The 144,179-nt window shown below is 40.2% G+C and overlaps 4 protein-coding genes across 15 annotated transcripts; 1 reads left to right on the top strand and 3 right to left on the bottom strand.

Annotated features, from left to right (window-relative positions):
- Window positions 1–12,120: 12,120 nt before the first annotated feature.
- On the bottom strand, window positions 12,121–24,874 carry Tmem225b (transmembrane protein 225B). Its single transcript, XM_023565174.2, has 6 exons — window positions 24,762–24,874; window positions 24,176–24,347; window positions 17,774–17,984; window positions 15,806–15,952; window positions 14,562–14,699; window positions 12,121–12,438 (listed from the first exon to the last, which is right to left on the bottom strand). The coding sequence occupies exons 2-6, from the start codon at window positions 24,203–24,205 to the stop codon at window positions 12,266–12,268; spliced, it is 699 nt and encodes a 232-aa protein (XP_023420942.1). The 5' UTR covers window positions 24,206–24,347; window positions 24,762–24,874; the 3' UTR covers window positions 12,121–12,265.
- A 3,248-nt stretch (window positions 24,875–28,122) lies between these two features.
- On the bottom strand, window positions 28,123–104,709 carry Zkscan5 (zinc finger with KRAB and SCAN domains 5). Of its 5 annotated transcripts, XM_063234177.1 has the most exons (9): window positions 103,463–104,709; window positions 98,924–99,062; window positions 94,314–94,396; window positions 93,890–94,025; window positions 85,543–86,160; window positions 71,103–82,874; window positions 70,084–70,226; window positions 38,343–38,421; window positions 28,123–34,629 (listed from the first exon to the last, which is right to left on the bottom strand). In XM_063234177.1, the coding sequence occupies exons 1-6, from the start codon at window positions 103,874–103,876 to the stop codon at window positions 81,748–81,750; spliced, it is 2,517 nt and encodes an 838-aa protein (XP_063090247.1). In that variant the 5' UTR covers window positions 103,877–104,709; the 3' UTR covers window positions 28,123–34,629; window positions 38,343–38,421; window positions 70,084–70,226; window positions 71,103–81,747. The 5 variants fall into 5 exon arrangements, with proteins under 5 accessions (XP_063090247.1, XP_013008035.1, XP_063090248.1 ...); XM_013152581.3 differs by having other exon boundaries at window positions 28,123–38,421; XM_063234178.1 differs by lacking the exons at window positions 28,123–34,629; window positions 38,343–38,421; window positions 70,084–70,226 and having other exon boundaries at window positions 81,093–82,874; window positions 93,890–94,022.
- Znf655 (zinc finger protein 655) lies at window positions 55,362–70,219 on the bottom strand. 7 transcript variants are annotated; one of them, XR_010042339.1, is made up of 6 exons: window positions 70,084–70,219; window positions 68,724–68,809; window positions 68,209–68,335; window positions 66,823–67,015; window positions 59,540–59,644; window positions 58,969–59,052 (listed from the first exon to the last, which is right to left on the bottom strand). XR_010042339.1 is itself a non-coding variant. In XM_063234182.1 (6 exons), the coding sequence occupies exons 1-5, from the start codon at window positions 70,217–70,219 to the stop codon at window positions 59,555–59,557; spliced, it is 510 nt and encodes a 169-aa protein (XP_063090252.1). In that variant the 3' UTR covers window positions 59,002–59,052; window positions 59,540–59,554. The 7 variants fall into 7 exon arrangements, 6 of the variants coding, with proteins under 6 accessions (XP_023420941.1, XP_005003760.1, XP_063090252.1 ...); XM_063234182.1 differs by having other exon boundaries at window positions 59,002–59,052; window positions 66,945–67,015; XM_023565173.2 differs by lacking the exon at window positions 66,823–67,015 and having other exon boundaries at window positions 55,362–59,052.
- Window positions 104,710–110,778: 6,069 nt separating the features above from the next.
- Znf394 (zinc finger protein 394) lies at window positions 110,779–127,643 on the top strand. 2 transcript variants are annotated; one of them, XM_013152595.3, is made up of 4 exons: window positions 110,779–110,976; window positions 111,141–111,605; window positions 114,439–114,559; window positions 126,563–127,643. In XM_013152595.3, the coding sequence occupies exons 2-4, from the start codon at window positions 111,165–111,167 to the stop codon at window positions 127,639–127,641; spliced, it is 1,641 nt and encodes a 546-aa protein (XP_013008049.1). In that variant the 5' UTR covers window positions 110,779–110,976; window positions 111,141–111,164; the 3' UTR covers window positions 127,642–127,643. The 2 variants fall into 2 exon arrangements, with proteins under 2 accessions (XP_013008049.1, XP_003469928.2); XM_003469880.5 differs by having other exon boundaries at window positions 110,779–111,021.
- The last annotated feature ends 16,536 nt before the right edge of the window (window positions 127,644–144,179 follow it).

The following is a 144,179-nucleotide window of genomic DNA, read 5'->3' as shown; positions in this document are numbered from 1 at the left end:
AAAGAAAGAGAGAGAGAGAGAGAGAAAGAAAGAAAGAAAGAAAGAAAGAAAGAAAGAAAGAAAGAAAGAAAGAGAGTTAAGCGCCTGCCTGGCAAGTGCGAGGTCATGAGTTCAATCCTTGATACTGCAAAAAAAAAAAAAAAAAAAGATAGAAAGAAAAATGAGACAAAAAATAGGTATTCTCAACTCAGCTGTTTCTTGAAAATCCTACTTATTTTTTCAAATGAAAAACTCCCAAATAACCCTTCCCCACTACTGCCACCATCACTTATTATCCATCCAAGGCTCAGCATTTATCTTAAAGAGAATAAAACCTAACAAAATAAAACAGACTAAAGCAAATCAAAACAAAACAATGAAAGCAGTACAGCACTTCAAAACAGGATAATAGGAAATCAATAATGGCTACTATATTATATCTTATCTTCACAATAGTTGTCCATACCATCAGACATAGTAAAATCAAATGAAACAAAACAGAATAAAACTTGTAAATACAAGACAGAAGGAAATCCCCCATATTTGCTATATTGCATACCATTATCCTCCTAATAGATGCTCAGACTTCCAGCCTTAGACCTGAAAAGTCAATCAAATAATACAAACATTTAGTTGTTTTTGTACCTCAATTGCTATCAACTCAGCCTGTCCTCCAAACCAACCAAGAGCTTAGGGGAGGGGGGGGTGCATAATGGAGTCTTGATTCTAAGCCTGCATGCCACTTGGCTCACAGGAAGGGTGAACTGGCTTCTCTCTTCCTTAGCCTTGCATGGTTTGTGTGGCTTACAGGAAGGGCAAACTGGCTTTTTGTGGTACTCTTCCCAGACCCAGCATGACTTCTGCTGACTCACAGGAAGGGCAAACTGGCTTCTGTTTTCCCAGGCCCCACATCATCTGTGACTCAGAAGAAACTTTGGATTGGACTATTTCTTCTAAATTTCTGCCTATGCCATTGCTATGGGGGGAAAACAATCATGGGCTTGGCGGAGGCAGAGCCAAGCTGATTTCATTCTGTAATGGGAGCTCTTTCTTGGATTGACAGTCAATAATTTAAGCATTAGCAGTGTTTTCAAGTGGAGTACACTTGACATGGGAGTGAGGAACTGGAGATGCTCACAACCTGTGGCTCTGAAGTTTTCTCTTTTGGAAAGGGCAATGAGTACCTGTACCTAAGCCTGGACTGTAGCATGCTGTGAAACTCCCAATTGATGAGGACTTTCGACTCCAGCAGTGGTTTTATACTGAGAACTAAATTTCCCAGAATTCTCTCACTGAGTGAAGCTGGCATATTCTGAGTGAAGCTGGCCAGGTGAAAAATCTACATGAGATTTGGTAAGGGTTGAAGGGTAAGTCAGGAGCCATCACATATGGAAGCTTGGTGTGAGATACCCGTGTTGTTCAGTGCACACACATTCTTGCTGACTTGCTGTCTCACCTTGTTGGAGGGGGAAATAGCTTACCTGGAGATCCTAGCTATCATCACATCTCCTCCTTGAAGGGCTCTCAAGTTGGGACAGGTGTGGCCAAGTGCAGTAAAAGGCACCAGCTTCTTCAGCAAGTTACCCACAGTATTGAAGATAGAGGAGAAAGATGGCTGTGGGCAGCAATTTATCCTTATGTGTCCTGTCTCAGTCACTTTTCTCATGGCTAGAACAAGATACCCAACAACCACAACTTAATGGCAGAGAGATTTATTTTGGCCCTTGATTACAGTAGCTGGTCAGCAGACTCCAAACAGAAACAGCTTGGTGGAAGGGCCTGGGCAGAGGAAAGCTGCTCCTCTCTGTCATGGCAGCCAGAAAACAGGCAAGAAAGGGAGGAGCCATGGAGAGAGATATACGCTTCCAGGTGAAGCCTCCAGTGGTTCATCTGTTCTGACCAGGCTCCACGTAACAGCATATTGAGCCCTAGCTCCCTTCTAAAAACCTCACCTCTAGTTACCTGAGTCTTTGGGGTTACATTCTAGATCACAATAAAAGGCCACAAATGTCCATCAATCAGTGAAAAAATAAACTGTAGTACATCCATATAATTGAACATTACTCAGCAAGAAAAACAAATGAACTATTGATTCGTGTTACAACATGGAGGAACATCAACACAACTATGCTGAATTAAAGAAGCCAGAATTCCTTTCAGATCACAGGCATCAGGGGAAATATAGGTTTTCCTCCACCATGGGAAATCATTAAGTCTATATTGGGAGCTGTTTTTCCTTTTAAAAGTTTAAGATCCAAGGTGAGAATGGTGCCACATTCTTGTGATCCCAGCACTCAGAATCCTGAGGCAGTAGGATCGCCACAAATCTGAGGCCATCCTGGGCTACATAGTAAGTTGAAGGCCATCTTGAAGGCATATCAAGACCTTGTCTCAAAAAAAAAAAAAAAAGGTGAAGATCCAAAACACTTACTTCAAAACTGTGTATCTAAAAATCATTTCATCTGTTCCTGGATATTAAAAGGTTCTGAAAGCCTCCAAGATTTTGGTGGAATTCTTTAGACTTCAGTGAACACAAAGCTGTTAACGACTACTTAAGCATGCAACTTCCAAACTTGTTTTCCCTCCAGTAGTCGAAGCCAGCCTAGATTACACAGTGAGTTCAAGCCAGAGTTCAAGCAAGACTCTGTCTCAAAACAACCAAAAATAAAAAGATAAGAAAATATATCACAACTAATGAAATGCAGGCAGTTACTTACCTGAGTGCCTCAAAAATCCTGACAAAGCTAAGCATAAAGATGCACAGCTGTTAATGCCAGTACTCTGTGAGACTGGGGCAGGAGCATCACAAATTCGAGCCCAGCTTAGATAATTTAGTGACATGGTTAGATTCTTTCTCAAAATTTTAAAACTAAAAAATACATTTAAAAGGCCAGGGATGTAGCTCAGTGCAAAAGCTCCGGTTTCAATCCCCAGTACCCACCCCATAACTCCAAAAAATCCTGATAAAATTGTAAGAGAGATTTAGAGGCTGCTTTTGCTAAAAAGCATAGACTTATGAGTTGGCCTGCACATGCCCAATGGCTAACTAAAAGCAAAAAAGAGTTGCAGTCTCTGCCTTTATCTTGTATCGGTCTCCTTTTTTGCCTTAAACTTTGGGTCAAATTCCTGCTCAGCTCTGAATGTAGGCATGTGAATGACTTAAGAAATGTCTGTTGAAAAACATCCTAGAATGTCCCTAAAGACACTATGAGTAACTAAGGTATTTTTAAGATTTGTGTGAACATTCAATTGACAACTTTTACATACCTATGTGTCCAGTAGTCTCCAGTCAATGCCCTAAACCTACAGTCACCTTGGGTTGAGGAATAGCAAAGCCTCACAAACAAATCTCCATGATGAAATCACCTACAAAGCAGAGCAACCGTCTCATGAGACCTGGATTTCCCCTTCAAGCCATAAGAACTTTGGAGCCAACTTGCAGAACCAGAACTGAGATAATCATCAACCAGATGATAGCCTACCCCAGCAACTTGATACAAACCTTACCCTTCCTTTTTCTAATAGGGCAACCTGACCTCTCCCTCTCTGTCAGTAGTGTCCCCCATTTCAAGATGAAACCTCCCAATTAAAACCTTTGCCTGTTTTCTATTGCTTGGCCTGATTTTTTATCTATTGTCACTGGATCAGAAGATCCTATGTCCAGTATGAAAAGGTCTAGGGATATAGCTCAGTAGTAGAGCACTTGCCTAGCATACACAAGGCCCTGGGTCTGCTCTCTGGCACTACAATAAATAAATAAACAAGCAGTCTCAGGGCTTTTACATGGTAAACATCCCAAAATATCTATTAAATGATCTGCCACTGAAATAAAAGCATAAGTGAGGAAAAAATGCCACGCCCCTCCCCAAAAATACACTGTACAATTCTACTTACATTTATAAGAAATAAAATTAATGAATGATAAACAAAAACAAATGGTGAGGAAGGCACCAGTGCAAAAGAAAGGCAATGATACTTTAAGAAAAGCTGGTAGAGTGTGGTAGCACTCTGGGAGACTGAGACAGGAGGATTGTTAGTTCTAGCCCAACCTGGACAACTTATCAAGACAGTGACTCAAAATTAAAAAAAAAAAAAAAAAAAGATCTGGAGATGTAGCTCAGTGCAAAGGCCTTGGGTCCAATCCCCAATACCAATACTAAACAAACAAACAAAAACCCTGAATCTTCACAAAGGGTCACAAGTGGTTACTTGGGCCTAAATTCAAAATGGAACCCAGTAGCAATTTGCCAACTAGGGTCACACACATATTGCAGTGTTTTGGGAAGAAACACAAACCGAACTTTAGGCCCTTGCCCAGACATGTTCTAGTCCCAAGTGCCAAGATAAACTAGCCTCCAGAAAAGTCTTACATCACAACCCGGACCTGACCACTGATGTGTGACCTCCTGTCAAATTTAAATAGCAACCACTCAAGACTAAGCACTTCCAGTCACATATTTGTATACCAGACATGAACAGAAACCTGTACAGGAATTTTCTCTACATAAGGTGGTCCCTGTCTTTGTCCATTTTAAGCTCATTTCCTTTCTCCTGTTTGCAAACTAACTGCTTGTTGAATGCCGTACACTAGCAAGAAGAGCTTTGTTATTGCTCCTTATGTTTGTGTTATGCCAAAGTACCTGTAAGGCCGCCTACTGTTCTGTATGTGTTTTTCCCCCCTTCTGGGTGACCTAACTGATATGTTAATCAATGCTCCCCTCTATAAAGAATTGTAAATCCCTAACCTAATTGATATGTTAAAAACCTAAGTTAAAAACCTAACCTAATTGATATGTTAACCATTGTTGCCCTCTACAAATAACAGATGTGGAGCTAAAATAAGCTGACAAAAGATTGTTAATTACTGCTATACTTCTCTGTTCTCTACTAAAAGAAACAAAGGTCTTCCTCATTAGCAGATTTTTTGATCCAGGCCCATAACCCCTTTACTTTGTAAACTATGATATCTACAAAAGGGCTAAAAAAAGTTTCAAAGCTGCACACAGCTTTTGCAAACTTCAATTGCACTGTGTCCCTGGGCCCAGGATAAAATAAATCAGCACTGCTTTTTAAAATATGTTTTTGCCCCATTTTCTAAACTGTAGTTTGGGAGCTCATTTGTGGATTACAAGATTGAAATAAAGCCTTTCTTTTGATCTTAAATTCTTTCCTCATGAATTTGGTTCACAAAAATTCACTGAGGAGAAAACTTCTGGGGTGATAGATGTGTTCATTACCTGAATTGCAGTGATGTTTTCACTGGAATATGATGCAAAATTGATCAAGTCATATGCTTTACATCATACTCAGTAAATCTGCTAAGTATTTTTTACAATAGGAATTTTTAAAAAATCAGGTCGTGCAGTGCTAATTCAACTAACCAAGATCTTTCACCCTCTCCTCCCTTTCCCCCAGGCTTCTGACAAGAATATGACTACAATGGTTGGTTCCAACACTGTGTTCTGACCACTGAAGAAGGAACAAGGAGATTCCAGAGTGCTGGAACTCTGCACCCTTGACCCAACACTTGCTATTGCCAGCTTCTGTTCTTCCTCAAGTGAGAAGAGCAAACCTGTATATGGTTAAGTCACTCTACTTTGGATTCTTGGCTCATCTATCCAAACACAAATTCTAATGGGAACAGTTCACTTTATATCCCAACACCTCGTCGTTATTATTACAGTGTACAGAGTTTGCTTCTCTCTCTCTCTCTCTCTCTCTCTCTCTCTCTCTCTCTCTCTCTCTTCTTTCTCTCTCTCTCTCTCTCTCTCTCTTTCTCTCTCTCTCTCTCTCTCTCTCTCTCTCTCTCTCTCTCTCTGTGTGTGTGTGTGTGTGTGTGTGTGTGTGTGTGGCACACTGAGGACTGAACCCAGGGCCTTCACACTGAGCTACATCTCCAGACCTTTTCTTTTTAGTTTCCTTCCAGACAAGTTTTCACTAAGTTGCCCAGGCTGAGCTAGAATTTATGATTCTCCTGCCAAGATCTCCTTAGAAAATTATAATCAGAAAGTTATATGGTTGCTAGAACTCTGGCAACCATATCTGGTTTGCTTTACCTTTTTACAACTATTTTATTATTTATGTTTACCCAACTAATTTTGTGTTCACCAATCATGTCTTACAGCCAGGTTGTGCTTCCTTTGGTATTCTTTGCTTTTCCTTACTGAGTACACCTTTTTCTTTTTCTTTCTTTCTTTGCTTTTGTTTATTTGTTTTTGGTTTTGTGAGACAAGTACTCACTTTGTAGCTCAAACTGGCCTTCCTTTTGGCAATCTTCCCACCTGGTCTCTTGAGCGCTGGGACGACAGGCGAGTGCCACCACCCAATTGTCTGTCTTAAGAATACAGCAAGAGGGGCGCTGGGTTTAGTTTAGTAGCATAGTGAATTTGATCTCCAGCACCAAAAAAAAAAAAAAAAGAATACAGCAAGAAAAATAAAAAACAGAGACAAGTACAATATTGCATTAATGGCTAAGAAGTCAGTGTCTCTGAATAAGTCCTCCTCCATTTCCAAAGCAGCCACTATTTATTAGGCATATACAGTAATAGGTGGGGCTAGCAAAGGATTACAACTCAGCAGAATACTCAGACTCAAGTGGGTGTAGATGATCATATGCCAAGAAGACTCAATGGGAAATCTCAAATAGGAGACATGGATAATCCCAAGCCTCCATTTTATCATCACTTAGAGAAATATGCAAAATTTGCCATTGTGAGTTAGTGGTCCCCAACAGTTATGAACTCCCTTTATTTATAAGGTTATCTCGTGAATCCTGGTAAAAAAGAGTCTGGCACATTTGTCAATGGTTCCATATGCATGATTACTTGGAGTATGGCAGCCTCTAGGCAAGAATAAACGTATTGTCCAAGAAATTAAAGAATGTACAATCATGAGCACTAGAATGGAAAAAGAGGCTGGGGAAAGACCCATGTTCAGAAACTGCTCTTAAGGGACTGTATTAGTAACTGTAACCAGTTGGCTCTCAGATCCCTCTACTAATAGATGTTATCCCTGAGTCTGATCCTTCTTGTCATAAGTCCCTCTAGTTTTAGCTGTAAGAAGATGGAGAGTTCAGTGATTTTGAAAGACAGTTTTAGCAAAGGAATTCAAAGACTCAGACTCTTGCCGAGCTTTTATGGCTTCCACTGTAGTTTTTTTCCCTAATGTACCATGATAGTTGTCAGCTACCAACATAACTGGAAACTGCCAGAAGGGAAAGCATTTGGAACCCCTTTTAACATTGGTTTTATTACTATGTGATTGCTTTCCTATATCTTTTGGTTATACATTTCTTCTGGGTGTTTAAGATGAATTTAAAGTGAGAACCTGTGTTAATCAAAATTAACCTCTTAGGCAACCCACTCAGGATCTCTTCCATCTCTCTCTCTCTCTCTCTCTCTCTCTCTCTCTCTCTCTCAGACAGAAGCTTTCTTTCTCTCAATAAATATTTCTGCTCTTAAAAAAAATAACCTCTTGCCATCTATCAAGGTGGCACCCATTACATTTATTTATTTATATTTATTTTTGGCACTGGGGATAGAATTCAGGACGTTGTAGTGCTGGTGCTGTGCCTCTGAGCACAAGCAGGTGCTGTGCCTCTGAGCTACATCCTTGACCTCAACATTACTTTTAGAACCACTTACAGAGCCTTTCACCTCACCTGTCAGTGTCAGTCACCTCCAGCTTTAATACACCTTTAGTAATTATGTTTTAATGAGACTATGGGTAACAAGCTCTGTTAATCATTATGCGTGCTTTGTAATATTGATCCAATGGTAGCAAGGGGATATGGATGACATCATTAACCTTGGCCAATAGTCTAGAGTCTTGTCTTTAGTCTTAGTCTTAGTGGTATTAGTCTTAGTCTGAGTGGTCTTAATCTTGGTAGGAGAGAATGGCCTTACCCCAATGAGATGATGGGAAATCCCAAAAGGGTGATCCCAATAATCTCAAATTTCAGTTTATCCCTTTGGGAAGTATGAAAATCCAAACACTGTGACTTTAATTTTCTTCAACTGGGCCTCCGTCAGTCTCAATGCATTACTATCTTCTGCACGGACTTCCTTGAGGCCCTAATCCTGTCTGACTGCCTACAATATTTCCACCAAATTTAGCTGCCTATAATATTAGCATCTATTTGAGATTTTTGCCTATTTTTAAAATTTGGTTTTGTCTTTCTTACTGAGATGTAGCTATTCCTTGTATCTTTCAGCTAGGAATATATATATATATATTTAATATCTTTTTCCACTTTATTACTTACTGTTTCATATTCTTAATGTTGTGTCTTGCTTAAAAGAAAATTATTACTTTTAATTAACTTAATTAACTTTTCAGTGTAGCCCAATTGCATTTTTTCTTTCTGGCTCGCTCTTTCTTTCTTTCTTCTTTCTTTCTTTCTTTCTTTCTTTCTTTTTTCTAGTGCTGGAGATTAACCCAGTGCCTTGAGCATATTAGGCTCCCATTGAAGTACAGCACTGGCTGCATTTTTTCCTTTTTAAATGTTGTTTTTGTTTTTTTATCCTTCAAAACTTTTTTAAAAGCAAAAATAGAACAATATTCATAAAATAAGATTAACGATATTTAATACACTGTGTACATTATTTTGAAAGTAGTTACTCAGACATAGCAAAAAAGCATTCTGTTATTAAAAAAAGATAATAGATAACTGTTATAAAAACAGATAATAGCATAAAAGTTTCTTTTCCATGAAGTAACTAATATGTTTATAATTAATCAATATAGTTTCCAATTCTTTTCATTTATTTTTTATTGTTATTTTGAGATAGGGTCTCCTTTTGTAATTCAGCCTGGCCTTCAATTCACTGTTACAATCCAATAACATAATACTGGAATTATAGATTTTTCTTATTCTTTTGTTTTGGTTTTCTTTTCCTTTTTTATACTCTTTTATAGATTTTTTTCTCATTCTTGACAGGAGCATTTAGTCCACTCCATATTTTTCCATGCTACTAGAAGAGGAAGTATGACTGTATATTTTTAACTTTCTATATTTAGTATTTTATCTATAATAAAAGATATATAACCAGCTGTGGTGCTGCATGCCTGTAATTTCAGGACCCAGGAGACTGAGACACAAGGATCACAGTTCAAGCCTAGCCTAGGTTATGTAGGAGTGTGTTTCAAACTCAGGCCATCAGATGTGAGAACAAGTGTTCTGGACCCAAAGCTAACCGCATAAACCTGTCACTCATGACAGCATTTATGGCAGTAAATTTCTGCACATAAGTCTTATCTCTTCCCACCTTAAATTGTTACCATATAAACTCTTAAAATAACCTCCATGGTCCTTTGATCACTGTCTGTCCTGTCTCTGATCTATTTTCAAGTCTCTTTAGGATTCCTTTCCTTTCCCAGAAAAACCTAGTCTTCTAACATAGTAAACATTGGGTACTAAACACTTAAAACGTAACTGCTCTAGATTGATATTTGCTATTCAATGTCATATGAAGATGTTGAATTTTATAGACTTAGTACCAAAAAAGGAATATAACATTCTATTAATAACATTATATGCACAGGAACCAGGGATATAGCTCAGTGGCACAATGCCTGCCTGGCAAGCATGAGCTCCTGAGTTTGATTCCCAGTACCTGAAAAAAATAATAATTTTATATGCATTATATGCTGAAACACAGTGATTAACAAGTTAACACACTGTTTATCATTATTTTGAAAGTAGTTACTTAGACACAAAAAACACTCTTACAAAAAGAAACACATAATTGCACAAAACTTTCTTTTCAATGAACTATAGAAAATATTAGCATAAATATTTATATTTTATCAAATACTTTCTTGTTCTTTTTATTTATTTACTTTTCTCATTGTTATTTTGAGATAGGGCCTCACTTTGTAGTACAACCTGGCCTTGAATTCACTATGTAACAGCCCAGGCTGGCCTCCAACTAACAGCAATCCTCCTGCCTCAGCCTCTCCAGTGCTGACATTATAGATTTTCTCATTCCTTTTTTGTTTTGTGTTTTATTTTTTATATAGATTTTATCATTCTTGACAGGAACATTTAGTCTACTCTGTATTATTCCATGCTACCACAAGAAGAAATACGGCTATACATTTTTAACTTTTTATAATGGATAGAAAACTGATGGCCAACTTAAATCCCAGCTGAAATGAATCAGTGTGCTTCATGTAGAGGACCCACCTGAGGACTGTTGCCAGAATAAAAAGGAGACCTGGAGGGGAAGAGTAGCATTGTTGTGTAGCATTGTGGGTTCTCCTAAGTGTTTTTATTGTTTGGAGCAGTTACTTCTCCAGGAGGAGCTTGTCATGCTGGCTTCCCTGATATAAACTTGGCTTATCAAAAGAGCTCGGGACGTTGTCACTGAGGATGGCTGCAGTTCACTTTGGGGGAGTTTTAGTTCTTGCTTCAAGCATTGCTTCCTGGCTCCAGAGGGAAAGATATATGCTGTCCAATCTCCAGGAGAAGCTTGACATGCTGGCTTCCTGATAGGAACTCAGCTCTTATCATTGGAGGAGTTCAGGACCTCATAGATGCTAAGGATGGCTGCGGTGCTTTTCGGGGGAGATCTGGTCCTTATTTTGAGCATTGTTTCTTGGCACCAGTGTAGAACCCTGAACCTACTAGCACAGATCCTTCACCCTGCTGGCATAGACTTTCTTGTTTCCGCCACTGATCTTTGGGCCTTTCCAAGACGGATCTGTAAAACAGACTTGCATAAGTCATTTTCATGGGCTCTAGGCCTCCAGTTGGACTCATCAGGGGAATTGTCATGGGCTCTAGGTCTTCAGCTGGACCTGTACAAGACATTGCTGTGGGATCCAGGCCCTCAGCTAGATTTTCTAGATCTTTAGTGTGTGGATAGATCTCCTGCACTTTTTGTATTTGACTCTGGGTGACTATTACAAATAATACTATAAATTATGTGTCCCTTATAATCATTTTCCTTGCAACCCCTGACTCCATTTTCTATATTTTTATCTATAATAAAAGATATATAGCTGGGTGTGGTGGTACACACCTGTAATGCCAGCACTCAGGAGGCTAAGATGGAGGATTATGGTGAGTTTAAGGCCAGCCTGGGCTACATAGTGAGTTCAAGGCCAGCCTGCACTACAAAGTGAGGTCCTGTCTCAAAAAAAAAAAAAGATATGTAATAAACTCTCTGAGAAGGGCTGGGGATTTAGCTCAGCAGCATAAGCACCTGCCTTGCAAGCAGGCAGTCGTGAGTTCGATTCCCAGTACCGATAAAAAGGAAAAAGGAAAAAGACAAGAAAAAAATACCACAATAAACTCTCTGAGAAAAGAAAGAAACAGAATCCTATTTGTAAAACAAGGGATGTCTTGGAAGCTACCACAGGATAGGTGCTTTTCGGTTGTGATTCTGAAGATAAAGAGGATTTTCCCAATCAAGAAAAGGATGAAGATGAACACTGGAGTGTGAGACTAGCACTAGGAAGGTGGGATATTTGAAGGAAGAACTATGTCAGAGGAATGCCAATGTATAATATTCCTAAAGCTCACAATACAAGAGAGGAAGATACACAGTCTAACTGTACTCAGAGGCCTCTGACTCTCTGAAACCATGGAAGAAGGGTTGGCATATTGATTCTTATGCTTTCCCCAAAGATACAGATTTGCTGGGTTCAGGCTTCCAGTCTCAGAAGCTAAAGTTCTCACCTTTAACCAGCTCCAACCCTACCCTCAACCACACATTTAAGAAAAATTTCCTAGAGCTGGGTGAGATGGTACATGCTTGTAATCCCTGTACTCTTGGAGGCTGAGACAGGAGGATTACAAGTTTGAGCCCAGTCAGAGCAACTTAGCAAGACCCTGTCTCAAAATAAAATATACAGAAATGGGCTGGGTATATGGCTCGGTGTGAAGGCTTTTGTTTCAATCTCTAGTACAGAATAAAAAAGAAAAAGAAAAGTTTCCCAAAAGGAAGCAAATCACACTTCTTATCTGGGAACACCAGTTTCATGTTAAGGTTTTCAGCTCAAACACCTGATGTAGGAATTACTTTCTATACATTTTTTGTTTTACAAAATCTCGTTAGATTTTTGAGGTGTGAACCAACAGAGAAGTTGTTCTTTATTGAAAACACCTACCAAAAAAAATCACACAAGAAGCTCAGAAAAGTTGGAAGAACTTTTAATACATTTCAAATGCATGCAGGCCAGAATTGCTGTGCATATGGGGGTGAGGGTTTGACATGACACTCAGAAACAACAGGCATGTCTTCACACAGCTGGAAGAAGGGTAGAGAAACAGTATCTTGGGCTAGATAACTGTTTCGTTCTGCTGCAGTACCCCCTTTTGTAAACAGTTCAGTCTTCCTCCCAAACTCTCCAGCCTCTCCAGGTGTGAGATGCCCCGGGTCGCCCGAGGATTCTGGAAAATGGGCAACAAATGGCAGTCATGGCAGGTTGCTTCTTGAGAGAGGAAGATGGCACCTAGAGAACAGCAAAAGCTGAGGTCAGAGGAGAGGAAAAGGGACAGTGAGAGGGGAGGGTTTCAAGGCTCTGTGATGTAGAATTCAAGGACTCTTCCTCCAATGTGAGTCTCTGGTTCTGGACCTACCCTCCATGGTTCTCCCCTCTAACAGAGCTTATTAGCAATAGAAAGAGAAACAGGACCTCAAAGGACAAGGAGTACAAAGAACTACATTAAAAATCGGAGCTGAAAACACATCCGCAACTGTCTAATCTATTAATAAGTGAATGGTGAAGCTTTAGAGAGAAAATCCAACAGAAAACCCAGGCCTCTGGGGCTTGGGATTTAGCTCAGTGGCATAAGCGCCTGCCTTGAAAGCAGGTAGTCGTGAGTTTGATCCCTGGTACCGATAAAAAGGAAAAAGACAAAAAAAAAAGAAAACCCCGGCCTCTTGATGTCCAACTTAAGACCCTCAGAAAAGTAAGAAAAAGACTTAATCAACGTTTATAAAAACAAACGGAGATATATTGAGCAAATAATAGACACTATCAAGATAAAAGACAACTTCTGTTTTTAACAGGCCAGTTATTCTTCCACTAAAAACAGGAAAAACTCTAAGTAAAGTGTTTTCTTTAAAATTTTATGTTTGGGGCTGGGGATTTAGCTCAGCGGCATAAGCACCTGCTTTGCAAACAGGCAGTTGTGAATTCAATTCCTGGTACCAATAAAAAGGAAAAAGACAAAAAATAAAATAAAATAAAATTTTATGTTTAAGCGTTTCACTGAGTGGCACCAAAGTAAAATATTCATAGAAGCCAAAACTAAAGTAAAAACAGGAATTTAGATAGTAAACTCACATTAGCCTTCACACTAAAGATACAGACCCGATTCGGGTCACCCCAAGTTTCCATTCTGCTGGTCATTTGGGGCACAAAAATATAGGAGAAAAAGCCCATGTCTGCTCAAGGTGGAAGATCTAACACTGACTCTGCTGTAATAAGTTACCTGCACTAACTGAAAATGCATGAACACAGGATAGCTGGTATACAGGTCTGTAGCTAAATTCACAAAGCCTAAAGACTGTGTTTGTGATACCTGACTCTTTGTGAACACATAAATGAAACTGTGTATCCTTTTAGAGAAAACACTCAAAATCCAGGCCTCAAATACAAATAGGACAGAAATGAATTAACGATTGGAACACACACACACACCAGGAAAAAAAGACACTACATGAAAGAGCCTGAAAAACAGCAAAACATAGACTTAAAACTGCTGTAGCATCACAGAATTATATTTGGCACCAATTTTTCTTCTCAGTGTTACACAAAATAATGCTATAATTTACAAACATGGATTCAGTAAGACATGGCTAGTTCTTAAACTATATAACTGGAGATGGGTATTTAGTTTATTCATAACTGTATCTTATAGCTACATCATAAATATTGTTTTTATATATTTGATACATTTAAAAATCAGGTTGTAATATAATATGATCATGATTAAGGTTCACAAAGGGGAGAGAAGATTAACAGTTAGGACAAAATTAGGATTAATAATATAAACAAGTAGCCAGGCATGGAGAGATGTGCCTGTAAATCCAGCTCTTGGGAAGCTAAGGAAGCATAGCCATGAGTTCAAGGCCAGCCTGGGTTACAAAGTGAGCTCAAGGCCAGCCTGAACTGCAAAGTGAGATCCTGTCCCAAAAAGACCAAAAAACCAAAATCTAAATAAGCGACAATGTTTGAAGATAAAGAGTTGCAGTGAAGAACAAGATCATAGATTTCAAGATAAAGGCAGGAATACAAACCAGGATAGTATAAGGGAGGATATAGACATTTGAAAGAGTGTTTTCAGAGTCAAACAAACTCTTCCTGCAGAGATGAAAATTTCTTTACCTACACCATCCATATGTGTCTAGCAAAAACTAGATACATATGGCAACTAAAAATCTGAAATATGGCTAATATAACTGAGGAACTAAATTTTTAACTTTATTTCATTTTAAGTAATTAAAATTAAATATCCAGGTATAACTAGTGGCTACAGTACTGAATACCACAGCTCTAGAATCCTCCCCAGAGAGGCTTCTAATTGCAGAAGAGGCCAGGGAGAGGGACAGCAGCTCCAAAACACTCACCAGCCAGCAGGAACAGAATGATGCCAAGGCACAGGACATAGTAAGGCCACTGCACGGAGAACTGTGGGGGGCTGGGCTTCATCCTCAGATTCCGGATCTCCAACGCATGCAGCAACAAGGCCAGGAAGGCACAGGTCCCTGGAGTGTCACAGCAAGTGTCACTTGCTCTCCTCCCAGGTTCCTGTCTTGGTTCCAACTTCCCTCTCACTGAATTACACAGTGATGCAGTTCCTGCTTGTAAATTCCTTCCCTCCCTTCACCCTTTCCCTTTTCTGAGCCAACAGCTTCCCACGGTACCTCACTGGTTTGTCTCTCCTTCCTTGCCATCCCATCTCAAAGCCATGCACTTCACCACTTAGGGGCCCCATCATCAGAAATCCTTTTCCCAAATCCTTCTGCATCTGTGTCCTTGGCTCAGTTCAGGTTGAGTGCTCCGTGTGTAAAACAGTGGGTGAAACTGCACCCAGTTTTCCCACTGCATGCCTTCTATGTCGGCCACTGGGTTGGGCACTTACCAGGGTGGGCACTCTTTTTAAATGCCAAAAGGTTCCAAAGGGCTTAGATGATCTTCCATTCATTTATTAAGAAACACTTACTTCATTGGACCTAATGGCACACGCCTGTAATCTTAGCACTCAAGAAGCTGAGGCAGGAGGATCACTGAAAATTTCAGGCAGCCTGGGCAACATAGTGAAGTCTAGGCCAGCCTGAACTACATAGTGAGGCCCACTCTCAGAAAAAGAAAAGGAAAGAAAGGTTTGTTTAATTTGGTATTATATATTTTAATTATAATTCTTTGCAAGATTTTATGACAGTCATTGGGATACAGAAGTGACTGTTCAGACATATGACTCTAAGCTCACAAGGTCAGATATGGAAATATAGTGTTGGAAGCCCCAAAGAAGAAGTATCCTCAATTCTGAGAGAATGTATATGGTAGTACAATACTTCATAGAGAAGGCAAAGAAGGGGACCTTAAAAACCATGCTTCTTGCTACCCAGGATGGCACATGGCCATAATCCCAACTACTGAGGATGTTAAGGTAGGAGAATCACAAATTCAAGGCCAGCCTGAGCAACTTAGCAAAATCTTGTCTCAAAGTAAGAAGGGCCCAGTGATAGAGCACTTGACTGGCACTCAAAGAGGTATTTGACCACCACCCTTGCCACATACTGAAAAAAAAAACTACACTTCTATTGGATCACAGAAAACAACTGCCCACTTCCTTGATCCCACTCCGCACCTGTGAGGAAGCTGATGAAGGCTGACAGGACATTGGGCCTCCGGATCCCCCACAAGAGGTCAGATGCAAAGGACACTATGAAGAAGTTGGTGAGGAAAGCCAAGACAACCGCAGAGAGTAGGAAGATCCGGCCAAGGAAGATGTAAACTGCAGGAGAAGGAGAGCCAGAGCTGGAGCTGTGGACCCTGCCCCCAAAGGGACAACCCCACACAGATAACCTGGCACAGATAACCTCGGAGTCTCTACCACCCTTGGGTCCCAAAGCATGGCCTTAGGACCAATGCTATAAGCCTACTACTGCCTTGAAAAATTCTCTAGCTTCACAATTTTTGTTCCAAAAAACACAGGAGGTAATGAAAAACGAATTCTACTGACAATGTTAGACACTGAAACCATTCATCATTATTACAATAGTAACAAACATTGTTATGTAAATCTGGTTATATCAAATCATGGGAAAACCATGTATTGTTTATTTGGGGGAAATGGTAGCTTTAACAAACAACACAAAATCAGACTCTCCTAATAAAATTTATCATATGTGCATGTGTGAAGACTGACAACTGTGCTGACTATGGTAAATGATTCCCTCATGAGAAATCAGAACTCCATGAGGTCAAAATATTCTGAATTTCGCAGAAACCTCCTCTCTTTCCTATTTAATTTTTCTGGTTAATATGATAAGTGAAACACCAAAAATAGCAGAACCAGAGTCTGGAAACAGGGTGATTTATTCCCTTGTCAGCATAATTCAGAGCATCTCAAAACTACTTTGCCAGAGATACACATATGGGTTTAGTACAAAAGGTGGGTGTTGCTGAAGTCCCAGACATTCCAGAGTCTCCTCTTGGGTTAAATTGGTGGTGCACACCTGGGGATAGTCTTTGCCACTCAAGTATTTATTAATGCCTGGGGACATTTTGGCTTTCTAAGTGGAGAGAGGTGGATGAATCTAAGGGGTAGAAGAGGACAAGGATACTACTACGCATCCTGTAAGAAACAGGAAAGAGCCCCCACATCAAAGATTTTAGCCTAAAATATCAGCGGTGCTGAGTCTGAGAAAACCTGGGTCAAAAAGCTCACAGGAACAAACCCATCTTCTCCAACGTACCTTTTCCTATTTCTAAGAGGTAACCCTGAGTCTTCCCTGAGTCATATATTTGATTAAACAGGTATCTTTATGGCCTTCAAAAGTTCCTTATAGAGCCTAAACATATAGATCAGTGTGGTATGCCTGTTTTGCCTATACGGAGCCCTGAGTTCAATCCCCAGCACCAAAAAAGAAAAGAAAAATTTTTTACAAAAATGATCTTAAGAGGCCGAGCCTGGTGGCACACACCTGTAATCCCAGCACATGAGAGGGTCAGGCAGGAGGATTGCCATAAGTTTGAGACCAGCCTAGGCTACCCAGTTCAAGGATAGCCTGAACTGCCAGCAAGACCCTGCTCCATCCCCATATATAAATATATATACATATATAGATATAGCACTTTGAGGAGGCTTTCAAGCCCTCTGAACTCATATAGCTGTATCCATTCCCTCTCACATAAGATCCCCAAGCTTGAGTACATTATCTGAAGAGAAAAGGAGGCCAAAATCCAGCCTTATATTCTGTTAACCATGCTTCTCTCCCTGGCTGGAAGCTGTACCTACCCATAAGAATGTTGTGTGTGCAAATTAATGGCAGCTCCCAGGGGCAGCACCAGAACCCACCTGTTATTCCACCTATAGCACTCCCGGCCTAGAAAAAAAGCTTTGCTCCTGGCATCTCTGTCTCTACTACAGTGAACTGGACATTATTAGATTTTTTTCTCCAGCATCCCACTGTCCTCTCACTCCAAGAGAGTGAAGACTCAGAGAAGGCATCCTTATGGGCTTATTAAACTTTGTCCTCTTCCACCAGCCTACCTTGGCCCCCCCACTGGCCCCATCTCCCCTTCCCCCATCCTCAATCCCATTACTCCTTACTGGTTAGAGGTCGAGGCTTCAAGCATCTGATATGGAAACAGTTCTCAAACAGGCCACTGAAAAACACTTCATGGGACTCCTCATCCACCAGACGTACCCAGAAGGGAAAGATGGAGATCACCAGTATGAGTAGGTAGCCCAGGGAGGCCAAGGCCAGGGCAATGGCCCAGCAGAATCTCTTCATGCATTTGTCCTCCAAAGTCGGCCTCACCTGTGCAAAGGAAAAGTAATAGTGGAAGTAGGACATCTCCACATTTGCCTGTGGCACAGAGTAAAGGAGGCAATGCCCACGGAGATGCAGGTACTGGGCATAGAACATAGGTAATGCTCTGCCAATGGGAATTTGTTTCTTCTGATTAACTTTACAGCCTGCAGGACTCTGCAGCTGACCTAAAACATGCATGAAATATCTGCTGCTGCCGCACTGGGTAGCCTTGAGCATAGCAGGTACCCTCTGTCAGCATCAATTTCGTCCCGTAACAAAACCAGAAGGTGAGCCTGGCCCCCTCAAGCCCTCTTCGGCTCTACAGTACTAATCTCTCCATTCTGCAGAGGCTCATCCTACTTCTGGCAAACATCTGCACCAGATTCTTCTGTGTCACTTGTGTTTTGCAGGCTAAGCACTTGGACTAGGAATAAGGCGCTGACCTCAAGTGCCTTACTCAGTGACAGCTTTCTTATCACAAGGTCCCATCTGGCCATCTGTTGAAGAATGAGTAGGTCCTATGCACAAATAAAGGTTTGCTTTTAGTTTTGCTGCTCCATACAACTTCCTGAAAAACCAGATGCTCCTTCAGCCTGAGAGTCAAGGCCCTCTTCTAAGGAGTCCTCATCCATAGAAGCCCTCACCCCAACGTGTCTTCTCTTTCACGAACCTTGTCAGTAAGATGTCTTCTGAAAGAGCTGTGCTGTTGTGCTAGGTAAGTGCTGACTGGTCTTAGCTTCAGGGGCCCTTAGTCATTATCTCAGCCTGGCCACTTTCTAGCTGTGTCATTTAGAGAATTTACTCAAACTCTCTGAACCTTGATTTCTCTACTTGGAAAAAGGGGTAATATAACAACTGTCCAAAAGGCCACTGAAAAGACCAAATAAAGAATGTGTAGTGGGGACTTCCGGGAGAAATGGTGGACAAATAACAGCAGCCATGGAGGCTCTCTGAGATTACCAGTTTAGAATCCAGGAGCGGTGCCCTGTGAGGAGTCCTACGTGAGGGGAGATGTACCCTGCCGACCCAGGAATGAACTAAGCTGAGAGAAACCAACTGGAAATGCAATCCTGATGCTATAATAGGAACAGATAAAATCTCAGTGTGGAAGCTGGATCCCACGCCACTGGAAGCCGTGATTTGAATTTCCTGCTGCCCATACTGCGTCCCAATCAACACGGCAGGGAGAGAGACGCACGAAAGCTCTGAGAGCTGGAATCGGCGAACCAAACGGCATTGAGAGCGGGACTGGCAGGGAGCCCTGCATCGACCTGCAGTGAGTGAGAGAAATGGGGACTCTTTTATAGACTAGGAGGGAATCTCTTAGGGACTCAGACAAATGAACTACAAAAGCTATTCACAGAAATAATCCAGGAGAATTTCCCTAATTTAGCAAAAGGTAAAGATACTCAGATGTATGAGGCATACAGGACCCCAGCCACCTACAACCCAAACAGAGCCATACCCAGCCATATAATAATCAAAATTCCAGAAATCCAATATAAGAACAGAATATTAAAAGCCATCAAAGACAAGAAACAGATAACTTACAAGGGAACACCCATCAGAATTACAGCAGACTTCTCGGCACAAACCATCAAATCACGAAGAGTTTGGGGGGAAATAATTCAAGCTTTGAAAGATAATAACCTCCAGCCAAGATTGATATATCCTGCACAACTGTCCCTAGAAATTGATGGAAAAACAAGGTGCTTCCAGGATAAAGAGGAACTAGGGGAATTTGCAACCACCAATTCAACTCTACAGAGATTACTGCAGGATATTCTAAAAATGAAAAATACCAAGATTCCAGAAACAGTGGCAGAACGGCCACAATGAATGGAGCAGAAAGCAAAATGAAGAAGACAAACTGACAACTAATCACAGAAAAAGAGCTCAACAGAAATGAGGCAAACAAGGTTGGATGGTAGGAACAGCTATTTTGGAGAAAACAAGACATCATAATAGGTAGTGCTGATTTAATGTCCTCTTGTTTTGAAGTCCCATCAACTTTTGTTCTTCTGTCTCCATCGGTTTTAACCTGTTGTATCTTATTGGATTTTATTATATGTGATAATATAAACAAAAACTTTTATAGACAAGGAGATTATACAGAAACCACTGTTCATTTTCTGTTAGTTGATTCTAAATACCCTGTAATACTGTCATTCTCTTGAACGGTTTTACATTGTCTTGATATGTTTGATGCTACAGTATACGAAGTTATACCCAAAGATTTTAAGGGAAGAGACACTATGGTAACTACTGTTATGTCGAGATTATCTTGTGGTGAAACACTATTTTGCTTAAATGGCTATGTTTTGACCTGCACTGTTTTGTTGTTATGCCCTCTTTTTTATCTCAATCTCCTTTTTATTATCTACTTTTTCATTTTTATCCTTTTAATTAAGGGAAAAATAAATAAAAAATAGCAGGATATATTATATAACCCACTTTGATTTCCTATTAACTTGATTTGAAACTCTGTATTGCTCTCACCATCTTGTTTTCACTGATTTTCCTCTATTCTGTTATGCTTGATAGTACCAAGTTTGAAAGTATAGGCAACAACTATGAAGACAATAAGATTCATTGTGACGCCCATTCTGGTTGACCATTATCTTCTTTTGAAGTCCTCTAATGTCTCCAATGTTTTGGTTTTATTGGTCTTATTCTTTACTGTTTTGTTCAATTTTATTATAACTGATGATATAGGCAATTCTTTTTAAGATAACAAGAGGCATTATGGTAACCATTGTTGATCACCTTGTATTTTGTTTTTACATTATGTATTATGTCCATCCTTTTGATTTGACTGACTCTGCCCTGGTATGTCACATTTGGTTTTACTTTCTTCAAAAAAAAAAGTAATAAGAACTGTGGGAGTAATAAAACCCAAAATGTGTAATTGTCGTTGTACAAAAGAAAGGAAAAGAAAGTTCTCTAAAAGATATAACTGCATATATATTTAAGTGTATAAGATAGATAACCATATTACTGAGTTTTGTTGGATCATTGAACAAAGCTGTTTGCAGACTCACTGTTTGAAAGTCCCCTCTATATGCTTTAATTTGGTAACTTCAACCACTATTTCCAAGATGACAATATACAATTAACTAGTGATTTCCTACTGTTTATTTTTTCTGAAATTCTGTATAACTTGTACCCTTTTCTGTTTTTTTTTCTTTTTTCTCCTTAAATAAAATTTTTTTAAAAAGTATGTGTAGTGAAGCACCAAACTCTGCTCTGTGCCCAAGTGCTTCATTAAAAGTGGGAGATGGAGGTAGGAATGGAAGGTGACTTCTAAAATTCAAACCTCCCTGTAGGAGAAAGAGCTGGGAGTCATTCGCAACTTCAAGGCACAACTCGGAGCACATTTACTGTGTCCCCTTCTGTCTTTGCTAAGCCTGGGAGCCCTAAGATTTCCTCTAATTTTCCTGAAGTAGTGAAAGAAAAGCAGGGAGAGGAAAGGAAAAGCTAGAAGGAAGGTTGGTGTGCTGCAGAAAGAGCAGGCCTGGTCCGGATGCATCAGGGGGCACCGTGATGAGCCTGGGCATCTGGCGAGGGCATTAGGTGAAAGAAAGACAAAAGATGCAGCAAAATAAGTAAGGAGCATAGGAAGACAAGAGCCCCTCTTTCCAAGCCACACCAAAGCTGGGTCTGAAGAGTGGGGCTGACCAGGGCTCTATGTGGCAGCACCGCAGTTTTCAAGCTGTGCATAGTGAGTTCAGAAGACAAGGCCATGGGACAGAGGGTGCTTCTTTCCCCCTCTCTCCTGCACTCTGTGAAAGCACCCATGCCCAGTACGGGCCCTGGGCACAACTATAATCCTGATGCAGACCCTTGATGCAGCCAGGGAAGGGAACATCTTAGACAGCTGCTGATCCCTGCAGTCCAGCAAGTCTGACAGTAAAAGAGAGAGGTGAAAGTCCTTCCCAGCACTCCAACACCAAATATGCTGATCACTCTAGGTGGGAAGTTTTCTTCCAATTACAGCCAAGATGACTTGGAAACACTCTGATTCACCTTCTCCTCTTTGTGTCAGTTTTTCTCTTCTTTCCATCTGAGGAAACTTCCCCTCTCTAAGTCTTTCCTTTGACTTTCCACCCACTCTTCAGGCCAAATTGACATATCAATCTCAGAACCTCAGTTTCCTTTGCTCTACTATGAGGAAGAGGGTTAGAGCAAATTTATAAGAAACCCTAACTCTAAAACCCACACAAAGAGTCATAGCCACATCTTGTCCCCTGATTCCAGATGGGTAGCACAGGCTGGGCATCTCATTTGACACGTGGCCCCTTCCTGTACAGTCCCAGATCTCAGCCTTTCTAGTAGTGACCTTGGTTCCTCCCTGCTTCCATCATGCTCTCACTCACGCTGACTCCAGCTTGAGTTTATGCTGCTTTCTCCCTTCCCTTCACACTTGCAACTCATTCGCCTTCTTCACCCACTCCTGCTTCCTTTCATAAAGTTCTCAGAGCACCCATCTTCCCTGCCCCCACACCTACATGCCTCCTTCCACACACACAGCATCACAGTCAGAGCACACCAGCCTCCAAGCCTGGGATCCTCCCAGGATGGCTTCTCTGTTCCCCTAAGTCAGTGACGGCAAATCTTTGAGATCTTTCAATGTTAACAAACAGCCCACTGTAGGGTGTGTGCCATAGTTCATCATCACTTCCCCAAGCCTTTCAGATCTACCTCCCCTGAAGAGTGTGGCTTGTTCTGACCACTCCACATAGCATTTCCAGATAAGAAACCTCTTCCATTCCCTCAACAAAAATGAGCTATGCACCTATTGGCTACCCCACACCCTCCTGGGTCAGCTGTGACGATTCAGGGATGAAATCACCTGGAACTCAAAGGCTCTTGGTAAATACTGAGGGGAGACACACATTAGTGCATCACACAGGACAGAACTAACATCTCCGCAGCCTGAGGATACCTCTGTGTGCCCCACCACAGCCTGGCCACTCTCCGGTGACGAGGAACTTGTCCTCTTCCCCAGGCACCAGGTCTCACATGAAACAGCACTTAGTACTAGTATTAGACAACTGTGCTTCCAGAGACATGCAGTTTAAGACATGCTCTGATACAGACCAGACTGGAGAAGCATAGTCACTTCAGCCTTAAAGGGGAGAGCCAGAGAGAGGGACTGACTGACAAAGGATCCCACAGTCCCTGCAGCACAGGGTCCAGGATCCTCCATCATTGCCCCATCCACCTCACCAGCCCCCAACAGCCAGCAGTTCAGTGATTCCCAAATCTAGGGGAGCCAGTGACTGCTTTTTTTCCTCCTTGTTTTTGGTGTTCGTTTTGACAGAAATGGAATACAGAGTCTCAAGCAAGCTAGGCAAACACTCCACCACTAGCTGCATCTCCAGGACCCAGTAATTTTTCCCTAAGAGGCATATGAATAGGGTAAAAGGCAAAAAAAAAAGTGGGGGAATGGAATTACTCAATTTTTGCTTTGACTAGAACATGACAAACAATTGTTATTCACTATTAAATACTAGGCGGGACTGACCTGTCTGAAGGTTCCACAATTCAAGCCCTACAGGGTGTGAACTGAAGCCTGGCACCTCCCTGGGACAGTAACAAGAAGACCTAAAGCGCATGGGGTTGGACTGGGGAAGGGACCAAGGAAGAAAGCATGTTGGCGGCATGGAGCACTCACTGTTTCCACCCCTAATTTGTGGGAAATTGGGCTGCAAACTGACCAAGACATGGACAGAGGTTCCTTCCTGTTGACAGTCCTCCAGCCCTGGCCTCACAATGTCAAGGTTTTGCCTCCTCAAGGCCCCAAAGCCACAGGGACGTTTTCCAGGTCCGCGTGTCCCCTGTCCCTTGGGGCAGTTAGGGGTGCCTGATTTGGGGCTGTGGGTAAGGACTGGGAAGAGGACTTCTCCATGCCCCACATTCTCCCACCCTCAGGGACATCTCTTGGCCTCCCACCTGGGCACCGCCGGGGTTTCCCATCCCATTCCATCCCATCCCAGGGAAAGGCTTCTCTAGGGGAAGAGAGGTTGCTCTTGGCCTCTGATTCCCCTTCAGACTGTGGTTCCTTCTCTGGGCTTCCACTGGGCCTCCCACGGAGCCTGCCCAGCACACTCTGGGCGCTTGCCCGCCGCCGTTGATCCGTTGATGGTTGATCGGGCGCTGCGGGCACTCCAGCCCTGCCCCGCCCAGCACCTCACCTGCCCGGCCTCCGCACGTAGGTTCGCCATATTGGCCTCGCTCACAGACTGGTAGCAGTTGGAGCAGTCCAAAGTCAGTGGGGTCTGAATTCGAATTCCAGCTCTGCCATCACCAGCAGGGTAATTTTGGATAAGTCACTTTTTCCTGGGTCCTAGCTTTCTTGTCTGTAAACTGAAAATAAAAACACCCTGTAAGCCTGTTGGATTGCTGAAAGAGAACCAGTGATGTGCCTGGAAAAGACCTTCAGCAGACACAGCACTAAATACCAGCTATACATAGAGGGAAAGAAAGGCAAGAGCCTCAGACACCACAGGAACCCTGCTCCCGTCCCTCAGACCCTTTACACAGACCTTCCCCCTCTCTCATTCAGCTCCCCTTCCACCCTCCCTGAATCCTGTCTGCTCCTCTCACCAGCGCTAGTGACATCCCCCACCCACCCAGGGCATTTTAACCTGGAGAAAACTCTGAAAATGGGAAAACACTCTTCCAGCCTGGGATGGGAATGGGTTAGCTGATTCTAGTAGCAAAGGCAGCCACACTGGGCTGGAGAAGTCACCAGTCCCCATCTCCTGATTCTGTACTCACTAAAGAAATGTGTTTATTACTCAATTTTTCAAAAACTAGGGCCATGGATGACACTTCCTTCCCCTTCCCCACAAATCAGCTCATATTCCAAGAGCACAGGAGTGAGTGAAAGCCCATGGATAAGCGATTTAATGAATGATCCGTCATGCCAGAAGCACATGACAAGACTCTCTGCCAAAAGGCTCAGCGTCCCTGGCTGGGGCTGGGTTGAGCATAGGTAGTGCTGGAAAGAGAAGACATTCAGGCCAGGAAGGACCTTGAACTCCTCTCTTCCCTGATCCCACAAAGAGAGCATGGATCTCCCCACCCGCAGGCTTTCCAATCACCAGATGATTAGAAAAATAGCCCTCAACAAGTCTCCAGACACATCCTCAGGTCATCCAAGGACATTGATGGTGAACCTTTTAGAATTTTCAGTGATGCTAACAGTCTACACAGGCACACAAAGTCTTCAAGGTTGCACTAAAGGAAACAAAGTTTTCTTTGCCCTTACTTAGTTACAGATTCCCAGTGGAGCATTCTGATTAGCCCATCTGGAGACAAAAGACCATTCTACTCTGGCCAAAAGAATTGAGGCATGATGACCAGCTCAGCCTGAGCCAGCCACAACCCACAATAACCAGCAGTTGGGGTCATCCAAGAAGCCACAACTTCTCTAGTAGGATAAGAACTTCCTTAAGGGAAAAAGATGATATTCTTCGAAGATGGGAATTATGACAGACTATGACAGCATTTTCACAAGCACCATCATGTGTGATACTTTCAAATGTTATCACACATCAGTTTTGAAAGACAGGCATTATAATAACTATATACAGTCTTGGGCTAAGAATTTGCCCAAAGAATTATCCATGGTCACAGAAAACACTAGGCTGCAGAGTGCTCTTAAGCTTACAAATTATTTACCAACAAAAGGAATATTTTACATAAGGGCAGCTCTGACAATCACTACCCTAAACAAGTACCACAATTAATATTCAGATTGGAATAAGCTGAGTGTGCCTCCCGACAGATCAAAGTACAAAGGTAATATTACTTGCAGCGTTAGTGTCAGAAATGTTTAATCAAATCTCTAAAACTCATTCTGACCTTTAGGAAATACTAGGATGAGAAGGAAGTTAAACACCATCACAGGGAACCAAAAATCAAATTTGCAGAACCAGACAAGCATGATGGTGCATGCTTGCACATCTAAAATCCCAACACTCTGGGAGGCTGAAATCAGAGAATAAAAAGCTTGAGCCAACCCTGTGCAATTCAGTAACTTAGTGAGATCTTGGCTGAAAATAAAAAATGAAAAAAGGTTGGAGACATAGCTTAGTGGTCCTGCGTTCAATACCAGTTCTGAAAACATAAAAACATATTTAAAAGGTTAAAGAATTGTTCTAATTTAAACAAAACTAAAGAGGTGTAAAATCCAATGCATTTTATTTTATTTTATTTTGATTTTAAATAAAATAGTTACAAAACATATCTTTGAGGCAGCTGGAAAAACCCAAATATAAACTGCTTGTTAGCTATTATTATAGAATTATAGTCTTATTCTTAGGTATGTTAATAATACTGTGATTATATACTTACTCAGGGGAAATCTGTTATAGTATTTAGGGGTAATATTTATATGTATCCTTGAACTGACAGAGAAAAGGTAGACAAAAAAGAAATATGGAAAAATGTTAAAGGTAATTACTCTAAATGTAAGGTACAGAGGTTGTTATACTATTTTTTCAGCTGTACTATGTATCAAAATTTTTCAGATAAAACTGGGAAAAATAGAGTCAATGAACTCTGGTTTATCATTCAGTCACTCAATGTCTGAGTTTTTATCTAATGTAGACAAGGCAAGCACAGGGTGTACTGAGAATTGCTGAGTGATATCAATTAAGTCTAAAAGAGGAGCTATTCACATAGTCTCTTGTCCTCAAAGGGGACTGCACCAACAAAGACCTAGTGCAGAGAGTTGCATCTGTTTCTCAAAGATTTCTGCCAGCTTACACTGAAAAAAAAAAAACCTGCACATTGCACGCACACATACTTGGAACACAGTTTCACTTGCACTTATTATGTGTAATACATGGAGATGTTCTGCATTCTATTCTAGTCTGATTAAATTTCTCTCTTTCTCTTATGCTGGATTCAACTCACTATAAGTTTTGTAACTCGCCAGTTACTTTTGATAACACTTAAAATCACAGCTTTTAAGAACAGTGAAATTCAAAATGACTGGGAAAGAAAGTGGCCACAAAGGACTTGAGAAGTCAGTGGGCCGGACCAAAATTGGAAAGACCTCGTAGAGTTTCATCCCAAGGGCTGTGAGGGACCTTTGCTAGAATTAAGCACTCACATTTGATGTCAGTGCCACCATTCCTCCTCCTTCTGTCTCCTCCTTTACTCAAAGGCTCAGCTTCAACCCAGAGCATGGTGCCCCTCACTCAAGGTGCCCACAGCTGTGTACAAGTTGGGACTAGAGGCTTCTGGGCCAGCCCATCCTAGAACTGACCTTTTAAAGTGTGTCATAAAGTTAGTCATAGTTTCTGAAACTCTTCCTATTTTCCCAGGTCTATGAAGAGATTACTGCCAACAGGAGCCCATAAGCCTGGGCTGGAGTTGTAGGGTTTTGATTTTCCCCAGGACCTCAACTTCCAAAGGAAAAACCATAGTTTCCCAAACCATAGTTTTACTGAGTAACACTGGGAAATGCGCAGACTTCCAGGAGTCCTAGCATACTGCCCTCAGGCAATCTGTTTAATAGTCAACTCCTTTCCTGTAGGCACTTGAGGCTCCCAAACTCTCATAGAAGGCCTCATGATTAAGCTACTAGATCCTACTTGTTTCTTTGTGTCCTTTCAGCACCTAGAAAGAGTTAATGTCCTCTATTACACTGATTCTTAGTCTTGGCTGCACATTACACTCATCTTCTAAAATCCCAGTTTCAGCCAGGTATTATAGCACATGCCTGTAATCCCAGCTACTGAGGTGGCTGAGGCAGGAGGTTCATAAATTTGTGACACTGTCTCAAAAAACAAAAATTAAGGGCTAGCAATGTAGCTTGGTGATAGAGTGCCCCTGGGCTCAATACCAGTAAACACACACACACATCAAGGCTGTAATGTACACCAACAATATAGCACTTAAGATCAGGAAGCAGTGCTATTAAAGGTCCTTAGGTGATTTTTACATGCAACTCGACTTGGGAATTCCTGCTATTGTGTCTTGTTACAGCCAAAAGCCATGAGGAGGACACAGTTACCCTGAAAAGGTCACTATGAGTTTAGGTGTACCTAGAACCTGGGGTTGAAAAATCCCTGGGAACTGAGATTGTTAGACCGGTGTCGCGAGGAAGACTCTAAGGGCCTTGCTCTCATGTAAAAACAATGGGGTTTTTATTATTCCGTGTACACGGGGTCCTCCAAACAGGTGGAAACGGAGAACCCTGAGTTGGGGCAAGGCTGGTGTTTTTAAGGATGAAAACCGCAAAGTAAGCAAGCATTGTTACAGAAGCCAATCATAGCAGTTAGAGCAGAACAGTTGGTGATTTGTCCATTTGTGATTGGTCAGATCATGAGGGGCGACCAGTGGGTCAGAGTTGATTAACTGTCTTGTTTTGCACAGCTTATTTTTAGGTCACCTAGCTCCTGTGTGGCTTGGTTCTGACATACTTCCCAATCTTGATTAGCATAGTCAGCAGACTTTATCTCTGAGTTTCCTGACATAATTACCTTACTTTAGCACCACAACCTTTCTATTTGTAGAGGGCAACAATGGTTAACATATCAATTGGGTAAGATTTTACAATTCTTTACAGATGAGAGCATTGATTAACATATCAATCTTTTACCCAGGGGAAAAGGAAGACACACATTTACAGTTACAGGTATTACTATGATATAAACGAAGCTATTTCTGTGAAGAATGTACAATCTAATACAATCTGATGCAATTAACACAATTTGTGACGGGGCTACCAGATAGGGAAGACCCAGGATGTCAGGAGCTAGTACCTCAGGCCTTTGTTTTATGGCCTTTAGGAAGTTAAAACTTAACCTAGTTGGATTTGAAGGGAGAAGGGGAGGGGAAGCAGCAGATGGAACGAGCTTTCTTCGTCTCTTCATTCCCCCCCTTTTTTTTTTTTTTTTGTGGATGACCTCTAATCTTAGAGGTTTGTTGTAGCTAGGGGTTTATATTGGTGACGTATGACCATTAATTTGACCTGAGAGACTTGTCCCCTTATGAATTGGGTAATCCAGTTAATGAGGCAAGGGACAATGGCTAGGATTAGGATTAAGGTCACTAATGGTCTTATCAAGGGAAGGAGATAGGGGAGAATTCCGTTTTACATTTTTTAAAGGGGGCTCCCATACAAAGATCTTTAACAATTGTTTTTTTTTTTGCTTACAGGGGGACCAAAGCCGCCATGCAAGGTCGGCATCAATGTTATTAAAATCAAAACAAGCAAGCTAAAACAGTTCATGACCAGCATAATCTAACTATGCTTTAGTCAATTTTTAACTTTAAGGGTTATCAGTCTGTTGTGTAGTCCACTGAGTATGTCCCTCGTTGTCTGTTGTTTTCAGTGGCTTTACATGAGTGTAGTGAATCCGCGCAGTTTTTTCTGCTACCTTGATGGCAGTGGGGGTACTGAGCACCACGGTGAAAGGTCTTTCCCAGTGGGGTTCGAGGGAGTCATGGTGATGACATCGAACCAAGACTGGAGTCCTTGAGGCCTTGGTCTCTGAAGGCAGGTCCAAGTGTTTTTGTCTAAACAGCTGGTGGATCCAGGCCAACACAGGTTGGAGTGTCTGTAGGGACTTAAGATCTCGATTAGTAATTTTAGCTAATTTGTCTTCTGACAATCTTGGAACCAATGGCGGGGGCCTCCCAAACATGGCTTTAAAGGGGGAAATTTTGGAAACATATGGGGTATATCTAGCTCTTAACAGTGCAAAGGGAAGAAGGCTCATCCAATTATCGCCAGTTTTTGAAAACAGCTTAGCTAAAATGTCCTTGAGACTTTGGTTTATACGTTTTACTTGCCCTGAGCTTTGTGGCTGATAGGCACAGTGGAGTTTTAATTAATCTTTAATGTCTGGGCTAACTTTTGGGTGACTCGGGCTATGAAAGCCAGGCCATTATCGGACCCCATTGATAGTGGGAGGCCAAATCAAGGTATGATCTCATGCAATAGCTTTTTAACTACCACTAAGGCTGACTCAGACTTAGTAGGGAAAGCCTCTACCCAGCCAGTAAAAATGTTTATTAATACCAAGAGATAGCGGTGTCCCTGTAAATTAAGTTTTACCATGTCTATGAAGTCTATTTCCCAATGTTCTCCTGGAACAATTTCTTGATGTCGGGTGGTCTCCAACGCAGAGCTCTTGGCTGAGTTGACTAACAAGCACTGTGGGCATCTGGAGCTCGAAGAGGTGGTCAGTTTGTAGAGTTTTGGAATAAAATACTGAGTTCTGAACAATTCTGCAAGGTGAAACAGCTCCCACCCTAGTGCCTCCAGTAACAGTACTTGTTTATCAGGTAACTGGTATTAGCCCCTTGGGGTGGGAGACTTTATTCCAAGTTGAGATGTCAACTGTAGGTCTTTCTTTGTGTAGACTAGTTCTGACAATGTCAGAGGACTAGTATCAGAGCAGTTACTTTCTTGGTTGACCCCTCTGATGTGGTTGTTATTTTTTATCTCTGGTTGGGTGAGCCTTGTAAGGAATAGCAACCCATTGAGGCAGCCAGACAGCTGCCAGCAAATCTAGAATCTGTGGAGCATTTTTAGATGGCTTCCCCGTATATGTACAGTAGCAAAGGGATGTCTTCAGTAAAAAAAAATGTTTACCCTCTTTTCCGTGGCTAGTTTTAGCCTCTCAGTCAAAGCAACAAGCTCCGCCTTTTGGGCAGAAGTGCCAGACTCTACCCGCTTAACCCAGAGTACCTCCTTTTCAGCGGTCACTGTTGCCCCGGCCACTCGTTTGCCGTTTTGGATGAAGCTGCTTTCATCGAACAGTTGTCGGCATTTCCCAAAAGCTGGTCAGTAAGATCAGCCTGTAGGTTCTGCTGCAGTTCGAGGATGTCAGCGCACTCATGGAGAGAGGTGTCCTTTGTTCCTCCGGATCATCATCAGGCATAAGGGTGGCTGGGTTTAAAGCTGAAGAAGTCTTGAATATCATTAACTCTGGGTCTAGAAGCAGGGCTTGACAGTAGAATTCTGGCATTTGAGAGCCTTTTTTAGGAGGGGTTTTGATAAGAGTCTCTAAACTGTGAGAGGTTACCACAGAAATCACTTGCCCAAAGCGAGTTTTTTTGTCTCCTTAAGTAACATTGTCACAGTAGCTAGTATTCTTAGGCAGGGGGCCATACTCCTGTTACTGGATCAAGTCTTTTGGAGAGGTAGGCTATAGGCCTCTTTCAAGGGCCAATGTCCTGAGTTAGGACTCTTTTGGCAATGTCCCTGAGTTTATCTATGAACAAGATGAAAGGCTTGGTAACGTCAGGGAGTCCCAGGGCTGGGGCCTCTGTCAAGGCCCGCTTGAGCTGTTGGAAGGCCTGTTTACATTTATCAGTCCAGTTCAGCGAATTTTGAGTTTCTCCCTTATGGGAGTCAGTCATATAGAGGCAAGCTTTTCAGTAAAATTTAGCCTACAGTATCCAACTGCCCCCAGAAACTCTCGTCTGTTTTTTAAAAGTTTTTTTTTCATAGAGCAATTTTAACACCTTGGCTATCTTTTTGTAAATTTTTTAGTTCTCAAAAGACCTTTTTGTGCTATCTCTATTAACTGGCTGAGGGGCATTTTCTTAAACCTCTCAAACCTTTGTAATTTTTGTCTAACATGTGGGGCCGACTGAGTTACAAAGAGAACAACTGGCAATATTGGGAAACCTCCTTACCTCTGGATGTCCAGTCAGGGTAGCACAAAAGGAGAACATGGTTTTGGCATTCCGGATCAGAGAGCCGGCTTCATCTGGATGGCACACTGATTTTTTGTCCAAGGGTGTCACGTGACAGGCCATTATTTTATTAAAATTATATTCTTAACAAAAAGGGCTTTTTCATAGGTAACAAAATTGTGCTGTATAATCTCCCAGATGTTCACAGCACATGTAAGAACTTGTATCTTATTTTTAATATCACCTATAATCTCATTTTAATGAAAACATTTTGCAGCAAAGTACAATCTTATGAATACTTTTACCAAAACTGATCTAATACTGTCAAATTCTGAACACATTTACTTCTTGTCAAACCTGTTATTTGTAGTACTATAAATTAAGACAAATAAAATTCACATCCTCTTGAGCCTTCTACAACTTACAATAATACCTCTCAAACTAAGCTTTAATCTTTTTCCACATTCTGGCATAGCCAGACACCTTTACTTGAAGACCACTCTCTTTGTCCCTCTTTTTACTATTACCAGTCAATTACCTTTTCTCTCACTTCTCAGACAACATCAAAACTCTCAACAAAACCCTTGAAGTCACCTTTTAGTAGTCCAAAACATACTTATTTTATGTCTTTTTACCACATAAAAATGCTGTATTTTAAAAACAAAACTGTAACCTTTTAACTGGCTCAAATATAGTACCGCCTGGTTTTTACTTGGCAAAGTTGACATGACTCTTAACAACCATAGATATACATATATATGTGCACATGTTTACATTTTCACCAGAGAGAAAAAAATACTCCTTTTAAAAGGCATGCCGAGGTTGCAAGCAATCAATTGAAGTCTTACATATTAAACAAGGCACCACAACATTAAAGACACAAACAAAGGGAGCTTCTTGCACAGTTTGGTCAGCTAAAGGAAATAATTTTTCTTATCATGAACCTTGAATCTAATAAGCCATATGGATCCTGCAACAGAAATGGGCAACAAGCCCCTAAGTTAGTAACAAGTTTAAACAGGCAACCAAGGAGAGGGCGGAGGAAGGAAGGGTTTTACCCACGGTGGGGGCTCCTCCCTGAGGTCCTGCCATACCAAGATGTAGGCGATCCAGTCGGGGTGGCTCTCTCATCCAGGGCGGAAGATGATGTTCTTAACTGCTAAGATGAGGGGAAGGTGGAAAGTCCCCTCCGGTGGCCAATCCACGGAGAATGTGGGCCACTCAGACGAGCAGAAAGTCTGCCATTTACTTTTTTTAACCTGAAAGGAGAGATTGTGAGCCCTCTCTCGAACCTCCGACCAATGGTCGAGGGTGAGGGACAATGGGGACGATGTCGTTTGTCCCATGGTGTTCTGAAGACAAAGAGTGGTTAGCGTACGCGCGACACAACAAATAACCGATCACAACAGTCACAACACACAGGACAAACAGGCCGGCCACCTCACTCTCACGCATTAGTTTCACATCAAACGAGTCACCTTAGGGGGTGCCTCCAGATTGGCCCGGACGGACCACAGATTGGGAATGAAATTCCCCAGATTGGCCCAGACGGACCACAGATTGGGAATGAAATTCCCCAGATTGGCCCAGACGGACCACAGATTGGGAATGAAATTCCCCAGATCGATAGGAAAATCCTATCGCAGACGGTGAGTCACGGAAAACCGTGTGGGGCGTCCCCCGATCACCCAAGAACAGAATTTGCCCGTGAAGTAGAGCCGGAGTTCGGCCTGGGGCGAAAGGAAATGGCGGATCGATCCAAAATGAAAGTAAACAAAAACTGGCCGTACTACTTACCCCAGAGAGGTGCCGTTGGGGTCTCCCTCTGCGAGGAGGTCTCTTCTCAGTTTGATCTCGCTAGGGCCTCCAAAATGTTAGACCGGTGTCTCGAGGAAGACTCTAAGGGCCTCGCTCTCATGTAAAAACAATGGGGTTTTTATTATTCCGTGTACACGGGGTCCTCCAAACAGGTGGAAACGGAGAACCCTGAGTTGGGGCAAGGCTGGTGTTTTTAAGGATGAAAACCGCAAAGTAAGCAAGCATTGTTACAGAAGCCAATCATAGCAGTTAGAGCAGAACAGTTGGTGATTTGTCCATTTGTGATTGGTCAGATCATGAGGGGCGACCAGTGGGTCAGAGTTGATTAACTGTCTTGTTTTGCACAGCTTATTTTTAGGTCACCTAGCTCCTGTGTGGCTTGGTTCTGACATACTTCCCAATCTTGATTAGCATAGTCAGCAGACTTTATCTCTGAGTTTCCTGACATAATTACCTTACTTTAGCACCACAACCTTTCTATTTGTAGAGGGCAACAATGGTTAACATATCAATTGGGTAAGATTTTACAATTCTTTACAGATGAGAGCATTGATTAACATATCAATCTTTTACCCAGGGGAAAAGGAAGACACACATTTACAGTTACAGGTATTACTATGATATAAACGAAGCTATTTCTGTGAAGAATGTACAATCTAATACAATCTGATGCAATTAACACAATTTGTGACGGGGCTACCAGATAGGGAAGACCCAGGATGTCAGGAGCTAGTACCTCAGGCCTTTGTTTTATGGCCTTTAGGAAGTTAAAACTTAACCTAGTTGGATTTGAAGGGAGAAGGGGAGGGGAAGCAGCAGATGGAACGAGCTTTCTTCGTCTCTTCAAGATGAGCTGGTTCACCTGACTAGTTTACCAAGCTGTTACTGTTACCAAACTTTTTCCTTGACAATCACATAACATGGAACTCTACCTCAGGTGATGCCTTAATTTATGTTGCAGTCTAGTTTGAACAATAGCTATTTCTGATAAGAAACCTTGGAAATATTATTGGGTTAAAAATATCTGACAGAAACCGGGAGTGATGGAGCATGCCTGTAATTCCAGCACTTGGGAGGTTGAGGCAGAAGGATCGTTGCAAGTTCAAGACGAGCATAAACTACAAAGTGAGATCAAGGCCAGCCGGAACTGCATAGCAAGACCCTGTCTCAAAAAGACAAAAAAAAGACAGAATTTAACCATTTCTCTCCACTTAAACTTGAAATAAATATGTATCATAAGGATATTGGATGGTTCATTCTATGTGTCACCTTGATTGGGCTAAGGGATGTCCAGATAGCCAGTAAAACATCATTTCTGGAAACATTGTTTCTGGATGCATGACATTTGTGGAACAAATCAGCATTTAAATTCATAGGTTCACTAAAGAAGGTCTTCCCTCACCAATGCAAAAGGACATCATCCAGTCCTTCAAAGATCTTAGTAGAACAGAGAGGTGAAAGAAGGGTAAATGTGCCTTCTGCTTGAGCTGAGCTATCCATCCTCTCCTGCCCTTTGACAGTGGCTCTCCTGCTCCTTGGGTTTTTACTCCAGTGGCTCCCTGGTTCCCTGGCCTTAACATCTGAACTGGGCTATATTACCCACTTCCCTGGACCTCCAGTTTGTGGACAACAGATTTTTGAGACTTCTGTCTCTCTAATTACATGAGCTAATCCTTTACAATAAATCTCTCTATACTTCTATCTGTACCCTATTATTTCTCTTGGAACTCTCAATGCAGGTAGTTCCATATGTGTATCAGTAAAGTTCAGTTACAGAAGCAGAACCACTAGGAAATGCATATACTTAAAGAGATCTGTTACAGGAAATTGGCTTCACACAATGGCGGGAGCTCGTTGAGCAATGACTGAAAGGCTGAAGTGTCTCTTGAATGCTGAAGAATAAAGTCTACAGGTGAACAGATAGGAAAAGAAGATCACAAGCAGCCTGGAACCCCCAACATGAACTGGAACCTCGTGAGGAATGAAGCCAAGTCAGTTCTTTTTGTCTCTGACATTTGAGAATGAGGGTATCTTGTAGAACTTAAGGTCCTCTGTCACAGAGGTAGACTCACACGCTAATATATCTGACCCAATAAAGGCAAGGAAGAGTCAAAGGAAGGTAGAAAAATTGTAGTCCAGCCACTGCTTTAAGGCGAGAAGGACATGCAAATTAGCAGCAACATGTGCAAGCTACAAAATAATGCTGTTTTCTTCCCTCCAAGTCTTTCAAGAATCTCTCTTTTAGCCTGTCTGAGCAAGAACATTCAAGAAAAAGAATACTGGTAAATGCGATTTGGCCTAGCCAAGCCAACATACAACAAACGCATGACAACATGCCATAGTGAGAAATTATTTGATTTTAAAAACTTGCCCATTTACACCACATAAAAAAAAAGATTCAGTAATTGGTAGAATATGGAGAAGCAAAATATTGATCAAAAGAGATCTAAGCACTGTTGTCTACAGATATATCAAGACAGAGGAGAGAAAAGCAAAGCTATTTGGGTTCTAAGGTCATCTACTGTTTTCCTGACATGAATCTGAATCCAGAACTCCCTGATTCTTTCTTCCCTCAGTTGGATCTAACTTACTCCATTGTCAAGGGATGATTACAGAAATTAGGAAAGCAAACCACAAAATCTCCCTTTGACGTAAATCCTCAACATCAAGTAAAAAGTAGTGCTAATTGAAGTTTCAGTCTCTGGTCATCATCTTTGAATGTTGCATTATACTTGCTTTTTTCCTTTGTGCAGATTGCCCAACACGTAGCAAGGCTTTCTGAAAACAAGGCTTACCCCACAGATTCCTATGAAGTGAACACACTGATTGCTAAATAAGCTTGGAACTCTGAAGGCTCTCATGCACTGAACACATCCGAAAGGTTTGTCCACAGTGTCACTCTTCACGTATCTTACTAAGAGCTGAGCTAGGACTAAAGGCCCTCCCATTTCACACTCAAAGACTTTCTCCCCAGTTGAATTCTCCAATTTTTATAAAAAGCTAAAACTTCAAAGGTATTTTACTGCACTGATTTTATTCATATTTCTCATTTGTATGGATTTCCAGGTGACCAATAAGATATGAACTACAGTTGAAGGTTTTTTATGTCTTTACCTTCATAGGACTTTACTCTTGTGAATTTCTTGACACTAAATACAGTTGGTTCATCTACTTAATTCTTTCCATGATTCTGATCATAAACCAAATTGCATGAGAACTAAATCAAATTCAATGGTTAGGTTTAACACTGACTTTCTGGGAAAATTTGATTTGGTTCTCATCTAATTCAGTGTCTGACCAGAATCATGAATTAAGTTTATGAAATAAGACATCTATGATAGTTGAGGTGGGAATTCCAACTCAAGGCCTTCTCACATATGACACAAGTGTAGGGTCTCTCTTCAGTGTGAAGTTTATGATGCTTTTTGCGGTTTTTGTTTTGTTTTTTTGAGGCAAGGTTTTTTCTATGTAGTTCAGGATGACTTGAAACTCACTATGTAGCCCAAGCTAGCCTTGAACTCACAGCAATCCTCTTGCTTCAGCCTCTTGAGTACTAAGATACAGGTGTGTGCTATCATGAGAAGATCAATGATGCTTTTCATGCCTACTAAAAGACTTCCCACACTCATTACAGTTTGATGGCATCTACTTTCTGGTGTTCAATAAGCCATGAATTTCAGCTGCAAGTTTTTGTATAGTTACTGCATTTATCTGGTCTCTATGTGGTGTGAATTCACTGATGTCCTATTAGATTAAAGCACTAGATAAAAGTCTTTCTTGGTTACATTCATAGAGTTCCTCCCTTGTGTGGATTCTCTGAGTTTGAATAAGATTTAAATTCCAGGGGCTGGGGATTTAGCTCAGTGGCATAATCGCCTGCCTTCCAAGCAGGCAGTCGTGAGTTCGATCCCTGGTACCAATAAAAACGAAAAAGACAAAAAAACAAAAAGATTTAAATTCCAACCAAAAACTATTCCACATGTGCTGCACATATAAATCATCTCTTTTGTATGAATTATCTGGGACTAAATAAGATGCAAGCTGATACAGTTGTGTCTATATCTCCCCAAACCCTCATTCAGTCATGGCAGGATGGACTTTTCAGAGGTGGCTGAATCTAGAATGTGATTGATTCATGGTTCAATGCTGGGATTAAAGTGTGAGTGCTACACTCACAATATATTGGAAATATTTCTCTCTACCCTCATGCTTCATCAGAGCCTCACAGTTTTCACTGTGTCTAACAGATTCATATGAGGTCTGAGTGTGTCTGTGTTCGTGAATGTGTTAGCATCCATGTGTACAGAAGCTCTCAGTAGTAGTGAAGAAGGTGTTGGTTCATGTAAAGGGCACCTTCCTTGGTCTTCCGTATACTGTTCATGCAGCCAGGAGTCACAAGGACAAAACTGCTAGAATAAATGTATTTCCTTTCCGTTTGTCTGTTTTACACACACAGTCCCTTGAAATCAACTGTAATAGTAACTTTTTTGTTGTTTTTTTAAGACAGGGTCTCACTCTGTAGTTGAACTCACTATGTAGCTTCAGCTGGCCTCAAATGTACAGTGATCATCCTACTTCGGCCTTCCAAATGTTAGGATGGCAGGCCTGCATGACCATGGCTGGTTTTTAGTCACTTATTACTGGTATAAAATAGCCAGCATGCGTAACTTAAAGGACGAGACAATTATTTTGGCTCACAGGTTTATCTATGGTCAGCTGTCTCCAAGGCAGAAATAGCATGGCACTAAGGCATAGTGGATAAAGGGTTCTGAGCCCATGCAAGCCAGGAAGCAAAGAGGGAAGGAACCAGTGAGGGAGATATATACATTTCCAGGTCCTGTTCCCAGTGACCTACCTCTTCTGATGAGTCCTTACCTCCTTACAGCACATTCAGCTACAGAGTAACCCCATGATCCAGTCACCTTATGCAGGAGTCCAGGAGTTTGGAGCCAATCTGGAAAACACAATGATCCATATTTCTTTCTCTGTATCTCTGTCTCTGTATCTCTGTTTCTCTCCTCTCCCTACCTCCCCTCCATCCTTCCCTCTCTCTTGTCTCTGTTTCTGTCTCTCTCTCACACTTTCATGTCTCTCTATAATGACTGATACATGAGAAGTATAGAAGCTTAACTAAGTAATTCAACAGTTCTACATCCTAGAGGGTAGAGGACATGCCCTTATCACTATAAGATGTTGGTTCATGTGTCAATTTGAGAAGTTTAGAAGTTTAAGTAAGTGATCCAGCTGGGGGCCAGGGTCCTCACTTTGTAAACATCCTCATTCTGTGCAAGAGGGAACAGAGATGTTGTGAGTGCTATACCCCCCCCCAAAACAGATAGCCTGCATACAATGTAAGGGGGTAAAACTAGCCTGCTCTTCCCTCTTTTAATCTTCTTGTTTTTTCTGTCTTTAGTTTCCTTGAATTGTTGCCCCTCACAATACCGCCTTGCCTTGGAGCCAATTAATTAAAGACTGAAAACTCCATGAACTGTGAGCTAAATAAACCTTTCCTTCTTTAATTTTGGGTATCAGGTATATTGTCCCAGCAAAGAGAGACAAGTAACTAAGACAGAATTTTGGTATCAGAGAAATGGGGCAGTTGCTGTGACTATACCTGACCATATGATTCAAGAACCTTTGGGAATGGCTCATGGGAAATTTTGGAAAGGTTAGGAGATGTCACCTGCTAAACTAGTGCTGGAACTTCTTAGGCTGTTCTGTATGGGCGATTCTGGCCAGAGCTAAGAAGACTAGAAAAGATAGTAAAGACAAAGCTCAGGAGGTTTCTGCTGTGAAGGACTGCATTGACTGCTAGACTCCAGAGAATGTGTACTATGCCTTGGCAGAAAGTTTGTCTGCATTTTGCTCATGTCCAGGGACTTTGCCGAAGACTTTGATTAAGGGTATCAGACTAATTATTCCAAAAGAAGAAATTTGAAGGCAGTCAAATGTTGGGCTGATGGCATGGCTATTGTTGGGACTTTTAGCCAGGTTTATGTTGATAATCAAGAACAAAGAGCCCAGCAGAATGATTCAAAATGTTGTGAGTTTGCCCAGAAAGGAAGCTCTAGTAAAGCCATGGACTGAAAAGATGGAGCTCTCTGTTGCTAAGAAGGAATAGAATATAATGGATGACCTGAAGGCATCACAAGAAGCAGCAGATCTCCAACCTTAGTAGCCTCAAAACTGCAAAACTGAGACTTTGCTTTGAGGAGAAATTAGCATAACACATGTTGCAGAATGGCAACAGCTTCACCATATTCCAGAATGGTGACAGCATGGAAAGTTTGCTCCTCAGAATTGGATTCAGGGTGCCCAGTGATGCAGACACTTGACACCTCCAGCCAAGTGAAAGAAGAGCCTGCCTACTGCTCCAGCTGGCAGCAGACCTTAGCATCATCCACATGGTGCTGGTTTTAGGCACATGCAGAATGCAAGAGTTGTGGGGTTAAGAAGACTTCCACTGAAAATTCAGAAGGCCCAGGATGCCAGGCAGTGTGCCCTTGTGAGGACAAGATGTGAAGCTGTGACTATGAAGCCAAAGGTGCAGTGGAGATCCCATAAGTTGGGAAAAGCCAGAAATGTGTATCATCTGAGGAAATCTGCAAGGAGTGAGCAAAGTCCAAGAGAGAAGCCATGAGAGTTACAACCATCAGTACTGTAGGGGTAGATCCACTCAAGCCTTGTAGAGTCACAACTTGTCACATATTGCCTTAGATGCTGAAAATGATATATAGGACCTAATGTTTGCTCTGCTGGATTTTGAACTTGCTTTAGTCCCAAAGCTTTGTATTCTCCTTTTTGTAACTTTTGGAGTGAAAATATTTATTTTGTGCCATTGAATGTTGGAAATGTTTAACTTTTCATTTGTACAGTGGCTTGCAGCTAAGAGTTTGCTTTATATCTCAGAGGAGGCTTGGGACTTAGATTTTCAGCAATGTTGAAATTGTTAGGACTTTGGAAATTCTTAGATACGGACTAAATGCCTTTTACAAAAAGGGGTGTGCATGAGTCTTTTGGGGACTAAGAGCAAAATTTTATGGTTTTAATGTAATATAATATTGAAAGACTTAATATTGGTTCTTAAGGATTGTGAAACCTGTATTATTATGTTCAGTTTGTGAAATAAGAATAACCAAGTGTCTGTATCTGGAAACCGATTTAAAGAAATATGGTTGCCAAGTGACAAGGGGTGGGTTGTAATGGTTGATATGCTGTGTCAATTTGAAAAGTCTAGAATCTTAACTAAGTAACACAGTAGTTTTGCATCCAAGGGACAAAATACATGCCTTTACCATTCTAAGATATTGTTCATTGTGTCAATCTGAGTTTAGAAGTTTCAGTAAGTGACTCTACAGACGGCCAGGGTTCGTCCTTTGTAAACAAGCTCATCTTGTGCAAGAGGAGAGCGCAGAGATGTGAGTGCTACACTCACCCAAGATGGGTAGACAATATAAGGGAGCAAATAGGCTTGTTCTTCCCCCTTTTGGTCTTCTTGCTTTTTTGCAGTCTTCTGCCACCTTGAACTGCTGCCCTTGTGCCATACCACCTTGCTTTGGAGCCAGTCAACTAAGGACTGAAACCTTCACAAACTGTGAGTGAAAGAAACCTTTTCTTCTTTGACTTTGGGTGCCCAGTATTTTTATCTCAGCAACAAGAGAAAAGTAACTGAGACACTCCCCTCCCCACTTCTTTCTCCATGTCTCTGTGCCTCTATCTGTCTTTTGTGCTACTGGACATTGAATCCAGGACCTTCACATAGAACTACATTCCCAGTCCTTTTTATTTTTGAGATAGTCTCATTAAATCGCCCAGGCAGGACTCAAACTTGTGATCCTCCTGCCTCAAGCAGCCAAGCCTTGAGATTATAAATATATACAAGTTTAAGTATATACTGATCTCTTACAAAAAGACAAACCTGTGCTTCATCTATGGAAGATACAACAGAAAAATATCTCCTGCTTACTTTAATACATTTCTCCTCTCAATTTGTACTTTTTTAATAGGGTCTGCTATGTAGTTCAGTCTGAACTTAAATTCACTGTGTAAACCAGGTTGGTCTTGAACTCACAGTAATCCTACTGCCTCAGTGTTCAGACTGCTGGGATTACATATGGACACAGTCATGCCTGGCAATATTTACATGTCAAATGTAATTTAAATTGGACAAGTTGTTTTTCAGTGATATTACAGAGAGGCATCTTTCTGCTTAGAGGGATCTTTCTGGAAGAAAGGGATACTCAGGATATCCAAATTGGAATTTCCATTAGCAATTGGAAACTAAAATATGCACAGCCCTGATTTCATTAGACAACAATCATGGTCTTCAAGGAATTTCATAATTGTCTGCGACACCTCATCATGGAGTCATATTTGAACTTGTTGCTTGGGACAAATATGGCATCATTTTTACACAGTCAGTTTGGATACTGATTCAACATTTTTAAATTAAGTTTATCAGCACATTATAGGGATACATAATGATCACATTATCATACGGAATTTGTACTTATACATGATATATCTTGATTCATCTTTTTCCCCATTTCCCTACCTCATTTCAACCCCTCTTCCCCTCCTTATTTAAAAACATTTGTTTCCATTTTTTCCTTTTTCTCATTTTTTCTCTTCAATTCCATCCTTGTCCCCACCTCCTTATCTTTTTCCCTTCCCCATTTGAACAGTTTCTTCCTATTTCACAATATCTATTATATGTTTGTCTTTATTTAGACTTTCAGTTTTTCATACCAGAGAAACTATGTGGTATTAACATGTGTGTCCAATCTATTTCACTATTTCTCAAGGTACATTTGTTTACCTAGAAATTTCTCAATGTTATCCTTTTTATGACTGAGTAATACTCCACTTTATAAAAGAACCACATTTTCTTTATCCATTCATTGGATAATGGATATTTGGGTTGTTTCCAGATAGCTATTATAAACTGTGCCACTATAAAAATGTGGGTGCATATACTGCTCAGATGTGATGTTTTAATTCAGGAAGATGCCAAGAAGAGGAATAGCTCAATCTTATGGAACCTCTAGTTTTAGTTTTATGAGGCATCCCCACTCTGATTTGCATGGCGGTTGCACCAGTCTACACTCCCACCAATAATGGAGATTTCTTTTTTCCCTAAAGCCCTGCCAGCATTTGTTATTGGTTGATTTCTTTCTTTTTACAAGTCCATTTTATTTCAAGTAGAAAAACAAAAAGAAGAAAAACTAAAACAAAATTACAACACACATCAATTGGGCACAACAATGGTACATATATTGTACATTGCATCCCCAAATCACTCACCCAGAGTACAAGATATCTGCATTCTATTGTCCAAACAATATGAGCACAAGTGTTTTTCTTCAGAATGCAAGAGAAATCAGTAGCATAACTACCTTAACTATTTTTACATACATATACACATGTTGCTTCTTTCGGCTTAACATACTAATGAAACAATGTGATGATTACACGTGTGTCTTATTTACTTCACTAATAAGTATGGTCTCAAGTTGTATCCATTTACCTATAAAGTTTATTCTTCTTTATGGCTGAGTAGTACTCCATTGTATAAAAATACCACTTTTTTTATCCATTCCTCAGTCAATGGGAATTTAGGTTATTTCCAAGATCTGGCTATTACAAATTGTGCTGCTGTAAACATGAGTGCACACATATCACTGTGATATGATGTTTTTAATCCTGGGAAGATACCCAGAAGGGAATAACTGGTTTGAATGGGACCTCTAGCATAGTTTTTTGAGGAATCTCTACACAGATTTTCACAGTGGTTGCACCAGTTGTCATTGCCACAGTGGAGAAGGGTTCCTTTTCCCCTAAAACCTCTCCATCACTTGTTATTCCTTGATTTCTTGATAATAGGCCATTCTTTCTGGGGTGAGGTGAAATCTCAGTATTGTTTTAATTTGTATCTCTCTAATGATTAGTGATGTTGAACATTTTTTTCACATATTTATTTGAGGTTCATATTTCTTCGCCTGAGAAGTGTGCATTCATCTCAGATGCCCATTTTTGAACTGGGTCTTTAAATCTGGGAGAACTGATATTTTTGAATTCTTATATGTTCTTCATAACTATCCTTTGAGGAACAACTGGCAAACATTTTCTCCCACGTTGTGGGTTGTCTCTTCACTCTGTTGATGATTTCTCTTGCTGTGCAAAAACTTTTCAATAGGGTGGGATCCCAGCTGTTGATTCTTTGTGATAGTTCCTGTGCAATTAGGGTTTTGTTCATAAAATCTTTGCTTACACCAATATATATTTGAGGGTCTATCTTCCAGCAGATTTAATGTTTCTGTTTTAATATTTTTGCTCCATTCCAATTTCAGCTTGGTACATGGTGAAAAATATGGGTCCAGTTTTAACCATCAGCAGGTGGAGAGCCAGTTTTTCCAGTAAGATGCTATCTTTCATCCAGTGACTGTGTTTGGCACCTTTTCAAAGATAAGGTGGTTTCGTATGTTTGCAGTTGTTTCTTCATCTTCTAATCTGTTCCACTGATCTTTGGGTTTTTTCCCCCAGTACCACACTGTTTTTATCTCAGTAGCCTTATAGTATAATTTCAAGTCAGGGATTGTGATACCTCCAGACTCGTCTTTGTTGCCCAGGATTTCCTTTGCTATTCTAGGTCTCTTCTGGCTCCAGATGAATTCTCAGACTTTTTTCTATAATACTATGAGATATGCTATTAGAATTTTGATTAGAATTGCATTGAATCTGTATAACAGTTTTGGAAGTATGGCCATTTTCACTATATTGGTTCTTCCTATCCAAGAGCATGGGTATCTCTCCATTTTCTAATATCCTCTTTTTTTAGAGTACTTTTTTCTTTTTTCAGAGTACTTTAGTTTTCAATGTAGAGGTCTTTTACATCCTTTATTAGATTGATTCCTAGGTATTTCAATTTTTTTTTGGATGTTATTGCAAAATATACTGTTTCCCTGATTTCTTTCTTAGTGAGTTAGTTATTGGTGTACAGGAAGGCTATGGATTTTTAAGTGTTGACTTTGTAACCAATTATGTTACTGAATTTGTTAAATTTAGTGGCCCGTTTTTGGGGTCTTCTAGGAAGGGTATAATGTCATCTGCAAATAATGATAGTTTAACTTCTTCCTTTTCTATCTTTATACCTTTTATTTCTTTCTTTAGTCTAATCACTCTAGCTAATTTTCCCAGGACTATGTTGGATAAAAGTGGAGAGAGTGGACAGCCTTGTTCCTAGTTTTAGAATTGTTCCTAATTTTAGAATTGTTCCTAATTGTTCCTAATTTTAGAAAGTTTTCAGTTTTTATCCATTTAGTATGATGTTGGATGTTGGTTTATCATAGATGGCTTTTATCAGATGAGATAAAGATCACCTACTCTAATTTTCTCTAGAGTTTTTATCATGAATGGGTGCTAGACTTTGTCAAAAGCTTTTTCTACATCTATTGAGATGATCATATGATTTTTGTCCTTTGCTCTGTTAATATGTATATTATGTTTATGGATTTATGTATGTTGAACCATCGTTCTATCCCTGGGATGAATCCCACTTGATCATGATGTACAATGTCTTATTGACTATTTGCTGCAGTATGTTTGTATTTCATTGATGATTTTTGTATCAATGTTCACTAGGGAAACTGGCCTGTAATTGTCATTCTTAGTTGGATCCATCTCTGGTTTTGATATCAGGGTAATGCTTGCTTCCAGGAATGAATTTGGAAGTATTGCTTCCCTTTCTACTTCATTAAAGTTTTAAAAGTAGTAGTATTATGTCTTCACTAAATTTATTGAATTCAGCAGTGAATCCAGCAGGGCCTAGGCTTTTCTTTGTTTATGGGTTTTTAATTCCATCTTCAATTTCATTGATTGATGTTGACTTGGAATTTTTATATCTTTTTAACTTTGGTAATACATATATATCTGTGCTTTGGTAATTCATATGAATCTGTGTATTTCTTTGGTATTTTCCATCTTATTAGACTACAAGTTCTCAAAGTAGGTAGAGATGATCTAAATTTCTGCAGGATCTATTGTGATTTCACCTTTTTCATTCATAATTGCGTGGGTTTGATTCTATTCTTTCCTTTAAAAAAAAAAAGATTGGCTAAGAATTTGTCAATTTTACTTAATCTTTCAATGAACCAATTCTTCTTCAATTCACTGATTCTTTGTATTGTTTTCTTAGTCTCCATTGCATTAATAGTAGCTCTATATAATTTCCTCCCTCATCTGAGTTTTGTGCTTTACCTGCTTTGCTTTTTCTAGAACCTTAAGGCTCAACATTAAGTTGTTTATTTGAGCTCACTCTGTTTTCCTGATATGGATATTTAATGCTGTAAATTTCCCTCATAAGGCTGTTTACTATGTGTCACATAAGCTCCAGGGCATTTCATTGGCATTATTGTTTTATTGTAGAAACTGTCTGATTTCTTCTTTAATTTCACCTGTGACTCACTGATTGTTCAGGAGGGTGTTATTTAATTTCCATGTATTTATGAAGTTTTTATGCTTTCTTTTGCCACTGATTTCCAATTATCTTGTACTATGGTCTGATACTAAGCATGGCATAATGTCAGTTCCTTTGCATTTACGTAAGCATGTTCTGTGATCTACTATGTGACCTATTTTGGAGAACATTCTGTGTGTAGCTGAGAAAAATATGTATTCTGATGTTGTGGGGTGGAACACTCTATAGACATCTACTAGGGCACTCATTCAAAAGTTTGACTCCGTTCTAATATTTCATGGTTGATTTCATGTCTAGTTGATCTGTTTGTGATAGTGGGATATTGAGATCTCCCAATACAGTTGTGTTAGTGCTTATTTTTAGTTCCATGAATATTTGTTTTATATAGTTGGGTACACTGGTATATGTTGCATATATATTTATGATTATCATCTTTTCCACTTTGATTGTTCCCTTTACAAGGATATAGTGACCTTCTTTGTCACTTAATCAGTGTTGGCTTCAAATTCACTTTGTCAGGGGCTGGAGATTTAGCTCAGCGGCATAAGCACCTGCCTTGCAAGCAGGCAGTCATGAGTTCGATCCCTGATACCGATAAAAATGAAAAATACCAAAAAAATCACTTTGTCTGCAAATACAGTAGCTACCCCTGCTTTTCTTCAGGTTCTTGTCACGTAGGGTATTTGACTTTCAGTCTGTGAATTTATTTTTTAATTAAATGTGTTCCTTGTATGCAGCATATTACTGGATCTTGCTTCTTGGCCCATTCTGTCACCCTGTTTCTTTTGATTGGTGAATTGAAACCACTAACCTTGACAGTTATACCTGATATGTATTTGCTTATCTTGATCATGTTATTTTCCTGTTGTTGGCTCCCTTCCCCATCCCCTGTTTGTTTGCCTTGCCTGGCAGATTCATTCTGTTGGAGTTCATGGAGTTCTGGTCCTTGTGTTTGCTTTCTAGAATGTCCTTCAGAACATTTTGGAGTTCTGGTTTGGTGTTCATGAATTTCCTAAAGTGTTCTTTATCATGGAAGTATCTTATTTATCTATCAATGTTTAAAGATAATTTTATAGGGTAGATCAATCTAGGTTGGAGGTTGTTTTCTTTTAGAGCCTGAAATACTTTTCTCCAAGCTCTCCTGAACTTGAGGGTTTGTGTTGAGATTTGTGCTGTAATTCTGATGGGTTTCCCTTTATAAATGATGTTTGTCTAACAGCTTTTAATACTGTTTTTGTGTTGAGTTTCTGTAATCTTGACTATTACATGTTGTAGTTTTTCTTTTTTTAAACATAGCTAATTGGAGTTCTGCATGCCTCATTTATCTGAATGTCAAATTCTTTTTCTCTGCCAGGAAGATTTTTTGCCATGACATCTGTGAACAGGTTTTATATCATTTGTGCTATCTCCTGCTTTTTCATTGACTCCAGTCAATCTTTTTTTTTTTTTGTACTGGAAATTGCACCCAGGGCCTTGCATTTTCCAGGGAGGTGCTGTGCCATTAGCTACATCCCCAGCCTTACTCTAATCAATCTTACATTATTCTTCTTTGTATTATCTAGCAGTTGATGGATTGATTTCCATGGTCCCCTACTGTTTTTAAGATCTCTAACTGCGAGCCTGTCTTCTATATCTGAAATTCTGGCCTCACATTGGTTTATTCTACCATGGATACTTTCAGTGGAATTTGTAGTCTCCTTGAATCTGTTTTAGGAATCTGCTTCAGTCTGTTTTAGGAATTCCATTTCTTTCTTATGTTTGGCATTCATGGTTCCCATAATTTTCCCAAGTTCCTCTATGTTTTTTTAATCTGTATCTACTCTGGAGTCACTAAGAATGTTTTTTATTGTGGTCACTAGCTCTGTCATTATATGAGAAATTAGTTCTCATTTAATCATTTTGAGAGTCTCATTCATTTGCTTTGTTGTTATCACTTCAGAGAGGTGAGGAAGGTGGCTTTTGTATTTTCCCAACTTATGGTCCCATGGGTTTGCATTTGGTAAATCTGGGATTTAGATATCTGGGATCGCATATTAAGTTTTGTCTCATTTTCTATTTTTTTAGTTTAATTCCTGAGTTGATGCTAGTAAACTGCCTATGGTGGTTATTTGGTAAACAGTTGTAGGTGGAATGGTATTCAAAATGAAAAATGACTGGTTCTCAGAAGTGTCTTCCAGGTATAGCTGGTTTTTGGGTTTTGAATATCTTGTAAGAGCCTACCTCTTAAATTCTCTGTGATAAATGTGATTATTGTGTACATCTAAAATGTACCAATAAAATCCAATTTTAAAAATCCTACTTTTTCAATTTATTGAGAATGAGAAGTTGCTGCCTACTTGGCCCAGCACATAGTTCTTTGGCACTGGGTCACAATAGTTTCTATAACCATTAGCTAATCTCAGTCTTTGTGACCAGAAAGAACAGCTAGTTGGAACAATGATGTCACTCTGGCTAAAGTGGTACAATCACCAATAACAGTAACATCAAACACAGCCTAAAAAATGACAATTGAGGTAAGTATTAATTTACCACCTTTAACCACATGAACTAGATTTGTCATGTAACAAAATCTAAAACAAACCAAAAAATTGTATGCAGTAAATAAGCCCTGAAAATGCCAATTTTACCCTCATGGGAGAAAAGTTAAATGGTGTTAAAAGGAAAAAATTGAGAAATAGAAGAAGAGGAAAAGATTAGAAGCAAGGCTGGAAGACGACGGAGGATCACACAAACTTTGGGAGACTGGTGCAGAAGACAAGAAGTAAAGAGAGAAGGAGGAACAGAACAACCACAAAAAAATCTGTACTCATGTAAAAACAAGATCAAACAATGAAGAACAAAAACAAAACCAAAAAGAGTGGAAAAAGAAAAGAAAAAAATAACGTTCACTACGAAGTTTGTCTCTGCTGTCACTGGTAGACAACAACAGAGACAGAGTCAAGATCTGTGTTGATTTATCCCAGTAAGCTACCAGTAGCTTTATGATAGGATAGTGGATAGTCTCAGCAAGTCTGCACCTTTAGTTTACCCTGAAGTCTGGGCTGATTTCTGGCCTTGAGGCCAGAACCAGACCTGTTCAGTCTGGAACAGTCAATGCATCTTCTGTGGGTTTGAACTCAGCTGAAGCTGCTAGATGCAGCCAGCAGTTGTTCTGAGTTCCTAAATCAGTTAGTCCCTCTTGAAAATGTCTCCCAGACAATTGTCCTCTCTTGTAAATCCAAGCCACTCGCTAGCCAGTGCAGTCCATAGTGTCCACTGCTCCACTGCACTGCTGTGTCTCTCTGTGGAGGCCTCTGGGGTTACCAGCCATTACCATGTGTACACAAGTTTGAGCCATTCCTCTCATGCAGCGAGTCCTGACTCAGGGAGAAGGTGCCACCCACCATCTCCTTCTTCGTTGAAGTTTCTCACTATGTTCTCCCTGTTGGCTTCAGTTCTCACTTCGTATCCTTCCTGGATCCAGGAGACCCACTTACTTCATTTTCTCTTCCTTGTTTTGCTATATTTCAGTGTCTGGACAACAAATCTCAAAGAGGCTTTTCTCAGCTGCCTACCACTCTACCATCTCCTAAAGTCCCTCCGTGAAGATTTTTTTAAAAGAGGTATGAAACAGATGGAAAAACAAGCAACCATAACCAAAGTCCCTTACTACTTAGCCAGCTACCAAATTGTATAGGTTTTCATATAACTGTGCCATATATTTATGTAATCTTCCAAAACCACAGATATGCCTCCCTGCCCTCCTGAGTCTTGGAATATATGGGACTGGGACAGTGTAGGGGATAGCAGAGAATGTGGGGAAAAGAACAAAAAAGCAGAGCTGGGAGCAAGGCAGGGGGTCCAAGGTGTCACTGGGATTACTTTATGCAGATACAGCAGTCTTGGTAGGTCCACCTTGGGAGAACAGTGAAGCTATAACTTTAAAGTTAGGTTGGTTCCTTTGGTCAGAGGACCCTGAATGTAGATCCATACACTGAATCCAGCAGCTGCTGTGAACTGACATGATAAGCCTTTCAGGGAGACTAAGTGACGCACATGGCCTCTTAGGAAGACTAAGAGCAGAGGCCCTGTCCCCTCTCACTTTAAACCTAATCCCTTTCCTACTACACACTTCCTTCAGGTCAAACTCATGACTTTTTTTTTCTTTGAAACAAGATCTCACTGTGTACCTAGGCTGGCTTCAGTCGCCCTCCTGCCTCAGTTTCCCTATGCTGGTACTACAAGTGGCATTAACCACCACTAATGACCAAACTAAAGACTTTCCAAAGCTACCCAAGCCAGTATCCACTTCACACTGCTTCCCTCTTGAGTGCTTCAACACTGTTTATTGCCCCATAGCCTTTCATAGTTGGTGCTTCTAATTTTAAGTCTGTAAGTGAAGATGAGGTTTTCTCTCAACATAATCTTAGCATCTACTAATAATTACCCCATGAAAACTTTAAAAATTAGCTTAAACACATAATAAGGAACCTAAACATATTAAAGAAAAACCCTCAAATATAAGCCATGATGTGGACCTAAACCTTTGCTCTCCAATTAAATACCCCAACACTTTTTAAATAGCTATATACTGGATAATGGTGGGATGGCAAACTGAAGTAAAACAAAATGTTGAAATGAGTAATTTAACCTCATTTTTCATTATCAGGTGCCTAGTCGTTTATTGTACTGCACATCAAGACACCCTCTTTGAGTATATACCTTGGATAAAAATGCATCTTCCTTAATGATGAACAGTTTGGCTAAAGAAGGTAGGAATATGGGACACTCAGGCGTGAGTCTTTTCACTTATTTATTTATGCAATGTTTAATAAACTCCTCCAAACACCAAACAAGTTAACAGGTGCTCACAACAGTGCTGCTGCAGGAGGGCAAACATCAGCCTCAGGCTTTCTTTACATATGATATTCAAATCATTTTTTAAATGTAGTCCCCAACCAAGACAATTCAAAATCTAAGTTTAATCCTGAGCATCTGATCTGGAGCCGTGGAAGGACAAATAAACTTTGTCTAAACAACAAAGGTAAGCCAGGTTAAGTCGGCTCCTTCACCTTGCTCTTCCAAAACTCCTCCTCTGGGTTGGACACATGAACTCCAGGGACATCCATTCATATGGCCTCTCCAAGGACTGGATCTAATCTCCCATTCAGCTCCAAGACCAAGACCTTCTCTTTAAAAAGTTCACAACAGGACACTAGCCATTTCAGGGAAAGGAGAGAGACCAGATCAAGCAGATATACTTTCCCAGGACAAATTCCCAATTTAGAAGAAAGTGTTAAAAGCTCCATTCTTTTTTCAGGCATGATGGGCAAAGCTGACCAGGGTTACAGACACTGACAGCAACCCTAACTAACATACAACGTGGCTGTGGCCCCACCAGACCCAATCCAGCCCCAGACTGGATTCCCGCAGACCCCTCCTGGCCCACTGGAACCCTGCAGCTGGTTTACCCACAACCACATGGACTTCACACGTGACCTCCCACCAGGGACCTACCAAACTCTGTCACTCACTTGCTCACCAACATGTATGTACTCCAAGGTGTGGGTTCTTGGGCCTCTGACTAACCACCCAGATCTTGGGGTCCTTTGCATATACTTTGCTGTCCCATCTAGGCAGCTCAGACATCTAACTCAGTGATGGGTTCTCAAGTAGCCAGTGTGGAATCCAATTCAGAGCAAGGTAGAGTGGGACCTCCTTCAGTCCTTTCAGTAGTTCCCCAAGAGCAGATTCAGGGAAGATGGGAAGTATTTCTGTACCTGCCCTTCATTACGTTAAGTGGACCTAGTCTAGTTCACTTGCCTTTGGCTTTTTCACCAACACTACCAAGTGTCTGGCCTATCTCTCCTCCCTTCCTGTCAGTCAGGACTCTATACTTCCGCCCAACCCCTCTCCGATTTGCCTGGACTATATAAATAAGCAGGACTGGCTTCTACCATTCACTGATACAAAAAGAAAAAGCCTTAGAGGAACCAAGATTCAGCTACAAGGGCTGAGCGTTATAAGGGCCTCCTGGAGGAAGGGAGGGAGGGAAGGAGTGCGTGTGTGTATCTTGATAGTTCGGGCTGGTTCTGAACTCATGGTGATATTCCTGCCTTAAGCTGCCAAGTGCTAGGATTACAGGTGTGTGCCATCAGGCCTATTTCATATATCGAAGGCAAAGGAAAGGAAGGGGAGGGGAGAGGAGAGAGCAGAGACAGAGAGAGACAGAGAGAAACAGAGACAGATTAAGTAGAGGTATTGTTCTTAAGAGATTTCCTGTTAAGTTTAGCAAGGCAGCCACCAGTTAAGGTGCAGTTAAACTGATAATATGTCTTTATGTTCATAAGACTAGAAGCTTTTTTACCCTTACATGCCAGCAGCACAGAGTAAGTACCAAAGGCAGCATTTGAATCCTGGCCTGCTCAAACCAGTCTTAACTATATCGTGAACATCAACTGAGGAAGACTGTGTGGAAACTTGTAACATGAACAAATGGGAAAAGACACAAATTTGTAATTGTGCTCTGAATTATGAATTTCTAAACATGAATGTAATAAATATGACTACCGTCTAAAAGTGGAGAGAGTAAATAGGAAGTGTTAGCAAAATAAGAATTGTAGTACTTGTTTTCTTGTTGATTTGTACACGGCATTGGTTGAAATCATTCTTACTCCTCAGTTATTCTGAAGGGAGTACAAGACATGATGCCCTGTATTACAGTTTGTGGCTAATGTCCCCCCAAGCCTCAGTCATGGGTGTGGCTTTCCTGAGGTGGCTGACTCTAAGATGTGTAATGCTGGGGTCAAGGATTGATGCTGGATGTGAGTGCTACCTGCCCGAAGGGTGGGTAGTCTGGATGGAATATAAGGGACAGAGAGAGAGGGCTACTGCTGCCACTTGGTGCTTGCACCTTTTGGTGCCTTCTGCCTACCATGAACTATTTCTCCTCTGTGATGCCTTCTGCCAGGCCGCCCTACTTTGGAGCCAGCCAACTACCAACTGAAACCTTTTCAAAGTAAGCTACAATAAACTTTTCTTCATTTATCTCTAGGTGTTGGATATTTTGTCTCAGCAACAGAAAAGGTAACATACCATATTATACAAGTGTTAGAATACAAAAGATATCAGCTTGCTGACAGGGACTGTCAAAAGGCAGTTCTTACCATTTATGTATAAATTCTCCAAATCCCTCCTTAGTCAGTCCTATTGTACTGTTTATTCATTGACTTCCTTTTTAAGGTCTCGTTGTCTAAGTTTCGTAACACTGTTATCACGTAAGGTTAGACCACTAGGCATGGTAACACACAGCTGTAATCCCAGCACTTGGAAGGTTGAGCCAGGAGGATCACAACTTTGAGGTCACCCTCAGCTACATAGTTAAGTACAAGCCAGCCTGAACTATATGGCAAGACCCAGTTAAAAGAAAGGTTGAATAAAAATTCCAATAAGCAAAATTACAAGGTTAAATAAAATTTCTAGTAAGCAGAAAAGTTTAAGATGTATCTAATTCCAAAATCATGTTTGATTAAATTAGCCTATACTCCTACTGGCTATAGTAACAGCACTATTGGCTAACTTTGGTATCTTAGTATCTAGCAATTGTATCAATGAGTAAATAAATGGATGAGGTTACATTTTAGAAGTGGGAATCTCATTTTGCTGAGATGACTCCCTGGGGCTCTTTTTTGAACTTTGTCCTTAACATTTGCAAAAGGACCATAATGTACATGTATGGCTGACAGTGGTATGCAGTACTAGTGGTACATGCAGAGTGGGTGACTTTTTATTAATTTGAGGACAAATAAAATCAATTAGATCCATTCATATCACCAGCAGTACAAGCCACCTGATGGCAATCATGCATGTACCACTGGTGTGGTTCAAGCTAGGAGAAAGGTATTCAACCTGCTCAGTTGGGACAAAGATTTAGTTCAGCTGTAGCACACTTGTCTAGCATGCACACAGCCCTCAGTTCAACCCAAAGGGATGGGAGTGTAACTGCTCATTTGCCCATCTATGTCCTTGCCTTTTGTGGAGAAAACACTTCTTTACCTTGAAAACATTATGCTCCTACCTCTGATTTGGCATTCTATCCCTTTTGTAGTTCATTGCACCTCTTCAGTGTTCCCTTTCCAGTCCATGTCTTCGGAATCAAACCTGATTCTTTCAGTTACTCATTTTGCTCCATTGGCATAATAGTAGAATGCATGTCCACCAGCAAGTTCTAGCTATTAAAAATTTAAAAATAACAAAAATTTGGGGCACTGAGAAATGGAAATGTGAAACTAATGATGGAGGAGGGATAATTTCATAGAAGATATAAATCTGGGAGCTTTGATTTGTTAACCTATCACTATCACAACTGTCTAAGCAAAATTCAGAGAAGGGCCCCAGAGTCACCTCAGCAAAGTGAGATTCCCACCTCTGAAAATGTAACCTCATCCATTTACTCACTCAATAATCTAGACACTACGACACCAATGCTAGCCAATGGGTGCTATTACTTTAAGATTTCAAGGTCGGACTAGCTCCTCAAAAAAAATCCTCAAGATATCCTCTCCTAGTATCCTAGACAGCTTTGGGAAGTCTTTGGGATCAGTCACAACTGATACTGAATTACTGAGGATGTAATCAGAGTTACCAAAGAAAACCTTCCTGAGTTCTAAGATGTGTCTAATACTAGTATCACGATGATGAAGAGTTGTGGCATCACATCTGACTTTGAGCCATTAACTTGCTGTGAAATCGTAACAAGTCGACTTCTCTACATCTCAGCTCCTCTGTTAATACAAACCCAGCCTCCTTGTAGAATTGTGATAAGAATTAAGTTTACGTACATACGCATATGTGCATATAGATAGTGGTTGAAACAGATTAAGTAAAATAAAGTTAGGTGTCTCTCTAGACTTTTTCCTCTTCCCTCATAAAAAACAAACTGCTGAGTGTGGTGGCACACACCTGTAATCTTAGCACCTGGGAGGCTGAGACAAGATCACCATGAGTTCAAGGCCAGCCTGGGCTACACAGATCAGGGCTAGCCCAAACTACAGAGCAAGTCCATCTCAAAAGCCAAAAAAAGTGTGGGGGGGAGACTAACACAAACTCATTAATGGGACTATCTGCTTAAAACGGTAAATTACTTGCCTGAAGGATTACTTTGGCTTTTTTTTCAAATGTGTTTTCCTCTCCAAACCATTTTTCCTTGTTCTACTGAAACCTCAACAACTATTCACTTATTTCATGTACCAACATCACAACTGAATAACTAAATCCTAAACATCTGGCTGGGTTCTAGAGATCTGTGGAAAAGCAAGTTTTATATCAATACAAAAGAGATCCATTCTTGTGAAGTTTCACGGAGGAAGAGTTGTAGCCAGTAAGATTCCAAGATTCCCAAATGCTTCTGACTGAGGCCTTCAAATTTTGTTTGAAACAGATTCTCAGAATATCAAGCACATCTTTATTCAAGTAGAGGTACAAAAGCACATTCCTAAATCAAATGCATACATGTGATTTGTACATATTTTGTTATTTAGGGATTACTTATTCCTCTGTTTCATGGTCACCATAGATAATTACTGATCTCTATAAGGGTATACATGTTTGATAGGAAAAAAACATGCACTTCATTTGCTTTTGTACATTTAGATCATTTAATTATATATCAATTTCAGTTAGGTCCCTACCTTGCCCTGATGAGAGCCTATGCTTGCTGATGGAAAGATATAAAATATAGTGGCAGAACTATCCTAGAGGTTAGCTACAGGAGCCTTATAGAGTAATGTATTTTTACATATATTTTGCAGATCCCTAATGAATATTATAACATCTGAACTATAAAAGCCTCAATTGCTGGACAACTAGAATTTTAAATAACACTTGGATTATTCACAAAATGTTATAAAGCTTAAGATGGAAAAACTATTAAAACACTTTGACACCTAAATAATCATGAACTGTTTTTTACTCTTTTTTAGATACATGACATGGTCCTGAACTTGAGCCAACATCTGTGATCACTTTTATTAATCAAAAAAGTCACGTTCTTTCATATAACCTGTAAGTTCCATTAAAATACAAAAATTTAATGACACACACATGTAGTCCAAGCTACTCTGGAGACTGAAGCAGGATAACTTGAGCCCAGAAGTTCAAGGCCAGGTTGGGCAACAAAGTGAAACCTATCTCAAAAGCAAACCAAAACATGATGATGCACAAATAATTACATACAAAGGCCCCACACTTCAAATACTGTCCTGAATTGATGAAGGAAGTTGGGGACAGATCCAAACAGAAAAGGAGTCCAAATGGTTACATTTTTAGCAAGAACAGCTACACTGCTCTCTTACTCTCTAGATACATAAGAATAACACTTTTCTATTCACTTTGGAAATTTTGTGGGTTTTGCATTGTAGTTGTTTTTTGTATGTTTTCTTAATGTTTGTCCTAGCAAAAGCAGACCTGAGCATTTTTCTAGGCTTCATAAGAGAACTCTAAACTTAGACATGCAGAACAGGCACAGAATGAGTGTAACTAGGTCACTAGGAGTCTTATTGATGCAGACGAAGCAGCTAACAACTTGGACATCACTTGAAAATATTTAGCTATGTGCCCCAAACTCAGGAAGACCAAATCTTCCATTCTTAAAGACAGGCTGGAGGTGAAAATTCAATTCTTTAAAAGGTGCTTCACAAAAGAAAATACCAGACCAGCAATGGCAAGTAGGAATGGCACACCTACTAGTGACACACTTAAAACTAGGAAACCACCATCTTAAGGTTCATAAAGGAATGCAGGAATCTAAGGGTTGTGGCTATGAAAAAACTGGAATGTACAGTCCTCAAAAAACAGAAGTCTTAAGAATCTGTTTTGGAGACAATTTGGGCCAACAATAGGAAAAAATAAACTACTTTCCAGAAATTGGTGTATGCTTTAAGGTGTATTAAGAATGTCTTGGGGAAGAAAAAATAAGAAAGAATATCTTGGAAAGCTGTAAATAAGAACCAATTCCAGGATGAATACAAATGTATATAGGCCATAAAACAGCTTAAATGAGTTTCATAAATAAAATACACATACCTAAAAAACATTAAATAATGTGATGAGGATACAGGACAAAATTATGTTTGAGACTAGATTTTTCTGCAATGAAAACAGGGATTAACGATTTCATACATTAGTACTAACAGTTTTCTACTACTTTAATAATGGGTAAAGCCTTAAATACAGAGGCACATTTCTTCATCTGCATTTTCATCTGATATATTTTGATCACAATGAAGACTTGATAAATTCTTACTGAAAAGATCTGCCACATTTACTAGACTCAAAGGACTTCTTTTGGGTAATTCCTTGATGTTGAATGAGCACTGGGTTATAACTGAATTTCCCCTCACACATGCATTTATAAAACTCATAGGCTTTCTGCATGACATGAATCTGTTATTGAAGCAAGGTAGTTCCTTTGATTGCTTTTTTACATATTGGAATTTTATTCCAGTACAAATTCCCCAATTATGAATAATGAATGAACATAGTGTGAATTTACCATGTTCAATATATTCTTAGCTTTCCCTACTAGTATGAATTGCTGGAGCCAATTAAGAGTTTAACAATAAAAGCTTTCCAACATTTACCACAGAGGGTCTCTCTCATGAATTCTGACATTGACCATAGTCTGCGCTATGACTGAACCTTTACCACATTCATTACGTACATGACTTCACCCTGGTGTGAACCCTCAGATGTTGAATGAGGACTGAACATGATTAAATATCTTCTCATGTTCATTGCATTCATAAGGTTTCTCTTTGGTATTAATCGTTTGATGCTGAACAAGATGTGCTCTCTGACTGAAGTTCTTTTCCCACACATCACAGTCAAAGACTTTTTCTCTGGTGAGAATTTCTTGTTGCAAGATAAGATCTGAGTTATGATTGAAACTTTCCTCATAATCATTACATTCATATGATTTCTCTTTCCTAGGCATTTTGTGATGTTGAACAAGGCATGAGGTTTGACTGAAAGCTTCTCCACACTCATTACATTCATGTGCTTTCTCTCCTGTATGAATTCGTTGATGTTGAATAAGATGTGAATTCAATCTGAAGTCTTTTCCACATTCATTACATGTATAGGGTTTTTCTCTGAAACGAATTCCCCGATGTTTAACATAGGCCAAACCACATTCATCATATTCATAAGACTTCTCCTGATGGTGGATCCTCTGATGTTCAACTAGGTATGAAGTGTGACAGAAGTCACTGCCACATATAGTACACTTACAGGGCATCTCCCTGTGAACCCTCTGGTGTTGAGTAAGGTGTACACTACGACTGAAGACTCTGTCACAACTGCTACACTTGTAAGATTTGGCTTTGGTATGAATCTTCTTATGCTGAATTACATCTGAACTCTGACTACATGATTTATCAGACTTTTCACAGGATTTATCAGATGCTTCACATTTATAAGGCTTTTCTCTGGTGTGTATTCTTTTATGTCGACTAAGACTTGAGCTCTGACTGAAAGACTTTTCACATTCTTTACATTTGTACGGTTTCTCTCTGGTATGGATTCTCTGATGTCTAGTAAGGGCTGAGCTCTGATGAAAGATTTTTCCACATGTATCACATTTATAGGATTTCTCAGTGGTAGAAATGTTTTCCCATTTATTGAGATGGGAGAGATCCATTAGGCTTTCTTTGTATTCACTATCCTGAAAAGTCTGTTGTAGACTTATGTGTTCATGTTTATCAGTAGCTGAGTTCTGGAAGTTCGTGTCATACTTACTGTCATCAATATTCTGTATTCTAAGAACTCTGTGATCTGTTTCAAGGGTAGAATCCAGACTGAAGCTTTTCTCAGGTTCATTACATTCGCTGTTCTCACTGGTGAAGGTTTTCTTGCCGATTGTTATTTGTCTAAACTCTCTCTCCAGAAAGAGAAACTTCCTTAGGATTTCCTGAAGCCTTTCTAATCTGTCCTCAGACTTATATACTTCTCTAGTCTCAGGAACTTGGGCAATATCCTGTTTGAGTCTTCCTACTCTCACTTTGTATGAATGCACTTCTTCTGAAATTTTCTGCTTAGGAATCAACAGCTTGTTCTCTTCTCTGGTTTCTCCATCTGATACAATATATAAATAAAAAATACAAATGTAATCTGTACCCTGTACTTAAAAAGAAAATTCAGAAGAAAACTGAATAGTATCTACCAGCATAAAAGAAGTTTATTTACTCTGAAAAACAGGCACAAAATCTCAACAGCAGATGTTAAGGGCTTGAACAGCAGCAGCCTGGTAGGATCCAAATGGATCATGCAGGTTGTGTTCAACAGAGTAAAAGGATAACCAGGTATGGAACTTTAAAACAGCTAACAGGAAACTTGTTCAAAAGGATTTTAGGTAAGCAACTTGAATAGGGGCCTAGTACAACTTGTGCCTAGGAGCTAAATAAATACAAAGGGTCAACCTAAACCACAGGAAAAGGCAGGAGCTCTCTATTCCATGACAGAAAGAGCTCTTTTTTTTGAATGTCAAAGCACTTACAATTTGACTCAACAATTTCATTTTACTTCCCTACTAATTCCATGTGATTTATTCTGCCTTACTCACCTGAGTAGTCACCTCTTAAGACTTCTCTATCCTTAGTTTCCAGATCAAAGACCTGTAGATCTTGTTCCAGCTGGGAGATCCCATCAGGTTTGGAAATTGGAAATCCTGCTCATAGAGAAGGAAATGGGATATGGCAATTTATCCCCAGATGCCACACCAGCCACCTTTTTCTTTTAACTGGTAAGTAGTAGAGAAAGATGTTCTGAGAAGATATTAATTAGGAAGGCCTGAAGAGTGAGAAGGGCAAAGGTCCTGTACAAGGAGCTCAGATTTGTGCTCTAGAAAGAGATGTGTTAAGCAGCAAGATGATAACTTGCAAGCAGCAGCATTCATTTAGAGATTATTCAGACAAATTTTGTGCATCAGTGCACACCTGTCTTCACAGAAGTTATCATTATAACCATTTGTGGCCTAAAGATAAATCCTTACATTAGATCGGGCCTATAGATATCAAATATAATTTTGTTAGACTGGAGAAGGTGAAACTCCAGCACCTACTACATAGAAAGCTAAACTATAACAACAAAATCACTGAAGACAGAATATTCCAAGAATAAACCCTGAGAAACAAAAGTTCATTAAGAAGAACCAAAACAGAGTAAAGGAGTGATTTCTGGTTCCTCTTTAGCAAATCTGGGTAACAGATTAAAACAATCTAGATTTCAAATTGCCTAGAAGAACATGAAATTTCCAACACAGAAAAATTATTATTGTAATTTAGTACGGCTAGCTACTCAGGAGGATTCACATTAGAGGTCAACCTAGGTAACAGCAAAACCTTGTCTCAAAATAGAAAGGGCTGATGATGTAGCTCAGTGGTACAATGTTTACCTAGAATGTGTGAACACCACCCCCAAAAAGGATTGTTCGAAAAAATAGAAATGATTACCCTAATACAGTTATATTATATATACTATATATTATGCAAAGAATCACCCCAATGCCTCAAGAAAATAAAATTAAGTTTCTGTGGACATGAACAAAGTCTATGACAACCTTACCATTAGTTTATACTCTTGTTTATTTAACAAACATTTAGAATTGAAGGCAGATGTCTTGTGCTCTGGGTGAATGGGTTTGGGGATGACCCAATGTATGTATCATTGTTATCCCTTGACTGACATGGTTTGAAATTGTTACAGTTTTTCTTCTTTTTCTATTATCTTTGAATAAAATGGATTTGTAAAAAAGAAAAAACAACATTTAGGAGAGTGCCTCTCATATGCAAACAATGGAAGAGATGGAGTGCCCAAACAGAAGGTCCATCTCTCCAAGGTCCTAACACTTCACTGCTGAGATAGCAGTGAACAACTACAATACAATATAGTGGGAGAAGCACAACAGTAAATATGCACACAGAGTAATCTTGCTGTAGCTTGCATAATGGACTACTAGCACCTAACTCTTTTAATGCTAAAGCAACAGGCAGTATACTTTTTTATACATTGAGGCCAGAAAGCATCTAAAAGTATACATACAAGGTCTGGCTCAAGCCATTCATCTCCAAAAATCTCTCCCTTTACTTACTGAATGTCTGAAAAATGTATTATTTGTTCCCCCTTATCCTACATGTCACCATGTAATGACATTAATAGATTTTTAGTAAGTAGTTCCAGAATTCATCATCCTCAATTTATAAATTTGTCATTTATCTTACATTTCTTTTGATTTGCTTAACAGCTACTTACTGAGTATCAACTTTGTCCCCAAGAGTAAATGTATTGACAGCTACTCAATTTTACATAACATGACTGCTCCTAGAAAATGTGAACCAACAGGTACTTCCTCAGGATTCCATGTGAGAGTCTACGCACAAGGAGATCGGTACACATGCAAGTCATTTATTATGTTTCTGAATTCCAGCTAGGGATTAACAGTCAGTTTTCCTTCTGGACACTTGTTTTAAGTCTTCCATGCCAAATAAAATAGTTTTACTAGAGTGGGGATGTAGCCCAGCAATCCAGTGTTTGCCTACCAGGCACAAAGCCCTGAGTTAGTTCAATCCCAGGCACTAAAAAGAAGGGTTTAAAAATCACTACAACCTACAGATACAGGACTTACCCTACACATACAAGAGCCTAGTTCAATCCCACACCAAAAAATATATTTACACAGTAGTACCTCAGTTCGCCAGAATTATAGAACAAATTCTGTGACCAGAATCATGGCATGAAGCTTATAAACTGAGGCACCATTGTATATGTATGTATATATAAAGACACACATATGTACATAAACACACATATACCTGTACACATACATACACACAGTGAGCACTTGGCTAGCATGTGTGAAGGCCTGGATTCACTATCTAGCATGGAAAAAAAAAAAAAGAAAGAAAGAAAGAAAAAACAGTGTGTGACATGAAGGACCAAAGATTGTGTTCAGAATTCTAATTAACAATAATGTTAAATATTTACTATGATGCTTCTCAGGTTTGTTTGTCTGTTTGCTTTTGGTACTAGGGATTGAACTCACGTCCTCGCACTTGCCAGGCAAGCACATACACCACACTGAGCTAAATCCTCAGCCTCAGTATTTAATATTTGAGACAAATTGGCTATTTATGGTTACATTTAAAATGCAAATGCACAGCAAAAAGGCTGTCTTCTTACAGGATGAGGAGTTTGACACTTGTATTTAAGAAAATAAAACAGAAAATGTCGAACAAGCAGTTAATAGACAAGACTGAAGCTTGGAAGGAAGAAAATGGTTTACAACACACAGCCACTTGTAATGTAAGTATTATCAAAGTATTAAGGTTTACTAAGTAGGTGCAAAATGCCATGCCAAGAGCTTTAAAGTTTTCACTCATTTAATACTCACTACTTTATAAAGTAGGAACATTATTGTTTTCACACAAATGGGAATTTGAGATCTCAAAACAACTTCTCCAAAGTCACAATAGCTGGTGAAACTAGCTTTTAAACACACTACTTGTAAAAAGTAATGACAGTGAAATAAAGTCTATCCCTTCCTCCAAAACACATACAGAAACAAAACAGAAGATCAATGTACAGAGTAAAAGGTAAAAAGAAAAATAACAGGAAAAAAAGTGACTAGAATAAAACATAGAGTGAGATCCTAAGAATTTGGAGCTACAGAAAAAAATTTTTTTTATCGGGGATTGAACTCATGACCTCATGCCTGCCAGGCAGCACTTATACCACTGAGCTAAACCCCTGGCCCTTGGAGCCATAGAACTTTTAATTAAAAGGGGTCTTGCCAGATGTTGTGACACATGCTTGTAATCCCAGCACCTGGGGGGCTGACACAGGCAGAGTGCCATGAGTATGAGCCAGCCTGGACTACATGGCGAGACCCTGTCACAAAAAAAAAAAAAAAAAAAAAAAAAAAAAAAAATCCTATTGCTGACAGTGCATGAGAACTGAGAACTGAGCCATCTGCCAAAACTGAGAGCGAGGAACAGTGCAGGGGAGTCTGGTAGCCTAGAACTAGTCAGATTACTGATTTTAGAACACAAAATGCCAACTAAATTGTTGTATACCCTTGTACAAATTGATTGTGTGTTCCTCTGAACAAAGCAGACAAGTTACAATACCATCAATATTGAAATTCAACCTCCCACTTCTCTAATAAAAAATGAAAACATACACAAAAAGGGGAGGCAGTTCCTCAAAGATGATTTAGCATCAAAAAATGCAAATCTCTTTTAATAATAAACATCCAAACCCAAGGCTAGTTTGAAGAAAATTTGAAGAAATTCTATATAAATAATTTTAGGGGCTGGGGATTTAGCTCAGCGGTGTAAGCGCCTACCTTGCAAGCAGGCAGTTGTGAGTTCGATACCCGGTACTGATAAAAAGGAAAAAGGCAAAAAAAAAAAAATTTTTAATAAGCTCCTTACATGTTTATTTGTATTAAAAAATCTCATAAATAGTTTGTATCACTTGCTGTGCTTCCCAAAATCACTATCACAAGCCAGGTACTTATATATGTACATAATCTAACTAAATCTTTAGCACAACTCATGCTTTGCAGATGAAGAAAATAAGTGTAGGCTATTTTGTTTTACATATCACAACTAGTAAGTCACACCTATGTTTGATTCTATGGTCTAATCCTTCCAATTTTTCATACTGCCTGTTGCAGAAAATATTAATGGTAGATTTTCTTGGCAATGAGATGAATTTTTTTTCCCAAAATTTTAACTTGAAACTCTGTACTTTCAAAATATCTACTTGTGCCAGTCATAATGGCACATGTCTGTAATCACAGCAATCAGGAGGCTGAGGCAGGAGGATCATTGTGAGTTTGAGGCCAGTCTGGGATGTATAAGCCAGCTAAAGCCCAGCCTGCATGACACAAGAGACCCTATCTCCCCCCCACCAAAAAAAAAAATCAAAAAAAGCGCACTTGCTTTAAATTTTTCCTCTCTATAACTTTTATTCACATCTTTTTATTTTTTAATGTAAGTCTTAATAGTGTTCTATTAGCTTTACTATAGTGTAGTCTTTAAAAATAATATTTGAACCAGGTGTGGTGGTGCATGTTTGTAATCCCAGCACTTAGGAGGCTAAGGCAGGAAGATCTCTGTAAGTTGGAGGCTAGCCTGGGCTATACAGTGAGACATTGTCCCCCACCCCCAAAAATTTATTTTTTCAGTAGGAAGTAGGCCAGCCTAGGGAACTCAGCAAGACCTTGTCTCAAAAAAGGGTTGGGGATGTAGCTCAGTGGTAGAACACTTGCCTGCATGTATAAGGCCATATATTCAATCCTTAGCACCACAAAAATAACATTTAAATTTTACTTTATTTGGCTCATTCCTCTTACCAGAGTTGTGCTAAAGTGTTCTGCAATTTGGAAGCTTCATGCTTCCTCTCATGGTCCTTAATAAATCCACAAATAAAAATCTCTTAGCAATAGCTTTTTCATGGGGATGTGGCTCACTGGACTTCACACACACTTGCCTGCACTGAGCTACACTGCCAGGCTTTTTTACGAAAAAGTTTCACTAATTTCCCCAAGTTGACCTCAAACTTGTGATCTGCCTCAGCTTCCTCAGGAGCTGAGATTACAGGCATGAGCAAACACAAGTAGCAAAGCATTCTTCTACAGGTATCTCTTTTACTACACTATACTACACTCTTAGTTTTACTTCTTACATACATAGCCTTTCAGATCCCAAACTGTATAAACTAGTCTGTGTAACTTATCATAGTCATTTTGATGTTCTCTATTATCAGAATACAGATAACCCATAAAAAATATTTATAGTCCTGAGGCAGGAGGTTTATAAGTTCAAGCTCATCCTGGACAACTTGGTGATTTGGAGACTCTCCTCCAAAATAATAAAGGGTTGGGGATGTAAGTCAGCAGAGGCCCTGGGTTCAATACCCAGTATTGAAAAAAACCAAATTTCAAATGTCATATGTGGCTGCACTTATTACCCTAGAAGCACAAAACAGTAGAAAACAATACAACTTTCCAAGATAGGTCTGGATCTTAAGTCTGTTAATTTTTCTGAGCCTCAATGTCTTCAAACTCAAAGTAAAAATAACATCTTCTGTTCACAGGGCGATAGTAAGGATTAAGTGATATAGGTATCACTAGGCTGGGAAACAGCAACTGCCTGGCAATCACAAGGTCCTGAGTTCAATCCTCAATACCAGAAAAAAAATAAAAATAGTAGAAAACATTCCGTGCAAAATCACCGTTGCCTTCCAGGGCATCAAGTTCAAAAAGCCATGGGTATGTGTAAAACATTCCTGATCTACTAACTCATTTACCACCAAATAGAACTTTGATAAGCATACTTCTAATGCCATCAGCTACATCTCCCACAATGACCTATGTAAAGTGCAACCCAGTCTAAAATCTTCAGCACTCGCAGGCAATTTCTTTTTGGGTTAAAAGCCAGTTATTTGTTCACTGTCAACAACCAAAATTTGGTTTCTTTTAAATTTGATAATGAAAATTATTTACTGTGTACTTTTCACTCAGCTATTCCTAGTCTGCATATTCACTACTATCTAGTGAAAACATGGAACCAAAGTTCCGCTGTGGTTGTTTTGTTGTTCTTGTTTTGATTTTTTCAGTCTTGCTAGATAATTCAGGCTGGATTTGAGCTCACTATGTAGCCAGGCTAGCCTTAAACTCTCAGCAATCCTCCTGCCTCAGTCTCTCAAGTGCTGGGATTACAGGTGTGCACCACACCTGATCTCAGCTGTGACTATTTATATTCTCTACATTTACTAGTATACTGTGAAAGCACTTAACCAAAGGACCAAAATTCTAATGTCTGTGGCAAATACAATTTAGAGCTATTGCTAGAGGAAAACAAAGGCGTAAACTTAAAAGTGGGAATGTTAAGTAGAAACTGAATTATAAAGCCCTTCGGTTACAACCACAAATAGTTTAATTTCAGAATGCAGTTCAGTAAACCCACAAATAGAAAATGATTTTCCATAAAAGTGATTTCTAAAGACATATTGTTGACCTGATCACAAAAGTAGACTGAGTAGGTGGGCTTCCTGTAGTGCGACTTGATGTTGCAGTATGCATGGGTGTCCTGTATACATGCACAGAGATGACATGGAAAATGGAATAAAGTTCAGTCTCACTGCATGCTGTGCTACTAGACTACATTACACCATAATCTACAAGTTTTTCCACGATGTTTTACTCCAAAAATTAGACAGATTAATGTTGGAAATTCTGTAATTATTAAGTAAAATTGACAATATTTTACAATTATATATATAATTTTACATTTTACAAAGTTATTAAATATACATTCATATTGATGCCCTGAAAAAAAGATTTAACTTTGTTTTATGCTCCCGTTTCCCCTCCCTCAAACAGTGCTAAGGAACACTTCATCAGGAAAGGTACTATAAATACATCAATCGGTATAGCACCTCAGAGTCAAGGGGAGGAAGGTAGGCCTTTGAAGGAAGGAAAAAAGCATGATGTTAAATGTAAGGAAAGCCCAGAGGTTGCAGCAGAGTGAGAAAACACAAGGAGCTGGTCCTGCTCACTGTGGAAAAAGGGCACACAGCAAATGTGCTACATTCTAATACAAGACCCCATATGAAGAGGTAGAGTTGAACTTTTGAACTCTGTAGTTTCTCAAAACCTAAGTGTCTGACTAGAAAGCATGGTTTCTGAATGAACTGGGTTCAAAATGCATCGGGGTGCAAGGAAGGCTTCCTTGGACCCTTCACATTAAAATTTAACAAAGGTCATTGAGAAGCTACAGTTTTACACAGTGGTGGTATCCCAGGGAGCATCTATTCCATCAACCAAGTTTAATATCTTACACTTGTGGAAAAGGAGTTTCCGAGCAGGGACGAACACTACCGATGGGAAGCCGATACTTGGGCCATCTCTTGGAGATTCCTGCTGAAAGCACTGCAAGTGTTTCTCCAGAGAAAGCACTTGCCTGGGTATGACTCAGAGCTGGGCAGGAATTCACACAATGAATCCGGGTGGTAGGAAGGCGGAGAAGTATGCCTATAAAGATCAAAGAGCCAGGAATGGAAAACACACTAAAAATCTTTCCAGTGGGCAGACTTCCTCCCCACAGTTAAGACAACTGAGTGAATCCTAAGGGTAATTAGGGAGACAAAGAAATGCCCTGCACACCGCCAGTGTAGGAAAAGCATAAAAAAGAAGTGTGAGTAAATATATAGACATAATACATTCCTACAGAAGTGGGGGCGGGGGGGACTGAGAAAGAGAAAGAGAGAGTGCTTATATAAAGGAGGCTACCAATAACCCACTGCTGATTCTTGTCAAGTGCATTACAGGTGCCTAATTCCAGCTGCCTATTATATACCATTCAAATTGATAAAGGACAGATATGGTTTAGTAATTTTTTTCCCTTTATGCTTTTTTGAAACAGGATCTCACTATATACTTCAGGGCAGCCTTAAATTCACCTTGTAGCCCAGGCTGGCCTCAAACTCACAATGATCTTCCTGCCTCAGCCTCCTAAGTGCTAGGATTACAAACATGCATCACCATGCCCGGCAAGAATTTACCCAAATTTTGTGTGGGGTAAATGTTTGGGACTTCTGCTACCCTGCGGGTGGTTCTTTGGGATTACCATCGAAATGACTCATTGAAATGTACTCACAGTGACTCATGCCATTTTATCAAGTCTCTCCAACATTCCTGTGTAGAGATTAATCTTAAGACACAGGAGACTACTCAAAAAGGATTTTAGTCTCTTAAAAAAACTTTTCTTTTTCTTAGCAAAATGGGAAACCCTCAGATGCAGAGCAAATATACCAGAGAGAAAAGAGCCTAGCCAGGGCTGGGAGGGTACTCTTAAGAGTCTTTCTTACAAAAAAAAAAAAAGAAGAAGAAGAAAAAGAAAAAAGATAGGGAAGGTGAGAACTTATGCAAAGCATAAGCAAGTTTCTCTCTGATCAATAGGGATGTCTCTCTTTGATATGCCCCAAAAAAGTAGAAAACATGAACTTAGGACAAAGAGTAGAATGTCCCCTCTTGATACTCCAAGCAAAGCAATTATAATTTCCTTTCCAAAGAAAATGTCCTTAAAGATAAAAGAATTCAGGAGTTCTAAGACCTAAAATCTGAGCCACACTTTACTAATCTTTTCAGAGACTTTACATTTACTCAGAAACAAGTTAAAGAAATCCAAGTAGGTCAATTGAGTAATAAGAAAAGACAGTCCTTACCCAGTGAGACCACGTTCCCATAATTTTCTAACATCACTTCTCTGTAGAGGTTCCTCTGAACAGGGTCCAGGCATCCCCATTCCTCTCGAGTAAGGTACACAGCCACATCCTCGAATGTCACAAACTCCTGAAATAACACATCCTGGCTGCTCTTGGGAAAATGAGGCCACTGTAGCACCATGGCCAGGACACGAAGATGATTACAGAGAGGGTATGCAGTGTATATTTATGTTGGGGAAGATGAAGAATAGATTAAAATACATGGAGATGATCTAACAATCCTTCAATATCTATGAAGTGCCCATCACAGCATCATGAACAAAGATTTGCTCATGGTGTCAGGGAGATGGGAAAGTAGTCTGTGTGAAGTCTAATTCTCTGAAGAGACTCAGTTCCCAAACTGGGGTCTGCTAGTGAAAAAAACTCCAAACAAGGTTTAACGGATGGACTGAAAGAGAGGCCACAGTGAACCAGCAGCCACAGTCCAAGGAAAAGCAGAAGGTTCCTCAGCTCACCTGGTACCTGGCTGTCAGGAGTGCAGCTGTCTGGTCTCCTGGGCTTCCCTCTTGGGGAAGAGCAGGCACCTGGGGAACAGGTGGAGCTGAGGGAGGAGAAAGGATCAAGAATAAGAGCAGCCCTTCCACAGGGCTCCCTTGAAAAGAGGCCTCTCCAGCCCAAGGGGTGTCAGAGGGACCCTCTTCCACATCAGTATTCTACTGAAACCAAGAAATACGTATCAGGTACTGGGTAGCTCTACTCTGTTCCTCCTTAGTACTTGTATGACTTACTTATGTGTATTTAGGCCTATGACACGGGATGTTCTTAGGAAATCTATTTCACTTTATCCTTATAACCTAACATTCTTCTCACAGCAGGGTAAGCACTGGCCCTGCTCTGCATTGGGAGACGCAAAGCATAAAGAGTTGAAGTGACTTATCAAGGCCAGAGTTATTTAGTAGATTTCTAAGTTTCCGGAACACAGTTCTACAAACTCTGTAAGTTTTTCTCTGCAACCACTTGTGCAAGGTTTCATAATCCTTTCCACATTCCCACAATGTTTCCCCACAGCACCCTACACACCATGGTACTCCTCATGTGGTGTTGACATACAAGTTACTTCTGACATTAAGCTGGCCACAGCAATCTAAGACACAGTTCTTAACCAATTAAAAAAAATTGGCCAACCTATCTATACAAAGCACTAAAATGTGATTGTATTGTCAGTATGTAACATGAATGCATTCAAACAGACACTGTGTTAAAATAGGGAAATAGTCACTTTCTTAGTCAAAACTAGATTAGTCACAAACGACGTGGTGGTGCACACCTGTAATCCCAGCACTCAGGAGGCTAAGGCAGGAGGATCACTGTGAGTTCAAGGCCAGCCTGGGCTACAAAGTGAGCTCAAGGGCCACCCTGCACTCACAGAGAAACCCTGTCTCAAAAAAAAAAAAGAAAAAAAAAGCTAGATTAGTTACAAACACTGTAATTACAACACAATGGCAAGTGGCAAAGCACCCTATCAGCAAGGAAAGAGAAACTAAGTGAACAGGGGGAAGGAAAGGTCTTAAATTTAAGAGGAAGTAAGAGCCAAGCAAGAATTATGAGATGTGGCAAAAGCAGCATAGCTCAAGAAATTATTCTAGATGTGTTAACTGGGATGAAGTGAAGGTTGTCTAAAGGACACAGAGCCACAGAATGAGTGAATACCACTCTGCTTATTAAAGAGGAACCATTCTCAACAGCAGGGCCCTGGCCAGTCCTCCCTCTAAAGTCCATCTTCTTGTTCGAGTTGCTGACTTCATCACACCAGAGAGGCCCAGAAGCCACTCTAAACTCCCATTCTCCTGGATACAAGTGTTGTCTCTGCCTTACCCCCAGTGAGTCCCTGCTCCATGTCGGCGTCCTGCATGAACTGAGGCTCTGGGGAAAGACACTCAGACTGGGTCTCCAAAGAGTGAAACTGGACCCTTGGTGATCCTGAGGCTTCTTGTGCTGACAGTTCCTCCATCCCTGTTCTGGAGAACAATGACCATCACTGCAGGATGAGATTAGGAAAAATGATAGGAATAAGATAAAGTATCCCATTAGTTCAGATCCTTAGGACCTAGCAAAATACCTTACACCCTGGAGATACTCAATAAAAACTGGTAAATAATGATTAACCACCCAAAATAAACAGAAAGAAACATAGTTATTATTCAACTTCAAATACTTCAGAGCCAAATCACTAGGTCCAAGAATGAAGGTTTATTTGAACTCCACTAATTCGGAATTTATGGTATTTAAGGGGAAAGAAAAAAAAAAAAAAAAACGCAGGGCATGCTAACACACGTCAGTAACCCTGGAGCTGGGGAAGCTGAGACAGAAGGATCACCCAGGTTTGAGGCCTAACTACAGTTCAACAAAATACAAAACAAACCAAAACAAACACAGTACAGCTGAATAGAGCTTCCTGTAGAAAGTCTAAAATAGTTGAAACTTTCAAGCTTGTTGGAAGCTCAAATTTGTACTGGAAGAAATACGCTTGTTATGATTACTCATTGTTATATCCAAACCAGGCCCCCGAGGAATCACTTGATAACAGTTTGTCAGCCCACTTTGAGCTACTAAGTGGGCCTAATAAGACGACTCCATTATGGGGGAGCAGACCCCTCGTCAGACTAGGTGGGCAGTCTAATAATACAGGGAACAGCTGCAATTCCAATTAAGTTTGACCGGTGTCCTTCAAACCCAAGGACGTGACACGGTTACATCCTCCCCCAACCCTCCTGAAGGCCCTCGCCTGGCTCCTAGCTTGGCCTCAAGAGGCCCCAAACTGCGAATGCGCCCTCCTCCCGCTTCCCTTTCAAGCAAAGACACGGCCCCAAAGTGCGAAGCGGGCCTTTACAGACCCCAGCACACCCGGACAGGTCACCGAGTTCTGACTGCGGAGCGCTCAGTCCGCGGGGCTTCAGGCGAACCAGGACTGAAGACGAACAGGCTCCTGCGCCCGGGCCTCCGCGCGGTCCAGAAGACAAGGAAATCTTCGGCCCAGGCCAGGCGCCTCTTCCTGGGGAGACGAAACAAGGGACCCCTCCCACGGCAACCCAGAACGACTTCCGGGGGACTCGGCGAGAGAGGCGGGCCTAGCTACCGTCCCGTCAGCTACACACTCCTCCGCAGAGCCGCGCAACTCTTCCGGGGCGCTCTAGACTGCCGGGGGGCGGGCGCTTCTCACCGGCATTTCCGGCAGTGGAGCGCAGGCCCCGGATGCGACCCGGGGAGGGCGGTGGAGGGGAGTTCCGGCTGAGCGCCCGGTGCAAATCGTTAGTGGTTAGTGGTCGTGGGCGCTGTCTACTGCACTTGGCTTTGCACGTTCTTCAGCGGTTGCACCGCTCTCTCTACTGATCTAGTGGACGTTGCTAGCCATTACACCAGTGATGACTGCGACAAACGTCAGGAAAACTAACCTGACTCCAGCCGCTACTGCGTAGGGAGGTGGCCACCTCAAGGGGCACGTACTTGGGGTGAGGAGGAATGGCGAGCCTAATGGTCGGATTGACCAGTAAGAAACTAGCTCAAGGGTGCTAATGCAGAGTGTGAAATATGACTGACTAAAGACGCCTTGGTGATAGGACATGAAATCAAGACTTATTAATGTAACAAAGAGGTTAAAATTCTCAACACCCGTGTTTCTCTGCTGACACAGTCTTGCTCAGCACGTGCTGGGCAGTCAGGAGGTATTGTGTTTAATCCTGAGTAGATAAACAAGATTAAAAATAAAGAACTCTTCATCCCAATGAGCCCTGACCCATTTGTCTCTCAAAAAATTAATGTGTATTGGCAGCCTTATCTAAAACTACAGGGGCTGCTGTGAGACGGGAGTAAATGACCTTGGCAATTTGCAACTTGATGTATAACTTCAGGTGTTTCTGAAAGAGTAACAAGTCACAGCAAGCCCTGGAAAATATATCTAAGATAACTCCATTTGCCAACTCAGACGCTTCCCCACATCTACAATCTGTCACACTAAACATAGGAGTCCTCTCTTGGAACCTTGCCTGCTGTCCCTCTTGGCAGTGTACTCTAACCTGAATAAACTCTTGTCTTTCCTATATTCCTTGACTTTGGTAATTCTTTTACCACCTCAATCACTGCCCATACACTGTCTGGCACATTAAGGATCTTGGGCGAACTCAAGAGAGGATGAGGTTCAACAAGTTGGAATGGAAGAAACAGAAGTAAGACAAACCAATTATCCTTCTGGCTAGAAAGACTCAGCTATGCAGATAGGCTGCAGAGGCAAAGAACTGAGAAACCCTTAGGCATTGCAACTCCCTGTATGTCTCAATCCTTATGAGATTACGATGGCTTCTAGAAGAACTAGATTTTCAGGACAGTTGTCATTTTAAAGTATGAAAAACATTGTGGCGCTACATGCCTTTAATCCTAGCAGTGAGGAGGCTAAGGCAAGAGGATTCCAAGTGGGAGGCCAGACTGGGCTATGTAGTAAGATCTTGTTACCAGCCAGCATGGACCTGATTTTTGACAGAATGGAGAGACAGAGAGAAAGAGGCCTTTAGTGGAGGCACCAGAGGTCTGCAGAAGAAACCCAAGCACTCTCTGGGTAGAACAAAGAAGTGGAAGTATTTTTTTCAGGTCTGGCTGGGGGAGGAATTTGGGAGGTGGGCAAAATGACATAATCAACAGCTGATTTGAAAGGCATCTGCCTGCACAAAATAGAAAAACATCGGGGACTGGGGGTGAAGCACTTGGGTGGTTGCGGGGTCTTGGGATTGGAGAGGGCTTGGCACACGTGCAAGAAGGGAGTGGGAGGTTTATTAATGGAACTAGAAGGAGAACATAGAAGTTACTCTTAGAGAGATAAATTGTTTCTCTGGGCCCCATACCAAGTTGGACGAATGTCACTTTAGAGATAGATAAGCCTCAAGCTGGCAGAATCTGTCAGAAACTAAGACTAAACCACAAATTTACAGTAGAAAAAAACTTTAATTAGAAAGTTAAAGAAAAGATAGGAAAAGATTTAAGTTTAGGTAGCTGGAGAGGGCACACTTTGATAGAGGGATTCAGAGTGGTCCTCCCACAAAGGCAAGCAACTATGTTCAATGACTAGCTGGTAGGCTGGGATCCAGTTGATCATTATCTCATTCCTAGTACATAGTTTTGGAATGACTGAAGGATGGTTTCCTTCCCAAAAAAGGATTATCTTTGTTTATGATGGTCTCAAGTCATGTGGGGCTCCACCTTTACTGGAATTCAGGTGATCACAGGTATAAAAGTGACTGGAAGGTGAATGTTACTGTAAATTCCTATCATGGTGTCCTCAATCTTGAATGTGGATGAGATTAGGAAAATTGGCTAATCAACCCTGCCTGGCCAGCTTCTAACCCAACATTCCCTAAATGATCATCAACATGTCCCTATGAAAATCTAAGAGATTTAATAAAGATTTATCATATAAAGTATACATAATGAAGGTCAGGCTTTGCTTTGCTTTTAGTTACTTATTAAGCACATGTAGACCCAAGGGATGAGTCATAGTTCATAGTAAAAATGGCTTTTCAGACTGTGGCTGCCCCAGGAGAAAACATAAATCATGCTTTTAATAAGTAGTAGGCAAAGTCCAGGACCCTCCCTGTTCCCAGGCCCTTGACTATGTCAAGACTATGTTCCCTGTGTCTCAAAAGGAATTTTTTTTAATACCAGGAATCAAACTCACAACCTCATGTTTGCCAGGCAGGCCCTGTGCCACTGAGACATATTCCTGGAGCTCAAAAGGAAATGTTTAAAAAGTGATTTGGAAGAAACTTTAAACATTGCCCAACCAAATTAAATGCCACCTTTTAATATTTCAAATTAAGAAAAAATTGAAGTGTATTTGTATGTTAAAACTATGTCAGCTTCTCAGAGATGTTGTAATATCTCCTAGCCTTTCTCTGTTGAGTATCATGGATTTAGTCCAACTTCATAATGCAGCACAGTCCCTCTAGTCTACAATGTTCCTGTCACAATGGAATGAGGGTCAGATATAGAAAAATGCACTTCTTGGTCCATTGCTTGCTGGGCAGCTTCACTTACAAACTTTTTTGTGTGTTGAGTAAAAATAAACCCCCAGGGATGTGTAGCTACTGTTTCTACTGTTGACCCCACCAAGTCTCAAATTTGTCCAAGTAAAATAAACTAGATTATACTAAAGCCCCTTCCAATTTCAGAATTCAATCATAGACTGAACTTAGCTAAAAAATTCAGCTATACAAAATCTTAATGACCTGTCAGTTTCTTGGTATTCCACCATAATATATGACATGTTTTATGGAGAGGTACTAAGTGGCAGATAACTAAAGAAAATTTATTATATAGGCCAACACTAGGTAGATCAAAAGCAATTAATAAATGAATTTTGATGAATACACTGTAAGATCAATGAAATCTTACTATTTTTGAAGAATGGGAGAAATGTATGTAACCTACAATATGAATTCATAATTTACTTCTGTATTTCAAGCCTGTGCTACTATAACATTGCTCACATTCTTATTCAGATGTCTTATAAATAACCTAGCAGTTGTAGTACACTCACATCTCTTAATTTATAAAACATGACCTGCTGAGAATTGAATTACCAGGCCCTTAATGATTTTATTGAACTTTATACAAATAAGAAGAAAATGTTGCTACTGTATCCATGAGAACAAATACTACTGGTTGCAATGAACTACATATATTATGTGACTTAAGGGTAATAATGAAAGCAAAAAATAGCCTTTATTCTTGATGAAAGCCCTAGTTGAAATGATAGGAAAGCATTAAAAATTGTATTTTAGGGACTGGCAATAGTCCATTAGTGGAGCACTCCCTAGCATAAGCAACGTTTTGAGTTCAATCTCCAGCACCATAAAAATAAAATTCAGAGCAAGAGCTATCAAAATTTTACATACAAAGCCTGGTGTGATGGGTCACACCTGTAATCACAGCACTTAAGAGGCTGAGGCAGGAGGATCATTGTTTCAAGACCAGGGGGCTACAAAGTGAGCTCAAGGCCAGCCTGAACAGCGTAGCAAGACACTGACTCAAAAAAGAAAAACAAAAGATTTTTTTAAACATACAAATCAGTAGAGGAGTCAGTCTGAGGTCAAAAGAGGACCGAGTACTGAGATCATTTGAGAAATATAAACTGAAACCAGTGGTTTCTACCATCACCAACCCTGACTTGGAGCAGGAAAGTACTCCTGGGCCTCTCAAAGTCAAGGAGAAACAGCTGTACCCCTGACTGAAGCCCTGGATCTTCCAGTTTTACCTCTAATTGAAGTCCCTTCATCTTGATTCATCTTGCCACTATGAGGGACTGCTTCAAAGAATGTTTTCTTTCTCTTCATCTTTTAGAATTTTGACCCAGATATGCAAAACCAAGATTTCATTTCCTCCATCTTAAAATACTTGAGACAAAATTTCAATGAACTATATTGAGAATCATAGCAGAAATGAGTTTGCATGTTTCAGTACAGAGCACGTGTTAGAGCTCGGTGATAAAGTGCTTACCTGGAAACATGCTGGAATGGGGATAGGAGCTCTGGTAATTTGCTGCCGGTGAGACAGAAAAGGCTATGAAAAACCAGACACATTTGGTGCAGAGCATTATCTACGCTAGGCCTCAGTAAAGCTGAGATGCTTGGATTCATTTCAAGAGATAGTTATTATTAAGTCATAATACACTATATCTCTGTGCCTCTTATTTCTTCACCTATAAGATGGGGACTATAATTACTTTTTGTGGACAGTTCCTTAAGATCATAGCACAATGCTTTGGAAATTAAAAACACTATATAAGCATAAAGCATAAATGCTTATACCAAAGACAAACTGTGGAGAAATAATTCAAGCTCAAAGTTAAGCATACCAGAGTTTCAGTCCTGACATGAACTTTTCCTACCTAATCATGAACAACTGATTAGCCTTTCCAATGTTCAGATACATTACAAATTTTGTAATAAATACATATTAACATGTAAAAAGTCTTTAGCACAGATACAAAACTTCTTTTTTCCATTTTTTGAGACAGGGTCTCACTTTCTCTGTGCAGGCCAGGCTGGCCTAGAACTTGCCCCAATCCTCCCGCTCACAGCCTCCTGAGTGCTGGGATTACAGGCATGTGTCACAATGCCCAACTAGTTTTTGTTTCTCTTATAAACAAGATTTTCCTATTCCCCTAGTGTTTAAGTTTATTTATCTAGACCTAGTGATGGGCTTGGGCTAGCTAGTCATGTGCTCTTCTGGTCTGTATCAGTGATACATACCATATTGTAATTTTCTAAGCAGGCACACAACAAAGCAGTTGCCACATTGCATCAGACTCGTGATTTATCATGCTCATCATTCTATCAATACCAGAGGCACTAAGAATGAGATACCTTGTAAAGAAGTAAAATCATTGACAAATTCCAAAACACACGTTTTTTAATTTTGTTATTCATCCTTGAATAACCCTTATTATCTGCTATATTTCTGACATCTCTGCAGGTATCTGCTGCCTAGAATTCAAGTCTATTTCATCATTTTCTTCCTTCTTACATCATTCTGACTTGAAGGAGTGTCTTAACAGTCCTACTATTCAGAGATTTGGCAACTTCAAATCAACATTTCTGGTGAAGTCATGTCCATAAGTTTTCCACAAAGACAGAAAACTGCTAACATCTTTGCTTTGTCTTAAAGCAAAAGAACAAAGCTGGGCTGGGCTGGGCAGCTTTCTAGGGGGGAACGACACAAGGAAGAGGGTCATCTTGCCACATTCCACTGGGGCTGGATGCCAGGAGCAGTAAGTAAGAATCTCAAAGCCCCACAGTCCTTCACCACCTCTCCCTGACCATAATCCAGAGCTCAGGGTAGGCACAGTAGATAGATGAAAAGAGCATTAATATTTAACCCTCAAAACATACTGACTAGAGAACCCACTCACTGCCAGTGCATCACTGTCCAGTCTTCCTCAATGGACTGCCACCCACCTTGAGGGTTCTCTAGGAACCCTCAAGGTCTCACCTTGGTGGCTCTCTAACTTGTCCTCTATAAAGCAAAGAACTTAAGCTCCTCTTCAGAGTGGGAAAAAGACCAAGTTCTATAATTGGTTCTCACTAAGAAAAAAGAAATAAAAGGACTGATGGGGAATCTAGCCTCCTGGGTGGAAGGTGCAGGTCACCTCACATAATGCAGCAGCTTAATTGGGACTACTACTTGGCCAAGTTTGTAGTAGTCCACTGTTATCTGCCATGATTCATGGTCTTAGTTCTATAGCATCCAGATTGGTGAAATAAATATATATATATATATATATATATATATATATGAAAAAGGCTATTACTTCTGTATCTATTAAATATGTAAGGATACCCCAATCTCTGCCACTCTCAAAAAAATAATACCCTTCTTAACTACTGTGACTGGGCTGGCATATTTCCAGGAGTTCCCACCATATTTCACTAGTTTCATAGCCTCTCTGTCCAGTGTACATTTCCAGGCATGAAGATGACAACTAAAACATTTCTCTTCTACAATAGATCTCAATCTACAAGTAAAGAAACCTAGGTGAGGGTTCTACCAAGTAAGCTATGTCCCTTCCAATCACACACTGAGGAACCATGAACATGACCACTAAGTGAGTCCATACACCCAGTGAATCCAAAGGAGTATAGACCTGGATTAAGATTCCACTTACCTGACTCCCATATGGTTCTGTGAGGAGAAGAAAGGAGTCTTAGGTATTTGTTTCTAATATAGAATGACCTCAGTAAGTGGCCATGAGTCTCTTTAGAATAAATGGGGAAATCACTCTATATGTACTTTCCATCACATTGTATGATCTTTCCTCAAAGCAAATAAATTCACTTTTAGTCAATTGGCTCTTGAACACTGGATTGTAATTTCTCATTGGGATGGTTGGCTCCAGACTTCTGTTCATTCATTCTTCTGATTAACTATATTAAATCTATCAGAAATTTTTGTAAATCCCTAAGTTCAGCCTCTGATGCATACATTCAGGCAGTTACCAATCATAGCAAACTGTATCTACTTCGCTACTGATAGTTATACTCTGCTAGCTAGATTCTGCTATTCCAGGATCTATCATCTTTTGCTACCCAGAAGCCCAATTGTTTAAGAGAATCTCTTACTACCAGTCCAGCAAATGAGGACAGCCAATAAGATTTTTAGTGATGCTATTCTCCCATCCCAACCAATGTAGTCCTTACTACCTTGGTAAAACATTCTCCAGACCCTCCTAAGAACCATAGCTTGTTTGGTCCTATATAACTCAGTTTGTCTATTTATGAACTTTTTGATCCAGCCTTCCTCCAGCAGTTCTGGCATCTCTACATCATTTAATATCAGCCTTGTCTTTCCTAAACTTTTCCTAAGCTCCAGGGTTTCAGCAATCCTGCCTTAGTATCCAGAGGAGCCTGGATCATACACAGGGATATGACACTATACCTGGTTTTCCTAACCTTTCAAGAATCATGCCAAAAGTATGTTAATCTCATTTCCCAGTTGTCATTTGGTTAAATTCTGTCACAGGGTGCCTCATGTTGTCAAGATTTCCAACTTTAAGTAAGTCCCCGACAGCACCTCCAGGTCACAAGCCCTACCGGTATATTCTAACCAAGACCTGAAACTCTTTCAGCATAAAATCACTGTAATACCTTAGCAGGCCTAGCACTTGCAAAGTTGGATTATGGTAAAACTTGGTCCTCCTAACATGTCTGATGGATGGGTAGGAAGGTGGGAGCAGGTTCAGAGGGTCAGCATTATCTTATACATCACCTGTTTCATTCAAGGCATCCACAGTTTCAATAAGTGAAAGCTGCTATTTTCCAACAAATGGGCCAGTTACACAGGATGAGTTCAAGGGAATCAAGGGATTCAAAAGTACTCAAGCATGGTTATTCATATAGTCCTGTCTTTTCTACCTATCAGAGCCAACTTTGACTACAGCCACCGTGGTTATGAAATCAGGCTTTTGTAAAGTTCAGTCATCCTCAGTTAAATCTTATGTCTTTACTTTAGATGTGTGATTATGTCTGTAGATAAAGGTCTCTACACTTTTCATTAATTCAGTGGCTATTTACTCTGTCATCTTCTATCTGGAAGAAGTCAGTGGCTTTCAGCAGAAACACTGATCCTGCAGTCCTTATATTATATTCTTGTTTGTCCCAAACCTTACATAAATCAATTCATCCTTTCCACTTGTGTTCCATCCCAGTTCACAAGTCAGTACCTCAGTGATTGCATTGGTATTATATGACAAGACTAGCAATATTCTACTCCCTACCAGTGATGGGGCTCTCATGGTCCGACGGTGAGTGACCAACTCCACAAGCCACTCATAGTCAGCTCTCAGGACCACTCACGGCACCAAATGTCTTATGTGAGGTTCTCCAGAGTAGAACCTTAGAAAGGGACTCAGAGCCACATAGCTTTGTTGAGTGTGCTCCTCAGGAAAAGCCTTTGAGGGAGGGTATGAAAGACAACAACGAAAGGAAAAGCTTGGATGTAGCTCAGATTATATCTAGCTTTGGCCTGATCCCCAGCGGGTTCTAGGACACAAACCACACCAGTTTTTCCCTTCAAGATAAGTGAATCAGCTTTTTTTCCCTGTCAATCATGTCTAAGTCACTGGATGGGGACACAGAGGAGAAAATTGGATTAAGGCAGCTCCCATCTTCTAAAAAAAAAAAAAAAAAACCCTAATTACTGTAGTAATACAGCTGGGTGCACTTAGCAGACAAACACAAGAGTCTCTGAGGGATGGGCAATACCAACTTGGTAATGGAGGCTAAAGTGGGCAACACCATGAACCACACAATCAACATGGGCACCAAAAGCAGACACAGAACTTCAGTAGCATCCTTGAAGTGCTCTCATTCTCTGTAGCAAACATGCTTGAGTCAGTTCTCTTATCTGTTATCTTTCCCTTGCAAAATTCCTACCAAAACCTTCCCAAATGGCAGGTGGTACTAGACCACATTCACATCACTTCCTTGTTAGTTTTTCAATTCTACTTGCAACATAAACCAAGACTCAATCCTATATACCATCAACCTACACATGAGGCCTCTCCTCATGGAACTGGTGGACATACTCCTCAGGGAACTTGGGAACTGGTGGACATACTGCTTAGATTAAAATATCTATCTGGGTGTGATGGCACATACCTATAGTCCCAGCACTCAGGAGACTGAGGCAGAAGATTTGCCACAAATTCAAAGCAGCCTAAGCTTCAAGGCCAGCCTAAACTACACAGCAAGACTTTGTCCCAATAGTAAGTAAATTAATTAGTTAAGATATTAAATTCAAGCTAGGTACAGTGGCACACACCTATAATTATAGAAGTCTGGGAACCTGAGGCAGGAGGACTGCAAATTCTGACGTAGCCTGGGTAACTTAGCAAGACCCAATTGGAAAAAAAAAATTTTTTTTTAAAGCCGAAGTGTAACTCATTGGGAAAGCCCTGTGTTCAATCCTAGTACCACACAAACACACTCACACACCCACACCCACACACACTGGATTTTGAGGTAGTTACCTCAAATTCTAATTCAACATAGTCCAATTCATTCTATGGATTTGTGTGTACTACAAAATAAACCAGCCTCCAGTTTCACCTTTTTCTGTATCTCCCTAAGGTCTTACACACCTTAATAGTATTTGATTAAGACTACAATTTCTCAAAGATTTACAAATTTAACTTTTTACTGGATAACCCTGTAACTAATATAATCAAAATGAAAATAAGATAGAATATTTCATGGATAATTTGTAGCTTGGATTAGACAGTAGAAACACATCTCATCCAGGTTCTGAACCCAATTTTATCAAAATATAGATGCCTAAGTCAATTTCTTTTCAAAAGGTTTAATACTTCGATGGGAACAATGATTGGAGTATTCTAGTGGTTGGCATAATAGTTTCTAGAAAAAGTTCATTGCTGAGGTACCAAAACAGGTGTCATGCTGAAGAGTTCTTTCACTGTACTCTTCCCTGAATCAATATGCTGTCAAACAAGGCAAACTCTACAAATAAAGCATATTTCTACTGCATTCATGAGGCTTTTCCCAGTGGCAGTTTTCTGAGATTCTAATAAAGAATGAGTGTCATCTGAAGGCTTTCCTTCATCTGCCATATCCAGCTAAGCATAAAGATGCTACCCAAAGCACTTCTAAAAAGTAATACAAACTGGTATTTACTTATTGTGGGTGCTCCAGTGTTCCTTCAGGCTGAGTTCTTTTTTTTTTTTTTTTTTTTTTTTGTCTTTTTCCTTTTTATCGGTACCAGGGATCGAACTCACGACTGCCTGCTTGCAAGGAAGGCGCTTATGCCGCTGAGTTAAATCCCCAGCCCCCAGGCTGAGTTCTAACGGAAAGAATTCAATGCATTTGTAGATTTAATGGTTAAGTTGGAAAAATGCTTCATATTGTTATTACACTCATTACTGGAATAAGGTCTCTCTTTAGGAAGGCTTCTTTAATATTGGGCTGTTTTTTAATAGAAACCCTATACACATAAGGCATTTATGGGATCTGTCCTCTCATGGCTTCTCAGATGCTTAAAGAGGCTACAACTCCAGCTGAAACGCATTCCACATTCTTTACACTGAAAAGGTTTCTCACCAGTATGGATTCTCTGATGTTGATTAAGATGTGATTTCAGAGTGAAGCCTCTTTCACATTCATTACACTGATAGGGTTTTATACTGGGACAGATTTTTTGATGCTCTTTTATGTGGGAACACTGGCCAACATTTCCTCTACATATATCGCATCTATGGTTTTTCTCTGCAGTGTGAGTTCTATAATGTTGAATAAGGTCTGAACTGTAATTAAAGGCTTTTCCACATATGTCACATTTATATGGCTGCTCTTGTAACTCAATCTTTTTGTCTTCAATCACAGCCAAGTTCCAACTGTACGCTTCTTCACAAATGCTGTTTTTCTCATTTTTCTGACCCACATGGAGCACCTGATGTTCAACTAGGCTGACATACTGAAAAAAGATTTCTCCACATTCATGGCACTGATGGGACTTCTCACGGGAGTGGAGTCGCAGATGTCCAGCAAGGTGTGAACGTCTTCCAAAGCCTTTCCCACATTCGTTACACTTAAAGGGCCTCTCCCCACTGTGCACACTCTGATGCTGAACAAGATGGGACCTCACTCTAAAGGATTTCCCACATAAATGACAAGGGTAGGGTTTTTCACCTGTGTGAACTCGTTGATGCTGAGTGAGGTGCACACGTTGGTTGTAGCTTTTCCCACACTCATCACACCGAAATGGCTTCTCCCCAGTGTGAATTCGTTGATGTTGAATAAGATGTGCACTCTGAATAAAGCTTTTTCCACATTCATTACATTTATGTGGTCTCTCTCCTGTGGAGGGTTTCTTGTGGATATAAGTGATCTCACTGCAACTCATCCTCTTTGAAGAGGGCTGTCCTAGTATCTCCTTCATAGGAATTCCTTGCTTTCTATCAGCTTTGCCTTGCTGTTCATAGCCTTCTCCAGAACCTTGAACTTCAGAAGAATTCCTTTGGATTTTTCCTGATACTTCCATGTCTGCTTCTGAAAATTCTGAAATTTTGTTCTTAACATTCAATTTTGTATTCCTATTTCTTTTGTCGCTGCCTAAAAAAGAATAAAAATGCAAATATCATCAGTTATTTTGAAAGAAAAATAAACTGTTGGGATGGGGAGAAGAGAATGATTAAATGAAATTATAACAGAAGTAACAAAGGGGAATGTTTGAGACCAAAAGGAATAAAAAGAAAAAATTGATATTTGTCCAGTAAAAAGAACAAGACAAAAAAAGAGATTTATCTAATAGGTAGTAGGAATGACTAAGCTTAGGTAATAACCTCGGTGAGGTTAGGATAGGGTAAGCCAAAAAAGTGTATGGAAGGAGTGAAAGGAATTCTGAAATGGGATGAAAGACAGAAATGAGGAGAGATTTACTACCTAAAATGAGGAGTTAGGCACACTGAATGAGGCAGAACAGAAACATAACTGGATGGTGAGAACTAACAAAGACTAGAATAAAAAACAAAAGACTATACAAGTGTTTAGAATTAGGAAAATATTCCTAAGAAGCCATGAAACAAAAAGAAGACTTCAAAAAATATCAAGATAGCAGATGATAAATTAATACCTGCCCTCGTAACCTGGGCTGACCCTCTGGCTTCTACTTCCTTCATATGGAAACTTACGTTTCTCTCATTTTTATTTTGTTTTGTTTTGTTTTGTTTTGTTTTGTTGAGACAGGGTCTACTAGGTAGTTCGGACTGGTCTTGGACTCATTTATATAGCTCAAGGCTGGCCTGCCTCAGCCTCCCAAATGCTGGGGTCACAAGCATGCACCACCACATCAGGCATACTTCATTCATCTTTAATATCCCACCAGACCACACCGCCGTGAGAATCCCAACAGGATCTGTTCTCTATTTTCCTGCCAGATCCTGAGTACCTAGCATGAGAGGCTCTCAAAAGTAGCTGGATGAAAAAATCAGCATTCCTCCTTTGGCCCAAAAGAGTAAGGGGAGGGTCAGAGTAATGATTAGGGAATAAGTCTGAGGAACAACTACAAGCAGAATCTGAAAGATACTTGAGAAGCAACTGCTTTTCAAGTCCAGAGGGCTACCAGATGGTCTTCCCAAACTGGGTAGTCACCAAGGAGAATGGGATAAAACTGGCTAAGGAGAAAGCTCAGCTTAATATAAAACTCTAAAAACATTACAAACTTCTGTAACTATCTATACCATGAAAGAACACATGCAGTGACTGGTAATGTGAATCACAAGTAGCTGAGCTTGAGGACCTCAAGAAGATAGATTTAAAAATTTAAAAATAAAAACAGGTGGTGCTCACACACGTAATCTCAGCAGTCTGAGAGGCTGAGGTAAAAGGATTACAAATTTGAGTGCAGACTAATGACTTAGCCAAGACTGTCTCAAAGGGGTAGGCAGCTCAGAGTTAAGAGCGTAGGTTCAATACTCATACCATAAGTTAACTAAATTAAATTTAATAAAAAAAACTCTGGCCAGTCTTAGAGCATTAATTAAAGAATATTAATAAAAAAGCCTTAAAATTTAGTTAAGTTTATGTTGATCTCATTCATATTTAATGTCATTTGAAAAGATTTTTACAAAATAAACAGGAAATTTACTAAATCTTACTCATTAACAAATTAATGAAAATGAACACAAAAACAAATTCTGTTTGCACAATGGTTAAAAAATTTTAATAACCCTAACAAAATTTTATTAAAAGGGATACATTCATATGTAGTGCAATTGTTTAAAAAAAGCAATGTGACAATATGTATCAAGTCATAAAAATATTTCTTTTTTTATCTATGAATCCCACACCTGGTATCTAATATAAGGAAATAATCCTAAATATAGAAAAATATATATGGGTAACATAATTATCATAACAACAGATAAAAATATTGTAATTAAACAACCAAAGAACAATTGAGTATAGATAAGTAAACCACAGTGTCACTAAAGATGGGAAGTTGTCCAAAATAACCAACAGGAAGACTGAGCAACACTGGAAACTATATTAGGTCATACTTAACTGTACTCTATGGGTACAACTATGTGACATAGGTTTATTAAAAAGATATCAGAAAACATACTAAATAATGATAGCTCTGTTCCTTAGGATGGTAGGATGCTGGGTGGCTTATTTCTTCCTATCTTTCTTCCAAACTTGATGTACCACCATTATCATTTTAAAATAAAAGAAATAACTAAATTAAGAGAACAGGAAACAAAGATGCTGGTAAGGGAGCATCTGTCATATATATATAAAGTCTACATAAAACTGAGCACAGTGGTACAGTGTGCTAATTGTAGCATACAGGGATGCTGAGCAGAAGGATCACAAATTCAATCCCAACCTGAGCAATTTAGTAATTTGGCCAGATCCAGTCTTAAACTAAGAATACAAATGGTGAGGGATGTAGTTCTGTGTAAAGACTCTGGGTTCAATCCTCAGTACCTCAAAAAAGAACGTCTGAAATGTATGAGTCAAGCAATAGCAGTGTTAGGTTAAAATATGGAATTACCAAAAGAAACAGGTAAGTGAAAGCAAGTACGGGGGGAGGGGGACGCCCAGGGGACACAGAGACACTGGGTTTTGTCTATTAATTTCACAATTAAGTATAAATAAGAATAAAATAAATTCTGGTCTTCCTCTTCCCACTATTACAATCTATCTGTCCTGCGCCACTAAGCTAATAAAACAGAATTTTGCCTTCGTGTAATTCCCAAATACAAACCCCTCCACGTACATCTTTGGGACTTCTCCCGGAAGTGCCGTTTCAGGTGCTCGATCAGGTGTGACTGGCGACCAAAGCGCTTCCCGCACTCCTTGCACCCGTAGGGCCTCTCCCCGCTGTGGACGCTGTGGTGCTGCACGAGGTGAGAGCTCACCCGGAAAGCTTTGCCGCACACCTGGCACTTGTAGGGCTTCTCCCCCGTATGGACTCTCTGGTGCTGAGTGAGGTGCACCCGCTGATTATAGCTCTTCCCACATTCGCTGCACTGAAATGGTTTTTCTCCAGTGTGGATTCGCCGGTGCTGAATAAAGTTGGAGGCTTGAAGGAAAAATTTCCCACAGTCGTTACATCTGTGCCCTCTCTCACCATTTGTGCTCTGCTTACGGTTAATGTCTGTGCTAGGGGAGAGATTCCTCTTCCGTGAAGGGTTCTGCCTTGGTTTTCCGACGGTGGGGTTTACCTGCCACCTCTGTATCATGCCCTTTAGGTCACTAACTTCAGCAAACCCTTGACTCTGGGGTATATCTTTTTGCGTGCTTCCTGCTGCCACCCAGTGTGAGTGGGGTGAACTGGCTTCATTGGAAATCTGCTTCACTATGAGATCCACATTATTGTCTTTGGATTCACAATCTGAAATAAGAGAAGAAAAATGGGGAAATTAGCTATTTCCTGCATTAGAAGAGATAATAGATACAGGATAATTAAATGAACCCAGTGTGTGCTAGAATGCATGACTTTGTAAAAATGACTTGAAAAGGAGGATAGAATAAATACTATGCAGAAAAGTAAGCAGGGCAGAGAAAGAAACACTGACAAGAATGGACCAAAGAAATGCAACTGAAGAGCAGTCATTCCACTTAATGAAGAGAGTACCTGGTTCTCTTGCTATAATACATAAAGACAAGATCTGTTTGCGAACACATGTATGTTACTATATAAGATATTTATCCTTCTTTTCTCTTTTCTTTTTTTCCCCCCGGAAATTAAATCCAGGAACTTGTGCATGCTTGGCAAGTGTTCCACCACTGATACACATCCCCAGCCCATAAGTAAAATTTTCTTTAAAATAATTGACATTGGATTATGCAAATAACTCCAGCATTCACTTTTCTCTTCCTGTAAGAAAGATGATCTTTCTAGTTTTCCAGTCCCCAAAGGATGTGAGTATGGTACGAAAATGACTAAATGAAGAAAGAAAAAAAAAAAAAGATATTTTTGCAATACTGAGAAAGGTACCTACTGCTTCAAAGACCTACATTAACATACAGTAGTGACTTATCAATAGATGAATTTTTAAATACCTGCGATTAGTTCCCTTATACAACTATTGGCTCAAATATTAGCAACTGATATTTTACTCAAAGCACTAAAGTTTAATTAGTGTTTGCAGAGAAAAATCTTCAGTAATTAGCAAATAATAGGCAATATTATTTTTAAAATGTTATAGATACTAGGGCTTTATAAATGCTGGACAATTTCGTAGTAAAACTTCTCTGCTGCATCTTGTGGCATACGTCTATAATCACAGCTCCTTGGGAGGCTGGGTCAAGCAGACCCCAAGTTTGAGATCAGACTAGGCAACTTAATGAGACCCTGTCACAAAATAAAATTTTAAAAAAGGGTCAGGGATGTAACTAAGTGGTACAGGTCTTGCCAGGCAAACAGAAGAACCTGGGTGAAAGCCACAACACCACAAAACAAAAAACAAAAACAAAAAAAAGAATTTTCTACACATAATAATGGTAATAAAAAGTAACATTTGCAAGGTGCTTACTCTGGGTCAAGCATTATGCCAACTGCTTCACAATTTTATGACATACATAATCCTCAGAATGACCTGTTGAGGTAGGTGTTATTTCATCCTTTTTTGATACAGTCCTAAGTTATAATTATTGTACCATGAAGACAATTTTGGTTTTTACTTTGTGGTGCTGGGATTGAACCAGACCTCATGCATGCAAAGAACATGCTCCACAACTTGCCTACATCCCCATCCCTTCATGCAGACAAGTTTAATTTGCCACAGAGCCATTTTTACTTTATGTTTTTCTACATTCTAGCAATGGAAACTAGTATATGCACAAACAAACAAAAAACCTACTATAAAACCAAGACATACTGTCATTAGTTCCTCTCAAAATACTCAAAGATTCTCCCTCACTTCAAACACAATCCATCTTTCTTGGCAACATATAATAAAGTTTTTTAAACTTAAACATTCATCATAGTTTTCAATCACCCTTTGTGTCTCTCTTTTGTTCATATTCACCTGTCCTCATACGCTTCATAACAAGTCAAACAAGCATATGTCTTTCTTTTTCCAGGGACAAATTCAAAAAATGTCAGAGCTCTATATACCTCTCTGGTATTAACAGCTGTCCTTTTCCAAGGACAGGGGCTACACATATTGTGATATCAGTCTGTTTATAGACTGTCTTTCTGTCTCTTCCCTCGCCTTTCCATAGTATAAATGGTAGGCTTTCTGAAAGACCCTTGGTTTATCTGAATATTTGACTCATTGCCATCTTGCTCAATGCTATATCAGGCTGCTGAGCAAATGCAGGGAGTAAAGGGTACAAAAATGGTCAATCACATTTCAAAATGATGACCTTCAACTTCATGACTGCTAGCTTGTTTTCTAACTTTGGCTCTTTTTCTTATTCATTTTTTTTCAGAGCTATATCAAAATATTTCCATCACTGTATTTTTTCAATGGACTAATATATATGGTATACTATCAGTTTTTCATGAACTTTACATACATGAAGAACATGTCTAAGGTTGGGAAGGGTAGCATACACCTATAATCAAAGTACTCTGTGAGGCAGAAGGATCCCAAGTTCAAGTCCAGCATGGGCAACTATAGAAACTAGCAAAATTAAAAGGGGGAAAGGGGAACATGTAGCTTAGTATGGAGGCACTAGGTTTGATCTCCAGTACCACAAAGCAAACAAACACATTTAGACATACAATCAACATCCCTGGTAATCACTGCCTTGTTGGGTGTGGTGACATACACCTGCACATCTAGCATTCAGGAGACTGAGGCAGGAGGATTTCCATGAGTTCAAGGCCAGCCTGTGCCACATAGTAAGTTCAAGGTAAGCATAAACTATATAGCCAGACTCTATCTCAAGAAACAAATAGGGCGTTCTGGGAAGATGGTGGAACAGTAAGCAGCAGAGTAAACAGCCTTTCTGAGAGAAAGAGGCCAGATGCTGGAATATAACATTCTGCAGAAGATCAGAAGGAAAAAATGGGACCCCTCAACCCAGGGAGAAACTAAAGTGAGAACTGAAGCCCACAGAGAGAATTTAAAAAAAAAAAAAAGAAAAGAAAAACTTAAACAGAAGGCAGTAGCCAAAGGTGCTTTCACTGGAGCCAGTCCCACTGTACAAGAAGCACCACTGGAATCCAAAGATACAGAGTCACAAAGAAACAGGTGGCTGGCAAGCCCAAGGCCTTGGTGAGGAGATGCAGTAGTGGATGGGAGCAGCGGACTGGAAAACTGCACTGGCTAGTGGTGAATGTGGGGGACTCAGTCCTCTGCAGGAGTGGGCAATTGGCCAGGCACCATTTTGGATCAGGCAGGATAAGCCCAGAACCAGAACTGCAGCTGGCTTCATTCAGCCACTCCTAGCGCAGAGCAGATTAGTGACAATTGCTTGGACTGAGTCCTGCCCCTGTGCGTGGTCCAATAGCCAAGGCCAAGGTTTCCCTAAAACTATCCCTAACCAACACCGCCTGCGCAGCACACACTAACATGAAGACTCTCTGTGGTTAACCAGCTCAGAAGGGAGAGGCCAGCCTGTCCTGCCCTTGCTTATACTCCAGTAGTCACCAGCAGATTGGGGAAAGCAGCAAAAAGCAGAAATCCCTAGCCAGCATGCTTTAGAGTAATTATAATCAATACAGGAAGTGCCAGGGACCCCACTATCCACTTGTATGAGAGAAACCAGGAACATGACAAGAAGAAACAAAAGGCAGTCTCTGGCCTCCAACCCAAGTACTGGTCCAGAAGAGATAAACACAGAAGAGATTGGGAGTCACACACCTCAGTTTATGAAGTAACAGCAAATGACATAAAGAAACAATTTCATGAAACTACAAAAGAACTTAAAACAGAAATACTACTACAAATAAAGGAAGAGATAAGAAACACAATAAAAGAAATGCTAAGTACCTCTAAAGAAAACACAGATGGAAGAATAGAGGAGCACAGAAAAAGAAGGGAAATCTTTAATGAAGAATATAAAAAAATTCAGAATACATAAAACAGATTCAAAGAGATCACCAGGAAATTTAAAAACTCCACTGAAAGCTGCCAAAACTGCTTGAAAGAAACCAAAGATAGACTATCAAACCTTGAAGACAACTTTGTAACTTGCGATCTCAAAAGCAAAGATCTCTTAAAAATAACAAGGAACCAGGAAGTAATAATACAAAGGTTAGAAGATTACAAGAGGATCTATAACTTAAGAATAAAAAATGTGAGTGAAGAAGCAGAGGTAAACACAAATGAAATACAAGGCTATTTACAGAAATAATTAATGAAAACTTCCCAAGCATAGGAAAAGAAAATGATATTCAGATAAATGAGGCATACAGAACTCCAGCCAGCTATAACCAAAATAGATCTACAGTCAGACATATAATAATCAAGATCCCAGAAATTGAACACAAGAACAGAATATTAAAAGCTGTCAAAGAAACAGATCATCTATAAAGGAAAACCCATCAAAATCATGACAGATTTCTCAACACAAACCATCAAATCAAGAAAAGCGTGTAGTGATGTTTTCCAAGTCCTGAAAGAAAATAACCTCCAATACAAATTGATGTACTCTGCAAAACTATCTATCAAAATTAATGAAGAGATACTTCCATGACAAAGACGAACTGGGGGAGTTCATGACCACCAAACTAACCCTACAAAAAACACTGAAGGACATTCGAGAGAGAGAAAAAAGACCATGGTTTCAGAACTTCAGCAGAGGGGGCACACTGAACAGGGAAGACAGTGGAATGAAGGGGAAAAGTAGACAACCAATGGCAGAAAAACAGCATGGCAGAGATGAGACAGAGAAGGTTGGCCATAATCACTAATACGCATGGCCTTGATACAGTAATAAAAAGAAATATAGGCATAGTGGATCAGGAAATAGGGCCCAACAAGATGCTCTACATACGAAATATAGTTAACTTGAAAGAGGGTTTAGTCTGAAAGTCAAAGATGAGCAAACAATACTTTACGTAACAGGGAACCAGAAAAAAGTGGGGGTAGCTTGCCCATCACCTGCAGATTGGTTGGAAAGACATGACACTTTTATACAATGGAGAACTACTATAAGGAAGGAAAACCTTGAGGCTTTTGTGGGTAAATGGATATAGCTTGAGATCATGCTTAGAGGTTAGAAGGTTCAGGGTCACTTAGGTGAATAGCAGGTTGCCTCCCTAATCCAAAAACTAAAGGAGTTAGTGGGAAACAGAATGTACAATGCACCCTGTGAAAGTGAAAGGGGAGAAACTATCTAAAAAGGGAAGACAAAGGGCATTGTTAATCTTGTATCATGATTTGAAACCCATAATGTTTTCATCGCCATATTCAGTTTGGTCATATTCTGTTTCAGTTTTTCTACTTGTATTAGATTTGATGGCATGGACAGCTATTCCAAAGATAGCAGGATATAGTAACCATTTTTTATTTCCTATTAACTTAATTTGAAGCCCTATATTGCTTTCATTGTCTTGTTTTGACTGATTTTATTTGAATCTGTTCGTTTGATAGTATCAAGTCTGAGAGTATAGGCAACTACTTTGAAGACAGTAAGATTCATTATTATAACCATTCTGGTTTGACTATTATCTTCTTTTGAAGTCCTATAATGTCTCCAATGTTTCATTTTTATTTATTTTGTTCTGTAATGTTGTGTTCAATTTTGTTGTGCCTGATGATATGGGCAATCCTTTTGAAGATAACAAGAGGCATTATGGTAACCATTGTTGATCACCTTGTATTTCGGTTTTAAGTCATATACTATGTCCATCCTTTTGTTTTGACTGACCCATTTTGTTTTGTCTCATTTGGTTTTATTCTCTTCAAAATAAAAACATATAAATAAAAAAAAAATAGGGCCCTAAGATATAGCTCAGGCCTGACTGGCAAGTGCAAGGTCCTGAGTTCAGCTCCCAGTACCAAAAAAAGAAAAAGAAAAAAAGAAGAACGAAACAAAAAATATTCATTGCCTCTGTGGGGGAAACTCAAGGTAGATAGGTATTTATTTTCACTTTATACCCATTTATACTATTTGAATATTTGAATTTTTACCGTGTGTACATGACACTTTAAAGTCACAGTTCTGGGGACAAGGATTTAGCTCAGTGACGTAAGTGCCTCAAGCATGAGGTCATCGGTTCAACCCCCAGCACCAATAAACCCTGCACTACATTAAACCTCCTACTTCCTCTATTATCTATTGAATCACTTGCTTACTCTCAACAAGTACCTTTCCTATTTCATACAAAGTCAAAGCTAACCAGCCCAGAGCTCCCTGAAAGCCTTATAACCGTATCTTTAAACTTACTAGCAGCCTATTTTTCATTCTCCTGTTGCTCACAAAGGAGCCATACCTGTCCTCCTAACCAAGAACACTCCTTCCTGCCTCCTATTCCCTGGATCTCTCATGCCTTTGTGCTTTCCAGGGAGCTCCCTAGATCACTTATTTGCTCTTTTTCATATTCAACTTCATTAATTCTTTTTCCAGTAGTATTTAAAAATGCTTAAACTCTTTCCCCTTTAAAAAAAAAGGGGGGGGGGAGTATACAGTCAGGTGTGGTGGTGCACACCTATAATCCCAGCACTCAGGAAGCTGAAGATCACTACGGGCCAGCCTGGACTGTACAGTGAATTCAAGGCCAGCCTGACCTGTATAGCAAGACTCTGTATTAAAAAAAAAAAAAGTATACGAAAACAATCTATCCATTCAACCCATGTATTCTCAGAGATCAATGCTCAATGCTCTCTCTTCCCCTTTACAGACAAAGTTCTTGAAAGTTTATCTAGAATACCCACAAGTCCCTTCCCTTTGTAGTTTAAGACACTGTCTCATGTCCCCAGTATTCCAGCCACTCCATGTCTCCAAGATATTTATTTCTTTTTTAAAATTTCATTTCCAAATATGATGGATATGTTTAAAAATTCTAACCTTCTGTTAAAAATCCACAAGCCACAAAATGATCAAGTGTGGCCTAAGGAGGCAGAAACCACTGAACATGGTTACCATGTAGAAGAGTAGACTGAAGTTGAAAAGATGTTGCAACAAAGATAATGAGAAAAATAATTAGAGGGTAAGCATTGAAAACAGCTGGAAGAGTGACAGGAAAGAACTTTGCCAAAATCTCCAGCTTTAAAACCAGTAAGTCAAGTCCCAATAAGTGTAGTACCTGAAAACACACAATAGTAACAGGCTCAAAGCAGTTTAGGAAATTAAAAAGAAGACAGCCTAGAAAATATTTCATTAAATATACCTTTTTTCCCCCAGACATGGTCTGGCCTTGAATTCACTATGTAACCCAGGCTGGCCTTCAACTCACAGCAATCCTCCTTTCTCAGCTTCCTAGGTACTGGGATTACAGACATGCAACACCATGCCCAGCTCAAATATAACATTCTTATTATATTAATAATTTACTGAAATAAAAGAATATTCCTAAAATCCCAACAGATTAATGAACAGAGGAGATGAGGAAATTCTTAGAAATACTAATAGCAAGTAAAATGTAAAAGAATAAGAGTCATCTTTAAGTAAAAGCCTGTGAATGAACTAAAACCATGAGACAATGCTGTCTCCTGTAATGCTTTTCAAAAGAAATCTGGCATTGTGTACGTATCTCACCTGAAGCCCACCACTGTTCCTGATATGAAGTGGTTCTTCCATAAGAATGAGTAAAAAGCTAAAAGCATAATCTCCAAAATGTCTGTAGAAATGCTGAGCTTTTTATCACTGCTCTAGGCAGCACATTTCCTATGCTCATATACTCTGAGTAACTACTTTAAAGATAATATGCAATGTATTAACTATTGTTATTCCCCTATCATCTTGTTATGGCATTTTGTTTTACCTTTTCACCATAAAATAAAAAATTAATAAATAAATAAAGTATTTAAGGGGTTACATATCAAAAATCTTCAGTCATACCTTTATTAATCATTTAATGAGAAAAAGATTGACTTATAGGAAAAAATGGCAAAAATATAGCAATTAAAACACATATGCTTTTTTAAAGGATGTGTTAGAAATATTCCTTACAAATACCAAAATTAAGATGTCCTAATCCATGCAGGTGAAATAATTCTTACCCAGGGAAGCAATACTCCCATAATTCTCCTTCCTGCCATCCCTATAAACAGACTTCTGGGACTGGTCCACATGTCCCCATTCCTCCAGGATGAAGGACACAGCCACATCAGCCACATCTTCCATTTCCACCAACTTCTGAAACAGGAGATCTCTGCTAAATTCCCACTCCCTGTGTACAAATCTGGAGTGAGGGGAAGAACTGGGAGCATTACAACAGGAAATCAGTGGAAAAGGACTTTGCCTCAAAGAGAAGTGGGAAGTATTGGGCAGAAAGAAAAAGATAAAGGGAATGAAGGTAGTAACCCAAGATGGGCTGGTCACTGGTCAAAGCAACAGACTTCTGAATAAAAATTTACAAGCAATCAGCTACGTATCAGAGAAGGGGTATAGGTCCTCACAGAGGGTAAGGGGGTGCCAGCTCACCTGGGACCCAGCTGAGAGAAGTGAAGCTGTCAGCTCCTGGCTGTCCTCCAGGGGAAGGGAAGGAGCTTGGAGAACAGGAAGGGCTGAAGGAGGAGAAAAAGAGGAGTGAATGAGAATACCTCTGTCTACTTCTCAGTGTTATATCATGGGCCTCCTCTGCTCACAAACCTACAGTGACCCCTGCCACGTTCCTCTGGTTGGGCTCTCACCCAAATTTACCCTCTTATTCCTCCTTAACCCTCAAAACCAGACTTGCTGCTTTGGTCAGGCTAATTCCTACCGGACCGTTCTCCTATAAAGTATACACTGCATTCCACTCTGCGTGCATCAACTCTGTTGGCCTCTAAGAACAAACACAGTGTCACATCTTCCATGAAAATGAAGCATACCTTAGAGTCCAGAGCTTCATGGGCTTTCATGTGGGGATCTTAGACACAGCAGATTCTGACTCAGAAGGCTCGGGTGGGTCTAAAATCTTGCATTTCTAACAAGCTTGAGCAAGCGAAGTGGTCCTTAGACCGTACTTGGATTAGCAAGACTCCAGTCTAGTCTCTGCCTTCCAGGAACTTTAATGGTTTGTTTATATTCACATTAGGTCTACTCTATTACAGGACTAGTCAGATGAAACTACTTTTGCCTTCTAAAACCCTGATGGAAAGGACATGTAAGCCCATGTTCCTCTTAACAGTGTGAAAAGTACTAGACCTGAAGTTCCTAACTTTCCACAGGAACACAGGGATACAAGCAGCTGCAGACTCGAGGGGGAGGCTAGGGAGGCAGGAACGAAGCAAGGCCTCTTCTTGTAGGATGACTCTAGGCAGTGGGGTAAAGGAGATGGCAAGCTTTTCTAGGTAGAAGGAAGAGCACGTAGGTCACCCTAGCAGGTCCCATCTCGGAGGCTGGAGACAGTCTAAGCCTCTGCTGTCACCTCTACTGGCTCTGTCTCAGATTCATGGTATACCAGACCTTTCTGTCTGTGTGCCCTGACAGTCTTATCTGGTATTAATCTTTAAGTCAACAATTTCCTTGCTATGATTTTCTGTATATGTGGCCTGCTTTCTTCCTAGGATTTGCTTACTTATGAGAATCAGGAAATCACCAGTGACACAGAAAGGAGAAGACACTGGTGAGAAATGGAAGATGAAAACAGAGGAATCTGAACCAGGACTGGCCAAAGAGTCAAAATGGGATTTGAAAAACACAGAGAATGGTCCTTAAATGTGTGAAGTCATTTGTTGAAATCAAGAAACTTGTTAAGTTCTGGTTTATGGGCAGAGAAGGCAAGAAACATCTACAAACAGAAGAAAAGCGGGGCCCTGATGAGACCAGGAGAGTGGAGGAGCATGAGTGATTGAAAGCTGGTCACTAGTACACGGGAAAACATCGTGAAAAAGCAAAGGAATGAGTCGGCTCAGAATAGGTCAGGAGTCTAGATTTAGGGTCGGACAGCTTAAGTTACAACCTGTTACTTATTAGCTATGACCTTGGACAAGGTACTCAAACTCTTAGTCCTCCTTTTTTTTCCTTTTCTTTTTAATTTGCCTGTGAGGAGAGCAGGGATTGAGCCCAGAGCTTTCACACTAAGCTGCATCCTCAGCCCTTTTTGAAAAAAAAAATCACAGGTTTTTGTTAATTTATTTTACTTTGGAGAGATGGTCTTGCTATGTTGCCCAGGCTAGCTTCAAAATCCCAGATTCAAGTAATCTTCCTGCCTCAGTCCCTCAAGTAGCCTGCATGAGCTCAAGGAGTGTACCACTAGTAAGAATTATGTGTATACAGCAAAGTATACTGCACACTGTTTTAGTTTTTGAGCTTCTTTTTTTGAACAGTTTTATACTGTTTTATTGTTTTGTTTTGTTTTGTTCTGTTTTTTGAGGCAGGGACCAGCTGAACTCACTAGTACCGGTTGGCCTGGAACTTGTGGCAATCCTCCTGTCTCACCTTCCTGAGTTCTGGAATTACAAGTATGCATCAACATGACCAGTTTAAATATTTTTTAAGGTTAGTATTGTATAATATTTATTATTTTTGAAGCCTTTTCAAGAACAAAAAGTAGGGTGGTACACACCGGTAATCCCAGCACTCAGCAGGCTGAGGTAAGGGGATTGTTGTAAATTCAAGACCAGCCTGAGCTACAACATGAGCTCAAGGCCAGCCTGAACTGCATAGCGAGACCCTATCTCAAAAAAAGACAAAAAGACAAAAAAAAAAAAAAAAGGAAGAAAGGAAAAAATGGAAACAAAGCTTTTTTAAATAGAGAGAGGAAGAGAGGTTAAAGAAAAGAGACTAGGGGAATGGGGAAAATAAAAAATCAAGTTATATCAAATACATATACAAATGCCCTATAACGAATGTGATCATTATGTATACCTAAAATGTATCAATAAACTTGACTAATTAAAAAAAGAACAGAAAGGAAATTTGTTTTACAAACAGACATTCTGTAAGGATCAACTGGACACATGTACAAATCTAAGACATAGTTTGGGGTTTACATGATCTTAATTTCCCTCACCTTAAGATACTTTTCCATTTCATTCTAGGAATTATTTCAGTGTTACTATCACCATTAAGTATTTGCAACAATACCACAAAAGACTAAAGCAAGGAGAATGGAAGAACAAAGGAAACATTTAGGATGACAGAACAGTGAAATAAATCATCACTTTACCCTACTCAAAAATACTACATATGTTGCCCAAAACACCACTTCATTATTCAATCAGGTGAAAAAACAAGCCTGTTGACACATGCTTAGTTTTCATTCAACACAACCAAAAGATCTCACCACCATACATTGCTCAGGCTGCACTGAAACTGCTGGACTCTGGTGATCTTTCCACCTCAGCCTCTGGAACAGCTATGACTATAGATACATGCTACTATGCATGGCTCCAAAGGATTTTTTTCCCCACTAAACTAGGCATCGAACTAATCTGACAGCAAAATCTGACCTAACCTTTTTTTTTTTTTTGAGACAGGGTAAATCAGGCTGGCCTTGACTTTACTACGTAGCCTTGGCTGGTTTCACACTCATGGTGATCCTCCTGTCTCAGCCTCTCAAGTGCTGGGATTAAGATGTGAGCCACTACATCCAGACTGCACCTGAATTAATATAAAGCTATTTAAAGTTTTATGTAGGCCAGGCTTACAGCTGTAATCTTACAGTGAGAACCTGTCTCAAAAAAAAAGTTTTTATTAAATCAACTTACTACAAATATGCATACATTTTCTCACACAAATATTAATACGTGTGTCACTTCAACTCTGCTGCTAATGTAAAAACTCAGAATCCTAATAGCAAAGGATTCTGATTAGAGATTGTGGATTGGTGGACGTATGACATAATAAATATGAAACTCTGTTCATGGTTCTTTCTTGTTGTATCTAATACTGGTAAATAAAATTGACACAGGGAGGAAGAGAGGGGATGAGTAAAAAGAGAGAAAAAAGAGGGAACAAACAAAGAACAGGCAAATATTCTAAGGTCAGTTAGAAAACTGCTTCAAATAAAATTTCAAAGGGAATGACTGAATAGCCAGAAATAAATGCAAGTAAGAATGAGAGTACCTTTAAACATAATCATCATGATAATAACATTTATGACACAGTGGAAAACTGCTGCAAAACAACTTTTTTTGAAGATAACAATATGTAATATAACAACCATTGTTAAGTTTCTATCATCTTGTCTTTAAATTCTATATTCTATTGTTTTAGAGTATTTTGTTGTTGTTTCTTTTGTTAAACGTCTTCTGTTTAAAAAAAAAAAAAAACTTTTTAAATTTTATTTTCTGAGCCAGGGTCTTGCTATGCAATTCAGGTGGTCTTCAACCCACTATGTTGCCCAGGCTGGCCTCAAACTCTCACTGACCCTCCTACCTCAGCCTCTCAAGTGCTAGTATTACAGGCATGCACCACCACACCTGTCTTGCAAACAGATTTGAAAGATGTGTAAGAGACTTTTGTAGATCTCCGAACAATACCTATACCTCAATCTGTCATTATAATCATCTGTTACATTGGGGATTTTTGGTGCTGATGATTGAATCAAGGGCCTTGCAGATGTCAAGTACGACTGAGCTATACCCCCAATCTCTATAAAAGCTTTTGTGTTTGTATGCAGTTTTCTGAGACACAGTCTCACTATGTAGTTCACTAACTTGAACTATGTCACCCAGGCTGGCCTCAAACTCACAGTGACCCTTCTGCCTAAGCCTCCCAAATGCTGGAATCACAAGCATGCTCCACCATGCCCAGCTCCAGCCACGGATATAGGGCACTGGTAGGTACAATGCTTGCCTTGAAAGCACAAGGTCCTAAGTTTGATTACCAGTACCAAAAACAAAACAAAAATAACAGTATACCATGCCCAACTCCATTATATCTTTTGAATACAAGTGTACTATATTACCAGCCAGCCTAGAAGCTGTCCCCTATTTTCACACCAGAGAAAACATCCCATATTTTCATCCCTTCCCATCCTCCTGAGCCTGCTGCCTTCAGACAGGTTGCCCAGCCTCCCTTCTCTCTGTTCCAGATGCTGTCTGCCTGTGCATCAGAGCACCCAGTTCTAGCCACATCTGTTATGCTGAACCACTGCACCTCACCATTTTCCTCCAGAAGATGAGGCTTCTGTGGCTCTTGTTCAAGCTGGGTGTCCATGGACAGGAACTGATGACCAAAGGCCTCCTGCACCGCTCCAAGTGGCACTGTCTTCTGAGGCAGCACTTCAGGATACGCCACAATCTAACAACCACAACCACAACCAATCAGTGCAATTACAGAGATGGTTATGAAAGAACTCAGTACAAGCCACTGGACTTTCATTAGTTCCTCTGCCAAATATTTAATGCATATCTACAATGAGCCAGGAACTGTTATACAGTGGTTTAAGAAATATTCTTTACTTCTAGTTGGAAAAGATGTTCACTGAACACAGCAATGCACATACACATATTTACAAACTGGTATAAGTTACAAGAAACATGGCGCCATGAGACAAGAACAGATGAGATCCACTTTAGACCGGGAGGCCACTGAAAGTTTTGCTGAGGAAGTGTCATTTAAATTAACACCTAAAGCATCAGAAGAAACCAGCCAGGGGAAAAGTATAGTAGAGAGAAGAGACCCAAGGCAAGAAAACGTTAGCAAAATTCTCAAGCAGAAAGTGTGTTCAGTATAATCCAGGAACCTTAAGAAGGCGAGAGTGGATAATGGTTAGTGAAAGCAAAGATGAGAAAGGAGGTTGAAAAGGCTGTTACACAACTAGGAAGTCACATTTAGACAAACACTAGCATACAATCTAGTTTATATCCACAGTGTTATCAGCCTCTAGTTTTCTGCTTTGCCAACCACAGGCTACAATTACTCTGCTACAAACTCTCTAGATATGCCCATTCTGCAGGGTAACATGTCAGTCCCAGCACAGGGTAAGATAAGATCTTACACTTAGAGCTGCTATCTTCTTTCCCCCTTCCTCAGGTTTCAAAACACTTTAAAATGTAACACTTCTAGTATCCACAAAAGTGCTACAGGTATCATATTAAGAGGCAACTGTAAAATACTCATGGCAAATACCACTCTGACAGTTTCTGTGTCCCTGTGAGCCTGATCAGAACACAAAGAGTTCCAATATGTTAATGGGTGCCCAGGTTCTAAAGAACTAAAGCACCACTTGAGGTTCCCTGACACAAACACAAAGGAACCAGGAAGAATTATGGATGGCATAAACAACATTGCTGGGGTCACCAGAAGGCAGGCAGAAGGGAAAAAGTAAGCTATGAAGATCTTTAGGAAATCCCTCTAGATGGGCCTGACAGCTCTGACTGCCACAAGAAGTGATTTTCCTTTGTGTCCCTTCCAAAACATGTCATGTGCATATCATAATGAAGAGTGATACATGTGTAATATCTGCTATAAGTTCTGCATCTTAAGAATCTTTTTGGCTTTATGTTAACTTCTGAATTTTTAATTCTGCAAAACAGTAGGCAAATGTCCCTTGGTAACTCATGTTAGGTTAAAAAATAATAATAACTGTGTTTTACCATGAGCCTTTATTTGTTGTTCTAACTAAGCAATAGAAAGATTGAAACATTCCCATCTGTAAGACAATCTTTCAAGACAGCAGCAGAGTCTGGCTGCAAGTCAACCAAGTGGATCTTTTGGAGCTCTGAGGGTAGGAATGATGAGACTAGTACCTCACACTTAAATGCAATGGCTCTAAAGAATGAAGAAAACTCCACAGTACCTTTAAGGTCTTGTAAACTCATGATCCCATAATTTTTGTTTCTTTGCAATTAAAAGAAAACAAAAGCAACTAAAGATCAGAAGAGCCTTAGCACAGGAGCAAGAGAAGGAAGTCAGTTTATAAATAAGTATAGGGAAGAATGAGAAGTGAAAGAAAGTTATGAATCCTCCCTAAATTAATGTGTGATTTAATGAAATCCCAGCAATATCAATAGAACTTTTACAGTGGTACAAACTAAACAATGCTGAAGTTCACAAGGGCAAAAGAAAACACTAAAAAAACTTTTTGAAGGGAATAAGAGTAACTGTACTAAATATCAAAACATTTTACACAGCTCAAATAATTATAAATATTGATATTAAACAGTCAATAAGATCCATAAAAAAGAATACAAAGACCAGACATGAACCCAAAATACAAGCAGAAATAAGTGATAAAGGTGGCATATAAATCAATGACGATAAAAAGGATTCACTATGCTACTGGGCTAATTAGATAAATATCTAGGAATAAATAAATGCAACCACACTAAATATCTTATACCAAAATAAATTCCAGATGAAACTATCACTTAAAAGCACTAGCCAGGCGTAGTGGTTGGTATGTCTGAAATCCCAGAAGTCAGGAAGCTGAAGCAGAAGGATCGCTATTAGTTCGAGGCCAGCGGGGGCTACAAGTAAGTTCAAGGCCAGCCTGAACTGCATAGTGAAGCCCTGCCTTTAAAAGACCAACAAACAGGGGCTGGGGATTTAGCTCAGCGGCATAAGAGCCTACCTTGCAAGCAGGCAGTCATGAGTTTGATCCCTGGTACAGATAAAAAAGAAAAAGACCAAAGAAAAAGAACAACAAACAGCACTAAAAAATACAATGGAAAAAAACTGTGAGGAAAATGTTTTCATATTATAGTAAAAATTTTTGAACTGTGGTATGAAATCTAGAAATCATCAAGAGTTAAACAGATGGCATAAAAATTTAAAGTCTCCACAACCAATGACAAACAACAAACTAGAAAAACAACACATGCAAATCACGCAATAGACACAATTGTAGAAAGTACAAATTACAGGTAAGAAATATATACAAATAAATTGCTAAAAATACACAAAAAAAGATATATAAATAGCCTTTAAAAATATGTGCTGTGTGGGATGGGGATTTAGCTCAGCAGCATAAGTGCCTATTTTGCAAGCGCATAGTCATGAGTTCAAGCCCTGGTACCAAAAAAAAAGTGCTCTGGTCAAACTTAAGACAAATGTTGAAATGGTACAGAAATGAACAAAGATCTTTTGTCTTTTGCCAATGGGAAGAGGATCAAGAGATGAAGGGAGGCCGGGCATGGTGGCTCATGCCTGTAATCCCAGCACTAGGGAGGCTGAGGCAGGAGGATCGTGGCAAGTTCGAGACCAGACTGGGCTACAAAGTGAGCTCAAGGCCAGCCTGAACTGCATAGCGAGACCCTGTCTCAAAAAGACACACACAAAAAAAAGAGTGATGGAGGGAAGAGGAGGAAAGGAAGAATTAAGATTTGTTAGGATGGGGGCTGAGGATTTAGCTCAGCGGCATAAGCACCTGCCTTGCAAGGAGGCAGTCGAGGTCATCAGTTCGATCCCCCGTACTGGTAAAAATGAGAAAGACAAAAAAAAAAAAAAAAAAGATTTGTTAGGTACATGTACCAGTTCTCTACACTAAATGGAATCATGAGATGCAAACACGTACAATAAAAATTTTTTTAAATGACACAGAAATGGAATATTGTATCTTCTACACTGATGACGAAAACTTTTGGTAACATTGATGTTATTAGGCCATGACAAAAAATTCTTTTATACTTTGCTGATGGGAATGTATATTGAGATAACCTCTTTAGGAGACAACATGTATCAGCTATCAAAATTGAAAATGTACCTCTGAACCAATGAATTAATTTCTTTTTTTTTGAGACTGGGTCTCAAAACTAAGCCTTGAACTCACAGCAGGCCTCCTGAATGCTGAGATTATAAGCCTATGCCACCATGACAAGCCAACAGTTTGATTTCAGAGTATCCGTTCTACAATTCACGTATGTGTGTATACAAACACACACAGAATATTCATTACAGCAGCTTTTTGGGAATAAACCCAGGGCCTTTGCTACATTCACCAACCCTTTTCTTATTTTTTATTTCGAAACCGGATCTTGTTAGGTTGCCAGATTGCTCAGGCTAGGTTAGAATTTGTGATGTTCCTGCCTCAGGCTGCCATGGAGCTGAGATTATAGGCATGGACCACTATGCCCACCTACCAAAATTTATTATAGTAAACAGCTGGAAACAATCTGCAGGAACAACTAAAACTAACAGGAGTTAAATGATGGTACAATCACGCTGAAATATAATGCAGCTGCAAAGAGTGAGGCAGTTTTATTTGCACTAAGATGGAACAAAATGTAAGAATGAGCAGGGCGAAAGTGCACAAAGACTTAAAAACATTTCTGTGTTTTTTAAGCATGACATAAACATATATGCTAATACATATATGAATGTGGTACATCCCTGTAAAGATGTACAAGTACCACATAAGGAAGGCTGCCTCTAGAGAGAACTAGGCAGTTGGGATATCGGGGGTGGGAGGAAAACTTACTTTGCATTATAACCTTATGTACCTTTTTGGATTTTGTATCATGTCATTCAAAAATAAATACAATCTTAAACATAAATAAAATCGCAGATTGTCTTCTACAGGTTAACACACTGGATATTGCTTCTCTTTGCTGGAGTGGCAGGAAATCTCCACAGTGTACCTAATCCCAGAAGAACAAAAGAATATAAATGAAGCACCAGAGGGCTAGAATCTCACCACTGCTTAGCAGCTCCTTAACTCTTTCCTCTCCTTCAATGCTCCTGTCTCCTCTTCCACTCACCTGTTGTCTGTGTTCCTCAAGTTCTCTCTGTATACTTTCTATCACAGCAACAGCCTCTTCTCCACTTTCAGGGTGGTGTTCTCTCACCCAGGCCTGGAACTCTTCAGGCAGGATGGTGAGGAACTGCTCCAGCACCAGCAGCTCCAGGATCTGCTCCTTGGTGTGCAGCTCTGGCCGCAGCCACTCACAGCAAAGCACCCGGAGCTGGCTCAGGGCCTCCCGGGGTCCTGATGCTTCATGGTACTGAAAATGCTTGAACCGCTGATAAAAAGTCTCAAACGGAGGTGGATTGTACTCCTGCATCCAGGTGCAGTCTTCTTCTTCCACCTTCACTATTAGTAGATCTTCCTGCTCTTGTGAAGTCTCAACTGGAGGATCTAAGTCTGTAACTTCCCGGGAGTCTGTCATTATCATTCCAACTCAGAAGGAGGTCTCTTGAGGCTGGCTGTTACTCTAACCCAACTTATTTTCTGCTCTTTAAGATCCTCCGAAGAGCACTTTGAGCAGTGTACAGCCTACTGATACATAGGAATCATTATTAACAAAGAGATGACAAACACGTCATCTTTACTAAAGATAAGCACTAAACAAAGTAACTTAATGGAAAACATGCGCTGTGAGGCAGTCGTCCCTCCGCTCATTAATGTTTAACAAAATACTTCCAAGATTTTTTAAAATATTTTTTAAAAGCCATAAAAATTTGACCTCAGGCCAATCTAAAACATCGCTTTGTAAGTACCAAACTTCACATTTCACGCAAATAATGGAACAAAACCTACTAATCCAGATGAAATCGCTTCTTCTCGCTATCATATCCAAACTTAAGTCAGAACAGGGGCGAAAAACATTAAAATGGTCATAACTGGGCTTTGTCCTTCAAGTCACAACAGCTTGACAGACCGACAGGAAACTTCATTGGTCCCTAAGAGAAGCAGGATTTTTACAGTTAGGAGATTTAAACCTGGATCCCTCAGATTCATTTCTGACCCTGTGACAGAGATAGGCCCGGTCAAGGTTAGGGATTGGACTCAATTCCGACACAAATCCTACCCTCTCCCTTCAAGTTTCTAGTGTCGGAGAGCTCTCCTGGAAGATAAAACTCCTCACAACTAAAGCACAGAAGATGGGATTCTTCCTATAAACGGAGAAAACACTGACGCCAACACTTCCCAACACTTCCTCGCCGGAAGTAAGCAAACCCAAGATTCAACCATAAATCCCACCCCCGAGAGTACTTCCGAGTCCTCTCTAGGAATCCCGGAGGTCCTAACCTCGCAGCAGGCGGGAGTGCCGATTCCGGCCCCGCCCCGGCTAGGAAGCCTACCAATAGGTATGGAGGCAGAGGGCGTGTCCAGACTTCAGTCCGCCTTCCCTAACTCAGCCATCTCCAGCTCCCCAAGCACCCGAGCCGACCGGGAACCACCTTTTTACCCTACCCAAAACCTTGAAACAACTCAAGCTCCTCCCTATCCTTTGGATTGGAGTGAAGGCGGTGCCTTATGGGGTGGGCAAGAGGTGCCAGCGTCTGATTGACTGTAGATCTTTGCGCCTACCCACCCTGAATGCTATGCGCATTTCAAAGTAGGTGTGTACCTGTCTTTCTACGAGCCGTAACCCTCACTCGTCTTAAACTTTGGACCCTTTAGGGCTTTTTCACCTTGATCCTAAATCACCTTTCCAAATCACCTTTTCCAAACATTCCATTCCTAAATCACCTTTTCCAAACATAACCATTTTAGCTGGGTGCGGCAGTTTATGCCTGTAATCCCAACACTAGAGATAGTCAGGATGATTACCGTGAGTTGGAGGTCAACCTGAACTAACTACACAGTAAGTTCAACGCCGACCTGGACTACACAGCAAAATCTTGTCTCAAAAAAGAAGGAAAGAAAAGAAAAAATATCCATGTTTACAGCTGCAGTCGGCTCAGTGAGCCGAAGTTTAGGTCAAACCCTCAAGACAGTGGCTCCAGCAGCACCAGACTACATATCCCAGAAAGCATCGCGCGTACTATGCCTACTGGCCAATAGGGTCGCGACTCTCCTTGACGCTTTGGTTTTGCAGGCCTATCAAAAGGTGCGTGTGTTCAGGTACTCAGCTAGAAAGCAAACTCACAGCTGGGCTTCTAACCAAGGCAAGAGGTCTTTGTGAGGGGAAGTCCGTGGTACGCAGGGTTTCCCTGGATAAAGAGTGCCACTTAGGGAGCTGGGGATTTAGCTCAGCGGCATAAGCACCTGCCTTGCAAGCAGGCGATCGTGAATTCGATCCCTGGTACCGATAAAAAAAATGAAAAAGACAAAAAAAAAGAGTGCCACTTAGGTTTTCCAAGCCCTTCGCGGTATACAAAGCTTTCCGACAAGCAGTACAAGACAGTTCCACCATTTAGGGGCACATAGTTACACATGGTTTTGAAACTGCAACTCTGTTAACAGATGCTGTACGAAGAGGTTAGAAGATGGTTCAGGGAGCGTAAAGTCATGCGTGATAGGTAGCTTCCTAATTAGGACCAAGCCTCTGGTGGAAGTCTGTACTGTATGTGTGAGTTGTCATTTAAAAATAAAAATAGAATGATCTATGAGGGGATGTAATATAGAATTTTGCGACTATTGCTTAATTTTGCTTCTCCTGAATTGGCTTATTATAATGCGCATAAAAGTTGCCTAAAGTCAATACCGATTTTTCTAATATATTTACCTCCATTTAAGGCATTTACAAGTGTTCTTTAAATTTTTGTTTGTTTCTTATGAGGCAGAGTCTCACTGTGTAGTTCAAGCTGGCCTTGAAGTCACCATGTAAACGAGGCTGGCCTTGAACTCCTGGTAATGTTCTTGCTTCCCTAGTACTAGAATTACAGATATTACAGATATGTGTGTCCATGTCGGTCTGTGTTCTTTACATTTTAGTATTTACTTATGAAATAGATAATACATACAGATCATTCCGTATAGCATTCTGATTCTTTTATGTGTGACTAGCATTGCATTAGTACTATAGTATATTATCAAATATGCTATACTGCAGTCCTCACTGATGGGTACTGAATTTGTCTCCATTTTTTCTACAGTGAACAGTGCTATTCTATGTACATATATCCTTGTCTATATTCATCATTTCAGACATGTGCAAATATACCCATAGGATACATTACTATGAGTGAAATTGAATCAAAAGATTTGTTCCTCATGTATTTGTATCTATATCTACATATCTGATCTGAGCAGATAAATGCTCTCATAGCTAAAAGCATCTGGAAAGATTAGGCTACATACAAATGTGTAGTGCCACTAAATATTATTTTCCTCTTTTCTGCCTAAGAATGTCCAACTACTAAAGACTTCTTTCCAAAACTGTAGGACAAGTTTTCATGTTTCAAAACCTCAGTGTTTATAAAACACTCTGCTAAGTAGCTATCTGTGTTTTGCCTGAATACTTCCCATTTGACATTTCTAGCAACTCAAACAACTACTACTATTATGTGGGGTAATGTTCCACCAACCTAAGTGAAATGAAGAGCATACATATGGTACAATTCATGAATCCTTGACCTCACCTTCCCCTCTAACATCTGCTGGAGTTCAGGGGTCCCCAAAAAAGACCAGTCTCAGGATTGATAATTTCCAGGAAGGACTCAACTCATTGAAAGCTGCTAAATTTACATTGCAAAAGATACATATTTTAAATAAAGCCACAGAAGCCAGATGCTGCAGCCTATGCCAATAATTCCATCACTCTGAGAGTTTGAGGCAGGATTGCAAGTTTAAGCCCAGGCTGGTCAGTTTAGTGACTTATTGAGAATCTCTTTAAATTTAAAAAAAAATTTTTTTAAGAAGCGCTAGGATGTAGCCCTGTGGTAGTATCTTTGGGCTGCCTCCCCAGTACTCTATTAAAAATAAAATCAGTTAAGAGTAGAGGTTGGAGGCCAGAGATATGGCTCAGCAGCAAAAAACCTGCCTAGCAAGCACAAGGTCCTGAGTTCGATTCCTGATACCATTAAAAAAAAAGGCCAGTGACATAGGATCTAAAAAAGTTCCAAGCATGGAGCTTTCAGGTGTCCTTTCCTTGGGGATTGGTGCAGACAGTGCTAACATCAGCAAAAATGTGTGATAATACACATGCAGTATTGCCAACTAGCAATTCACTTGAATTTTAATGTCATAGATGTTTTTGAAACTCAGTCATGTGGGCATGGTTTACTGTTCCTATGGCTGATCTTAGTCTCTAGTCCTCCAAAGGTCAAATATATGACATAGCTAAACACACTTCCACAATAAATTACACTGTTAATGTAGATTATCTGAAATGCCCTAAATAAAGATATGTATCAAGCAGGCTACTCCAATGGTTTAGAGATAATCTCCCATTAGCTGAAATTAAAAAGTAGATAGCTCTTTGGGCAAGCTTAATTGTTTACTGTATGTAAACTTTATGTGTCTTTTTGCCTTTTTATTTATTTTTTCGAGACAGGGTCTCTCTATGCAGTTCAGCCTGGTCTTGAGCTCACTTTGTAGCCCAGGCTGGTCTCGAACTCGCAACAATCCTTCTGCCTCAAACAATAAAAATTTCATTTTTTCAGCAAGTTATCACCCTTCCTGGACTACGTAGGGGGAGAGATCCAGGCCTCACCAGGAAGTGGTCTTAGCTGGGAAACCATGTCATTTTCATTGCTTTGTTGAGTTGGGTTTTATTCTCTTTTGTTTCGTTTGATTATGTTAAATCTGATGGCAGGAGCAGCTATCTGAAAGATAACAAGACATATGGTAGCCACTAGTGTGGCTTGCTTTGAAGTCCTTTATTGCATTCATTGTTTTGGCTTTATTGTCTCCATTCTACTCTGTTCTGTTCAATTTTTACTATGTCCTAAAGTATCTACAGCTGTTTTGAAGACAACAAAAGGCATTATGTAACTATTGTTGGTTTCTAAGGTTTTAAATTCCTGTATCACTTACACGGGCTTATTTATTATTGGTTTTATTTTACTTGGCTTTATCTTCGTTAAAATAAAATTTTAAAAATATGAAAAAAAAATAAAAACTTTGTTTTCACAAAAAGCTTATGTGTGATCAATTAAAAATTCAGTAATGTGTTAAATAGATTATGGGGTTTGTTTTGTTCTTTTAGATATTAGAAATATAAGATTCATAGTCCTTAGATAGGGACCAGGTATTTAGCTCAGCGACATAAGTGCCTACCTGGCAAGCTCGAGGTCACAAGTTCAATCCCCGGTTTCAAAAAAAAAAAAGCCGGGAAGCTGAGGCAGGAGGATCGTTCCAAGTTCGAGACCAGCCTAGGCTACAAAGTGAGCTCAAGGCCAGCATGAACTGCACAGCGAGACCCTGTCTCAAAAAGACAAAAAAAAAAAAAAAAAAGCTTTGCTGTGGTCACAACATAGTCCTTAGACAACTTGTGCAAAATCATATCTCAACCTTTGTCCAAAAAAAAGTCTAGGTCTTAGACTTCCTAGGACTTCTAGTCCAAGATACTTTGCACTAAGTCACACAAAGCCATATAAAACAGATTTCCAAGTTGTCCCTAAGGTAAAGATTTTGAATGAACAGAGTGTAGTGGTACATACCTATAATCCCACCACTCTAGAGGCTGAGGCAGGAGGAGTGCTATGAATTTGAGGCCAGCCTAGTCTATACAGTGAGTTCAAGGCCCTTTTTTATTTTGTGATGAGTTTTCACTAAGTTACCCAGGCTGGTCTGGAATTTAGGATCCTTCTGACTCAGCTCCCAGATAGCTAGGATTACACATTGTACCATAGCATCCAGTACAAAAGTCTTGCTAGGAAATTCTCAGTAGGTCATGATCTCACTCAAATTTTAAAAACAATATTGCCTATCATTTGTTAATCACTGATTTTGCTCTGCAAACCATATTGAACTTCAGTGCTTTAAGTAAAATATCAGTTGTTAATATTTGTGCTGATAGTTGCACAAGGGAACAAATTGCTGACACTTAAAAATTCATGTTATCAGTAAGTCACTATTGTGTGTTAACCTAGCTCTTCAAAGCAGTAGATACGTCTCCCAATATTGAAAGAACATCTCTTTGTTTTTGTTCATTTAGATGAGTTCATATCATACTCACAATTTACAGGAAGAGGAAAGTGAACACTGGAGTTAGGTGCATAACCCAATATCAAGTTTATTAAAGAATATTTTATTGGGGTGGGGATTTAGTTCAGGCAAGCCTGAGATCCTGAGTTCTATTCCCGAATATCCCCCCCAAAAAAGTCAAAGAACTATTTTATTTATGGGCTGAGGCTATATTTCACTGGTAGAGCACTTGCCAAGCATGCACAAATCTTGGTCTGGTTTCCAGGAAAAAAAAAAAAAAGAAATCAAGAGGAAGAGAGATGAATACTTTATTTAGTACTGCACATGTGTTCACAATCAGGTACTGTTAGTGCTACAGACAACACATTGAACTGGACTTGTACTTTCCTGCAAGCAAAAGCAGAGTAGGTGGTCACATATGCTTCTTGAATGCAGAAAGGAAGGAACTAACCAGGCAATTTGGGGGCAGTTACAATAAGTGATTTATAGTAATGGAATTCCTGAGTTTGGAATTTGAATTGTACATTTGGTTTTATTCAAATCACCAGCTGCTTAACATCAGGCAAGACATATTCTTCCTTCCTTCCTTTCTTTCTTTTTTAGGTAGTGGTTATTGAACTTAGAGCTTTTACACTGAACTATGACCCCTGTCTTTTTTAAAAACTATTTTTAAGGCTGGGATGGTTTACCACAGCGGCGTTAGTGCCTGCAAATGCGAAGTCGTGAGTTCGATCCTCGGCACCAAAAAAAAAAAAAAAAAAAAACAAAACCTGTTAAGACAAGTTCTCGCTAAATCACTAAATTGCACAAGCTGAGATAGAACTTGAGATCCTCCTGCTTCAGCCTCCCAGAATGCTAGAATTATAGGTGCGTGTGGCCTCATCCAGTTTGCTAATTGGTGTTAGATTCAAACCCATAACATCTGACATACATAGAAGCTTTTAAAATTCCTTGTTTTCTCCCTGTCCTGAATGTTCCCTGTACCAGCGTTGGCCACATGCTCTTAAACCATTTATTTATGTATTCTCCCAGCTCCAAACTCAGCCCTAATCCTAATGAGAGAAAACCACCGAGAAGCCTTTCGTTTCTTATTGTTTTACTAGTACAGGTTTGCAGTAATCATTGCATTTGTTGTGGAGAGTTGGTGCACAAACATGCATAACGCGTCTTTTTTTTTTTTTTTAAACAGCGCTAGCCAGGTGCCCAGGCTAGCCTGGAACTCAAGCCAATCCTCCTGCCCCAGCCTCCCGAGAGCTGGGGTTACAGGCATGCGTCACCACATCTAGCCACTCATTTTAATCCTTCTCACTTCCCTTTCACACACCCCCACTCTGCTACCTGCGTCTCAATCCTCCCAAGCGCGCAGAGAGGCCCGGAAATGGGGAGAGCAGCCGCCACAGGGCCAGGGACGCACTTCCGGTTTGGCTTTGTTTTGGTTTTTCCCGCAGCGGCGTGGTAAGGGTTCTGGTTGGAGAAGTCTGTGGGAAAGTGACCCCTGGGGTAAGCGGCGGCGGGGGGCGGGGGCGAGGGCGGGGCGGTGTTCCGGAGCAGACGTCCCCCGGCTCTCGCCTTGGGGGCAGCTCGTCAGTTCCGTGAGTCAGCCCTTCTGTCCCCGGCAGGCAACACTTAGAGGAAGTCAGCAGATGCCGGAAAAAGTCCTGTTAAATTCTGAACGCCCCAAAGCGCAGATGGCTGTGAGGTCCCAGGTCGCCGCGCCACTCCTGTCGGAGGAAATTTTAAAGGGGAAAGTGGAGGAAGACTCACGCGAGGTGCTGGAGTCCGAACCCCCCGGGGCCTGCACGGATCCCGAAGGTTCTCGGCGGCAGTTTAGGCAGCTGCGGTACCATGAGGTGGCTGGGCCCGCAGAGGCGCTGAGCCGGCTCGGGGAACTTTGTCGTCGGTGGCTGAGGCCCGAGCTGCACTCCAAGGAGCAGATCCTGGAACTGGTGGTGTTGGAACAGTTCCTGAGCATCCTTCCTGGGGAGCTGCAGGCGTGGGTGCGGAGACACTGCCCAGAGAGCAGGGAGAAGGCTTCGGCCCTGACTCGGGCTCTCCTGGCAGCGCTGGCCCAGACCCCATGTGAGGTGAGAAGGGACGTTAGTGGTGGTGGATGTGTTGCAGATGCATGAGCGATGCTCTGGACTTCTTACTCATCTTTCCTCGCTTATCACATTTTTGGGAACTTTAGGATGTACATGAACGTTCTTTTCTTTACGTAGGAAACTGACACCTTAGGGTTATACCCAACAGCAGTTACCGTTCACGCATTGCAGCACACCCACCCTCTCCTTTAGTAGACTGTTTAGGAAAGAAAGATGTCAGGATGGAAAGTGAGTTCAGATCCTTAAGTTACTCGTGCTGGAACAATAGTTTCCTCCCTACTTTGAATGCAAAGGTCCCTTTTTGTTTTTTTCCTGTTTGCTGACCCCTCCTCCTTACGCACTGATGCATTTTTCAATCTGCAGCTTTCAGTTCCCATGGACAGTTTGTAGTAGGCTTTCAGCAAAAGCAGATTCAATGTAATTATAATTCATAGAATATTGTTGGACTGAAACTTTTTTTTTTTTTTTAAGGTACGGGCTGTCAATCCCGGGGCTGTTTCACTGATGTGCATCTTCAATATTTTTTGTATTTTTATTTTGAGTCATAGTCTCACTGAGTTGCTAAATTGCCCAGTGTAGGTTCAGACTTGCAGTCGCCTCTACGGCCTCACAGACTGATGGGTTTGCAAGCCTAAGCCACCAGGCTCTGGTTACTATTGGACTTTATATAAACCTCATTTGGGTGAGAGACAGCCATTATCCGTAATTTTGCATTTTGTGGGACTTATTTTATCCCACTTTGCTGCTGCTTGACCAAAGCCAAAGCTAACCAGTTTTAGTCATCACTAACATACCTTGGGTGAGATAAGAACCACATATTTAGTGATATGATATTATGGCATTAGCAGAAATGTGTGCCTTGGTTCATTGCTCTATGTCATTTTCACTGATGTTGTTACATACCTCTCTACACATAACTCCATATGCCTCCTCTAAAAACAAGGAAAGGACATGTTGCGACATAGATATTAGCATCATTAAACAGCTGATCAGAGTCCTTATATTTGGTTTGAAAAGTGTGAAGAGAAGAATGTCATTGAGGGGGCTGGGGATGTAACTCAGTGGCGCAGTGCTTGCCTGGCAAGCATGAGGTGCATGAGTTTGATTCATGGTATTCATCAAAAAGAAAAAAAAAAAAGACTGTCACTGGGATAAGCAGCCAGTTACTTACAAGAATGAAAGTGAGGAGTGGTGTATATAAATGAAATGGCATTAATATTTGGTGTTCGTGTATGGGCTTTTGTAGCAATTTAAGACAAAATGTTGTAGCTGAAAAATGCGTGATGCCATCCTGTTCTATTTTAAAAAGGAATATGAGGTAGAGAACTATTTAGTTAAACAATTACTTAAAACAGAAAAGTGCTGATCTGGGAGTTAGAAGATCCAGTTTCCAGTAATCATATCTTTGTGTGTGTGTGTGTGTAGTGTGGTAGTGTTGGTACTGGGAGTTGAAACTAACGCCTTCACACTGAGCTACATTCCGGTTCTTTTTAATTTTTTTTCTTTTAAAATGAGATTTTCCTAAGTTACTCAGGTTGTAACAACAAATGGTCATTTCATACTTCAGCCTTGTTCAAAGGCAAAAAATTTCTCTGCCTCAGCACTCAGGCACTTAAAAAGGGGCTGACACTGAAAAAGTTAGAAGTAGGAAAATTCCAGGTTCACTGCTGGCTTGGGCTACTTAGTGAGATCTTATCTCCAAAGGAAATTTTTTAATTTTCAGATTTTGGAACATTTCAGTGACTGTGTTTTTCAATTAGGAATGCTTAACCAGTAAAGTATATGCAAATGTCCCTAAATTTAAGAAGCCCCCAAACATAACACACGTATGGCATCTGACCTGTAAGTACAAATATAGAGACACATACAGTGAGCATGAAAGTGAGTTTCTTTTTTTTTTTTTTTTTGAAAGTGAGTTTCTGATCCTCACTAGAACCTGGACAGACATCTCCCTCAACAGTCGTAGAACCTTCGCTTTCTAAGGATTGTGACTTTAATTTCTGTGAGTAGTTAGCTGATTTGGGAGGGAGGGTACGAATGAAGATTTGAATCCAGGACCTTTGCATCTCTGGCCCATTTGCTTTTGTTGAGACGCAGTCACTCTAGTTTAGGCTACCCTTGAATTCACTATGTAGTACAGGCTGGCCTTCAACTCTGCTTTAGCCTACCTAGTGTTGGGATTATAGGTGTACATCACTATGCCTGGGATTTTTTTTTTTTTTTCTGTTGTTTTGTTTTGAGTTTCAGGTTTCACTAAACTAGTCTAGGCTGGGTTTGAACTTTTGACCCTCCTGCCTCAGCCTCCCAGAGTGCTGAAATTATACCCATCTACCACTGTGCCAAACTCAAAAGATCATCCTGTTGGTAAGTGTTTTATTATAAATGGTCAAGGGAAAGGAAATGAAATTTTTTGAGCACTTGTTGTAGATGAGGTAGGTCTGTCTCACTTATGTGGAAATAGCATCTCAGGGAGCCAGAACTGGAAGGTAAAACTTTCTCTATGATTTTCATCTATATCAGGTTACTATTTTGGTTAATTACAGTGAAATAATGCAAATATTTTGCTCCTACCTATCTCATCACTGTAGAGAGTTCACAGAAAGATGTTCAGGTTTACAAGAGGCTATTTACTCCTGTCTTTGGCCCCTTGAGAACTCCCCAATAAGTACACACATCATTAGCAAAGATTCGGCTATTGTGATTTTTGATTCTCGGTGCTTCTGCCTTCACTTCTTGAGTCTGGCCTCATCCATAGATGAGTGGCAGTGCTGTCTCGGAACAGCAGGTACTAACTTGGGATCTCATGTTGTTCCAGGGATTGGTGACTTTAGAGGCTGTGTCTGTTACCTGGGAAGAGTGGAAGCATCTAGATGCAGCTCAGAGGTACTTCGGAAGGGAGAGTGCACTGAAGGATTACCGGAGCATGGTCCTGCCCAGTGAGTCGATTACTCTACTGGTTTGTTTTTTTGTTTTCAGACAGGATTTCACTATGTAGTTCAGGCTGGCCCTTGTGTAGCCCAGGCTGGCCTGCAACTCAAAAACTCAAGATCTTCCTACCGTCCCCTCCTGAGTGTTGGGATTATAGACCTGCACCTCTATGCCCAGCTTTAACTGATTTATAGAGCATGTGATCTGTGAAGGGTTGGGTTGTCTACCGTCCCTGAACCAGTCTGCTGTGCAAAAACATAGCCAGTAGGACCTCTTCCTTCCCTATTACTAGGCGATAGATTAAACTTTTTGTTGCATTCATTTTTAATACTTATATATAAAAAAATTGCATTTTTCCCCATTCTCCTCCCCTCCCTTCAACTCTTCTTCCCCTCCTTAATTTACAAAAGCTTGGTTTTCAGCTTTTTTCTGTTCTCTTTTTTTGCTTTGTCACTTACTTCCTTACCCCTCCCTCTTCCCTATTGTTTGTATTTGAAAATTTTCTTCCCATTTCCAATGTCTATTTCACATTTTGACCCTTATTTGCACTTCTGGTTTCTCATGGCAGAGAAATAATGTAGTATTTAAGCACTCGTGTCTGACTTATGTCACTTAAGATTATGAGCTCAAGGTACATCCATTACCTCGAAGTGTCTCAACATTGCCTAGATGTGTCAGAAAAACACATCTTTATCTGCTCATCAGTTGATGGACATTTTGGCTAGTTCCAAGATTTAGCTATTACAAACTGTTCCCCTATAGCATGTTTCACTGTGGAATGATGCTTTTAATTCTTCTGGGAAGATACTGAGAAAGAGAACAGCTGGGTCAAATGGGACCTCTAATATTAGTTTTTTGAGAAATCTGCATGCTGATTTCCACAGTTTGCACCAATCCAGACTCCCATCAACAGTGGAAAAGGGTTCCTTTTCCCCAACAGCCTTTCCAGCATTTGTTTTTGGTTGATTTCGTAATGATAACCATTTATTCTGCAGTGAGATAGAATCTAGCAGTAATTGCATTTGTATCTCTTGAATTCTTCATCTAAGACATGTCTGTTCACTTCAGATGTGCATTTTTGGATTCCGTCTTTAAATTTGGAGATCAGATTTTTAAAAATTCTTTATTCTAGATAGTAGTCCTTTGTTGAAGGAGCAGCTGGCACAAATTTTTCCCCCACTGTGGGTTGTCTTCACTCTGATGAGGGTTTCATTTGCTATACAAACTTTTCAATAAGATGGGATCCCAAATGTTGATTCTTTGTGATAGATCCTGTGGTTTTGTTCATAAAGTCCTTGCCTACATCAATGTCTTCAAGAATTCCACCTATCCTATCTTCAAGCAACTTTAGTGTTTCTGCTTTAATATTTAGACTTGCTCCATTTTGATTTTAGTTTAGTGCGTAGTGACAGATGTGGGCCTAGTTTTAATCTTTGGCATGTGGAAAGCCAGTTTTTCTAGTACTGTTTATTAAAGAGGCTTTCTTCCAATGAAGATGTTTGGCTCCTTTGTCAAAGATAAGGTGGCTGCAGCAGCAGTCACAGGCCATGGAGGAGAAATAAGCCATCCCTTTCTGTGAGCCAACTGGTGACAAGAAGAGCTGATCATACGGCGCCTCTTCACTGCTCCCCAAACAACTGGCTGGAGAAACAGGCTGAAATGATAGCTACTGTAATAGAAAAAAACAACTTAATGCTTGTAGTGTTTAATATTTGATTGACTGCAGGCCTAAGGCTGCTGTCTGAGCATCTATTTGGAGGATAACAACATGACAGTACAGGAACTATGGGGGATCTCCTTCTGAAGGTGGTAACCATTGTTAATTCTCTGTTATCTTGTTTTTAAATCCTGTATTGTTGTCATTGTTTTGTTTGGTTTAGTTTTATTCTGTTTTGTTTTGTTTGATGTTACTATATCTCATGGCATGGGCAGCTATTTCAAAGATAACAAAATATATTATGGTAGCCATTATTGATTTCCTATTATCTTGTTTTGAAGTTCTGTATCACTTTCACTGTTTTGATTGGCTTTATTCTGGGTGTTTGTTTGTTTGTTTTCTGGTACCAGATATCAAATTCATGACCTTGCACTTGCCAGGCAGATGCTTGGGCCACTGTTTTATTAAATCCCCAGCCTATTTTATTTTCTTAATATATTCTTTTAAGAATATTTTATTCTTTTAAAAATAAAACTTTATTCTTTTTCAAGTAAAAGCAAGATAAGATGGCTGTCTTAGAGTTGTTTCTACATCTTCTAATCTGTTCCACTGATACTACAATCTGCTTTTGCCAGTACCATATTTTTACTCTAGTAGCTTTATAGTATAATTTCAAGGCAGAAATGTGATTTCTTGCTTTTGTTGCCCAGAATTACTTTTGCTATTCCAGGTCTCTTCTGGTTCCAAATGATTTTAGAATTGTTTTCTGTAAGTCAGTGATATGCTGTTAGTATTTTAATTGGGATTTTCTTAAATCTGTATAACAATTTTGGAAATGCAGGCTTTTTCACTATATTGGTTCTTTCTATCCAAGAATAAGAGATATATTTCCCTTTTCTGATATCCTTTTTGATCTTTTTTTTTTTTTTTTCAGAATACTGTGGTTTTCAATGTGAAGATTATTTTTTTAACTTCTATTGTTAGGTTGATTCTAGATATTTTTATGATGGTGTTGTAAAAGGCATTGTTTCCCTAATTTCTTTCTCAGTGAGTTTATCATTTGTGTACAGGAATATTATTGATTTTTGAGTGTTGACTTCATATCCAGCTATATATTACTGAATTTGGTTATTAAATCTAGAAGTCTTTTAGTAGAGTTTTTGGGATCATCTTTATAAAATATTATGTCATCCACAGATAATGATAATTTAACTACTGTCTTTCCTGTTTTTATTTCTTTCTCTTGTCTAATTGCTCTGGCTAATGTTTCCAAAACTGTATTGAATTACATTGGTAACAGTGGACATCCTCATCTTGTTCATAATCATAGAATAAAAGCTTTCAGTTTTTTTCCATTTCCTATGATGTTGGCTGATGGTTCATCATAGATGGCTTTTATCAGATTGAGATAAAGACCACCTAGTCCAATTTTCTGTAGGGTTTTTATCATGAATGAGTTTATCATGAATGAGTATTGGACTTTGTCAACATCTACTTTGTACTTTTTCTACATCTGTGAAGGTTTTTGTCCTTGACTTTGTTAATACAGTGTATTCCATTTATTGATTTCCATATATAGAACCATCTCTTGATAATCTTCTTGATGATATGCTGCATTGTTTGCCAGTATCATATTGAGAATTTTTGCATCTATGTTCATTAGGAAAGGAGATTGGCCTGTAGTTCTTTTTTTGGTTGGTTGCTTCTCTGGTTTTGGTATCAGGGTAATACTTGCTTCCAGGTATGAATTTGAGAGTATTACCTGCCTTTCTATTTTACTAAAGAGTTTGAGGAGTAGTGGCATTAGTTTTTTTCTAAATTTCTTGTAGAATTCAGTGGTGAATTGTCAGGATTTTGGCTTTTCTTTGAAAGATTAAATTGACAACCAACCAATCTTAACAAGAAAAAAAGACTCAGATCCATGCAATTAGGAATGAAAAGGGTGAAATCATAATAGATCCTGCAGAATTCTACCCAGAAGATCATCAATACCTACTTCAAGTACTTGGTAGGTTTTTAATTGTGTCTTCAATTTTAATGACTGATACTAGTTTACTTAAAATTCTTAATCTGTACATGGTGGTACACACCTGTAATCTCAGCTCTTGGGAGGCTGAGGCAGGGGGATCTTTGTGAGTTAGAGGCCAGTTTGGTTTACAAAGTGAGCTGAAGCCCAGCCTAAACTGCAGTGGGACGCTGTCTCAACAAAGACCAAAAAAAAAAAAAAATCCAAATTTTTATATCTTGATTCAGCTTTGATAATTCATATGTATTTAGCAATCTGTCCATTTCTTCTGTGTTTTCCATATTATTAGAATACAGATTCTTGAAGTATGTACTGATGTTCTTCTGGGTTTCTGCAGGATCTATTGTGACTTCACCTTTTTTCATTCCTAATTACATGGATCTGAGTCTTTACTTTCTTTTCTTTTTGTTAAATTGGTTAAGGGTTTGTCAATTTAATCTTTCAAGGAAACAACTCTTCAATTCATTGATTCTTTGCATTGTTTTCTTAGTCTCATTTGCATTAACTTCAGGCCTGATCTTTGTAATTTCCTCCCTTGTATGAACATGGGGTTTCATCTGCACTTCTTCTAGGAGCTTGAGATTCAATATTAGGTTATTTATTTGAGCTTGCTCTGTTTTTCTGATATGGGAATTCATTGCTATGAAATTTCCTCATAGGACTGCTTTCATTTTGTTGTATAAGTTCCTGTATGTTGTGTTGGCATTATTGTTTAATTGTAGAAATTGTCTCCCTCTTCACATTGGCTGTATTCTACATCTGAACACCAAATCTTATGCTGTCTCTGCTATTTGTCACTCTGCCACTTTCCCTGAAGCCCCCAGAAAAATCATTTTAAAAATATAATGAGCACCTGTGTGTTTATCACGTAGATTTATAAAATGTTAATATCTGACCATATCAGCTTCATTTTTTTTCTCCAATAAATAATACATTGCAGCCATAGGTGAATCTCAGTGTACCCTCCCTGAAGCTGTTCCTCTTCTCAGAGGTAACCAGAATCTTAATTGTGCTATTTATCCATTCCATACATGTTTTATATTTTTCCACATATGCATATAGATATAATTTACATATCATTCCTGTATGGTTCTTTTTACTCAGCATTCCATTTTTGAGATTTTTGCATGATGATACATGAAGCTACTCATTTATTTATTTCATATATCCAGATAACGTCCTATGCTGCTTTTCCCCCTCAATTCAGGCGTGGTTGGGAGGGGTACCAGGAATCAAACTCAGAACCTCACACTTGCCAGGCAGGCTTTGTACCACTGAGCTAAATCCCCAGCCCCTCCCATCAGTTTCATTTATCATTTCCTGGCTATCCACAAGGAAAGATGATAAAGGATTCTATTTCCTCAGCATGCACATATTTAGCAGTCTGTAATTCTCTCATTATAACTTAATATCTTTGGTTAATAAATGTATAGTATTAAATTTTTATCTACAAACTGGGCATGATGGAATTTGCAGACCAGCCTGGGTACATAGTGAATTCAAGGCTAGCCTCCCAAGTGCTGGGATTATAGGCTTGTACCACCATGCCCAGCATTTTCAGTTTTATTCTTTCCCTTGGAGAAATCCCTCCCACAGGTTCCTCTGCTCTGTAGTGTCAAGAGAACACTCTTTGGCAGACCTATCACACAGCCATTTGACCCTGGAAATTCCTTTCCTGTTCCTTTTTAACATTTTCTTCCTTGTTTTACTCCTTTGATTTGGTGGAGAATATCTCCCATTATCTTCCTGATAGCTTGTACTTGGGAGGGAAATCTGTTGAAACTTTGCATATCTGAAAATGTCTTTATAAGATCATGAAGGTGGGGTCCGCATGATGGCAATGATGGCTTTATAAGAACGACCTCAGATAACACATTCTTGATCTGGGCAGTAAGATGTTGCCAGATATTAGTACAGTATTCCTGAACTTTCTAAACCTATGTAACTCTGAGTTAAATAAGCCTTTATTCTTTATAAAGTACCTTCTCAGATATACTTGTTACAAATTAAGATATATGTCTAAATATTCCAGTTTAGAATTGATTGTGAAGGTAGGCCTGGTGATGTGCACCTATATATCAGGAGGCTGAGGCAGGAGGATCACAAATTCCAGTCCGATTTAGTGACTGAGGAGAGCAATTTAGTGACTTAATGAGATTCTACCTCTGAAATAAAAAAGGTCTAAGGATGTGGCTCAGTGTAAAAGCCTATATGGTTCAAGGCCTTGGTAACATAAAGAAAATTTTTTTCAAGTCTGAATGCAGTAGCACACAACTATAACCCAAATTACTTGAGAAGCTGAGGCAAGCCTAGACAATTTAGCAAGACATTGTCTCAAAAAATCAAAGCAAACTAAAAAGGGATGAGGCTTTATAGAGCTTGGTGCTAGAGTACTTGCCTAGTATGATTAAGGCTTTGAGTTCCATCCCTAATACAACTAATGATTATGTTAATAAGAGGATTTTTGAAGAGAGTGAATTTTCTAATTTACCCCTGTTGCTATTGAGAAATCCTGATGTTTTTGTGGTATTTTATCCTTGATGTGTATACTGTTTGTATTTTTCATTTTCTGTATCCTAAAATGTTTTGACTTTTTTTTTTTTTTTCGAGACACGTTTTCACTGTGCGTTCAGGCTGGCCCTGGGCTCACCTTGTAGCCCAGGCTAGTCTCAAATTTGCAGTGATGCTCCTGCCTCAGCCTCCTAAGTACTGGAATTACAGGAGTGCGTTACCATGCCCATCTGGCTTGTTTTGACATTTTAAAAGTCTCAGTCAGTAGTGGTCTTGGTGGTGCATGCCTATAATCCCAGCACTTAGAGGCAGAGACAGGAGGATCATTTCAAATTCTAGATCAACCTAGGCTGCAAAGTGACCTCAAGACCAGCCTGAACTGCATAGTTAGACACTGTCTCAAAAAGACTACAGTAAATAAGCTGGGTGTGGTGGTGCATTCCTGTAATCCCAGCAGTCAGATTTTTGAGCAGGAGGATCATTGTGAGTTTGAGACCAATCTGGGCTACAAAGTGAGCCCAAGGCCAACTTGAACTACATAGGTAGACCCTGTCTCAAAACGACAGAATAAAAGAGAGAGAGAGAGAGAATAAATGAATGAATGTTTCTCTGGCTGGGGAGAGACTGGGCTTTCTAGTGCAAGTCAGTTGTTAGAAATAGTAAAGAATTTACGTAAGAGCAAGCTAATTAGTTACTGTGTAAACTAACCCTGGATCATCCTTTTCTGTTTGGCCCAAGCAATCTTGGAGGTGGTATTCCTATGGGTCAGGCATCACAGTTCCAGGCATCAGGCAACAAAAGACCACCCCTGTCAGGGCTAGGAGACCTGCTGAATTATTCACACTAGTCCCATTGCCTGTTCAACCTGCTCCATCTTGCCTTTCTTATCTTACTTGTTCATAAATGTCATGGATAACTGGGAATGGTATGCACACCTGTAATCCTAGCACTCTGGGAGATTAAGGCAAGGGGATTATACATTCAAGTTCAACCACACATCTAAGTCCAGCCTAGGCAATTTAGAGACTCAGTAAGACCTTGTCCCAAAACAAGTAATTAAAAAACTCCTGGGGATGTAGCTTAGAGCAAAGCTCTTAGGCTTACTCCTCAGTATCACGGGCAAAGATTCTCCCCTTCACTTCTGCTTTTTCTGCCTTCTAGTACTTCTAGTAATCTTCTATGTGGTCTCACTATAGTTACTCTGTAGTGAGAGGTACTTTTTGAAGGGCTGTCAAGAAGGTGGTATAGCCTTTATCCCAGGAATGAAGGATGAAGTAACAAGAGAAATTCTCTTGGGGCTGGGGATTTAGCTCAGCGGCATAAGCGCCTGCCTTGTAAGCAAGCAGCCCTGAGTTCAATCCCTGGCAATGATAAAAATAAAAAATTAAAAATTAAAAAAAAAGAGAGAAATTCTCTTCCCATGCAGAGATAAACTATGGAAAGAATAAGAAAGCTGGGCATGGTGGCATATGCCTTTAATCTTAGCAATTGAGAGGCTGAAGCAGAAGGATTGCCAGAAGTGAGTCAGCTCTCCCAGAGCATGACAACTTTGTTTCCTTGAGGCTGTCTTATCACATAAAAGAACACAGGACAGTATGTGAGCTGTCTATTGTACGTGGAGGCTTTTAGGATCTTTTCTTTCTCTTGGTAAAATGAAATATGACACTGAGGGTAGCTCGATGTGTATTTTGTAAAATCACTGTTCTGGTGATGGAAGATATAGCTTAATGGCACAGTCCTACCTAGCAAGCACGAGGACATGAGTTCGATTCTTGGTACCAAAACAAATAAATAAAATCATTATTCTGAGTAGTTGGGTACTTACAATACAGATTTTCATGTCTTTGAATTGTGAGAACTATGTCATCTTACTGCTTTTATTTAAGTCACCTCCTTTTGTCTCAACTTTTCTTTTTCTCCTGCAAGTTCTTTTAGTTGGCTGTTGGGACTCACAGCTGATCCCTAGTTCCATTATTTTTATTTTTTTTTTTGTCTTGCTTTCTTTTTTTTTTTTTAATTTTATTTAAGGAGACAAAAGGAAAAAAACAGAAAAAGGGTAGAAGCTATCAGAATTTCAGAAAAAATAAGCAGTAGGAAATCACTAGTTAATTATATATTGTCATCTTAGAAATAGTGGTTGAAGTTACAAAATTAAAGCACATAGAGGGGACTTTCAAACAGTGAGACTGCAAACAGTTTTGTTCAATAATCCAACAAAACTCAGTAATATGGTTATCTATCTTATACACTTAAATATATATGCAGTTATATCTTTTAGAGAACTTTCTTTTCCTTTCTTTTGTACAATGACAATTACACATTTTGGGTTTTATTACTCCCACAGTTCTTACTACTTTTTTTTTTAAGAAATTAAAACCAAATGTGACATACCAGGACAGAGTCAGTCAAATCAAAAGAATGGACATAATACATAATGTAAAAACAAAATACAAGGTGATCAACAATGGTTACCATAATGCCTCTTGTTATCTTAAAAAGAATTGCCTATATCATCAGTTATAATAAAATTGAACAAAACAGTAAAGAATAAGACCAATAAAACCAAAACATTGGAGACATTAGAGGACTTCAAAAGAAGATAATAGTCAACCAGAATGGCGTCACAATGGATCATATAGTCTTCATAGTTGTTGCCTAGACTTTCAAACTTGGTACTATCTAGCATAACAGAATAGAGGAAAATCAGTGAAAACAAGATGGTGAGAGCAATACAGAGTTTCCAATCAAGTTAATAGGAAATCAAAGTGGGTTACTATAATATATCCTGCTATTTTTTATTTATTTTTCCCTTAATTAAAAAGATAAAACTGAAAAAGTAGATAATAAAAAGGAGATTGAGATAAAAAAGAGGGCATAACAACAAAACAGTGCAGGTCAAAACATAGCCATTTAAGCAAAATAGTGTTTCACCACAAGATAATCTCGACATAATCGTAGTTACCATAGTGTCTCTTCCCTTAAAATCTTTGGATATAACTTCATATACTGTAGCATCAAACATATCAAGACAATGTAAAACCGTTCAAGAGAATGACAGTATTACAGGGTATTTAGAATCAACTAACAGAAAATGAACAATGGTTTCTGTATAATCTCCTTGTCTATAAAAGTTTTTGTTTATATTATCACATATAATAAAATCCAGTAAGATACAACAGGTTAAAACCGATGGAGACAGAAGAACAAAAGCTTGATGGGACTTCAAAACAAGAGGATTTTAAATCAGCACTACCTATTATGATGTCTTGTTTTCTCCAAAATGGCTGTTCCTACCATCCAACCTTCTCTGCCTCATTTCTGCTGAGCTTTTTTTCTGTCACTAGTTGTCAGTTTGTCCTCTTCATTTCGCTTTCTGCTCCATTCATTGTGGCCGCTCTGCCACTTTTCTGGAATCTTGGTATCTTTCATTTTTAGAATATCCTGCAGTAATCTCTGTAGAGTTGAATTGGTGGTTGCAAATTCCTCTAGTTCCTCTTTATCCTGGAAGCACCTTGTTTTTCCACCAATTTTTAGGGACAGTTGTGCAGGATATATCAATCTTGGCTGGAGGTTATTATCTTTCAAAGCTTGAATTATTTCCCCCCATGCTCTTCGTGATTTGATGGTTTGTGCTGAGAAGTCTGCTGTAATTCTGATGGGTGTTCCCTTGTAAGTGATCTGTTTCTTGTCTCTGACGGCTTTTAATATTCTGTTCTTATATTGGATTTCTGGTATTTTGATTATTATATGCCTGGGTGTAGCTCTGTTTGGTTTGTAGGTGGCTGGGGTCCTATATGCTTCATACATCTGAGTATCTTTACCTTTTGCTAAATTAGGGAAATTCTCCTGGATTATTTCTATGAATAGCTTTTGTAATTCATTTGTTTGAGTCCCTACTTCTTTTATGTTCTTAATTCTTAAGTTATAGATCCTCTTGTCATCTTCTAGTCTTTGTATTATTGCTATTTGTTTTCTTGTTATTTTTAAGAATTTTTTCATTTCATGCTCCTACCTTACAAATCTGTCCTCCAGTTCTGATAATCTATGCTTAGTTTCTTTCAAGCTGTTATGCCAGCTTTCAATAGAGTTTTTAGTTTCCTGGTAATCTCTGTGAACCTGCTTCACGTATTCTGTTTTCTCTATTTTCTCCATCAAACAATTCTCCCCTTTTTTTCTGTTCTTCCATTCCACCATCTGTTTTTTCTTGGGTGGTGCTTAGCATTTCTCTAACTATTCTACTTATTTCTTGCTTTATTTCATTAAATACTTCATTTTTGAACTTGTCTATGAGGCTCCGGAGATACTGTTTTATATCTATAGGTGCCGTGTCTGATATTGCATGTTTTCTGTCTTCATTCTCTTTTGCTTTTACCTTTCCTGGATCAGTGTTCTCAGGATTGGGGACTGAGGAGCCTTTCTTGTTGCTCCCTTTTCCCATACTTTTTGTTCCTTCCATACAAGTGTATGTAGGAGGCTCAGTTTTTTTTTTTCTCTTTGTCTGTGGCAGTTTGTTTGAATCCGCCAGCTAAGTATTCCCACCCACTACAATGTACTAGGCAGACACAGACCTGGGCAGCCTCTGCTGGGCCCGCCCCTCCAGGTCAACCTACTGAATGTTTCACTGCTAGGGTGCACTGCCAGGCACAGGGACCTGATTTGGGCTAGCCTACAGGATCTTAGTCTGCAGAGAGACCAGGCCAAGCGCTCCCCACCAATCTCGCTTGAGAGGGGAATATGTGACTAAAGTCACTGCAGGGCTGTGTTCCGGCTAGTCTGCCCATTCCCAGAATGTCCTCTGTTGGAGCCTCCTAGTCTATGAAAGGGTCCCCATTTCACTCACTGCAGGTCGAGCCAGTCCCACTCTCAACGCTGTTTGGGCCGATTCCCACTCTCAGAGCTTTGGTGTGCCTCTCTCCCCGCTGTGCGGATTGGGACGCAGTATCAGCAGCAGGAAATTCAAATGGCAGCTTCCAGTGGTGCGGGATCCAGCTTACGCACTGAGATTTTATCTGTTCCTGTTATATCATCAGGAGTGCATTTCCAGTTGGTTTCTCTCAGCTTACTTTGTTCCTGGGTTGGCAAGGTATATCTCCCCTCGCGTGGGACTCCTCACATGGCACCGCTCCTGTATTCTAAAGCTGGTAATCTCAGAGAGCCTCCGTGGCTGCTGTTATTTGTCTGCCATGTTCTCCCGGAAGTTTTTTGTCTTGCTTTCTGAGACCTTTATTCCCCAACCCTTCTGCTTAAATATTTCACCTATCATTTTACTTTCCTAAGGTTTTTCTTAGTGTTTTGGCTATATATACACAGTGCCATGATATAGTTGAAGCTGGCCTCTAACTCACTATATATCCCAGCCCAGACTCACGCCTGGCAGTCCTTCTTCTTCAGCCTCCCCGTTGCTAAGATTACAGGCATGCACCACCATGCTCAGCTTTCTTTTTCTTTCAATAGTTCATTTCCTTGTATGAGTAAGAATTTCTTCTTACTCCATCCTTCATTCTTGGGATGAAGGCTGTACTACCTTTTTAACCTTTCCAAAGGTAACCTCTCACTGTAGAGTGACTTACCACAGCATTGAACTGGAGCCAAGGATGAGGTGGGTTCATGGGTTTCAGTACAAGAATAAAAGGAAAGATATGGGGGTTTGCATTGGTAAACATCCTGAAAAATTAAGTAAAATAATTTCTCTTGAAAGAATTTAAGTGTTCACTTAAGGAGAATACTTAAAAAGGAGCTTGGGAATTCTGTTAACATTTGCTTATTTCACTCTTATGCAGGGATGAAATGGCAGCAATTTGTATTTTTATGTTTCAGATTTGGAAACTAAAGCTGAGAACAAGGAGTTGATCCCAGAGGAACAAATATTTGAAGAAGTGAAGCCCCAGCCATGGCTACAAACAGTGTCCGAAGGAAAGGCATCTCTGTTTTCTGAGGGTGCCAGTATCGATGAGGACAGAGTTGAGAAGCAGCCAACAAACTTCATGTCACTAAAACTCAAAAATTCTCCTGAAGAGCAAAGACTCACCAGCATCTCAAATCTCAATATAAAGGGCTCTACAGAAGGAGTATCTAAAAGTAATGAATTTGAGAATGGGGCCAGAAATTCCAGCTTTATTATTGGTCAGCACAACCAGACTGTGTCAAGGCCCATTGATGGTAAAGAATATAGGAACAAGCATAAACAAAGTGTAGATAAGGTGAACTGTCATATAGTAAAACCTCACAAGTCTGTTCACATTGGAGATAATGTTCCTTGCTCTGGCCTTTTTGAGACCCAGAGGCAGTTTTGTGAAAGACGTTACAAATGTGATAGCTGTGAGAAGAGTTTCAAACAGCGTTCAGATCTCTATAAACATCAGAGGATCCACACAGGTGAGAAACCTTATGAATGCCAAGAATGTGGGAAAAGCTTCAGTCAGAGTGCTGCTCTCATTAAACACCAGAGGACACACACAGGTGAGAAACCATATGCCTGCATGCAGTGTGGGGAATGCTTCAGACAGAGCTCACATCTAAATCGGCATCAGAAAACACATGTTGGAAAGAAATACTGTAAATGTGTTGAATGTGAGGAGACCTGCAACAATTCCAGCCGTTTTAGGCATCAGAGACTCCATAATGGGGAGCGACGCTACAAATGTGAGGAGTGTGAGAAGAGCTTCAAACAGAGTTCAGACCTCTTTAAGCACCAGAGAATCCACACTGGGGAGAAGCCTTATAGATGTTCTTTCTGCGGGAAAAGCTTCAGTCAGAGTGCAACTCTCATTAAACACTGTAGAACTCACACTGGAGAAAAACCTTATAAATGTTTGGAATGTGGGAGAAGCTTTAGACAGAGTACACACCTTATCCGACACCAAAGCATCCATCGAAATAAAGACCCATGCATTTGATACGCTTTTGTGTGACCTGTGTTTCGTTCATGCTGTTTTTGGTTTCCTTGTCCAGAAATTCCATTCTTTGGCATTTAGAGTACACCACTCACTTGTGGATTAATTGTATTTCCTTTGGCATCCTACATATGATAGGATTGGTCTGACTTGAGTCTCAGTAAATACTTTATATAGTATTTCAGTAAAGAAAGAATGAGTAAAAGTCTGCCAAAAGATGAGGTGGTTACTTGTAAGATGTTTAATAAGAGCAAGGGCTGATAAATGGCCTAATTTTCATCCCTGTCATTGTCACTGCTCCTACCTCTGCCTTTGAACAAAATCATCTCCACTTCAGCTACTTCCCTAAGAATTTATGTTGGTCACTTAATTATCATTGATGGTGAAGAGGATTTCAACTACTTATAATCCCCAAAACACAAAGTAAATTTCAACACATAGAAGAGGCACTAGTTTTTACTTTTTAAAGAAAATTAATTTTGAAGAGCCTCTTTGGGTTTTGGTTTTGGGTTTTGGAATTTTTTCGGTTTTTTGTTTTGTTGTTTGGTAACAGGGATCAAACTCATGACCTCACATTTACCAAGCAAGCACTTAATGCCACTGAGCTAAATCCCTGGCCCTATTTTTGTTTTTTTGTAACAGGGACTCACTATGTAGTTCAGGCTTGCTTTGATCTATGTAGTCCAGGTTAGCCACCAACTGATAATGATCCTGCTGCCTCATTCTCTACAGCCTATTGAATAGGGCTCATTATTTGATAAGTTGGTTTTTAAATCAAGTCATCACTACACCATTCAATATATGGACTCTTGTCATTCCAAATGAGATGTCTTGCCATGAGGGAAATAAGGGAATGCTTCTGCAGAGTTTGCTTAGCGTTTTCGAAATGGGAACTCACTGAAGATAGATAACCTGTGGTTCTTCTTATTGGTCAGTTTTCCCATTGCTGGGGGGAAAAATACCTGAAATATACTTAAAAGTGTTGTAGCTTGATATAAATGATGCCATCTTATGCCCTGTATTTGACCCAAAAGAGTGAAAAATTACCTTGAGTACAATCCCATGAGAAAAGCAAAATGAGCTGCACCCACAAGAAAAAACCTGCTCAACAAAGCAGGATACAGATGTCAAGCAAAAATTAATGTAAGACTCTGCCTAAATTGTTTCCAACAGGATGTCTTTTTTGTGGTTTTCTGTTTTAAAAGCTCTGTAACTCCCTCCAGTTCTTGGCCATTCTGTAGGACTCTGAAATGGGTTTATATCCAAGTGTTCCTGAGCTCAGCTAATGAAATTCTAAATTTAAAGTTCTAAATTCTAAATTCATCAATTTGGCTGCTTGGATTTCTATATTGTTCACCCACTTCATTTGGGGTCTCAACCAGGATGAAATAATGCCCTTGGAACAGCTTGGCTAATTTGGTTCCTCCTAAGTGGGTTGCCCAATGAGTCTCTTGGATGGGGGGGGGCCCTAATAATTCTGGGATGGGAATTTGCCTGTCCAGTAAGGTCTGCTAGCCTTCAGGAGACAGTTGGGCCTCTAAGTGCTTGGCTGGTCTCAAGTCTAAATCTGAATAAGATGGCTTGGGTAGCACAGGTGGCAGAAGAGCTGGGAGGAGCATTATAGGCCCCACTTGTTTTAGTGCCACTTCTTTGGCTGTCTTAGTGGGGCATTTCCATGAGCTATTAGGGTATCTTTTCATTGGTGCCCCAAGCAATGCATAATGGGAAACTTGGTTCCCAGCCAGATGGCAGCCAGTAGGTCTAAGATCTTGGCATTCTTTATCTTTGTGCTGAGGTTAATAGTCCTCTTTCCTATTAAGTGGCCCCATGAACATGGATGGTAGCAAAAGCATAATATATATATATATAGTCCCCATCTTAAGTCTTGAGTAAGGGCTATCAGTTCTGCCCACTGAGCTGAAGTTCCTGACCCTAGAGCTTTGGCCCATATCACCTCAGTTTTGGTGATCATTAGCTCCTGTCACTCGAGTACCTTAGTGGAAGTAACTGCCACCGTCTGTGAAAAGGATGGCTTCAGGCAGGAGGGCTGCAGCATTCACAAGCGGCCATCAGTCAGGTCAGCTTGCAGGCTTCAGACCGAGTCCACAATGTATATGATTACGTATCAGCATTGAGGGATCATCATCCAGCAGAAAAGTCGCTGGACTGAGGGCAGAGGTAGACAACTCGAAGCAGTCGGGATCTGATAGAAGGGCTTGATACTAGACAATATGAGTGTTGGAAAGCCATCTTTTGGGCGGCAACCACAATAGTGTCTCTACAACATGGGGCCACTATCTGGAGTCCCTGGCCAAAAGTCAACTTAGAGGCTTCCTTGGTGAGTATTGTAGTGGCTGCAATTGTCTGTAGGCAATTTGGCCATCCTGTAGCCATGGGTCTAATCGCCAGAAAAGATTGGTGACAGGCCTCTTCCAGGGTCCTAGGTACTAGGTTAAGACCCCTTTTGTGATCCCATGACTCTCGGCCACATGCAATTAGAAAAGTTTGGCTAAGTCAGAGAGAGTGAGGGCTGCAGCATTCACAAGAATCTGTCTTAAATCATTGAAAGCTTTTTCTTCTAGCTCAGTCCAGGTTAAAGGTCCAGATGGAGCCCCTCCAGTAGAGGTGTAGAGTGGCTGAGCCATTTCAACAAAACCCAGAATCCACAACCACCAGTAGCCAAAGGCACCTAAAATTCTCTAACTTGGTGCGTGGTCTTTGGGGAATGGATTTTTAAGATAACCTCAATCCTTTCATCTGACAAAGTCGGTTTTCCTTCCTCTAATACATACCCCAGGTAAGTGACTTTGGGCAGGCGGAGCTGTGCCTTTTTGGTAGGGACTCAATAGCCCAGTTTGTCTAAATCTCTCAATAGGACCTCTGTGGCATCCAGACAAGAGGGCAAGTCTGCAGTGGCCAGTAATAAATCATCAACATATAGAAGAAGCTCAGTGCTGGAGGGGTGTTCTGTCCAAAAACCTTGGAGGTCCCTGCTCAGGGCCCCATCAAATAGAATTGGTGCATTTTTGAACCCTTGGGGTAAACGCATCCAGGTCAATTGTCCTGATCTCCCATCTTAGGTCTGTCCATTCAAAGGCAAAGAGGAGTTGTCATACTGGAGCCGGTGGTAGGAAGAAGAAGGCATCTTTCAGGTCCAATGCACAGTAGCAGGGGTGCATAGGAGGCAGCAAAATGAGCAGAGTATATGGATTAGGGACAGTGGGGTATAGAGTTATAACTTATTTACCTCTTGGATGTCTTGGACAGGCCAGTAGTCTGAAGTCCCAGGCTTCTGGACAGATAGCAAAGGCATGTTCCAGGCTGATTTACAAGGAACCAGGAAATTTGCCTCTTTCAGCCTTCACATGTGCTTGGAAATTCATTCATTTGGAGGCTCACTTGGGATCCCTCATTAGGGATTTACAGGATCCAAACCTCTCTTTAAAGCAATTATTCCTCAGGGGGACTGCCAAGAGACATTCCTCACCCCTGAGGAATCCCTAGGTTTCAAAGAGAAACCAAAACCCTGAGTGCTAAATTCAGAAGGAGCCATCAGGATCCTTACTAGTAAGATTGTGTTAGTTTGGGGTGCCCCTTGAAGTCCCTTGAGACATTGGGTGCAACATTACAGTTTCCACAACCCATTCCCAGACCAAGACCTTGGTCTGAGACTTGTTGACCTTAGGGTCCAATTAGTACCTGGTGTCAGTTTACAAACTGACTTAGTCTGTGTCTTTGTCTTATTAATCTTGTTTGTCACCAGCTTAGTGTTTGTTATTGGTGTCAGTGGGTCAGTCAGCTTCTGCTTCTCTGTCACCCTTGCAATGTGTTCTTAACCATTTTCAGGAATTTTGTTAGAGAGCCTCTTCCTATGGTGAACCTATTTACACACGGAAGCTCTGAACTTTTTGTGAATTTGAATGGCCTACTTTCAGAGTCTTTTGGCCTCTGGAAGGGACTTTTAACCTCTCTTTATGTCCCTCATACACCTGTAACAGACAGCCCTTCTCTAAGGCTTCCTCCCACCCAAGACCCTTTTCTTCAGACTGCACTTCTGCCCCCTGGCTGTCCTCTTTTACTCCTCCACGAGGCTGTGGAGAGGAGTCTCCCAGACCCTTCCTAGTCTATGTCCTCTTCTTCACCAGTGATATTTACAATTGGAAACAACAAAACCACTTGTTCTCCCAGGGGCTCATTTGCCTCCTTGAGTATGTTTTCTTTAAGCATCAGCCCACCTGGGACAACTGCCAAAAGCTTCTCCAGATTCTTTTCACTTCTGAGGAAAGAGAATGCATCTGTAGGTGGCAGACTGTGGCCCTTCCAAGGGGAGAACCACCCGCAGCTCCTGAGATCCACACCATGCTGGAACTTAGGACGCTGGAAAACAGAAGCTAGCCTCCCTGGTAAGTGGCAGTGGTGTGGCAGACTGCGGCCCTTCCAGGGGGAGAACTACCAGTGTCTTCTGAGATCCACACCATGTTGGAACTTAGGAAGCTGGGAAACTAACCAACAAGCCTGCCTCCCTGATAAGCAATAGTGAACCTACTGGTGCAAGGCCTAGAGTCAAACATCCCACTTCCCCTACCCCTCTTCTCCTGTCCCCCGTTAGCAAATGGGAACTAGAAATCTGAGCATCTCCTGGGAGGTTGACATAGCAAATAAGGGGGATTTCCTTCTACCATCTCTTTGAAGACAAATATTTTTATTACTATTTTGCTCTATTCTGATTAACGATACTGCTCTATTCAATATTCTGTTTTGATAAATTCTATAATGTTCTGTATTTCATTTTATTTTGATATATGTGATTGAAAGAACAACTATTATAAAGATAACAAAATATACTGATACCTATTACTGTTATCCCGGTAACCTGCTGTGAAGTTCTGCACCAATTTCACTGTATGATCTTAGTTGAGTTGGCTTTATTCTGTCTTGTTCTGTTGTATTTTACTACTTTCAAAATAAAATTTAAAAAAAAGAGAGAGAGAATGTGTCTGCACCCTGGGACACAAACTGGTCCTGGGACCCGATGGCCACCGTAGTTACCACCCAGCTTGACTGGACCACATGTTTCCTCTCACTTACCCCTCTTGGGATCCTAACAATGAGCAAAGTAAGGAGGCTCTCCATCGCCACTCTTTTGGGTGCTTTAAAAGCAGCTACTCAGAAGCCAATTAATTTGTGTAAGGTTTCAGAGGTAAATCAATGACCTGATGAGGCTCCATCTGTATTCTTGGAGTGCCTCCTACAGGCCTATTGTATTTATACACCTATTGATCTGGAGGCATCTGAATAAATGCACCCTAAATATTAGAAAAAAGCTTCAAAGACTAGGAGGATTCGAAGGTAAGGCACTCTCAGAGTTAGTGAAGATAACCCAAAAGGTCTTCAACAACTGAAAAGATCCACAGGACTTAAACAAAAGGATGGCAAAGGTCCTTCTTGCTCTAGGAGAAAAGAAAATCCCAAGACCAAACGTGATTTGGGGAACCCTCCTAAATCTAAAAGTGCTCTACTAGCCAGAAACCAGTGTGCCTATTGTAAAAAAAGAGAGCCAATAGAAAAAGGACTGTCCAGAGCTCCAGAAAAAGACTGCCTCCACTCTGAAGGTCTTAATTGAAGACTGAGCCAGTCAGGGTTCTTTCAGCCACCAAGAACCCTGATTAACTCTTACTGTGGGGGGCCAAAATCCTGGTCAACACAGGATTAACTCTTACTGTGGGGGGCCAACTTCCTGGTCAACACAGGAACAAGTTATTCAGTCCTTCTCAGCCAGTGTGTCCCCTGTCCCAGGCTAAGATGAGCATTCAAGGAGCAAGTGGAAAAATAAAGGGTTACCCATGGACTTGGGCCAGTATTATAAACTTGAATAGAGGCTCCCTAACCCACATTTTTTCTTGTTATGCCCAAACGTCCTTACCCCCTGATCGGATGAGACTTGCTCCACAGGTTACAGGCCAAATCTCTTTTGAGGGCCCAAACTCCTTGATGACTCTTGGGTTTCACAGAAAGACTGGAGATCACCAGGAAGCTAGATCAGAGGTGACTACCACTCCTCCTTCTTCTATTCTTTTTACTTGTCCTCCGACTGAAGGATACTTGTTTCTGGTGGACTCGCCTCTGGCAGACCCCCTCCAACTCCGTTGCTACAAAAATGACAAAAGGAGATCCCTGGGGTCTGGACAGAATCCCACCTGCCTGTCTCGCAATCAATCAACCTCTGATAGTAGTCACCCTTAACCCTGAGGCCACCCCAATCTGGATCTGCCAATATCCACATCAGCTTTAAGCATCAGTTTTAAGCAGGCCAAGGAAGGAATTTCCAAGTACATCCAAAGGCTGAAAGAGGCAAATATTCTGATTCCTTGTAAGTCAGCCTGGAACACATCTCTGCTAAATGTTTTATTTAGCTCATGGTTTCGTAGGTTTCAGTTCATGGTTGGATGCTGCAAAGTAGAAACCTGTTGGAAAGGTGTGGTGGAGTGAAGCTGCTTACTTCATGGCAACAGGGAGTGGAAGAAGGCAAGTGTGCCATTGAGAGGTACACTCTCCAAAGGGACATCCCCAGTGACCCTTTCCTCCAAATGGGTCCCACTTCCTAACAGCACATTCGACTGTGAACATGAGCATAACACTTCGTAATCCAACACCTCTCTGGGAATTTCTTAATCCAGTTCAGTGGACAATTAGGATTAATTTGCACAAGTAGAGTTCACTAATGTAATACTCTTTTCATAACATGAATCTCCATTCATTCCACCATTTGATTTCCAAGCCAACTGTCTGAATTAAATAGAAACTATGCTATCCCCATTTACAAAGGAAGAAACGGTTAGATTTGACACAAACTCAAGTGAATCCAGGTATGGTGGCGCATGCCTGTAATCCCAACACGTGGGAAGCTGAGACAGGAGGATTGCTGTGAGTTCAAGGCCAGCCTGGGTTATAAAGTAAGTTCATGGCCACTAAAATGCATAGTGAAACATTATATTAAAAAAAAACAAGTGATCTGAAAGCTTATACAGTCAATGGTAGTTTTCTGTTTATCTGAGCGTGTGGCTCCCATCCTATAGTTGACTTACTCTGCCCTTATCTTCTGATCCCTACTCCAGCTGGAACCTCTGCAGTGGAGAACAATGTCTTCCAGTGGTATCAGCAAAGGGTGGGTGGATACCTACACCCAAACTATGATGACTTACAATCAGTCAGGTTTGATTGTTCCTTAACATTCCAGCACTTTTTACACCCCTCTGATCAGATGAAGGAAGAAATAGTATTGGCTATATTGTCCTTGTTGGATTTAATTTCAGGCACACAATGAGAAGCTGTCTCCAAAATAATTTTTTAGGCACATACTATTTTTGAAAGATCTCAGGATATAGCCTAAATCTATCTAATCACCTTTCCTATTTTACACACCTGTAAATATTGCATCGGAATTCTTTTAGGATCTTAGTTGTTTTTTAAAAATGAGGTTAATGCAAGCATATAACAATGTGGCCATGACTGTATAGAGCGTAAGAAAGATTATTGGAGATGAGACTTTAGTTGAATCACTGAGAGGACCCAGAGGGCCTGCTACTTGATCATAAGAGAACTTCAGAAAAGCAGCAGCAAGCTGAGCCCTCTGCAGTTACTTATTTGTAACTCAAGGACGTAAGAACAAAGGAGAAAAGCATTGCAACATATTATAGAGGTGTTTTAGCAAGGTATGATGGTGTATGCCTGTCATCCTAGTACTTCACAGTCTGTGGCAAGAGGGTTGCTGTAAGTTCAAGGCCAACCTGAACTCCACAGCAAGCCTGTGTCTCAACAAAACAACAAAGATGTGTTGATCAGGGGATAGGGCTAGAATGGCAGGGTTTGCTATGTGACACATGTCAACCTACTTTGAGTAATTTTATGGGCCAGAGGAGCCATAAGGGCCAAAGCAAATGTCTCTGAGGACAGACAGATTTTGATTCTGTTGACTGTGTTGTCCTGAAGATTCTGCCTAAAATATGGATTCCAGGAATTCTGAACTGCTGTCTAGAAAGTCTCTTCCCTTTTCATGTTCACTTTAAACACTGCTTTGCCGTTAGTCGCCTCACAGCACATTATTGGTATTCGGGAAAATAACAGGGAAAAAAAGTATCCATAATCCTACCCTAGTCTAATTGGCATTCGGGGGTATGATTTTTTTCTATGTATATTTTACATAGTGAAAGTCATAGTGTTTGTATTTTTAACATTATATCTTCAAGATTTTATATAGTCTTCATGATCTTTGTACTTAATGGCTATATTATTTTCCATCAAATGTAGCACTCAAATATTTTTACTTTCATTAGATAGTTCAAGCATTTCTGACTTTCAGTCATTTTAATAGTGTTTAATTTTAATATAAATATGGCCAAAAATGTTTCACTAGTCTTATCAAAAAGACATGATCAGTACAAGAAACTAAGAGGGCAGAGTGGGAAGCGACAGAGAAAACAGCCTCTCCAAGAGTCATCATCCAGATACTGGAATATAGCACTATGAGGAAGACAAGGGAAGTGGGTCCACTGGGGCCAGAAAGAATCTGAAGTGTGAATTGGAGCCCACAGAGAGTAAAGAGATAAACAAGTGAAGACGGTGGTAGCCTGCAGTGCCTTCTCCCTGAGATAGACTCACTGCATAAGAAGAAAGGTTCAAATCTGTGTATGCATGATCATGGTGACAATAATGGCTGGTGATCCTGGAGGCCTCTGCAGAGAGATGCAGCAGTAGAGAGAAACAGCAGGTGTGGAGGACTGAACTGGGTAGTGGTGAGTGCAGAGGACTTAGTCCTCCTACAGGAGAAAGTGAAGACCTAGGAACCATCTTGGAAAGGAGCTAGCTGAGCTCAGAACCCAGAATTGCTGCCAGCTCCCATCTGGCAGCTCCCAGCTGTGCTCAGACCCTCAGAAATTACTTGAGCAGCAGCAAGCCAAATATGGTCTCAGGGAAGGCCTGATGAGATAATCTACTCCCCCACCAAAAAGCTACTGCTGGCCTCTTGGAACAGATCAGCATGATTTGGGTCTCTGTCTCCATAGATTATCTGCTAGTGAAACCAGAAAGAATCCTGGAAGTGGGCTGTTGTTTTTCTTTTTGTTATTTATTTATCTCTTTATCCTTCATTGTTTTATATGAGTGTGAAGATGGTTCTGAGCCTCTTTGTCAGTATGGTTCTGTTCTGTTCTTCCTTTGCTCTCTTCCATCTCTCTTTTCCTTCAGTCTTCTGCACCGGTTTCCCAAAACTGAAATGATTCCCCCTTAGTCCTCTAGCCTTATATCTAATCTCTTTCTGTTCTCTATTGTGTCTTTAATCCATTCTAAATTTTAAAAACTGAGGGCAAAATTGACACATTAAGGACTTGGATACTGCATATAATTTTCTGGTTGGTGTTACATTTTGTTGTATAATCACAAATGTAGTTGATACAGTTAAAAGTGGCAAATTAAGGGTTAGCTCAGTTTGTCATTTTCTAGGCTGTGCTTGATCCTATTGATACGATGATAGCCAGAATTGACATAATTGTTCTGAACAGCTGTTGGTCCATGTATTCCATGACTGAGACTGACTAAGAATGACAGCAAATACTGTGGAACTGTGCCAAAGAACCAGAGAACAGGCCACACAAGCAACCACTTCTCATCTCCAACAAACTAAAGAGGTAAGATCTTGCATTAGACTCAAGGCCCCAAACCCAGCTACACCTGAAAGATACCTCAGGGAATTAATCATCACCTAAAGGTCCTAAATACTAGCAAAAAAGCAACCCACTATAGGCAACTTGCAATGATCATCCCAGGAATTAAAGTAAAAACAGAAAAGAAAATGAGAAGACACTTAAACAAAATGTAACCCCAGACATCCAGTTCTCCAAAGGCAAATCAAGGGGGCAATGAGGTGAGACAATCTGAAAGCCCCACCAGGCCTCAAAGCAATTGAATGGAGTTCTGGAAAAAATGAAATCAGAAATAATCTCTCACATAACTACAGAGATTACCAAAATATCCACCATGTTTAGCAACATTAGAGCAGATACAGACAAAAAAATAGATGAGCTTAAGAAAATTATGGAAGCTTGGCATAGGAAAAAAATGTAATCCATAAAGCAGATTCAAACATACATCCAGGAAAATAAAAATTCCATTGAAAGTATTCATAGCAGATTAGGTGAATGTGGGGACAGGATTTCAGATATTGAAGACAGGCTTTCAGTTAGCAACCAGGAAAGGGAAGATTCCTCAAACCTAGCAAGGGACCATGAGAAATCAAACCAGAAGCTGTTTGGTGAGACAAAGAATAACTTAAGACTAGCTGGAGTCAAGGAACAAGCAGGAGATACCACAAATGACATTTAAAAACTCTTCATAGACATTATGACAGAAAACTTTCCTGATAGAGAAAAATAATTTAACATACAAATAAATGAGGCATAGAGAAATCCAATAAGCCATGATCAAAAAAGATCTATAGAGAGGCATATCATAGTCAAGATTCCAGAAATTCAACACAAGAATAGTAATATGGTTATCTATCTTACACACTTAAACCTACATGCAATTATATCATTTAGAGCACTTTCTTTTCTGCCTTATCGCTTAGTAATTTTCCATTGTATAAAAGTGCTACGTCTTTCCAACCAATCTGCATCTTGATGGACCCTATCTCCTGACCCACTCTGGCTGTGTTTCTGTTTATTAGTGTATCAAGGCTATCTATGTTAGCGATTTTGGTTCATCTTCTCTCCCTCATTTATCCCATGCTATCTTTCTGTCCTTGTTTGTTTACTTTTTCCCTTCTTTCCAATGTCTGTCCCATTTTGTGAGCCCCCTCTGCCCTAAACTAAATTTAGAATGGATCAAAGATCTTAATATTAAAACAGAAACATTAAATCTTCTAGAAGATAGAGTAGATAAAACTCTTGAAGACATTGGTGCAGGCAAAGACTTTATGAACAAAACCCCAATTGCACAGGAACTATCATAAAGAATCAACAACTGGGATCTCATCTTATTGAAAAGCTTTTGCACAGCAAGAGAAACCACCACAGAGTGAAGAGACAACCCACAACATGGGAGAAAATGTTTGCCAGCTGTTCCCCACACCAGATTACTATCAAAAACATATAGAGAACTAAAAAAATCAGTCCTCTCAGATTTAAAGATCCAATCCAAAAATGGGCATCTGAAATGAATACATACTTCTCAGATGAAGAAATACAAACAGCAAATAAATACATTTTAAAATGTTCTGTACTGGTTAAGAAGTCCCTGAATTTGCAGGGAATGTAACTAAGCAACATAGTGCCTGCCTGGCAAGTGCAAGGCCCTGAGTTCAGTTCCTGGTACCACTCCCCAAAAGTCACAGAATTGGTCAGGGCAATAAAATAATAAAATAAAGAAACCAAGACTGAGTACAAAAGGGACCTAAATAATCATAAATTAGTATTAATTTATAATGCAGACCTAGATCAATTTTTAGGATATTGAACTACAGTAAAACCTTGGAATGCAAGTAACTTATTCTGCACATGTTCTGCTAGATGAGTGAGCAAACATTTCTAATAAATTTTAACTTGATAAATTAGTGATGTCTTGCAATATTAGCACATGAAACTAAATATGACATGGTCACAACTGAGCCAATGGTGGTTTCTCTCTCTGTGGGATTCTGGGTGATCATCTCCCAACAGCAAGAGGTTATGGAGATCTGCTCTGCAGAAATGGAGGAGAAAAAGTTGAGAAAAGAGCAGAGGAATTCCTCCCTTCAAATGAGATTGAGATGTATAAACTGTGGGAAACAATATAAAAATTTATAGAATAGCACCAGCCCCATAAGGTGATAGCAGTATAAGAAAGTGTCACATTTCTGCAAAATCCTCAAAAGGAGGTACAGGCGTCACCGGTTAGGCTCCTTGCTAAAGTTGCATGAAATGAAAAGATTCCATTGAGCCAATAGAGGGCAGTGATTCCATTAGTGACAGTCCAAGTTGTCCTATACAATAACATTTCTCTCTTGTCTCCCTCACACCAGCCATGAAGGTTTTCAAAGGTAAGTGCAGGTTATTTTTCTTTGTATTTTATTATTTTGTATTTAGTATTGTAATCATTCTTGTCTGAATATTTTTGGCTTGTGGAATGAATCACCTAAATTTCCAATACATCTTATGGGGAAATTCACTTTGATATACAAGTGCTTTAGATTACAGAAATGTTTTTAGAAAGAATTATGCTCACACACCAACGTCTTATTGTAATTTCAAGCAGACTTTTTGTATGGCTGAGCCCTCAGGAGAACAGTACAGTCAGAATGTGCCTAGAGTAAATAGAAAGAACAAGGATGTGGCTCTTAATGGATTCATGGACTTTTCGTTTTGTCTTGAGGTAAGTATATGTAGTTTACATTGGTCTTGAACTCACTGTGTGGTTAGGCAGGCCTTGAATTCACAGTGATCCTCCTGCCTCAGCCTCCTGATTGCTGGCACTACATCATGTGCCACTAAACCTGGCACATGGATATTTTTTGAGTACAAGTAGTTTATATGTTGAGGAAATGCTGAGATACTGAAAGGGAGACAGACATATAAGGGAGAGAGACAACAACTAAGAAGACAGCATGTATGGTGTGACTGTATACAATTTTATGAAGGAACTCTGGAAACTGTAAATAAAATGTGCTTCACTGATAGTCCACCCAAGAGGAGAGGGAAAACTTGGTATTTACTAAGTTCCCACCTATGGTTGGTTGAGCATTCAGGATGTTGATAACTTGCAGGTCATGAGATGCAGACACTGAATGGCAGCTATAGCACAAAAATGGGAAGAACCAAAAGGAAATGGACATAGAAGACATCCCTAGAGAGACTTGTCTCTGTTGCAGATGATTCTGCCCCCAAAGAGATGTGGTAACATCAGAGATGTTTTTGGTAGTCACTGTTTGTGGCAGGGAGGGGGTTCTACTGGCGTGTAGGGGTGAAGGCCAAGGACACTGCTCCATACCCAGAGTGCAGAGGGCAGCCCCTCACAAGGAAATGCCCAGCCCCAAACATCAACAATGCCAGAAGTGAGAAAGCTTGGTTCAGAGAAGTGTGATAAAGGGCTAAAGCAATAGTCAGGAGATGGAAGTAAAACAGAAGAGCTAATAAAGAAACACTGAAGGAATATAAAAACAAGGGGGTAGAATCTAGTAAGGGGAGAGGGTCACGAGGCTAAGATAAAAAGGTAGTGATAGCTGTCACTTAGGAAACTTACTACCAGCTGCTTTGGAGAAGCCTTCATCCTGCAGCAGACATAATGAAATTTTCCAGTTTGAATTTAAATCCCAACTGTAATCTCACTGTCTGAGAAATGTCTTAGTGATTTCTTTATCTGGAAAGTGGGGGTGATAATTAAAAGAGTTTTCAGTGTGATAAAAGAGAGAATATAAAGTAAAAAATAGCCCTGATTCCAAGGAGATGGAGAGGAGTCCATGACCATAGATGGCCTGGATCCCTCTGATCGGAATGTGGGGTATAAAATATGCATATAACCTCTGAATGGGGTGGCATTTAGGGCAGGCATTGATGATGCACAAGGATCTTATTAGAGTTTTCTTTGTGTCTAAACAGAAAAGGCAGTTGCAATTAAAGCTGAGGAAGAAGCAGGAAGTGAAAGGCATTCCTGCTTTGGCCTTCCACCACGTTAGACTACTGCCATAACTGTACACTAATTTATATTAAGGCAAGAACCTTTCATTCCCCACCTTTGAATTATTAGGAAAAGGGTGAAGTCTCTCTCTTACTACTTCCTGCTGAAAGGTGGCACAGTATTGGGATTCAGGAAGGCTAAAGGGATGATGGTTGATGCCCATGTAGAAGCTGGTACCAGGTGTTTCATCCAGGACAACTTTATCATTGGTGAATGCTCACATCATAGACTGGAAAAACAGAGAGACAAGGTGCTATGAGGAGGCAGGCCACTATCAAATTTAAGAATTTGATACCACCACCAGAGGAGGTGTCTTTGATTCAAATATTTCATTCCATCAGGACCACAGTGAGGTAGAATTCTGAAAGATAAGTGTGGGGTTAGGAGGAATGAAGTTATGAGAGGTAATTATTTCCCCCATCTTAAAGGGGAAAAGTTAAAAGTATAGGTAGATAGGGCTTGTCTCTGGTCCAGAAGTTGACTGGAAAGAATAAGAGGGGTGGGGATGGCTGTGGCTGTGTCAGGATAATGGAGATAAGAGCCTAGGCCCACAAGGATCTCACATTTGACTAAACAACTGAGGGTAGAGAGAACTATGACAGTTGTCATGTAGAACAACATGAAGATGATTTTATGCATAATGTGCATGTCTTTAGGAAAGACTGTCAAGAGTCCTGCTGTAAAAAATAATTAATAGCATATAAGGTATTAGGAACTAAATTGGATAACAAAACATGACTTAGACTGAGAGTTGTGGCTGTGAGGCCTTGGTAAGATAGAGACAAATGGGAGATAGATGAGATAACCACTCAGGATGGTTAGATTCAGGGTTGGGAGGGCACCGCTTAGCTTGAGTGATACTGAAACCAGGATGGCAGTCCAGCAACTTTGACTGCTGTTGGGGTTGTCAAGAATACATGTTCCACCTTGGTTGTAGTCCTTGGGATGATTTCCTATAACAGGACTTCAGTAACTACATCAGCAGTCTCCCTGGTTGTGGGAAAGGCTTTTATCTATCCTGAAAAAGTACAAACAAAGGTGAGAAGATATTTGAGAATTTTGTGGCAGGGCATGTGTGTAAAATCTACCTGCTAGTCCTGACCAGGGTTGTGTCCATGAAATTGATGAATAGGAAAGGAAGGAAGTGGTATGTGTTCCTGAGTAGAGGTTTTACTATAGAGGTGACAGGTATAAGTTGTTGAGATCTCAAGTTGTCTTGGTCAGTCTGCATAAACACAATGGAACTTTAAAAAGGCATCTTTAAGATATAGGACTGTAAAGTAAATGCTGGAGGGAGGGATATGAGAGAGCATGGTATAAGGGCTTGGCACCACTGGGTGAATTGGGGTAACAGTGTCATTGTTTACCCTAGGTCTTGTACTAGATGATAAGACCCATTAAACTTGAGTGCTGGGAGAATGAGAGTATTGTAGGGTGAATAGGCAGGCTTGAGAAAACTGTTGTCTAAAAGAAGCTTGATTATAGGTTTAAATCCCTGTAAATGTTAGGGAGCTACAGGATATTGGGGAATGCAAGGAAAAATGGAAGGATCGCTGAGATGAATTAAAATAGGCATGACATGGGTAGCATGAGTGGGGTTGGAGGTATCCCAAACTGTGTGAACAACTGGAGAAGAGACAGGAGGGGTTGGCTTTATGGCACATTGTGATGGCGTTTGGAGGACTAGAGCTGTGGAGAGGGAGAAGGTAAAGGAGAAATTAAGCTTTTGAAGAAGATCCCTACCTAAAAGGAATGTGGGACATGTTGGAAATACTAGAAAGCTATGGGTGAAGAAGAGAGTTTGGAACCTCCATGGAGTAGGACCTGTCTGCAGAGGCTGTGTAGACTGGCCTTCAACACCCACTACAGAGACTGAGGACTTAATACAATGGCCTGAAAACCTAGGAAGTACACTATAACTAATCCCTGTGTTGGGCTGGGGAGTTAGCTCAGTGGTATAAGTGCCTGTTTGGCAAACATAAGGTTGTGAGTTCAACCCCTGGTACAAAAAAATTTTTTTACCGTGTGTTTACAAGTACAGATAGTGTCTTACCTGAGATTTCCAGGATCAGTTGGGGCTCCAAGAAAGAGATCTTGGGCCCCAAACCTCATCAATCTTCAGCAGCAAGTCCAAGTAGATCAGCCAGCAATGAATCTGATGGTGATGAGATCTCCTGTGAGGGCAAGGAGTTAGAGTTAGACTTACCTGCTCTCTGGCAGTTAGGAAAATCTCTCTTTTAATGGCCGTTGAGATTGCAATAGGGGCAAGGCCCCAAAGGAACACCTGGGTTGGGGCACTCTCTTGCCAATGTCCTTTCTTGTTGCACTTGAAGCATGGTCCAGGAGGAGCTCAGGGAGCTCTGCCTTGTTTCAGACTTTTTTATCTTGGAAGCCTCAAGTGTTATTGCTAAATGATCAGACTGATATTTAGCATGTTTTTTGTGACTTTCCCCCCCTCTTTTTGAGTTTTTTCTCTGTTGTTGAAAACGTGGAAAGCCATGTTAAGGAGCTCTCCCTGTGGGGCTTGAGGGCCACGTTTAGCATTTTGTAATTTTGCATGACTATCAGGAGCAGACTGAGAAATAAAATAAGAATTAATAACAATTTCCCCTTTAAAGGAGTCTGGGTTTACATTAGTGAACTTAATTAAGGTGTTCTTAAGCTGGTTTAGGAACACAGCTGGATTTTTATTAGCGTCTTGGATCTGCTTTAAAAGCTTGTTATAATTAGTATTGGCACACAATTGTATATTTAATCATCTTATCTGTTTTATAAGAACCTTCTCCATTTTGGTAATTTTAGTTAGGATCCTGTTTAGGCACTGCAGTAGGCCCAGG

Source organism: Cavia porcellus, unplaced genomic scaffold (genome assembly GCF_034190915.1).
Source record: "Cavia porcellus strain 051 isolate PalLab524CR breed Dunkin Hartley unplaced genomic scaffold, mCavPor4.1 scaffold_23, whole genome shotgun sequence".
Classification (NCBI taxonomy): Eukaryota; Metazoa; Chordata; class Mammalia; order Rodentia; family Caviidae; genus Cavia; species Cavia porcellus.
The sequence above is the reverse complement of the archived record's forward strand: the minus strand, read 5'-3'. Positions and strand labels throughout refer to the sequence as shown.

Coding starts and splice junctions, on each gene's coding strand:
- Znf394 (XM_013152595.3), top strand. CDS start 111,165: ATGCCGGAAAAAGTCCTGTTAAATTCTGAACGCCCCAAAGCGCAGATG. Junction 111,606..114,438: donor TGGCCCAGACCCCATGTGAG/GTGAGAAGGGAC, acceptor ATGTTGTTCCAG/GGATTGGTGACTTTAGAGGC. Junction 114,560..126,562: donor CCGGAGCATGGTCCTGCCCA/GTGAGTCGATTA, acceptor TTTATGTTTCAG/ATTTGGAAACTAAAGCTGAG.
- Znf655 (XM_023565173.2), bottom strand. CDS start 70,219: ATGGAGGAACTGTCAGCACAAGAAGCCTCAGGATCACCAAGGGTCCAG. Junction 68,336..68,723: donor TCCTGACAGCCAGGTACCAG/GTGAGCTGAGGA, acceptor GTGTTATTTCAG/GAGTTTGTGACATTCGAGGA. Junction 59,645..68,208: donor TGGGAACGTGGTCTCACTGG/GTAAGGACTGTC, acceptor CTCTATGAGCAG/GATTTCCAATTTCCAAACCT.
- Tmem225b (XM_023565174.2), bottom strand. CDS start 24,205: ATGGCGAACCTACGTGCGGAGGCCGGGCAG. Junction 15,953..17,773: donor GAAGCCTCGACCTCTAACCA/GTAAGGAGTAAT, acceptor CTTCTCCTGCAG/TTTACATCTTCCTTGGCCGG. Junction 14,700..15,805: donor CTTCATCAGCTTCCTCACAG/GTGCGGAGTGGG, acceptor GTGACACTCCAG/GGACCTGTGCCTTCCTGGCC.
- Zkscan5 (XM_013152581.3), bottom strand. CDS start 103,876: ATGATAATGACAGACTCCCGGGAAGTTACAGACTTAGATCCTCCAGTT. Junction 99,063..103,462: donor TTGAGGAACACAGACAACAG/GTGAGTGGAAGA, acceptor TGTGGTTGTTAG/ATTGTGGCGTATCCTGAAGT. Junction 82,875..85,542: donor CCGGGAGAAGTCCCAAAGAT/GTACGTGGAGGG, acceptor ATTCTTTTTTAG/GCAGCGACAAAAGAAATAGG.